Genomic DNA, 144,179 nt, shown 5'->3' with positions numbered 1-144,179 from the left:
TGAGACATGATGAAGCACAAACACAGGCAGAAAATAGACTGAGCAAATGATGGGGCCCAAACTGTCTAGATAGAATAGGACAGGAAAGTTACTGTCTGCAATCACGCAAAAACCCTAAAAAATCCATCACGACTGATGTACAAAAAACACTGAGGTCTCACGACCTCTCCCCCACTATATCAGCATTCTGGTGTGAACTGGAAGCAAAGCAAAAGAGACTAATATAACAGGGGATTAGCAATACTGAACAAACTGACACAAGCTGTAACATATGGAGCGGGGTCCAGCACTGCCCCAGCAGGGAACATGCTGAACCCACTCAGCAAAGCAGAAAGCAGAGAAAGGCAAAAACCAGATCAGATGCAAAGGATTCAACAAATGAACAACTTATCTGAAAAATGCAGGACCAGGCAGGAGACCAACAGACCTCAAAATGCACAGGAATAAAACCAATCAGCAACAACTGAGAGAAGCTTGCTCACTTAAATCCTCCCAGTCAGTAACCCCTGACCTCCACTCATCTTCAGGTGATAGATCTGTCAACCCGGCTAGCTCCACTACCCGCAGCAACCACCAGAGGGAGCCCAATCTCAGGAGTCAGGTCCAGAGTGTTCACAACAGTACCCCCCCTTGAGGAGGGGTCACCGAACCCTCATCTAAGTCACCAGGCCAATCAGGATGGGCCCGGTGAAAGGCGCGAACCAATCTCTTGGCATGGATGTCAGAAGCAGACACCCAAGAATTATCCTCCTGACCATAACCTTTCCACTTGACCAGATACTGGAGTCTCCGTCTAGCCAGACGAGAATCCAATATCTTCTTTACCTCATACTCCAGATTACCCTTAACCAATACAGGGTCAGGGGGCGCCGCCATGGGAACTACTGGCTCCACAATCCTTTTAAACAAAGATTTGTGAAAAACGTTATGAATTTTAAACGTACCTGGAAAAGCCAAACGGAAAGAAACGGGGGTTAAGAATTTCCAAAATCTTATAAGGTCCAATGAACCTTGGCTTGAATTTTGGAGACGCAACCTTCATAGGAATATTTTTTGAGGACAACCAAACTATATCACCCACTTTATACCGGGAACCAATGGTCCTATGCCGGTTGGAAAACCGTTGGGCCTTTTCCTGAGTGAGACAACTTATCTACTACTTGGTCCCAAATCTGCTGCATTCTCTCTACCACAGAATCCACACTTGGGCAGGCCGAAGCCTCCATCTGCCCCGAAGAAAATCGAGGATGAAACCCAAAGTTGTAGAAAAAAGGATACATCAAAGTGGCAGAACTAGCCCTATTGTTTATAGTCCAGTCAAAATACGAAAAAAAAATCTTTTACCCTGAACAAATTGCAAGAAAGCGTTTTATTGTTTTTTTTGGTAGTATTACATGTAAGGAAAAACATACTAAAAGTTTACCAAGATAGGGTTACCACAAAGGGTCCAAATGTGATGTCAAAGAATATGGCCGCCAAAGCTGTAAAATGTTAAATGCGACTCGCCTTTCTGTGTCTATCATATTTCTTTTACAATTACTAATATTATATTTATTATTTTAACAATTTATTTATCTTCTTTTATAGAGCTGAGAATGATGGAAAGTCAAGAAACTTGCCCCTTATGCAGCCATGAAGTAGAAGATGACAGAGAAAGAGTGGTGATTGGTGTGAAAGGAGCTGAAGGGATCAAGAAAGCCAGAATTGAGAGGGGCTTTAGCACTGTGGTAGCTGCTGGAGCAGTGGTGCAGAAGAGATGTTGTATGAACTACATAAACAAGAAGCAAATAGACTTGCATAAGAAAGCTACTTCCGTTCATCGTTCACCTGCCAAGAGAGGTACACAAGTGTCTACTGGATCCTATGACAGCATGACACAGTGTTTGTTATGTGGACATGAAGTGGTGAAGACAAGATCTAGTAGTGATTTTGATGACTATAGCTTTGTTAAAATGGATGGATTTGTAAGGTCCATCTTGTCACATTGCAAACAGCGTAATGATGACTGGGCAATCACCATTCAAGGGAGAATCGCGTACTTTGGGAAGGACTTACATGCTGCAGACTGTATCATCGTTCATGTGACATTAACTTTCGGAAAAATTACGGAATTCCTATGCGTCGTGGTGGATCTACTACAAAGAAACCGCGGAAGGTAGGGAGGCCGCTGAACATGGACCAAGAGCAAGCGTTCTTGAGAATGTGTGCATTTCTCGAGGACAACAATGAAGAGCAACGGACTGTCACAGATCTTGCAAAGAAAATGACGGAGTATCTTGTAGAAGGAGACAGTGCTGCCTATAGTAATAAATGGCTGAGGTATAGGCTGGAGGAGAGGTATGGCGATTCGCTATTCATAGCAGAGTGTGAAGGGTTGCCTAACATAACGTTCCGTGAAAAGACCAGAATAATCCTGATGGACTATTTCCGTAGTCAGGAAACGGATGAAGAAGCCCAGAAGAGAGCCATCATAGAGACTGCGGCCAAACTAATCAAGAGCGATATCAAGTCTAAGATCCCATCTTCAACCGATGAATATCCGAAGACTTCTTCGCTTGAATATCAGTCTGCCTTAGATTATCTCCCCCTGAATTTGCTTTGCTTTCTTGGAACCCTCTTCGTTGGAAAGGACATTCACAGGAAGGTCGCAAGCGTTGGACAATCAGTTGTTCAGGCTGTACGTCCCAGGGCTGTAGTAGCTCCATTGCAGCTTGAGTTAGCAGTCCAGTTCCATCATCATTTCAGGTCTCAATTTCTTGTAGACAGTCTCTCAGCCATGGGATATTCATCATATTCGGAAGTTCAGCGATTCGAGGAAAATGCTGCGCTTCTGTTGGCCAGGATGTACTCGGTGGTACCATAGACAGACTGGATACGGCACTGCTGTTTGCTGCGGACAACGACGATCATAATATCACGTTAGATGGGAAGGGGACTTTCCACAGCATGGGGATGGTAGCTACTGTGACTCCAGGAAGGAAGGTCAGTCGCACTGTTCTCAGATGGAAGACTGCAGACTTGGAGATAGTTGAACAAAGCAGAGTTGATGTAAAGGAATACCATTTCGCAAAACACACTCGCCAAAACACAAAATTCAAACCCTTGCCATTTCTCGACGCCATTGACCATGTTGATGTATTGTGGGAGATGTCTTTACGCTTCAAACAGCCTGCACCGAGCTGGAATGGAATGATGCACATGCTACATAAAGACTGTGATCATCCGGGGTCGTCTTCGGTAATCTTCCTGCCCATCGTTGACATGTATTCCGGAGACAAGTCATGCATCTTCTCTACTCTTGAGTATCTGCAACCTTGCTGATAAACACCGATCCGCTGCAGTTGTTACATTCGATCAGCCACTCTACTGGAAAGTGTCAGAAATCAAACACAAGGTGCCTGAAGACAGCCCGGTTCGAGATGTTGTCCTGATGCTCGGGAGCTTCCACACATTGATGAATCTTATGGGTGCCATGGGAACGTTGTTGGATAGGAGTGGAATCAAAGATCTTGGGAACAATTTACGGTGACAATGCTGTGCAACACATCATGACTGGAAAGGCAGTTCAGCGTGCAGTTCGTGGCCATCTCCTTGATCACTGTCTTACTCAGCAAGTTGCAGACAAAGTACTTTGCGACCATCCCGGTATTGCAGACCTGTTGCAAGAACTTGAGCAGTTGTATGCTCGGACACTGACGGGAGAGTAACTTGAATTCGGTCATCACTTCTACCTGCCTTAGTGAAATTGTCCACCTCTTGTCCACCAAAAGAAACGGATTATCCGCTCACTCTCGCACCAGTAAACTATGGCTGAATTACCAACAGCGACGGGGCAAATAACGAACAAGTAACAAAGTGAACATTGCTGAAGGAACGAAATTCCTTTCGAATGTGGAGAACAAACAGTCTCTTATCAATCTCGTTTCACAGCGCATGAATGACAGGTTGCCACATAATACAATCAGGGGAATGCAGATGTGGAGATTGTTAAGGCAGCAGTGTCAGTCATCCAACAAAAGTACTAGTCTCATTGGCGAAGATACAGATCTTTTGGTGTTACTTCATCACACGTCAACCAGCGATGGCAACAAACTTTATTTCTACTTGGATAAAGGGAGTCCTGCAACAGTATACAACATTAAGGTTATGAAGAAGTTCCTGGGAAACCATGTCTGCTGCAGTCTTCTGTTCCTTCATGCATTCACGGGTTGCGATACCACTTCCGCGGTTTTTGGAATCAGAAAAAAACTCGGTCTACACAAGGTTTTGAAGGGAGACTCGGTCTTAAATAGCTGTGCTAAAATCTTTTCCACACCTAACAAAAACAGCTGATATTGAAGACGCTGGGTGTAAAGCAATGGTGGCATTGTTCAGGGCAAACCTGGAGAAAATCTGTCTGCAATGAGGAATTCTACTCTGCAAAAAATGTTGGTTCAGCCAAAATCTTTGTTACACTGCCACCGACCTCTGCAACGAAGTATGATGCCCTTCGGAGTTACCTCCAAGTGATGCTTTGGATGGACAATGGTGAGGCCATGGACACTACTGAATGGGGATGGGAATTGCAGAACAACAGTCTAGTTCCAGTGATGATGGATACTTCACCCGCGCCAGAAACACTTCTGAAAATAATTCACTGCGATTGTTCTCGTGGTTGTAGTAAACTTCGGTGCACTTGCAAAAGACACGGACTTACCTGTTCACGGGTATGCGGACCATGTCAAGAAGGGAATTGTGACAATATGAGTGAGGAAGCAGTGTTTGATGATGAAAATAGTGACTATTGACCTGACACGCTTATTCAGTGATGAAGTAGGTCTTAAAATGCACTGTATTAATTCTATAATTTCTAGAAATATACATACAGTGGGGAAAAAAAGTATTTAGTCAGTCAGCAATAGTGCAAGTTCCACCACTTAAAAAGATGAGAGGCGTCTGTAATTTACATCATAGGTAGACCTCAACTATGGGAGACAAACTGAGAAAAAAAAATCCAGAAAATCACATTGTCTGGTTTTTTTCATTTTATTTGCATATTATGGTGGAAAATAAGTATTTGGTCAGAAACAAAATTTCATCTCAATACTTTGTGATATATCCTTTGTTGGCAATGACAGAGGTCAAACGTTTTCTGTAAGTCTTCACAAGGTTGCCACACACTGTTGTTGGTATGTTGGCCCATTCCTCCATGCAGATCTCCTCTAGAGCAGTGATGTTTTTGGCTTTTCGCTTGGCAACACGGACTTTCAACTCCCTCCAAAGGTTTTCTATAGGGTTGAGATCTGGAGACTGGCTAGGCCACTCCAGGACCTTGAAATGCTTCTTACGAAGCCACTCCTTCGTTGCCCTGGCGGTGTGCTTTGGATCATTGTCATGTTGAAAGACCCAGCCACGTTTCATCTTCAATGCCCTTGCTGATGGAAGGAGGTTTGCACTCAAAATCTCACGATACATGGCCCCATTCATTCTTTCATGTACCCGGATCAGTCGTCCTGGCCCCTTTGCAGAGAAACAGCCCCAAAGCATGATGTTTCCACCACCATGCTTTACAGTAGGTATGGTGTTTGATGGATGCAACTCAGTATTCTTTTTCCTCCAAACACGACAAGTTGTGTTTCTACCAAACAGTTCCAGTTTGGTTTCATCAGACCATAGGACATTCTCCCAAAACTCCTCTGGATCATCCAAATGCTTTCTAGCAAACTTCAGACGGGCCCGGACATGTACAGGCTTAAGCAGTGGGACACGTCTGGCACTGCAGGATCTGAGTCCATGGTGGCGTAGTGTTACTTATGGTAGGCCTTGTTACATTGGTCCCAGCTCTCTGCAGTTCATTCACTAGGTCCCCCCGCGTGGTTCTGGGATTTTTGCTCACCGTTCTTGTGATCATTCTGACCCCACGGGGTGGGATTTTGCATGGAGCACCAGATCGAGGGAGATTATCAGTGGTCTTGTATGTCTTCCATTTTCTAATTATTGCTCCCACAGTTGATTTCTTCACTCCAAGCTGGCTATTGCAGATTCAGTCTTCCCAGCCTGGTGCAGGGCTACAATTTTGTTTCTGGTGTCCTCTGACAGCTCTTTGGTCTTCACCATAGTGGAGTTTGGAGTCAGACTGTTTGAGGGTGTGCACAGGTGTCTTTTTATACTGATAACAAGTTTAAACAGGTGCCATTACTACAGGTAATGAGTGGAGGAAAGAGGAGACTCTTAAAGAAGAAGTTACAGGTCTGTGAGAGCCAGAAATCTTGATTGCTTGTTTCTGACCAAATACTTATTTTCCACCATAATATGCAAATAAAATGAAAAAAAAACAGACAATGTGATTTTCTGGATTTTTTTTTTCTCAGTTTGTCTCCCATAGTTGAGGTCTACCTACGATGTAAATTACAGACGCCTCATCTTTTTAAGTGGTGGAACTTGCACTATTGCTGACTGACTAAATACTTTTTTTCCCCACTGTATATGTCATGATGTCATTGATGACGTCATGACCTCGCCTGTCCATGTAGTTAGTATAAAACTTTTGTATAAAAATTGTTATATGAAAATATATAGTATACAAAATGCAAACTCTTCTGTAACCTAAGGCTACAGCTTTGAAATAGATTAGGGGGGAGTGGAGAGCCACTCAGACACGACCACAGATCCATTGTAAAAATATATATAATACATATCTTTATTGGGACATACAAACAGATCCTAGACAAACAATGCTAAAGTGTACAGAACAAATCCACGCGATATGGAAAACACAGCGGATCTCCCTAGATCATACAGATAATGTAGTCCAGATAGGACATAAAATTCTCCTCACCAAGATAACGTAAAGACACTCCCTATCACTGGTCCTAGTCACATAGTATACACATACGAATACAAAGTCGATAAATAAGTGTAAACAGATATACATGTGCATAAACACTGGAGCAGGACAATGATACTACATAGACATAGTATGGCATCCTCATTGTAACCATTACATATGTTATATATTACAAACAGGCCTAGTAAGGGAGATGAAAAATATTGGAGGGAAGATCCCTCTAACCCTCACCCTCCATGACCAACAGGAGTGGGATTGCTGCCTTGCATACAATGACAGGCAGCAAAAAAACGGTAATAATTACCAAAATGTACGGTGGTGGGTGGGGAGTCACAGGGGAGACCGCACGTGTGCCCCGACGCGCGTTTCGGAGGCTCGTCCTTCGTCAGGGGACGAGCCTCCGAAACGCGCGTCGGGGCACACGTGCGGTCTCCCCTGTGACTCCCCACCCACCACCGTACATTTTGGTAATTATTACCGTTTTTTTGCTGCCTGTCATTGTATGCAAGGCAGCAATCCCACTCCTGTTGGTCATGGAGGGTGAGGGTTAGAGGGATCTTCCCTCCAATATTTTTCATCTCCCTTACTAGGCCTGTTTGTAATATATAACATATGTAATGGTTACAATGAGGATGCCATACTATGTCTATGTAGTATCATTGTCCTGCTCCAGTGTTTATGCACATGTATATCTGTTTACACTTATTTATCGACTTTGTATTCGTATGTGTATACTATGTGACTAGGACCAGTGATAGGGAGTGTCTTTACGTTATCTTGGTGAGGAGAATTTTATGTCCTATCTGGACTACATTATCTGTATGATCTAGGGAGATCCGCTGTGTTTTCCATATCGCGTGGATTTGTTCTGTACACTTTAGCATTGTTTGTCTAGGATCTGTTTGTATGTCCCAATAAAGATATGTATTATATATATTTTTACAATGGATCTGTGGTCGTGTCTGAGTGGCTCTCCACTCCCCCCTAATCTTATAATTGCTGTTTGCGACTGATCTATATTTAGGTCCGAACATTTCAGTGGAGGCATCTAGGTGTAATTCATTATGCCAGGAATATGCCCTCCTGTCTGAGAGTGTTTATGAGTATTTTGCTTTATAGCTTTGAAATAGGGAAATATTCGTTATTTTTAGTGCGATGGCTGTCATCGTCTTATGACGTCATAGTTAGGACCTTTGTGGTGATCAATTTTTGGAAAACTTTTAATATGTTGTTCCCCACATATAATACTAATAAAAAAAATCATAAAACGCTTTCTTGGAATTTGTTCCGGGTCAAACCGTATTTTGACTGGACTATTAGAGCGAATTCGGCCAAAGGCAAAAATGAGACCCAGTCATCTTGATCAGCAGATATGAAACAACTCAAATAGGATTCCAAAGTCTGGTTTGTTCTCAGTTTTCCCATTTGGTCTGAGTATGAAATGCAGAGGAGAAAGACAACTGAATTCCCAGTTTAGAACAAAAAGCTCTCCAAAATTTGGAAACAAACTGGACTCCTCTGTCCGACACAATATTCTCAGGAATACTGTGCAAACGAACCACCTGTTGTAAAAACAAGGGCAGCAACTCAGAAGAAGATGGCAACTTTGGGAGTGGTACAAGATGGACCATCTTAGAAAATCTATCGGTTCCTATGTTGGAAAAAAGGGTGATTGCATCTGTATGCTCCGATCTTAAGAAAGAGGTTGCAGTGACTTGTAGGACTCCCCTGCTGCCTTTCCATTAGGTAAACTTTGTCCTTGTAAATCTCCATCTGAGAGTTCTTAGTGGTCATGATTCAGTCTTGGTCCGACATCCTGGTTATAAAGCAACCACAGATCTTCTTACTCTGCGTTTTTTGGTGGCCAAGGGTACATCAAGATGTTCGAGAGTATGTAGCCACCTGAAGTGACTGTGTGTATTCTGAGACCTCTCATAGTTGTCCGTCTGGGTCTCTCCAACCACTGGGGATTTCCAGTAAACCTTGGACTCATTTATCAGTCGATTTAATCTCTGATTTACCCGTGTCAGCAGGTAATACTGTAAATTTGGTTGTGGACAGATTCAGTAAAATGTCACATTTCATTGCGCTACCTGGTTTATCTAACGCCAAGACCTTGGAGCAAATTTTCATCAGAGTGGTTGTGAAATTACAAGGGATCTGTGAGGGACGAGGGAGAATCCATTTTGGATTATAGGTTCAGGACATCTCTGTCCACTCCTGGAATGTGCCCCCTCCCTTGACATGCATTCCCCAAGGCCATAAAAAGCAATGCAATGCTTTTCTTTAATTAAAAATCCTGGAAGAAGCTCTTTGAAGCTCAGGCCCCACCAATTAGCACCAGGGTGTGATCTCTCCTGCAGCTACAGCTAGCTGGCTCCCTTTGACCAAGCACATGGAGACATAGTGACACTATAGGTCACAGCAAGGCCCTGAGGTATTGAATCTGGAAAATGACTTGTAATAAGAGAATGCAATATCTCTGAGACTAGCCGAGCACATAATACACATCGGCATTCCTTCCCCCATACGCCCGTTCCCAGCAGCCTCCTGTAGCACTATGCGTTATTGAGTTATAAAGCATAGCTACCGGAAATTACATACGGTAGGCATATTTAGTCTCTATGTGCAGAGAAAATCCAGCAGAACCCAGTGGCAGCGCCACAGACCTATTCAGAGCTTCAGGCAGAAAGTTATGGTCCATCCATGATTCTGGACAGAAAATCATATTCTCAGACATGGGAGGAGGGAGGCAGCCCAGCCCTGGGGTGGCAGCAAAGTGTGGGAGGGATAAATCCTACAGAGACACACAAAGTAAATGTCCACAGCTATCCCCCCTCACTGGGAGCACCTGAATAACTCGTATCTATAAGGGAAGTCTTTCCGGCGACTATTTGCCCTCGGTGTAGTTCCCTGACTGACCTGGGGCAAGTGGTGGCGCCAGAGAGCCGACGCCTGTAGATCCTTCTCTCCCATCCCCAGAGGTGAGCAAAGTCTACACCCTCTTCCCCTGTGATATCCGTCACAGGATCCCTACTGATATTGTTTCTATCCAAGGGGTGCAGTTTATTTCCAAATCTTAAAGGGCGTTTTGTACTTGTTTGGGGATCCATTCGTCATTCTTTTCAGCATTTCACCTGCAGTCTAATGGGCAAACTGAACGGGTTAACTAGGATCTTGAAACTTAGGTGTTTTGTGTTTGAGAATCAGGAGGATTGGGTTACTTCTAGCTGAATTAAATAATCGCTGTCATGAGTCTACGGGTAAGCCCCCATTCTTCAGGACATACAGGTTTCATCCTCAGTTCAGCTCATTTAATAGGAATCGTTCTTCAGGAATACCTAAAGAAGAACTGTTTTCATAATCAGTTACATTTGCATGGCAAGGGGTTCTTGATAATTTGAGGAAGATGGAGTCCAAGTATGAGTTTGGCTGATCAGAAATGTTTAGTGGGTCAGGACCTGTGTGTTGGTGACTTGGTGTGGTTATCCTCAAGGAACATTGAGTTGAAGGTTCCTGTTAGAATCTGTTTAGTTTGTGAATATCAGCCATTTTCTTGTAGTATTCTGGCTGCTGGTCTTTTTCCCCTGGTGCTGGGTTTGTCTTGGGTCAGGTGATTGTATCACCCTTTATTAACCTGAACTTCTCTCCCATTCCTTGCTAGACATCAATATTATTCCTCTTGAAGTCTGGCTTGGAGCCTTGCTTTGCCTTTTCTGGGACCTCTGGTTCTGCTAGTCTTAGTTTCTGTTTTCAGTTTGTTTCTGCATCCTTCTCTTTATTTTCTATTAGGAGGTGACCCGTTTTTGTACCCAGTCCTTAGGTCTTTCAGGGACCTCCTTCCCCCTATCTATAGGTCTTCGTTTGAGATTAACCTAGGATCGTCGATGGGTCTATTCACAAGGAATGGGTCACCCACTCCATCGTAGGGTATCAGCCTAGTCGCAGTGCAGGGTTAGTTTTCCCCCTCCTACCCTAGTCCTGTGCTGCAGAACTAACAGTTTGTCCAGCCTGAGAAAGTATATGAAAAAAACCCCTCACGGATTTCAGCAATATGAACAGCGATAAAGATCTCGCTAACAACAGCAAAAGTTAACGGAAGCTTCCGGCTTATAACAGCACGTGAGTAATTGCCCAGGGGTCCGCCCTGAAGAGTTTAAGGTGAGTTGCCTGAATGTTTTTCTGGTAAACGGCAGGAATTTTTTTCGTTCAAAAATGCATGTTTACTTTATTTTCGGCTTAGACCCAAGTTTTCAGGAGCTGAATTACAGCGTGTGGGGATTATTATGTCCTTATTGCGAGTGGAGCCGCAAGTTTGGGCATTTTCATTGCGTCCAGATGACCCTTGTTTGATGTCAATAGAAGCGTTTTTTTCTGCTATGGGGTTAATATATGATGATCCAGATCGGGTCACTATAGCTGAGGCAAAATTCAGACGTCTGAAACAGGGTTCTGGTGACGCTGAGGGATATTGTACCCAGTTCAGACAATGGTCTGCAGAAATCAGCTGGAATGATCCAGCACTCAAAAGTCATTTTTTAGCAGGTCTGAATTGCAGGGTTAAAGACTTGCTCATTGCATACCCTGCACCTGCTACACTTGAGGCTGCAATGCAGTTAGCCATCAGGGTGGATAGAAGATTGAGAGACAGGCAGAATGAGGAGAAGGCTTCAATTCTGCTGGATCCTGTCTCTCAAGAGACCCCCTTGGACTATGGGGAACCGATGCAACTTGACGCAATGTCCTCTCATTCCCAGGAAAGGGAGAGAAGGTTCTCTGAGGGGTTATGCCTTTATTATGGTAAGACTGGCCATTTTATCAAGCAATGTGAAAGTCACATAAATCAGGAAAAAAAAAAGGGAGTCAGAGTAACCCTCCCGTTTGTATTGCATTTTTACGGTCCGCATGAGTTTCTTTTTCTCTTAGTGCTATCTGTCATGGTCGTACTATGGATTTTCAAGTGATGGTGGACTGTGGGTCTGCACTGAATTTGATCGATCAACAATTTCTAGATAAGTATAAGATTGAGTCTATACCTTTATCATCTCCTTTTCCTGTAGTGGCGATTGATAACACTCCTCTAGAGCATGTGTGCCTTTCCCGAAAGGTCACCGGGTTTCCACTCACTGTGAATATGGAGCACCAGGAATCTTGTTTGTACTTGATAAATTGCCTTTTCCAGTCATTCTGGGGTTACCCTGGTTAAACGTGCACAATCCTGTACTAGACTGGTCGTCAAATACTATAAGATCCTGGGGCCAGTGGTGTTATGGGTTCTGTTGTGATGTACACCGCTGCTGTGGTGAAAAATGACCTACCTGAAGCCATTCAGGAATTCTGGTATTTTCTGAAGTTGAGTCACAAGCTCTACCACCGCATAGAGATTACGATTCCGCTATTGAGTTCGTCCCAGGTGCTACTCTCCCTAAGAGTCGTTTATTCTGACGATCCGCAAGAGGGAGGCCTAAAAGGAATACCTGCAGACTAGTCTTGCTGCAAGTAATATAAGACCCTCCAAGTCCCCTGTGGCTGTGGGATTCTTTTTTGTCAAAAAGAAAGATGGGGGTCTTAGGGTCCCGTTACACTTAGCGACGCACCAGTGATCCCGACAATGATACCACCTGGTAAGGATCGCTAGTAAGCTGCCAAACAGGCAGATCTCTTCAGCAACGCAGCAACCATCCAGCGATCCTTGGTGGTCGTTGGTACCTTGTCAAACAGCAGCTTTTCTGAACGATTCCAGCTTGCGTCCCAGAGTTCTGCGTCGCCAATGAGGTCGCTCGTCGGGTCAAACACAGCAATGCGCGCTGGCCAGCAGGACACCGACGATGAAAAAATGGCCCAGGACATTCGAGCATAATCAGCGATATCCAGCAGGGGGTGGGGCGTTCGCTGCTGCGTGTCTCATGTGGCGAGGTCGCTGTTCCGTCACAAAATCGGTGATGCTTCAGCGATCTCACTAGCGATCTCGCTATGTGAGACGGGGGCTTTAGGCCGTGTTTGGATTTCAGGGAGATTAACAAGATCACTGTGCGCAATCCTTACCCCTTGCCGCTAATTCCGGATTTGTTTAACCAATTAGTTGGAGCCAAGTGGTTCTCTAAGATTGATCTCCGTGGGGCATCTAATTTGCTGCGAATTAAAGAAGGCGATGAATGGAAGGCAGTCTTTAACACCCCAGAAGGTCATTTTTAGTGTCTAGTAAAGCCTTTCGGCCTTACAAATGCTCCGACGTTCTTTCATCAACGACATTCTGAGGCCATTGATCGGTCGGAGCGTTATCGTTTATTTGGATGATATTTTGATCTACTCGCCCGATCTGGAGTCGTATTGGCAGAGAGTCCGTGAGGTTCTGCAGATTCTGAGAGAGAACTCACTCTTTGCTAAACTGGAGAAATGCGAGTTTGCGGTACAGAAAATTAGCTTTTTGGGGTACATTGTTTCCAGTGATGGGTTTGAGATGGACCCGATGAAGGTTCAGGCGGTATTGGAGTGGCCAAGACCAGAATGCTTGAAGTCAATTCAGAGATTCTTGGGGTTTGCTAATTATTACAGAAAATTCATAAAGAATTTTTTTGTTATCGCCAAACCCCTTACTGATCTGACTAAGAAGGGTGCCAATACTGTCCAATGGTCCCCTGAGGCTGTTAAGGCCTTTGAGCATCTCGAGAAGTTTAGCTCTGCTCCTGTTTTGATTAAGCTTGTGTTTGAGCATTGGTGACATTTTTTGGTGGGCACTAGACACCCTATACAAGTCTTTACTGATCATAAGAATCTGATCTATCTGGATGCTGCTAAACATTTAAATGCTCGTCAAGCCAGGTGAGCATTGTTTTTTGACCGGTTCCATTTCTCTGTGACACTGTCGGAAACACCACACTGAACTTGCTCACTGAGCCAGTGCGCGTGTCCTGAGTAAAGCAAACTGTGCTCAAAGATATCTGTGGAGCGGGCAGCAGCCGAGTAGATGCGTACTTCAGAGCCGCAGGACATGAAGCACGTGACTGCTAGGGGCGTGGCCTAAACTCCAGAGAGCTAGAAGCTGCGAGAACTACCAGGGTAACAGCGAGACAAAGTTACCAATTGGCATAGACAGGGAGGATAGTCAGGGCGTAGCCAATTAGTCATACACAGAGATAGCTGCAAGGTACAAGATAGACGAACAGAGAGTAGGCAGATCACAGGCAATGAGTCATACACAGAGAGGATAGCACAGTACAGAATCAACAGGCAAACTCACAACGGGAAACAGAACCATATAAACAAGCTATAACAACGAACAGGCACACAGAGGTCAGCACACTCAGCCAAAGGTAAAAGTATAACTGGCAGGGATTGGAGCTTCCCAGGGGTTTAAGAAGCTCTCCCAGAACCAGAAAGAGGCCACAATCACTAAGCCCAGGTGTGCAGATCAAAACCTGCACTGAGCTCCAGACATTAACCCCTGACGTGCAGCTCAAAAACCTGCACTGGGATCATGACAGTACCCCCCTCTCAACAGGGGGCCTCTGGACCCCCAGGCTTCCCCGGGTACTTGGCATGGAAAGCCCGAACGAGGTGATCTGCATGTACAGAGCGAGCAGGGTCCCATGAGCGCTCCTCTGGTCCATATCCCTTCCAGTGGACCAGGTACTGCAAAGAGCGGCGCACCCGCCGAGATTCCACAATATGTCCAACCTCATACTCCAATTGACCCTCCACCAGCACTGGAGGAACAACTTGCTCGGAGTCCTCTTTGACAGACCCTACAGATTTCAACAGTTTTATGGAACACATTGAATATTTTTAAGGAGGCGGGGAGACGCAACCTATATGCCACTGGGTTGACTATCTCCATAATCTCGTACGGACCAATGAACTTTGGGTTCCAACTTAGCTAATGGTACCTTTAAGTTGATGTTACGTGTGGAAAGCCAAACCTCTCCCACCTGAAACATGTGCCGAGGCTCTCTTTTTGTCAGCAAAATATTTATACCTCCCCTGTGCCCGAGAGATATTACGCTGGACTTCAGCCCAGAGGTTTTTTAACCATTGAACGGACCCCTCTACCCCTGGACAACCGGAATCCACCCGTGAAAACTCCCCAAAATGCGAATTAAACCCATAGCTAATCAGGAATGGGGACATGGTGGACTGACTCACCCGGTTGTTAAAAGCGAATGCCGCCAACGGTAAAGCATCACACCAGTCCTCCTGTCTGGCGGAGGTCAGACACCTGAGAATTTGTTCCAGGGAATGATTGGTGCGTTCTGTCTGACCATTACTCTCCGGGTGATATGCCGACGAGATGGAGTGAGATGCCCAATTTCATACAGAACGCCCTCCAAAATTTGGTCACAAACTGCACACCTCTGTCAGACACAACATTCAGGGGTACCCCATGCAATCGTAAAGGTATGAGTTCCCCAGCTGGCCAGTTATGCGATCCTTTGGAATGGGCACATACGCCACAAGCAGAAACAAATTCCTTGACATCGGACCTTAATGAAGGCCACCAAAAACCCCTGGCTACTGCCTCTCTAGTGGCTGTGATACCTGGATGAGCACTCAGCCTAGACTCATGAAACTCCTGCAGAAGTCTAGGCCGCAGTGAATCTGGAAAAAACAGTTTATCCCCTGGCCTGGTTGCCGGAACTAGGGCCTGAGCCCTTAGAATTTCTTGTTCCAACTCAGTTGAGACCCCCGCCACTACCACCCCTGGGGGAAGGATGGAGGACGGCGGCTCAGGGGGAGACACTGGGTCAAAACTTCTGGACAGGGCATCCGCTTTAACATTTTTGGACCCCGGTCGAAAAGTAATGGAGAACCTAGTAATGCCTTTTGGGTTAACTAATGCACCTGCTATTTTCCAGAATTTCATCAATGTTGTGTTTTCTGACCTGATAGGCCATTTTATTATTTATTTGGATGACATTTTGGTGTATTCCCCGGACAGCCAATCTCACTTGCAACATCTGCAGACAGTTCTCCAGAGACTCAGGGAGAACCGATTGTTCGCCAAATTGGAAAAATGTTTGTTTTTTGTACAGGAACTGTCTTTTTTGGGGTTGATAGTGTCCTGTGAGGGGTTTCGTATGGATCCTAAGAAGATGCTGGCGATCGCTGATTGGGTTCAGCCTCGAGATCTCAAGGGGCTCCAGCGCTTCTTAGGATTTGCGAACTATTATCGAAGATTCATTAAAGGTTTCTCACAAGTGGTTAAACCACTCACGGATCTTACCCAGAAGGGCGCTGATATAAAAAATTGGTCTGTACTCGCTAAGGAGTCCTCAATGATTAAGAAATGTTTCATGTCTGCCCCGGTGTTGGTACAACCAGACCCGTCCAAACCATTCATTGTGGAGGTGGATGCTTCTGAAGTGGGGGTGGGGGCTGTGCTGTCTGTTGTGAGTTCATTTTCCCCTTCGTCACTGAGGTCTGGTGAACTCCCTATTCTGGTGAAGGAAGGTAGTGAGCCTGATTATCAGGCACCTGAGCCTAATGAGGATGATTGGCTGAGTGGAGTCACGGACTGGATATAAGGCTGCCGACGCCCTTCTGCCCTGCGGGTGATTTCTCTGTGGACTTCTAGGACACCAGTCTGATTCCTGCTCCTCTAAAGCTAAGTTTTCTGTTTTGCCTGTTAGCATTTTTGTTTTGTTTTTTGTTTTCCTTGCTTTTCTGTATTCTGCCATTCCCTGCTGGGGTGAGCTGAATCTCCTTTTGCCTGTAGCTCTGTCTTCAGAATATTCCTGAGTACTGACTTAGCTTTTTTGAAGCCTAGCGTCTTCAGGGCCTTTTTCACTGTCAGTCTGTTGGCTCTTATTTTCATAGGGTTTTTCACGGATTGCAGACAGCAGCCTTCCTGTCCTTTTCTATCTAGCTAGCTTGGGCCCCGTCTTTGCTCAGTCTATCTTTCTGTCTGTGTTAGTATCTTCATCTTGCTTCACCGTCATTATATGTTGGGGGCTGCCTATTGCTTTGGGGTCTGCTCTGGGGCAGTTTAGATTTCCCCTATCTTTCTTTAGGCCTATTTAATTCTCCGGCTGTGATCGAGGGGTCTAGGGCATCGTAGGAACCCCCCACGGCTACTGCTAGTTGTGTTGATAGGTTCAGGGGTCTGCAATCCGATAGCTGCCAACTTCTCTGGTTTTCTGGACTTAGCTAGCATTTCTGTTTTTGCCTCCTACGGTGACTCAATCATAACAGCTGTCCCAGGGTCCAGCCACCCTTACCAATCTCAAACCCTGTGCCTTCTCCAAGAAGTTCTCCTCAGCTGAGAAAAACTATGATGTAGGCAATAGAGAACTTCTTGCGGTCTAGCTGGCGTTTGAGGAATGGAGGCACTTTTTGGAAGGGGCGGCTCACCCTATTACGGTTGTCACGGATCACAAAAATTTGGCATACCTTGAATCTGCTAAGAGGCTTACTCCTAGACAAGCCCGTTGGTCACTTTTTTTTTCACGATTTCAGTTCTCCATTACTTTTCGACCGGGGTCCAAAAATGTTAAAGCGGATGGTAGTGGCGAGGGTCTCAAAGAGAGAAAGAGCTTACAGCCCTCCTTAAATGCTCTGAAATTATCTTTGTTACCAGAAAACTTAACTGGCAATTTAACCGGGGATTCGGGTGGGACTAAAATGACATCTCTATTCCCCACCTGCTGGAAGCCTGCGGAAAGTACCCCCTGAACTGAGTCCTCAACCCGCCGTTGGGACTGAGCCAGAGCTTGGTGTTCCAAACTAAGCTTCAGCAGTGACTGAGTCAAGCATTTCACCTGCTCAGATAAAGCACACATTGGGTCCATGCTGCAGAAGTGAGGAGAGAAAAAAAAATAGCAGGCCAGTTATAATGTCAGAAACACCACACTGAACTTGCTCACTGAGCCAGTGCACGTGTCCTGAGTAAAGCGAACTGTGCTCAAAGATACCTGTGGAGCGGGCAGCAGCTGAGTAGATGCGTACTTCAGAGCCGCAGGACCTGAAGCACGTGACTGCTAGGGGCGTGGCCTAAATTCCAGAGAGCTAGAAGCTGCAAGAGAACTAGCAGGGTAACTGCAAGACAAAGTTACCAAGGGGCATAGACAGGGAGGATAGTCAGTACGTAGCCAATTAGTCATACACAGAGATAGCTGCAAGGTACAAGAGGGGTGAGCAGAGAGTAGTCAGATCACAGGCAATGAATCATACACAGAGAGGATAGCACAGTACAGAATCGCCAAGGAAAAATCAACGGGAAACAGAACCGGGTCAGAACCATATAAACAAGCTATAACAACGATCAGGCACACAGAGGTCAGCACACTCGGCCAAAGGCAAAAGTATAATTGGCAGGGATTGGAGCTTCCCAGGGGTTTAAGAAGCTCTCCCAGAACCAGAAAGAGGCCACAATCACTAAGCCCAGGTGTGCAGGTCAAAGCCTGCACTGAGCTCCAGACATTAACCCCTGACGTGCAGCTCAAAAACCTGCACTGGGATCATGACAGACATATATCCCTGGGACAAAGAATGTTAATTCTGATGCTTTGTCTCAAAGTTTCTCCCCAGCGGTTAATACTGAAAAGGAGGAATCTATTCTGCGGAAAGGGGTGGTGGTGGCAGCTTTCGGTTCTGAGTTGTAAAATAGCATTCTTAAAGCCCAGGATGCAGCACCAACCAACACTCCGTATGGGAAATTATTTGTGCCTAAAGCCCTGAGGAGAGCTTTGTTTACATAATGTCATGAGTCTTGTTTGGCGGGTCATCCAGGGATTGCCAAAACTAGAAAGTCGATCGGCCGGAATTTCTGGTGGCAGGGGTGGCTTAGAGAAATTGTCAAGTGGGTGCGTCAGTGCACCGTGTGCGCTAGGTCTAAGGCTTCTCATGCTCCAGCGGCAGGGTTGCTGTGCCCATTAGAGGTTCCTAGTTCCCCATGGACGCATCTTGCAATGGATTTTATCACCGACCTGCAGATCTGACTGTTTCTCTGTCATTTGGGTTGTGGTAGACCGGTTTAGTAAGATGTCATCTGGTCCCATTCAATAAATTATCCTGCGCTAAGACACTTGCCAGGGCATTTGTGAAAGAGATTGTCAGACTCCATGGTGTCCCCACGGACATCGTCTCCGATAGGGGACCACAGTTTGTGGCTCGATTTTTGGCGTGCCTATTGTGACAGACTTAAGGTTCATTTGTCATTCGTCGGGTTATCATCCGGAGTCCAATGGACAGGCCCAGAGGAAGAACCAGGACGTTGAGCAGTCTTTGAGATGTTTTTTAGCAGATAATCAGGAGATGTGGTCGGAATATCTACCATTAGCTGAGTTTGCTCTCAATAATCATAAGTCTTCTTCGGCTGTATGTTCTTTTTTTTTTTTTTCGTACTGGGAAGCATCCATCTTTCGGTCCTTTTTCTAGGATTGGGACAGCAGTGCCTGAGGAGAGTTTTTCTGGAAATTTGGAAAGGGTTTGGACCAGTGTGCGCCATAATCTGAATCAGGCTAATAGGAGGTCTAAAATATTTTTACAAAAGAAGGGAGGCGAGGTTTGTTGTTGGGGACATGGTTTGGTTGTCCTCTAGGAATCTGCGTTTAAAGATCCCTTCTAAAAAGTTGGGGCCGAAGTTTGTAGGACCCATCAAAGTGGTTCAGATTGTCAACTCAGCAGCAGTCAGATTGGACATTCCTTCATCCTGGAAAATTATTATCACGCCTGATAAGGTGGCTATGCCGTCTGCTCCTCCAATTGATGAGGACTGTGAATTTGAGATTTCACGTATTCTTGATTCCAGCTGGCAGAGGTGGCTTACAGTATTTCGTGTTCTGGAAGGGTTTCGGTCCCGAGGACAATTCCTGGGTAAAAGCTGTGGACTTCTCAGCCTCAAGATTAATTAAGGCTTTTCACAGGAGATTTCTGAATAAGGCTCGGCCTAGAGGATCCGGGGGATCTTCGTTAAAAGGGGGTACTGTTAGAATCTGTTCAGTTTGTGACTATCAGCCATTTTCTTGTAGTGTTCTGGCTGCTGATCTTTTTCCTCTGGTGCTCGGTTTATCTTGGGTCATGTGATTGTATCACCCTTTATTAACCTGCATCTGTCTCCCATTTCTTGCTGGACATCAGTGTTAATCCGCTTGAGGTCTGGCTTGGAGCCTTGCTTTGCCTTCTGTGTGTTTAATTAGTGCAGTTCTGGGACCTCTGGTTCTGCTAGTCTTAGTTTCTGTTTTCAGTTTGTTTCTGCATCCTTCTCTTTGTTTTCTATTAGGAGGTGACCCGTTTTTGTACCCAGTCCTTAGCTCTTTCAGGGACCCCTTCCCCCTATCTATAGGTTCTCGCTTGAGATTAACTTAGGATCGTCAGAGGATCTATTCACAAGGAATGGGTCACCCACTCCATCGTAGGGTATCAGCCTAGTCGCAGTGCAGGGTCAGTTTTCCCCCTCCTACCCTAGTCCTGTGCTGCAGAACCGTAACAGTTCCCTCTTGGAAACTGGATCCCATGTTCATCGGTCCTTTATAAGATAGTGGCCGTCTTCAATCCCGTAGCATTCCGCCTTGCTTTGCCGCCCAACTTTAGGATTCATAATGTATTTTATTGATCTCTACTCAAAAAAATATGCTAAACCAAAATTGTGTCCAAAATTCTACAGATGGCACTTCAAAATACAATTACACACTTAAGGGCAAAAAAAGATTCCTTAATCACCCAAATGAAACGAACCACAAATATGCTAAAATCATATAATTTTACTAAGGAATCAAAATTTTTAAAATGGCCACATGAGCATAATTCATCAGAACATACCCCAAGGGGGCATAGAACAAACCAAAAAAGGGGGTTCAAGTTCAACATATATGCATTCAAGAAAATATTCACATGTATGTGCACGAAGTGTCACTCATAATAATAATAATAATAAGTCATGTACACAACACAAATCCCCTAGAGAACCAACTACATGAACAACTATTCTCAGCCTACAGTTCAATATCCCTAAGAAATCCCAAATATAATGGACAACCAGAAGGCGTTTTTTTGGATATAAAGTGCTAGTGCTTGAATAAAACTCAATAGTTTAATTATACATCCAAAATGCTCATAGATCACTGCAAGAATAGAGAAACTTGTAAAACAAAGGTGCAAGCTGTGATTACCTTTTAAAAGCTGAGGTAATGCCCGTGGTCTGCTGCTAACCACCGTGCCCCGAAGCGCGTTTCGCCTTCTTGCTTTTTCCTGGGGCGATTAAATAATCGCTGTCATGAGTCTACGGGTAAGTTCCCATTCTTCAGGATATACAGGTTTCATCCTCAGTTGAGCTCATTTAATAGGAATCGTTCTTCAGGAATACCTAAAGACGAACGGTTTTCATCATCAATTACATTTGTATGGCAAGAGGTTCTTGATCATTTGAGGAAGATGGAGTCCAAGTATTAGCGTGTGGCTGATCAGAGACGTTTAGTGGGTCAGGACCTGTGTGTTGGTGCCTTGGTGTGGTTGTCCTCAAGGAACATTGAGTTGAAGGTTCCCTCTTGGAAACTGGGTCCCAGGTTCATCGTTCCTTATGCGATAGTGGCCGTCATCAATCCCGTAGCATTCATACTTGCTTTGCCACCCAACTTTAGAATTCATAATATATTTTATTGATCTCTACTCAAAAAATATGTTGCGTCCTCTGTACCATCAATGATACAACCATCTCCGGTCATTGTGAATGGAAATTTGGAATTCAAATAGCTAAGATTGTTGATTCTTGCTTTGTTCATCGGTCACTTCAATATCTGGTACACTGGAAGAGTTACGATTCTGGAAAAAGGCGATGGGTTTCGGCATTTGACTTCCATATTGCCAGATTGACCCAGTCTTTTCATGTCGCACACTCTGATAAACCCGGATCTGAGGTTCCGGAGGTCCCTTGTAGAAGGGGGGTACTGTCACGGGTTTACTGTGACAGAGAGGAGCCAGTTGATCGCAGTGTCTGATTTCTCCTACTCCTGCACTGATTAGAAGCACTTCATATTAAATGGTGCAGGTTTCTTTTAGCACCACAGGAGTTAATCTGCTCAGTTGAGAGCTCTTGGAAGCTTTCCTGCATTAAGCTGTTCACTATTAGCTATTCCCATCTCCTACGTAATTCGGGCCCTGACAAGCACTCATTGCCAGAGATTCTGCATGGTTGGAAATGGTGGTTGGTGGTTGTTTTAGAAGGCATTTGGTGGATTTATCTGAGACCGTTGTGAGGTTTTGGATGTTTGCTAATCCGCTTCTACTTTGTTTTTTTTCCCCAACCTCAACTCCCCGGTGTATACCTCTGTTTGTGTGAGTATATTTGTATGATTGGTATTTTCCTTTATCCCTGTTTGTAGTTCCTTGTTAATGGGGTTGGTGTATTACGGTACACTATTACTCCCCTCTTCCCTCGGTGGGGGAGGGATACAGGCTGAGTGCAGATTCAGGAGCTAAGGCAAGGTACATGGCTCCGGCGTCTTTACCATCAGAATTAATCCAGGGAACAGGTCAAGCTAGGGCTCCCCCTTAGCGCTAGGGACACGGAAGGAGCCACTGGTCCCGTGTTGGCCGACAACTGAGTCATGACAATATTTGAGAGGAATTGATTTCTACTCCCATTTAAAAAAAAAAAAAAAAACAGAATTCACCAGTATTTGTTTATAACTGGATTTAGCAAAATGGTGGCCACTGCGTCATCAAAAGGTTAAAAAATAAAAACAATTCTTATACTCGCCTCACCACTCACCTCTCGGCCCCCTACACTCCTCACCATCACCAGTCTGTTACTCGCATCTTAAGATCACTGCTGCTTACACTGAAATCCCAGGGCCTCGCTCTAATAAGGCCTACGCATTACGTAATGTTATGACCTTCAGCACGCTTTCGCAGAACACTACTTCCATCAGAGATGAATGCTCAACCTACCTAGAGTATTGATGGAGGTGGGGGAGAACAATGATGGAGGTGGGAGAGAGCAATGATGGAGGTGGGGGAGAGCAATGTGGTAGGTGGGGTAGAGGACAGTGCTGAGATGTGGGGGAGAACAATGATGGATTTGGGGAGGACTGATGGATTTGTGAGAGGACAATGGTTAGGGTGGCGGGGAGAACAATGAGGGGGTGGGAGAGATGACAAGGAGAGATGTAGGGGAGATGATAATGAGGATGGAGGTGGAGAGAACAATGATGGAGGTGAGGAAGACCAATTATGGAGGTGGGGAACATCAGTCATAGGGTGGGGGGAGAACAATGATGGAGGTGGGGGAGAGCAATGGTGGAGGCGGGTGAGAACAATGATGGGGTAGGGGAAAACAATGATGGAGGTGGGGGATAACAATGAGATTTGGGGGAGAACAATGATGGGTATGAGGGATAACAGTGAATTAGGTGGGGGAGAGCAATGATGGGAGTGAGGGAGAACAATGATGGAGGTGAGGGAGAACAATAATAGAGGCAGGGAAGACCAATGAGGGAGGTGAGAAGAGGACAGTGATGAGATGTGGGGGAGAACAATGATGGGGTGGGGAGAACAATGATGGATTTGGGGGAGGACAATGATGGAGGTGGTAGAGGACAATGTTGGAGGTGGGGGAGAACAATGATGGGGTGGGGGAGAGGGCAATAGTGGAGGGAGGATAATGAGTGGGGTGGGGGAGAGGATAATGAGTGGGATGAGGGAGAGCACAATGAGATTTAGAGGAGATGACAATGATGGAGGTGGGGGAGAACAATGATGGAGGTGGGGGAGAACAATGATGGAGGTGGGGGAGAACAATGATGGAGGTGGGGGAGAACAATGATGGAGGTGGGGGAGAACAATGATGGAGGTGGGGAGAACAATGATGGAGGTGCAGAGAGCAAAGATGAATGTGGGGGAGAGGACAAAGAGAGGTGCTGAGGAGATGACAATGATGGAGATGGGGGAGAACAATGATGGAGATGGGGAGAATAATGATTGGGAGGGGGACAACAATGATGGAGGTGGTTGAGAAGATTGATGGGGTATGAGAAAAACAATGGTGGACGTGGGGGATAGCAATGATATATTTGGGGGGAGAACAATGATGGAGTTGGGGAGCAAACTGAGATATGAGGGAGAACAATTTAGGGAGGTAGGGAAGAGGACAGTAATGAGATGTTGGGGGAGATCAATGATGACGTGGGGGAGAAGACAATAAGGGGGTGGGAGAGAGGACAATGAGAGGGTGGGGGATTGTGGTGGGAGTAAGGGGGACTTATAATGAACTTTATGAACAGAGAAGCCGGAGGACGTTGGATATGGATGTAAAATGAATTGTGTGGTGGAGAGGGTGCTAAGTAGCTGATAGCATTCTCTCCCATCTCACAATTCATTATAACACTATCAGGGACTTAAAATTTATTGAAGAGTGGGAGAGGAGAGGGGTAAGGTGCATAAGACACTTTATAATGAATTGAAAGGTGGGAGAAGACGCTGTCAGGGTCTTGTAATGAATTGGGAGGTGGCGGAGAATGCTCAGTATCTGATTTCTTCTGCCACCCTCAAATTCATTATGACGCTATCAAGTACTTATAATGAATGGGGGGCACAGGACAGGTACTTAGGCTATGTGCACATATTCAGGATTTGCAGGAGAAAATTCTGCTTCTCCTAATGTGTTGGCAGGATGAATGCTGAGTAAAATAAATTTTTGCCACGTTTTTAACAAGCTTTTGTTGCATATTTTCCTCCGCTCATTAGCAGCGTTGGACTGGACCACCTTGGCCCACCAGAGAAAATCATTCTTGGGGCCCACTATGTAGCTACATAGAAATAAATACAAGACCACCAATTGTGCGGTAAAACATGCTAATATCAGGGTATAATATAAGGTAGTACACGTCTTAATTATGTAGCAGGGGTTGGGGTAGAATCATAGAGGGGTAGCCCCCTCATAGAATATAATGTAGCCTCCCTTATAAAATATAATTCAACCTCCTCTCATAGAATATAATGCAGCACCCCGCAAAATATAATGCAACCCCCTCATAAGGTGTAATGCAGTCCCCAGCATAGAATATAATGTAGCACCCTCATAGGGTATAATACGGCCTCCCCTCATATAGTATAATGCAGCCCCCCATAGAGTATACTGTAGCCTCCGCATAGGGCATAATGCTGCCCCCTCATATAATATGATGTAGCCCCCCAGAATATAATGTAGTCCCCTGAAAGAATAATGCAGCCCCACCATAGAATATAATGCAGCCCCCCATAGAGTATACTGTAGCCCCCTCATATAGTATGATGTAGCCCCCCCAGAATATATTGTCCCCTGAGAGAATAATGCAGCCCCACCACAGAGTATACTGTAGCCCCCTCATATAGTATGATGTAGCCCCCAGAATATTATGTAGGCCCATGAGAATAATGCAGCACCCCACAGAATATAATATAGCTCTCTCATAAAGTATAATGCAGCCCCTCTCCACCCCCATCATTGTCCTTATTACCACCTCCATCATTGCCTTCTCCCCCACCAACCCTTTCATTCTTCCCCACCACCCCATCACTGCCCATTCCACCAACTGAACCATTGCCTCCTCCCCACCACCATCATTGTCCATTTCATCACCTCCATCATTGCCTCCCCCACCACCATCATTGCCCATCACCTCCATCATTGCCTCCACCCACCATCATTCCCCATCACCTCCATCATTGCCTTCCCCCACCATCATTGCCCATCACCTCCATCATTGCCTCCCCCCACCGCCATTATTGTCCATCATTGCCCATCATTGCCTCCCCTCTCCAATATCATTGTCCTTCCTCACCACCCCTAACTCTCACACACAGCACCGCATCATTCACACACAAAGCACCGCACCACATACACACAGGCAGGCACACAGCACAGCTCACCTCCCCGCAGCAGCAGCACATCCCGGCAGCCTCTTCCTCGACGGCAGCTTTCTGTCTGAGACAGCACACTGGATCATGACGTCATCCAGCTGGGCTGTCTCAGACAAGAAGTGCCGGGCAGGAAGCAGGTGAGGTTGAGGACGGCTCTCTCATCTGCAGACTGCAGTACACACATAGGCACGCTGTGCACAGCTCACCGCTTAGAAGCCGGCAGCAGCAGGTGATGTGCAAGAGCCGCCATGCGGTGGCACTGTTCACATAATTTGCATAGCTTACTCACTGCAGCCGGCTATAGAGTAGAGTGTGCACCGCTTGGTGCACACTTCGCAGGGCAGGAACTAAAGAAAGAGACGACCAGCACAGCAGAGTCCTGCATTCACCGAGGCTCCTGATCATGTGACCCCTGACTCCTCCCCTCCTGTGACCTCATAACAGGTCCTGTGCGCACAGAATAGAACAGCCTAGCGACGTCATTGCAGGCTGTGAGGGCGAGGATGGGGTGCATGGGAGGGCGTGTGGCTTATTTCCCTGCAGTGTGGGAAAAATAGAGTCCCGGGCTGGACAGCGGGTGGGCGGGGCAAAAACGGGACTGTCCCGCCGAATCCAGGACAGTTGGGAGCTATGATTAATGGGTTGCGTCCAGAAAAGAGAAATTAAAAAGCTGCACTCACCTGATCCTTTGTTGGTTAAAAGTCCTTTAATTCATTCAAATGAACATATCCATAAAAGCCAAAAAAAACTGAACTGGAGTAGACTTGAATGACATGCATGATGTAAAAGCATGTTCACACTGGCCATAAAAGCAAGCAAAACCAAAGGAAAAAACAATGAAAACCCTAATGAAAGCCCAGAGACTCTGCCACTATTCACACTAGGTAGGTTTTAACCGTGTAGTTACTGTCTCAAATAGGTACACCTTGCCGTGGTGGGACAGCTTTATACTTTTTTGATCAAAACAGTGTTTACCAAGTACCCTATGTTATTTAATGCACTTGCTTTTTTACTTATTTATTTTCATTAGGGTATATACACACATTTTTTCCTTTTGGTTTTGTTTTATATCCATAAAAGCGCGGTTGTGCAGGTACAAGGGAAGTGTCAGTGAAGGGAGACAGAAGACATACACGAAGTGATGAATGAAAAACCCGGTCACAGAGGAGCGCGAAGGACACAGATGAGGAGTTTATTTAAAACTTAATTTATTGTTATCCACAACGCGTTACAACGGTGTATATCCGTCTTCATCAGGTGGCAGTATACATAAAATGGGCAGGGAAGTGTATATAAAGGAACAACAACCAATGGGAGTTGGGAAGTAATTAGTCACAACACTTGATAGATTAAAAATGCAAATTGCAGGCACAATTTAAATACTAATGCAAATACCTGAAAAAGGATAAAAAAAAAAATTAAAAATATACATGCACCATTTAAAATACAAATAAGAAAACCTAAAAACAAGATAAAAGACATAATAAAAGAGGGAAAGGTAAGGAGAAAGCATAAATTCAAACATTAGGTAACTTTTCCAATAGTCAGATTTAACCCCTCGGGTGCCAACGTGCCAAGTTTAAAAATCCAGAAACTCTCTCTTTTTATTAGATTACTATAACGGTCAGGAAAATCGTCGGGTATCTTGTCTATAATAGTAAGTTTTAATGAACTAGGACTCTTATGATGCACTAAAAGAAAATGTTTAGAAAAACTATGCAATAAAAAAGTTCCTGATATTCTGATGGTGTTTATTAAGCCTAATTGTGCATAATCTGTGTTGTCCTCCCGACATATTGCAGCCCACAACCACACTCAAAGAAACCACGTATCAAGATTGACAAGTAACGTGACAGTTCATTTTAAAACTAGTGCCCGTGGTGTGAGAACGAAATTCTTTTGCCCCATTCTTAATGGAAGTGCAACACAAACATCTAGCAGCCCTACATGCAAAACAACCCGGATTGAATTGCGTCGGAGTTGTGGACAAAGATGAGGACCTAAGAGTTATGTTGCTGGGAGAAACAAGATTTCGGAGAGTGCGGTTTCTCCTGAAAATTGTTCTGGGTTGTGCAGGAATGTGTGCAGACAAAACGGGATCCCCTTTCAAAATAAAACAGTATTTTTTTCAAGAGGTTCCATATGGCCACATGAGATTGGTTTTAAGACTCCATCTCATAAAATCAGATGATCCCTCAGACCTATTGTTCCTGCATTTAATTTGTTCAATGCATTCCTTTTGCGTAAATGCTCAAGCCCTCATGAATGCATCAGAAACCAGTTTTTTGGCGTAACCTTTATTTTTGAAGCGATGTTTCAAAACCTCGGCTTCATTAAAAAAAATTTGCACAATTCTTGTGGATCCTCCAATATTGCCCATAGGGGATATTCAAGATCCACTTAGGGAGATGACTACTACTAAAGTTCAGATAACTATTTACATCCACCTTTTTGAAATGCGTGGAGGTTGAAGAACGGCCAAGCGGATCGACGTATCATTAGGTCCAAAAATTGAATTGCTGTCCTAGACATGTTTGCTGAAAATTTCAGACCCCAGGAATTCATATTAAGGGACTGGACAAAATCGAGTGCTTCCAGTTCGGAACCAGTCCAGACGATGAATAGATCGGCGATAAACGGCTATTTTATCGACCGCCAGTGATGACTGTGCAATGAAGACGGATTCAAACGCCCCCATAAACAGATTTGCGTAACGGGGCAAATCTCATCCCCATTGCGCAACCCCTCACCTGGCGGTAAAACACCCCTTCAAAAGAGAAAACGTTATTAATGAGGATAAACGCAGCTTTTTAAAAAAAAATCCCTTTGCAAAGGAGGTAAATGATCATCGGTCAACATGAATTGGATTATTGCCTTAAGACCTAGATCATGAGGGATGTTTGAATAAAGGGCTTGTATGTCCATAGTCAATGAAAAAGAGTTTGAAGTACTAGGTAATAGTACCCGGCTGGAGCTGCAGTGGACCTCCCTCAATTCGCCGCCAGCCTGGCGCTCCATCTAGACAGTCCTTTCTGACTTTTCCAGAAGACATACACGGACTTCCTTTGTACCTGCACAACCGCACTTTTATGGATATGTCCATTTAATGAATTAAAGGACTTTTAGCCATCAAAGGATCGGGTGAGTGCTGCTTTTTCTTTTTCTGGACATTATATGCGCTTTTAGTAAAGCACCACCCAATAGTGATCATAAATAAGAAGTTTTGTCAAGAAACCTGGGAAAATAGACTCATAAGGGTACGTTTCCACTTACCGTATTCCCTGCCCTTTGGATGGAGCGGAAACCTCACTCCGCCCAAAGCCCCGCCCCCCTTCTGTATGCGTGGTGATTCCGGATGTGCTCCTTTGAACTTACTCAGTGGTCCTCCACAGCCACCCACACAGATAGGCATACATTAGACCTCATCTTCACCCTCCTCTATTTCCTACCCAATCTCACAACCTCTCCCTTCCCCCTATCTGACCACCATCTACTCACCTTCTCATCCTTGTCCTCCTCACCTGCCCCCCATGTCCGTCCACTAGCACATTCTCGCAGAAACCTCGCACATCTAGACACTCTCAAGACTCTCTTCTACCTCTGTCCTCTCTATCATTCCATGATACGGACACCGCCACCGCTTTCTAGAACGCCACCCTCACATCAGCCATAGACTCAGTCGCCCCTCTCATACATGGTAAAGTGCGACGAATCAAAAGGCAACCCTGGCACAACAACCTCACCAAAAAACTTCGACAAGCATCCAGGGACACGGAGCGGCGTTGGAAGAAAACACGCCTGCCAGACAAATTCACTGCTCTCAAACAAGCTACACTTGCCTTCAAATCAGCCCTCACCTCTGCTAAACAGACCTATTTCATAAACCTTGTATCTTCATTATCCCACAACCCAAAACAACTGTTCAGCACATTTAACTCTCTGCCTGTCACTGCCACCTCTGACTCCCCTCATCTCTGCCGAGGACTTTGCCGCCTACTTCAAAAACAAGATCGACCAAACAAGGCTTACCTCTACTGTTCCACCACCCCAATCACTACACATACCAGACCTCTGCCCTTCCCTAATAACCTCCCTCTCCAACATCACTGAAGGAGAGCTTACTCATCTCCTTTCCAAATCACACCTCACCACCTGTGCACTTGACGCCATCCCTTCCCACCTGCTCCCCAACCTCACTAACACGCTCATCCCAGCCCTAACCCATCTCTTCAACCTATCGCTATCTTCTGGTACCTCAAAAAAACAAACCTTGACCCAAATGCTAAGCCCAGCTTTCGCCCCATATCACTGCTCCCGTTTGCTTCCAAACTCCTTGAACAGCATGCCCATGCTCAACTTTCCTCCCACCTCTCATCTAACTCCCTCCTTGACGTCCTCCAATCTGGCTTCCACTCCACTGACCAAAATTAGTAATGACTTTCAGCCATAGCTTAACAGACAGTTCTCCATCCTCCTCCTTCTCGACCTGTCCTCTGCCTTCGACACAGTCGACCACTGCCTACTGCTACAGATTCTTTCTTCCCTTAGCATCAAAAACCTTGCCCTGGCCTGGATTGCCTCATACCTTTCTGACCGCACATTTAGAGTTTCCCACTCCCAAACTACCTCTTCATTCTGCCCTCTCTCTGTTGGAGTCCCCCAAGGCTCTGTCCTGGGGCCCCTACTTTTTTCCATCTATACCCTTGGCCTAGGACAACTCATAAAGTTCCATGGCCTCCAGTACCACCTGTACGCAGATGACACTCTGATCTACCGCTCTGGCCCAGATGTCACCTGCTGTCCTGAATCCCGGAGTGTCTATCAGCCATATCCTCCTTTTTCACCTCTCGCTTTCTAAAAACTCGGTGTAGACAAAACTGAACTCATTATCTTTCCTCCATCTCACGTATCTTCCCTACCCGGTCTATCTATTATGGTAAACGGCATCACGCTCTCTACCGAACCTGAAATCCGCTGCTTCTGATTAACTCTCGACTCTGCCCTGTCCTTCAAACCACACGTCCAAACTCTTGCCACCTCCTGTCACCTCCAACTCAAAAATATTTCCAGAATCCGTCCCTCAGCCCTCAATCTACTAAAACTTCTGTACATGCCCTCATCTCCCGCCTTGACTACTGCAACCCTCTCCTCTGCGGTCTCCCTGCCGACTCTTGCACCGCTCCAGTCTGTCCTCAACTCTGCTGCCCGACTAATCTACCTCCTTGCTACTCTCCTGTCTCTCCCCTCTGCAAATCCCTCCACTGGCTCCCAATTCCCCAACAAATCCAGTTCAAACTACTAACACTGACCTATAAAGCCATCCACAACCTGTTCCCTCCCTATATCTTTGAACTAATCTCCCAATATCTTCCCTCACATAATCTTCGATCCTCCCAAGACCTCCTACTTATTCGTTCCTCACACAACCGCCTCCAAGATTTCTCCCAAATATCCCCCATCCTCTGGAACTCCATGCCTCAACGCGTCCGGTTATCTACCACCCTTGGATCCTTCAAATGGAACCTGAAAACCCATCTTTTCAAGAAAGCTTACAGCCTGCAATAACCATTCTGCCGCCTGAGCTGCCACCTCATCACCACCAGAGCTGCTGCATCCCTGACCACCTGTCTCTTCCCCACTATCCCGCAGAATGTAAGTCCGCAAGGACAGGGTCCTCTCTGCATCAGTCTGTCATTGTAAATTTATTTAATGTTAATGATATTTATAACTTTGTATGTAACCCTTTTGTCATGTACAGCACCATGGAATTAATGGTGCTATATAAATAAATAATAATAATAATGTGCTCATTGAACACATCCGGAATCGCCGCAGCATAGCCATAGAGTAGGCAGTTTACCTTGCGGAAACTAAGTGTCTCCACAAGGTGAACCGACATGCTGTGATCTAAAAAGGCGCGCAGCATGTCCGGTTTAGCGAGTGTGTCTCCCGTGTAATCGGGCGCATAGTGGAGTTGGGATTTCATAAAATCCCCTCCACTATGCAGGAACATCTGGCCGCTGTGGATTACACGCTGCTGCAGGACGCAGCTTTCAATCCGCAGCAAATACTGAATGTTTCTGGACCGTGGCAACATGCCCTTAAAGCTACAAAATTGGTGCCCCTTTATCTTCATTGAGTGCCATTAATAGGTTAAATTGCCCTCTTTATATCTGAAGTGTCAAGATTGCAAACAAATTTGCAAATCCAACACCTTTTATGACTTGAATTTATGTATTACTAGCTGAAGAGCCCTGCGTTGCCCAGGCATAGTAACTAACTGTGGTTAGTTATAACAAATTATAATGATTATATCGCACATAAAAACATTTCACATATGTTCAACACTACAGATTTGCAACACAAACTAGCCAAATGATTGCCCAAGTATTGATACACCTCATGCTTCTGCTTTTTACACAGCCTCCTCCTGCACCTCATGCTCCTTTTAGTATCAACCACAGGGAATATATAGTATACATTAGTAGTATCAGCCACAGGGGATATAATGTATAGTGTAGTAGTATCATCCATAGAGGTTCTATAGTTATAGTAGTATAAGCCTCAGAGGATATATACCGTCCCGCTCTCTCCCTCCGAAGCCCCGCTCTCCACTCGCCGCCCCGCTCTCCACTCGCCATCCCGCTCTCTCCCTCCGAAGCCCCGCTCTCCACTCGCCGCCCCGCTCTCTCTGCAGCCCCCTCTCCACTCGCCGTCCCGCTCTCCCTCTGAAACCCAGCTCTCCATCTGCCATCCCGAATTCTCCCTCAGCAGCCCCACTCTCCATCCACCGTCACGCTCTCTCCTTACGCAGCTCCACTCTCCAATTGCCGTCCTGCATTCTCCCTCAGCAGCCCCTGTCTCCACTGGCCGTCAAGCTCTCTCCCTACGCAGCCCCGTTCTCCACTGTCCATCCCGCTCTCTCACTCCGCAGCCCCGCTCTCCACTCACCGTCCCACTCCCTCCACATCCCCTGTCTCCACTTGCCGTCTCGCTCTCTCCCTCAGCAGCCCAGCTATCCACCTATGTCCCGCTCTCTCCCTTAACAGTCCTGCTCTTCACCCGCTATCACACTCCTTCTGCAGCCCCGCTCTCCACTCGCCGTCCTGCTCTATCCCTCCGCAGCCCCACTCTCCATCCGTGTCCCGCTCTCCCTCCACAGCCCCGCTCTCACCCCCCACAGTCCTGCCCTCTCCCTCCACAGTCCTGCCCTCTCCCTCCTTTAACAGGATTCACAGCGTGCTCCTGACTCTGACGGTGAGGAGGGGCATTGGACATTGACCTCCTCATTGATCTGGTCCGAGAAAGGGAGCCGCTGTGGAACATGGGGGACCGCCGCCATGCCGATCTCATAGTGACACGGAAGATGTGGGAGGAAATCTGTGCCCAACTTGTGGCCAACTGGGAGGACCTTGATGCTCGGCCCAAGATTCTAAACCTAAGTATACACATTTCAGTAATGTGGCTGCATGTAAACCAGTGTTTCCCAGACGTCAGTCCTCGTGGACCCTATTTGGGTTGTTTTCAGGATTTCATTTGTATTGTGCAGATGGTGGAAGTATCAAGGCATCTGTGATTCTATCACCTGTGCAACACTATGGAAATCCTGTAAACATGACACGTGGGGGACTTGAGTGGACTTTGGGAAACCCTGATGTTGTATACTAACCAATTTGTGCTTTCTCTTTTCAGGGGAGAGAATTGTGAAGCGGTGGCGGTCTATCAGGAAGGAGTTCAACAAAGAAATGCGGGCCCCGAGTGGCTCTGGAGGATGCAGGAGCAAATACAAGTATGCGCATGCCCTGTCGTTCCTCCGGACAACAATGGTGACCAGAAGGTAAATATTAAAAACCGCATGTACAAAAAATGTAACATGTCTAACAAATTTTTTTTGTTTCAGCCAGGGACATGCAATAGCAATATATTAATTTTGTTTTTTCTCTCTTTCTTCATCAGCACCGTGAGCAGCACTCGGGAGCCTGCACAGTTGGACCCTTCTGGGGCGATCCATCACGAGACCACCACCGAGGGACACTTAGACTGCCCTTGCCCATCTGCACCTTCACAGCAGGTGTGGGTGGAATTACCACGGTGGGTGGAGGAGCTTGGGAGGTAACCTGCGCTAGAGCAGCGTGGCACGACTGCATTACATGCATCTGCTGGCCAGGAGATAGTGTATCATAGATACACTATCTCCTGGCCAGCAGATGCATGTAATGCAGTCATGCCACGCTGCTCTAGCGCAGGTTACCTCCCAAGCTCCTCCACCCACCCCGGTAATTCCACCCACACCTGCCCTCCAGCCTCTGTCCCCATCCCCCTCCTATTCAATACCAGCAGCCTCCCCAGTAACAGCATCCTCCCCCATACCACCAAACTGCCCCGTACCACCAACCTGCCACATTCCAACATCCTTCCCCGTACCATTTCCCAACCACATCTTCTGCGCCTCCAGTCCCCTGCCTAACCATCCTCTCCACCAACCACCACCTCTTCTGCCTCCCACATGTCCTCCCATTCTTATTCTTTTTCAACTCCTTCACCTCTTTTACCTACCGATCCTTCCCCACCACCACCATCCCAGTCCTCTCTCCACACTCCCAATGTCGAAATGTCCCAAAGTGGAAGCCCCTCCAGCATTATCTCCACCCAACACTACGTTAATTTATAGTTTTTTGCTATTAAAAACTCATAATTTTTTCAGATTAATAAAAATCTTTTTCAGTAAAAAATTATTAATACCAATACAATTAAAAAAAATTTTTGTTGGTTCAAAAGTTGTCTGTCTTTTATTTCAAAGGTTAAATCATAAAACAAAGGTAAAAAAATGTTTACTTAGGGTTAAATTGATTGGGTATCCACAACCAGCTACATAACTTTGGGTAAAGAGGGTAAAATACTTTGTATAATACACAACCAGGTACACAACTTTGGCAAAAAGGTAAAATTATTGTAAAATACACATCTATGTACCCAACTTTGGTTAAATAGTAACATCATGTAGGTAACAACAAGGTACACCACTTTGTTAAAAATTTCAAATAATGTGATTACAGAAGGTACATGAATTTTGGTTAAAAAGGTAACAGAAGAAGTTTTCAAACTTTGTCATCCTGCCAGTCGATTCGTCCTTCAGGTGAATTAAAATATTCAGCAAATTTGTCCCTCATTCTGGAAACAGCCACAGAACTTCTAAAGGTAATGTTCTGGTAATCATGCAAGGTGGTTTCTTCAGAGTGGTCCTCAGTGGAAATCTGTTCCTTGCAGATAACAAAATTGTGCAGGACCACACAAGCTTTGATCACCTCGTCCACAGTTTCAGTCTTGAGGTTGATATCAGGTCAATAGAACATGCCATTTTGCTGTCAAAATACCAAAAGCGCACTCCACCATTCTTCATGTTCGTGTGTGGCGGTAATTAAAAATTCTTCTTGTAGGTGTCAATGCACTGCTGGAGTACGGTTTCAATAGATGTTCAGAGAGCTGGAAGGCTTCATCCCCTACACAAACAAAAGGCATTGGTGGGCCTGATGTTTCAGGCAGCGGTCTAGGGGGTGGAAATTGGAAGGTGTTTCCATAGAGATGCCGGCCCATTGCTGACAATTTAAAGACTTGGGAATCATTGGACCGGCCTTAGGCCCCAATATCAACCACTATAAATTTGTATTCAGCATCAACGATGGCCATGAGGACAATGTAAAAATACTTCTTGTAATTAAAATATTACGATCCAGATCCAGCAGGTTTGACGATGCGGATGTTTCCCGTCCACTGCACCCAAGCAATTAGGAAACTGACATATTTTTTGGAACTTGTCAGCAATTTCAAGCCATCTCTCCATTGTGGGCTCTGGTATAAATTCGCCAACTAAAGAGTCCCACAATGCACGGCATGTGTACTTCACAATTCCAGATATGGTGGAAATCCCAAGTCTGAACTGGAAATGGAGTGACGAAAGGGATTCTCCAGTTGCAAGGAATCTGTGAATAAAAAAAAAGTTAAAAATAATTCCCAATTCACAGCAGTAACATAACAGTTATAAGTCAGATACAACAGTTGGAGATACTTGTATACTATGAGTTATTTTTATATGGTTTCAATCAGTTTAATATAATATACACTGAGATGAGGTAAGCAAAAGGTCACAAACTTAAGATAAAGAAATGTAAATTACTAGTCATTTGTTTATCCATCAGCAAAGGACCATTGATATTCAAGGCAACTACCCTAATTAGATTGGGTGTGTTAACTTTCCCAAGGATGTTATCTTGTGCTCCGAAGCCCCTCCTCCAGCTTGCTGTATTTCTGCCATGTGGCACACATGAGGCACCCACTAGCTTCCTGTATTATATACTGGTTAAAACAGGTATTGAGGGGATGTGTTTATAGCCAATGCACAATAGACTTGTGACATCATTCCCCACATGGTGGGGCTGGACACACCTTTTAGCTGGACATTTAAAAGAACTAGGACACGTGCTCACTCTCTTTTGGCTCCTGGAGGATGACTGGTCGACGTCTATCTGAATAATGTAATGTATGAATAATGCTTGTTTCTCATTAATGCATATGTATTTATAGTTTTATACTGTTTATTATTTGATCTTATCATTTATTAAGTAAATCAATTTAGTAAATTCAATTCTTGTGTGAGCATTTTCTTATTCATCACAATCCATTGGAACCCTTACAATACAAATTGGTGTCAGAAGTGGGATTGTTTTGAATAAAAATGTTTACAAAATTGAATAAGTTTGTTAAGAGTAGGAAAGCAGTTGAGAGTAGTGTCAGATCTTTGCCAGAATGGGTGTTACTAGGAAAGTGGTCCCCAATGGCACAGGAATGTAACAAATATATGGAGGGACAGCGCTTATCAAATCCTCAGGATGTGGCTGGCAAATTTGATCTCTCAAGGTATGATGCAAAAGAGCAGAAAGCTGCAGCAGCTGTTGGATGGATCTGTGTGCAAGTGTCCCAAAGATTACAGGAGGAGATAACTTGCGTTTAGAGCTGCATACAGCTATAGAGCAAAGGATTAGCTTGCAATCAGCCTTGAGAGACCAAATGACACAGCATGACAATATGCAAAGGAATTTTGAAGCTTATGTAATGAAAAATGTGAATAAGAATAGGCGCAGGAGGAGACAGCGGCCAGTGTCAGATATTTGTACTGCACAGATCAAAACCATGATTGCACATGAGAAATGGTCAGATTTGCTAGAATGTGATGGCTGTAACAGTGAGACAGATGAGGAAGAAAAGCAAGCCAGACCGATTGTGACTACTAAAACTAGGAGAGCAGTCACACAGCGTAGTGGAGATAGGATGGATGCAGGAAACGCAGCTACAGGAGCAGAAGCTTCAATGACCGAGGAAACTAGGAATTATACAGCCGTAGAATTAACAGAATTAGCTACCAGGTACAGGCAGCAAGCAGGAGAACCTTTGTTAGCATGGATTCTGAGATTATGGGATCAGGGAGCCGATACTATAATCTTGAACCGTCTTGAGGCAGTAGGACTTTGTAGTATTTGTATTGATCCTATGGTGTGTCTAAAAATGAGGCGTGCAAGGGACACTGCAGAGAATTTCTCTTTGCTGCATTTGGTGAGGGATTCTGTGGCACAAGTGTATGACTCCCATGGAATTAATACCACAGACACTATAGGAGACTCTTGCAGATGGAGTTCAGAGATTGAGAGAAATCGCAGGTATAGGTGGCATAACTCGCAATCCTTTGCCAGATCTGAATGATCATTTTGCTGTTGTTGAGGATTGGAAGTGACCAGATGCTGCAATATTGACAGTATTGATGAAGAATAAGTTCATAGAAGGTGCCCCAGCATCATACAAAGCCCCATTGTTCACTATGTTCAGTGCACTTATGGGAAATTCCAGTAATGTCTACACAGCATGCAATTTAATCTCCCAGCTATCTGCTCTAGAGAGAGCAAAAGTATCAAAAAATAGTACAGTAGAGAGAGTAGATCAAGAAAGGAGAAAAGAGGATGATACCCAAATTAGAAAGAGCAGGAAGGAGTTGTTTTGTGACCTGATAGCTAGTGGAGTTCCATTCCAGGAGATAGATGGGATCTATACAAGTGACCTGTTGAGAAGATGGCAAAATCTGAGGAGAAAAGGTAAATTGCAACTCGCCAGACCCCAGAAGGTGGCGACAAATGAGATAGGGGCTTGGAAAGATAGAGGTGGGACACCTGATGGAGGCATGCAAAGCCCCCACTGTAACCGCCCCTTGCACTTTTCCAATACCATGGCATACTACACCCCCTGCCCAGATTTCCTCATGGACTAATTATAAAAGTTGTGGAACATCCCTGAAAATTGTTGTTTGAACAGTTTTGCCATTTTTTTGATGTCTAATGATGTTTGTTTTCGTTCTAGAGTTTCTTAGAGAAATATTCCTGTGAGCATACTGTGAAGAATGCGCTGGCTGATATATGATGAATTGGGTTTGGTCTTGGTGATGCATAAATGTGCATTCCTCACCGGAGGGTTTGTAATAGACCTTGATGTTTTAAAAGGCAAAAGACCACAGCAGATATAAGATGATTCTGTATGTGGGAGCCATGAGAGAAACATACAAGGAAAAGAGGGAATGACAGTACAGACAATGAATTTAAGACTGACCTAAAGTTAGATGACTGATAATATACTGGGGGGCTGACAAGATAAATATATGACTTATTTGTACTAAGTGTTGTATTGTCATTGTATGTGCTTTGTGTATTTGTCATGGATATCCCTTGATAAAATTGGTTCACAGCCAAAGAAAAAATCCACGTGGTATTTTTATTTTTACTTTTTATTTGGTATATTTTTATTCTTTATGAGCTCATTTTTTTAATTTTAATTGTACTGTGTTTAGCATTCTTGGTTTTTAAAGGAATTGTTTTGGTTTTTTTCTTTTTTCAGTCCACTACGTGTTGGATTGGGGGGTGGGGTGTGTAATTAACCTTTTGTTTGCAGGAGTAAAGGAAGAAACCTTGGCCATTTAATTAACATGTAAATACAGTGCACAGTAAAATAGTTCATTTCTGCAGTAGTGAAAAAGGAGTCCATCTACCTAATATAAGATGATATTTTATTACTTATTTTTGAGTTTTAACATTTTTTATTTTTGGGGAGCTCCCGTGCAAATTGGGTTTTGAAGAACATATATGTTAAATGATTTCAATGAATGCTAGTTTGTTAATGTCAGTCTTTTGTTCTCGATATAGCTTTGCTCACCTACACCTGAGTCATGCAATGCAAATGTGTGGGTACCCAAAGTGTGTGTTTGTCTATATGTAAATGAGAATCTCTCCTGCTTACTGAATGAATGCATTAGGTGAAGCCAGTGTGTGTGTTGATGTAATGTGTATATTATGATGTAAAAATAATAATTTGCTAGAATTGGGTTAATAGCAAATTGGTTTGGGTTCTGTTTTCCTTAACATGTAATTGTACTGATTCTGATTAGTAGTAACATTATTTTGTGCTCTCCATGAACATGATTGTACTGGTAATTATGATCATCGTTATGATGCAAATGTGATTGACATGAATTTAATGTGTTTGATAACTGGTATCTGATATTTTGATATGATTTATTTCAGTGTATAAGTCCATACACATATGATATATTTTATGTAGTAGTTATCATCTAGAGTAGAAATATTTGATACAGTAGAAAATTTCAAAGGTCATTCTGGGCACAATTAATTTGGACCAACAAACCTATGGTAATTTTGTTTGATTCGTTTGATCAAGGGGTGGAAAACAAGCCACCAGGACTGAGTTATATTCAACAAGTTATTCTATGTTGGACTGTGAATATATCATGGACTGAGTTATTTTGGACTGTTGCTTTGGACTGAGTTAGCTCTGCCAAGACTTTGAAACTTTCAAGTATGATTGATATGATTGTGAATTTCACTTTCCCTCAGTGCAGGCTGTCTTGTGTGTAGACTGAAGATGTCCAATTGAGCGCTGAGACTGAACCCAGAAGATGCTAAACCATCACCAGGGTGAATCCTCATGACTGCCAGCTGATGCAAATGGCATATAAAGTGAGGCCCTGAACAGCTGCAGCAATAGAAGATGAAAGGACTCTTATGCTCAGTCATTGGACATCTGCACCGAGGGGTTAATGTCATGAAGGGCAGGGAGATAGCTCTTTAGAGTCTGTTCTTTTGATAACCAGGGAACATAGTGAAGTCACCCCAAAGTGATGAGCGCATAATACTCCCCGTGCTTCCCTGCAACAGAGACCCATTTAAAAATTGCGGTCAAGAAGATCCGAAGATTTCTACAGACATTTGATATTTCAGCCCCTGCTGGTCCAATGTTGTTTTTGTTTTGATTTTTTTCCATTTTAAGCCCAGGAAGTTGTTTTTTACCAAAACGGTTTTCTATTGGTAGGAAATAAATAAATATATATAGGAGCAATGCAAATAATGATAAATGAAATAGTTTAGTGGCAGGTTAATTAAAGTGATTGAAACCAGGGTTGGAATGTATACTATGAGTTATTTTTATATGGTTTCAATCAGTTTAATATAATATACACTGAGATGAGGTAAGCAAAAGGTCACTGAAACTTAAGATAAAGGAATGTAAATTACTGGTCATTTGTTTATCCATCAGCAAAGGACCATTGATATTCAAGGCAACTACCCTAATTAGATTGGGTTTGTTAACTTTCCCAAGGATGTTATCTTGTGCTCCGAAGCCCCTCCTCCAGCTTGCTGTATTTCTGCCATGTGGCACACAGCTTCCTGTATTATATACTGGTTAAAACAGGTATTGAGGGGATGTGTTTATAGCCAATGCACAATAGACTTGTGACATCATTCCCCACATGGTGGGGCTGGACACACCTTTTAGCTGGACATTTAAAAGAACTAGGACACGTGCTCACTCTCTTTTGGCTCCTGGAGGATGACTGGTCGACGTCTATCTGAATAATGTAACGTATGAATAATGCTTGTTTCTGATTAATGCATATGTATTTATAGTTTTATACTGTTTATTATTTGATCTTATTTATTAAGTAAATCAATATAGTAAATTCAATTCTTGTGTGAGCATTTTCTTATTCATCACAATCCATTGGAACCCTTACAATACAATACTATAAAAACAATTATTACAAACGACCATCAACAACATTCCCGTGCAATTGTGCTCTCAAGCGAGCAGATCAAAGAAATATGGCTTACTGAAGAGTCACCATCAGACGCTCCACTGGTGAAATGGAGAAGCTGCAATATGTCACTTCTGATGACGTGTCCAATTCTTTCATGGGCACAAAGCCACATAACAATGGTGAATGAAAACCAAAATCATCAACTAACTGAGGATTGGATTCCAAATCATCCTGCAAAATAAAGTAAAAAAAATGAAGTCTGTGAATTTATTCAGGGCAACTGATGGTCCATAAATATTTGGACAGAGATAACATTTTTCTAATTTTGGTTCTAGACATTACCACAATGAATTTTAAACAAAACAATTCAGATGAAGTTCAGACTTTCAGCTTTCAAAGCTGAAAGTCTGAACTTCAACTGCATCTGAATTTTGTTTAAAATTCATTGTGGTAATGTCTAGAACCAAAATTAGAAAAATGTTATCTCTGTCCAAATATATATGGACTTAACTGTACGTACAAAAAGAGTTAGACCATCAGTTGCCCTGAATAAATTCAGACTTCATTTTTTTTACTTTATTTTGCAGGATGATTTGGAATCCAATCCTCAGTTAGTTGATGATTTTGGTTTTCATTGACCATTGTTATGTGGCTTTGTGCCCATGAAATTACACAATTTATATCACTAAAGATTTTCAACTTGAATATTTTGTTAATCTAGATCCAATATGTAATGTGTGTACATTTAAGTGAAGGTGTTCCCTCAATTTGTTTTGAAAAACACCCATTACATAGGGCACAGTTTTTTTTTATACCCAGAAGCCATTTAACTTGTGTGTGAACATAATCTTAAAGGGACCCTGTTAATTCATGCTGCCCAAACCAGGAACAGCATGAATTAGTGTCTTGCTGCACTATTACAGTGAGACACAATTCAACTGTCTCAGTAGATATAACAGAAGAATAGCACTATTTGTGATGTAAATTATTCACTAATACATTTCCTATAGATTGATAGTGTAATGTGGAATATGATGAAATTGGTGTCATTAGTAAACAATTAACCAATTACATGCATGGTACATTGAGTACCATTCTTATAGCATACCTCTACTTTAAAACCAAAACTATTATGCAGGACTCAGCACAATAATAAAATTACTTTATTAGAGGATTTTGATGTTAACTTACAGCACAAACCATTTGAGTTCTGTGTTGCGGGCTCCCATGTAGTAAATTAATGTTCTGCTTCTGTGCAGACTCGAAACCTGTAAAATCCAAAGACACTCCCACACTGAAGACGGCAATCTATCAGCAGAAGCAAGATGCCTCCTAGATTAGTACAGCCTGCAGCATAGACCATGGGTAGTTTGTATTGTGATTTAACCCCTTAACGAACACAGATATGACTTTTAACAGCGGCAGTTAAGGGTACTTAACTCCTTAGTGACAGAGCCAATTTGCAGCTTAATGACCAGGCCAATTTTTACAATTCTGACCACTGTCACTTTATGAGGTTATAACTCTGGAATGATTTAAAGGATCCCACTGATTCTAAGAATGTTTTTTCATGACATACTTTACTTCATGATAGTGGTAAAATTTATTTGATATAACTTGCGTTTATTTATGGAAAAAATGGAAATATGGTAAATTTTAAAAATTTTGCAATTTTCAAACTTTTAATTTTTATGCCCTTAAATCAGAGATTTGTTACACAAAATACTTAATAAATAACATTTCACACATGTCTACTTTCCATCACCAAAATTTTGGAAACAAAATTTTTTTTTTGTTTGGAACTTATAAGGGTTAAAAGTTGACCAGTGATTTCTCATTTTTAGAACAAAATTTACAAAACCATTTGTTTTAGGGGCCACATCACACTTGAAGTCACACCAAAAGTGACAACACATTCAAGAAGTTTAAATGTTGCGTTTGCAGAGCCCTTGATGTGCCTAGACAGTAGCAACCCCCCATATGTGACCCCATTTTGGAAACTAGGCCCCCCAAGGAGCTTATATAGATGTGTGGTGAGCACTTTGAAGCCTTAAGTGCTTCATAGAAGTTTATAACGCAGAGCCGTGAAAATACAAAATCATTTTTTTCCACAAAAATGATTTTTTAGCCCATTATTTTTTATTTTCCCAAGGGTAAGAGGAGAAATTAGACTCACAAAGTTGGTGTGCAATTTGTCCTGAGTACACTGATGCCCCATTTTTGGGGGTAAACTACTGTTTGGGCACACGTCGGGGCTCGGAAGGGAGGGAGCATCGCTTGACTTTTTGAATGCAAAATTGGCTGGAATCAATGGTGGCACGATGTTGCATTTGGAGACCCTCTGATGTGCCTAAATAGTGGAAACACCTCAATTCTCACTCCAACCCTAACCCCAACACACCCCTAACCCCAACCGTAACTCTAACTCCAACCCACCCCTAATTCCAACCCTAGCCGTAACCCACAAACCTAATCCCAACACACCCCTAAACCTAATCCCAACACACCCATAACCCTAACCCCAACGCACCCCTAACTCTAACCATAATCCTAACCACAACCCTAATCCTAACACCAAACCATAACCCTAACCACAAACCTAACCCCAGCACACCCCTATCCTTAATTCCAACCCTAATCCTAATTCAAACCCTAACTTTTGCCTAACACTAACCTTAATGGAAAAATAAAAATAAATATATGTTCTTTATTTCATTATTTTTCCCTAACTATGGGGGTGATAAAGGGGGGGGTTTATTTATATTTTTTTATTTTGATCACTGTGATAGGGTCTATCACAGTGACCAAAATGAACCAATAAGAAAAATCTTCCTATTGTTGCCAGGTGCCAACCGGCAGAACTCAGCAGGCGCAATGTGCATGCGCCCGCCATTTTCTTTCCGGAAGTGGATGGCAGCGCCATGGAGGGGAAGCACGCGGGCCGAGGAGCACCGGGAGGTACCGGGGACCCTATTTCTCTCTCCTCTGATGTGCAATCACATCAGAGGAGAGAGAAATTAAATGGCACATCAGACTTTTTTGCGGTCACTATTATATGGTTAATAACGGCCATCGCAAAAGTGGGGTCGGTAAAAACCGACCCGAACCATGTTTTCTGGGGTCTCAGCTACCCCCGGCAGCCGAGACCCCGGAGGAAAACCGACTCTGAGGGGGAGCTATACACTGTTTCCTCAGTGCCATGAATTCACGGCGCTGTGGTTTAAGTACCCTAACGGTATAACGGCGACCACAAAAGAAAGTCCTATTTGCCATTTAATTTTGCTCTCCTCTGATGTGATCTCAAAAAAATAATTTTTTATTTTTACGGCTCTGCGTTATAAACTTTAGTGAAACACTTGGGGGTTCAAAGTTCTCACCACACATCTAGATCAGTTCCTTGGGGGTATAGTTTCCAAAGTGGGGTCACTTGGAGGGGGGGGGGGGGTTTCCAAATGCGACATGGCGTCCAATCTCAATTCCAGCAAATTTTGGTTTGAAGAAGTCAAACGGCGCTCCTTCCCTTCTGAGCCCTGCCGTGTGCCTAAACAGTGGTCTACCCCCACATATGGTGTATCGGCGTATTCAGGAGAAATTGCACAACAAATTTTGTGGTTCATTTTCTCTTTTTACGTTTGTGAAAATAAAAAAACTGATTCTGAGGTAAAATGTTTGTGAAAGCAAGTTAAATGTTCATTTTTTCCTTCCTCATTGCTTCACTTCCTGTGACGCACGTAAAGGGTTATCTTCTTGAATATGGTTTTCAGCACCTTGAGGGGTCCAGTTTTTAGAATGGTGTCACTTTTGGGTATTTTCTGTAAAGTAGACATGTGGGAAATGTTATTTATTATTTTGTGAAACATCTCTCCGATTTAAGGGAATAAAAATTAAGTTTGAAAATTGTGAAATTTTACAAATTTTCACCATATTTGTGTTTTTCATAAATAAACGCAAGTCATATCAAAGAAATTTTACCACTAACATGAAGAATATGTCACGAAAAAACGTTCCAGTGTGACAGTGGTCAGAACTGTAAAAATTGGCCCGGACATTAAGCTGCAAATTGGCTCTGCTACTAAAGCCCCCGTCTCACATAACGAGATCGCTAAAGCATCACCGATTTTGTGACGCAACAGCGATCTCGCCACATGTGACACGTAGCGGCGACCAGCCCCCCCCTGCTGGATATCGCTGATCGTGCTGGAATGTCCTGGGCCATTTTTTTCATCGTTGGTGTCCCGCTGGCCAGCGCGCATCACTGTGTTTGATGCCGATGAGCGACCTCGTTGGCGACGCAGAACTCAGGGACACAGGCTGGAATCGTTCAGAATAGCTGCTGTGTGACAAGGTACCAACGACCGCCGGATCGTTGCTGCATCACTGATGAGATCTGCCTGTTTGGCAGCTTACTAGCGACCATTTAGCGACGCACCAGAGATCCTTACCAGGTCATATCGTTGTCGGGATCGCTGGTGCATCGCTAAGTGTACCCTAAGAGGTTAACAGCAACAGCCTCTAATAGAGTGATGTTTGTAAACAAATATTATTGGGGCAGCACAGTGGCTAGCACTGTAGCTGGGGTCCTGGGTTCAAATCCCACCAAGGATAACATCTGCAAAGAGTTTGTTCTCCCTGTGTGTGCGCGCATGGATTTTCTCCCACATACCGATATTGAATCTGCACTGCTCCAAAAAAAATAAATGGCATACTAAAATATCACATCCTAGATATCACTGAATGAAATAGTCCAGGTTTTTATTTATTACATAGTGGAATGTGTTGAGAATAATAAAACATAAAAAAGTGATCAATGTAAATCAAAATAGGTCTGGATTTGGAATGATACTCAAAATCAAAGTAGAAAATCAAATTAAAGCCTGATCCAACATCAGTGGAAATGCCTCAAATGATCAGTAGTGCGTTTGACCTCCCTACAGTGCCTAGGCATTGTCCTGATGAGGCGGATATTCTCTGAGGGATCTGCTCCCAGACCTGGATTAAAGCATCAGTCAACTTGTGGACAGTCTGTGGTGCAAAGGGTTGTTGGTGGATGGCATGAGACAGTCCTAGATGTGTTAGATTCAGATCTAGAGAACAGACAGCCCAGTCCATAGCATCAATGCTTTCAACATGCAGGAACTGTTTACACACTTCAGCCACATGAAGATGAACATGATCATACATCAGAAGGTACCCAGTACATCTGCATATGGTCTCACAATGGGTCTGAGAATCTCATGCTGGTACCTTTTGGCAGACTGGGTAGCACATGGAGAGCTGTGCAGCCCTCCAAAGAAATGCACACCATACCATTACTGACCAACTACCAAACCGGTCATACTGTTGCAGGCAGCAGAACGTTCTCCACGGCATCTCCAGCCTCTGTAACATGCTCAATGTGAACCTGCTGTCATGAGTGAAGAGCACAGGGCCGAAATGTATAATCTGCCAATCTTGGCATTCTCTGCCAAATGCTAATTGCACTGCACGATGTTGGACTGTAAGTAAAACACCCACTTGTAGGCGTCAGGCCCTCATAGAGGGTGTTTCTGATAGTTTGAGCAGACACATGGATGTTGGTGGCCTTCTGGAGGTCATTTTGCAGGCATTGCTCCTCCTCGCACAAAAGAGGAGGTAGCGGTCCTGATGCTGAGTTGTTGCTCTCCTACGGCCAAAACAGCCGTCCAAAAGGATGAGAACAGAGAAATAGTCTGTGGTCACTCCCTGCAGAACCACTCTTTTATAGAGGGTGCTCTTGCTAATTGCCTATCATTTCTACCTATCGTCTGGTCCATTTGCACAACAGCAGGAGAAATTGATTAGTGTGGTTGACTTGGAGTTACATTGTGCTGAAGTGTTCCCTTTATTTTGCTTAGCAGTATAGATTGTGAGCCCCAATGGGGACAGTGCTGATAATGTCTATTAAGCGCTGTGGAATTAATGGCGCTACACCGATGGGAAAAATAAAATTCTATTGCAAGGTGCTGCATTATCACAGTTTTTCTTTTGAGAGTACATAAAGAAAGGCTCAGTAAGGTGGAACACTGCTGTGAAGACAATTGGTTACTACAGTCGAAATCCTACAACTGAAGAGTGTTATGGATTATAGGAAAAGTCACAACACTGAGGCCAGTATATATCAAAAAAAAAAAAAAAAAAAAACCCAAACACACACACCACAATTAGAAGGTATCTGTGGTCCATCACCATTTTATTTAAGCTTTCTGCGTTATATACAAAGGATAGAGGTATATAGTATTTCAGATGCAGAAGGAATGTCAAACATTTATTACACAAAAAAAAACTAGAACTGTCTTCCAGAGCTAAACCCTCTGTAAATCGGTTTTCTATAGTACAGACTGCAGGAGTGATTTAGTGAAGCTACAGTACTCAGGGTAGGTGTACAAAATGCTTTTCTTGAAAAGGTCATTAAAACAAGCTTAATAAGATCACTCGGCACAGATTTACTCGCTTCAGTTTTCAATGCATCTTTTAGGATGCAAAGAAAATAAAAATCTGAAAGGATGTCATTCATGTCTTTCCTTAGTTTGGTGTAGTTAATGGTGCATTTTCCCAAACTCTACTGTGTAAACCTCCCCTTAGAGGAAAGGCCATTATGAAGCGTGATTGGGTGTGTAGAATACCAGTTTCTATTGTATTTAAGACTATATCCAAAAGAGACTTTCGTAAAGAAGGCCAGATCATAAGGAAGTTATGTAAACAAGCAACTACTCTGTGCATGGGTGGAAATCATTTTTTGGATCCATTCAACTCTACAGGAGATACACCAGAAAGTACAAATACTACAGTAGACAGATTGCTTAGCCCTGATACTGTGAAAGATCAATGTTCTGCAAGTGTACTATAAATAATATACACCAGTTACCCATGTATGGAAGAGTACAGTCAATTTATACTAGAAGCAATACAGTACCATGAAGTCGGGCTAAAAACCTTCATGTATTTTATAGGTTCACAAGTAGTAAAAATTACTACATCGTCTACTGTCTTATCACATGAAAGTCAAGTTTCCATTATTATTCATAACCAAACCATTGTGGATGTTCATAATTAAGTGAGGATTGTATAAAAAAAAAAAAAAAAAAAAAAAAAAAAAAAAAAAAAAAGTAATGTAGTCATAAGGGTCTAAATAATAAATAATATTTATAATGCTAAAATATTAACTTCAAGTTAATTTTAGTGTAACAATGATATTGTAAAAAAGGTACAATGAGCGGTCACTTAATATACACAGTCAAAACTACCGTAATATGCTCATACAGATATCTACAAGAGGGATAGCGGGAACGGAGAGCGGAAGAGGATTGAGTTGTGATAATATAACTGAGGAATGTAATCTGGTTCTCTACATAGCCGGCGGGTACAGAAATGTGTAGAGAACGGTGTTGATAGGTGCCCTCTAGTTAGAGAAACTATGCACAGCCAAGAGGTTAACATTACTTGGCAATGGCCAATAATTCTGCATAAAATAGCCAAGATGGAGTGGCAGTGCCTCCTCCAACCTTACAGGACACCCTTTCTAGAACACATTATTGTTCAGCTCAAGGCGCTTTAGCAGAAGAGTCACCATCTTCTCCAGGAATCTGGCACTGTCTTTTCCAGCTTTGAGCACTTCTTCATGGTTAGCGGTGACTTCACTGTTGTAGTCCATCACTGTCTTGTTTGTAATGAGGGACATGCCCAAAACCTTTAAACCACAATGTCTTGCCACAATTACTTCAGGTACCGTACTCATCCCTTGATAAGACAAAAATAGGTAAATGCAATATAATGTAATAAACACTGCTACATTTACACATTTATAGTAGAGCTTTTAAAGCCATGCCGTTTCTATAGCTCCTATTCATTTCACTATGATATGCAAAAATAAGGTACCTCAACCACTTTTTGCCATTTCTATAGCTCCACCTACAGTGGTCGCAGCCTAGACAGTTGTGTTCATGTCAGAAATTAAGGACCTTGACACACCTAAACCTCCCTACCCAAGACATTATGCTGAATTTTTTTTTTTTTTTTTTTTTTACACATCTGAGCAGTGATTCAGTATTGACTTCTTGCACTGGATCAGCAGAGAGTTGGTAGGAGATGGCATGGCAGTGTAGGAGAGTTTTGAATTTATGGGGTTTTAATTCTGGGGCACTGTAACAATAGTAGATTACATTAAGTGGGCATAGTGGCTATATTTATTAAAGGGACACAATGGCATAAACATTTTATTAAATTAGTTTTCCGGTGTAACAGGCCAGATTAACCCCCCCCGTCAAGAATATACCCGGGGTTCAAGTTACCTAGGCCAGATGATACCCCAGGTATATTCTGTCTTAGGCCAAACTATACCCCGGGGTATAAATTGGGATTATACCCCTTCGGGTCAGAATATACCCCGGCTGCTGTAGATCCGATTTTTCACGATTTTGGGAACCATCAAAAACGAGGCCCCAGGCAGCACACAGGGGCAGAGACAGTGAATGGGGTCCCAGGCAGTGCACAGGGCCCCAGGCAGCACATGGAGGCAGAGACAGCAAACGGGGCCCCAGGCAGCACACAGGATTAAGTGATATACTCAAGAATGGGCCCCAGACAGCGCTGCCTTCCCTCCTTGCACGCTGCCTCTGCGCCCCACCCCCACCCCCGTGTGCTGCCTGGGGCCCCGTTCACTGTCCCCTCCCCCCCCCACCATGTGCTGCCTGGGGCCCCCGTTTGATGGTTCTCAAAAGCGTGAAATATCTGATCTACAGCAGCTGGGGTGTATTCTGAGCCTAGGCCAATTTTTTACCCCGGGGTATATAGTTTGGCCTAGGCCAGAATATACCCAGGGTATAATCTGGCATAGGCCACTTTAACCCCAGATATGTCCTGGGTGGGGGGGTGGGGGGGGTAATCTGGCCTGTTACAGCAGGACTGGCGTACATTTCGTCAGTGACTGAGAGGTGGGAATAGCCTTTTAAGCTCTGTGTGGTTCTAAATAAATGTGGACTTCAAAACATTATACTGTATACATATTTCATTCGCTACAAAAAAAAGATAAAACATCCTTCAAGATTCATTTTACATACCGACTGCATCAGCTCCAAGGCTACTCAGGAATTTACATTCAGCAATGGTCTCAAAATTGGGTCCTCCAAGACTACAATATACTCCTTCCCTCATCTTCTCTGAGAACCCCAGCTCTTGTCCAACAGCCAAAGCCAGCTTTCTCAGGTCCTTGTCATAAGCATCAGACATAGGGGGAAACCGAGGGCCAAACCTTTGTAAAAGACCATTGGTTGTTAGTAAGGAAGAAACAAACAATTACACCTCATGTAACAATGTGATTCTGGATTTACGGTGTGGCGCCCCCAGGAGTATGTTCGCCACACTGGTATTGCCTTCCTCCTAGGGAGGGTGATGTCAGGTTTGGAAGCAATGAAGGGTCTCTCTGGCAGTTAACCATAACATGCAACACAGTTCCCACTCCAGGCCAGCAGAAGGAGCTCTGAACCAATACTAAAGGGAGGAGCTTCTCTCTGGGGGCCAGGAGGGGAAATTATTCAGTTCTGTGAGGAGGACGAAGTGTGTGGACGTGGAGAGAGGAGCTGGGGGGGATTGAGCAGAGAGTTGAGGCTCATTCCCAGCTGGAGCACATGATCTGGAGCCTGGTCTCCAAGGTTGTATGGATACTGACGGTCCTGCAACAGAAACCAGAGGAATAGGAAGCTGTAAATGCTCTGTTGCCATCTGAGACTCGGAGGCACAACAGCGACTTGTGAGCCAAAGGAGATAGAAGGCTACAGCTGTCTGTCATACGAGGTAGATCCAAAAGGGAAGGAGGAACATCAGTGTAACACAGTACTGCATGTACCTCAAATAAGCGCTAGAAAGGAGACTACACAACCCATCTGCATAGAGAGATTTCTAAGGTGCTTCCAGGCTAATCAGCTCCTGTGCCATCTGTAATCTGGAACCTGGACTGCATTTGCCAAGCAAAGTAAAGGTAAAGAAACTGCACCCTGTTGTGTCCTTGCCTCCTTCCTGCAACCTCTTCAGCACTGCTACATCTCTGTGCCAAACACTGCACCCTCTTCCTAAACACCTATCCTCACTGCCCTCGGACTACAGCCCTGCCTGTGGAGGGCTACATCATCATTGCTGCACTACACCATCTGTTCCAGAGGATCTGTCTGCAGTGTCGGCTTAACACCTCCCTTGCCGAACACCACAGGTGGCGTCACGAATCATCCACTCAAACTTTATTCCCATCACTCAACCCCTTTTACATGGGCGCCCAGGGCCACGGGCCAGGTCACCGCTGCTGTGACAATCCCCTCTGAGAGACCGGTCCGGTACCGAGTACCCCACTGCCCTGGGAGGGCGACCCAACGGCATGCAGGATTCCCCCCCCTGGCGTGGGCGGTTGGGGAGTACGGCGTTATAAGTTGCATTATTCAATGGCACCAATTTTTGAGAACATATTTATTGAATACGTTTTTTTTTCCCCCTAACCATTTCGGGGGGGGGGGGGTAGAACTTTGGCGTTTAATAGACAGTTTAAGTAATTTTGATATTCACACACACTACACTTACGTGGGTTAACAAGACTGACCCTGCCTGCTCCACTTGTGCTCTGTTAGGCTATATAGACATCATGGAGAGGACCTTGCCCGTATTACGATTCTGTATTCATCTTATTGGCAGCCATGTATACTACATTTCCCCTGTACCTGCTGGGAGTGACTTTTTGAAAAAACCGGACCACAGGTCCTTTATGGTCCCGTCACACACAGCGATCTCGCCGATTTTGTGACAAATCAGCGAGATCGCTGTGTGTGACGGAGATCAGCGACTGCCCCCCCCCGCCGGTTATCACTGATCGTGCTTGAGCGGCCTGGGCCGTTTTTCAATCGCTGGTCTCCCGCTGCCCAGCACGCATCGCTGCGTGTGGCAGTGAGGCCAGCGATCAGCGACGCTGGTTGCTAATGTAAACGTCGCGTATCCAGGAGCAGCGGCTGGCGTCGCTGGTCCTGATCGCTGGGGCTGTCTTGTGACAGCTCACCAGCGATCAGCATAACGATGTCCCAGCGATCCCATCATGTCGGATCGTTGGTGGGATCGCTGGGACATCATTTAGTGTAACGGGAGCCTTACACAGGGGTTATCATATGGAAACAATACCATTAATCTAATTACAACAGACAATTCCCTTTTAAACAGCAAAGGTCAAAGTAATACAAATGCTCACCTCTCCTCATTAGGACCAAGGAGTGGATTTTGTCCTGCAAATCCTGGCATATTTATGTGATCCATTATCACCATTATGTCCCCAATGCTATAATCTTGGTTCAGTCCTCCAGCAGCATTAGTGACAATTAGTGTTTCAACTCCAATCAGATGGAAAACCCTTATTGGAAATGTAACCTGGTAAAGAGGAAAGAACAATAGTTACAACCTAACATTAGTTTTCTAAAAACCATGATTGTGAGAACCATAAACCATATCCACTGCCCCATCTCCAAGATCCTATCCCAAAATATGTAGTAGGTGTAATAATATTAGCAAATACCTCCAATTAGAAATGTAGTATAGCTCTTCGGATTTGTTATGCCATTTGCAGGGCACTGCAATAGCTTGGGTATCCATGACCACAACCACTAGCAACTGTCACTATATGATGAGCGGTTGTACCTATGGATACCCAATCAGAAGAACTAGATTACATTTTTAATTGGACATATTTGATATTATTACACCTACTACATATTGGGATAGGATCTTGGAGACAGGAATATCCCTTTTAAATGGATCCGGAATTCTCACTAACAGTCTACACCCAATTTGCTAAATAACGGAGAACATGTGGACAACCATAATATCTAAGCAATTGTTTTATCCCCATGTGGTATGCCGCAAAGTGGCCACTTCTATGGGATATCGGATATATAGTATGTTCACATAAAAATTCACAGCATTTATATGGACTGTGCATTTTGAATACATTCTGAGACCTGCTGACAGGCAGCACAAAAAGGGTTAATCTTCCCCTCCCAGGCTTGATTAGGTGACCGAGCTCTGTAATATGCAGAAAGTTCTGGAAAAATGCCTCAGGGCAGTCAGCCAATGACTGCAGCTCTTCACTCACAGAGGGGGAGGAGCCAAGTCCTGGGGGAGAGTTTTAAATTTGAAGTAGCAGTGTGTGGTCAGACATCTTAAGAGGAAGCCATTTTTGTAGGTTTAGGAATTACCTACTTTCTCCCTGCTGGATTTGCTTAAAAAGGGGAGATAATAATCTTCATATGAGGAAGACTACCATTGCACCTCTAGGAAGAAGAATTACCTCAGGGCAGAAAAAGTGCACAGTGCTGAAGAGATAATCAGACTTAATAAACTAGAGGTTACTAAGATCTGCCTGTCTGCAGGTACACAGCAATCATCAACCGTGAGTGTAATCCTGTACCTCAGTTTACGGCTGTTTGTAATAATTTTCCCCATTACCTTCAGTAAAAGACTTCTGTGTCAAGTTCTTACGATTGATTCATGACTGGGGCTCAAATGCACCAACTACTACCACCATCATCCTCTTCTGCCTAGAGGCAGTTACTGTGCAAACATTGTATTGTGGAGTTTCCTGTGTGCGTGTAATCTGAGAAGGAAAGACTTTTCTCCTGACAGAAGGCTTGGCCACCGTAAGATGCATCATACCCTGTCAGGAGTACAACCCTCATTCGTACACCACATGAGAACGCCACACCCATTCTGGTAGTATTGTATACAGTATATGTTCTCACCTTCCACAGTGGGTAACCTTCATAAGCATGAAACCGTCCTTGCATGCAAACACATGGCTTCCCGTTCAAGTTTCCAAATATAAGACGACCAGCATGTCCTGGAACTGCAAAATTCAGGAAAAAGAACAAATCAGCAGAACTGTATATAGGCATCATTACAAATTATGTGGTGTGGCGCAGGAGATAGGTAAAGGGATCATGCAATCTTAATCTCAGGACAAAATGAACATGGGATTTGGAGATCATAAACCTTATAAGATGAATACAAATTTTCCATACCTGTACTGTGTGGGAAGTTTGGGATGTCGCCATAATTGAAGGCCATCTGATCTTTTAAGAGTTCACCCAGAGCGCCAAGCCCAGAGCCACATACAATGGCCACTGCAGGACGATGTTCTGTCTTGGATATGAGCCAGTCAGCAGTCTGCTTGTATTCTTCATAGGTGTACCTGAAGCCACAGAAAAAAAAAAAAAAAAAAAAAAAAAAAAAACACACCACATCAAAAAAGCCAAAATCTAGAATATGCAATATTTTTAAAATATTGAAAGTGTGACTCAACAGTGTTGACAAAACCACCTATAAGGAATTTGTATCTAATCTGTTATATCTAAAGCTTCATCAGAACCAAACATGGCAGTGAGCCAGTGAAATTAAGTAGCATCAAAAACTTGATGTGCGCACAAAGCGTTATTCTTACCTAAGTGGCCAATGAATTTGCCTTAGGTTTCTGCACCGCAGTACTAATGTACTGTTAAAATGGGAACGAATAACTTCCAATTTCAGAAAATGTTATCCACATTTTATAATGTACATAAGAAAATTAGAATTACAGAAAGCAGGCAAAAGCTAAACATGTATCTATTGACATTGAAAAGTCAGTTTATAAAGAATGCACTGTATGTTCACATGGAAGGAAAAAAAAAAAAAAAAAAAAGCTGTAAAACCAGACCACTGGGTGTGTAATAAAATGCAGGCATTACAGTCCCCATAAAATAACTTCCAGGAAAGCAGACTTCTGGGGTCAGGTATCCGAACAAATGCATGAGAAGCATCAGCGGTACCTGTGCCGGGGAGACAGGCTGCAGCAATGGGCCTGGTGTAATAGGGCCCGCTGTGCGTATGTGACGACACTAATGGGATTGCACACGACAGACTGATCTCTGGCTACATAATACCGGACTAGAACATATGGATTCTAACGTTATCCTTAAAACAGAGTGAGGCTCAGTTATTCATAGAATGGCAGTGAATAACAAAGAGAAGCTCAACATTTCTCAAGAAAACCTTTCTATATGTGTATTGTAGGTGCATTAAAATACTTGCAGATCACAGTCTTCACTGGCTTCCAGCTCCAGCCTGACTCTTGCTGATGGAAACCAGCTAAGACAGCGATGGGTTAGTATTTCAGTGCACAAATGTAGAAGAGTTCTGATGGGAGCGCTTCTTTAAATGGAAATCTGAAATGAAAAATTCTCTTTATTTACATGATGTGCATTCAGGGTATAATGAATGGGAGGTGTGCAGCCGCTACACATCTGTCTCCCGTATATTATATCTTGTATGCCCTTTTTTTAAATAAATGAAATCTTGAATGAAGATTCATGTGGTGAGTGAAGCGAATATACCTCTTCATGAAGGTTTGGTAGCAACTTACGCAGAGCTCTATCAATTTTTAAATTCAGAGACCTGTGCATTTTGCCCCTTTATATCTGATCTAGTAGTGCTGGCCTTATCTTCTTGTGGTGAACTCATTAAAACATTACCACGTTAAGAGTGTCCAGTTTAGTTTTTTTCTTACCACTGTTTCCATAAGCATTCAGTTTTTTCCCCCCTTTTAATCCACTGTGTGGTTCCAGAGATATGGGCCTTTTTATCTAGTGCAGATTAACATCCTTAACTAAGGGGGCAGGGCTCACAGGGCAGCTTTAAGCCACGCCCCCAGAGTATCAGCAAGCCATGCCCCTTTCATAAAGTCCAACAAAATCAGCACTAAATAAAAAGGCCCATCTCTCAAAACGAAACCTGGCTGCTTTGGGCTTAGTGATGGGTCCCCTGTAAAGCCTGTTCCACATTTCAATTTTTTTACGTCAGTCAAAATCCGCCAGTTTCGCCCCTTTTTTGGCGGATCCATTTTTTTCTCCCATAGACTTGCATTAGCGGCAGATTTTGACTGACGGTCGTCCGTTGCTTCCGTTTTTGGACGGAGCCGTTTGAAACGTAGCGGCTCCCGGGCGGAACAGACGGACTCTGAAACTTTTTTTTGTAGCGACAGTCCGCTTTTTGCAAGTGCGCATGCCCAGAAGATTTGCTCAGAGAAGAATTTTAACCCTGAATACTACCGTAAATATTCTCTCTCCCGACTTTGGCAGTTGCTACGGATCTGGTACATCCGTTTAATCTCCAACGGAAACGGATCTTTTTTTTTTTTTTTTTTTTTAAATCTTTGGTGGATTTTAACTGACGTCAAAAAATGGAAATTTGAAACAAGAAGTTTGAGTATCAGATTCCCTTCTTTGAATAGCCTCACTCAGTTTTCAGGGTAATGTTATAATCCTTGTCAAGACAGGCATTATATAGTCAGAGATCAAGTTTTGTTGACAAGAAAAAAAAAAAATTCCTTGCAATTCAATTGAATAAAAGGCAAATAGCTTTATAGATTCCGTTTTAACCTAAGTATTATGTTCGTTTCCAGGATTACAAGTTCACAAGCAATATGTCAAGCCCAGGGGGGCAGTGGTTTGGGGGCGCGAGTACCTCCATTTTGAAGTCACCCTTCATATCTCCACAGATTTGATTTTAGACAATGCAATCCTATGTTTGCAACATCAGTTTTACAAAAAAAATAAAAAAGTCAAAAATATTATATGAATATATTAGGCTCTTGCACCAAACTCAGTACATATTTCCTAGAGGCCATTCGCACAAACTTTCATACACGTTTCAAAACCTGCTGACTGTTCGGGAGTCTCAGAAATGTAGTGGGCACTATACAGGTCAGTCCCTGACCAATCTGCTTGAATTAGGCATTTCTATTATGGTTTTCTGGAAAAGGTAAAGTTATATCTGCGACAGGAGGCACTGCAATGAAGATTCAAGTGCGGGTATTCAACATTAACCCCTTACTGCCATTGGACGCAATAGTACGTCAGAGCCAATCAAGTAGTGGATGCTTCTAGCCTCCCATGGAGGCTATTGAAGCACGCCAAAATTTAAAAAAAAAAAAAAAAGTTTTAAAAAAATAGTTTAAATTAACCCCCTTTCGCCCCATTCAAAATTAAAAACAAAAGAAAAACCCAAACACATTAGGTATCGCTGCGTTCAGAATCGCCCGATCAATTAAAAAAAAAATCGAAACGCCAGAATTACATTTTTTTGGTCATCGCGACATTGCATTAAAATGCAATAATGAGCGATCAAAAGATTGTATCTGCACATAACTGGTATCCTTAAAAATGTCAGCTCGGCGCGCAAGTAGTAAGCCAACCTGAGATCACGAAAAATGGAAACGCTATTGGTCTTGGAAAATGGCGCAGGTTTTTTTTTCTTTACCAAACTTTGGAATTTTTTTTCACCACTTAAATAAAAAAGAACCTAGACAGGTTTGATGTCTATGAACTTGTAATGACCTGGAGAATCATAATGGCAGGTCAGTTTTACCAGTTAGCGAACCTAGCAAAAAAGCCACACAAAAAAAAAAAAAAAGCGAACAAGTGTGGGATTGCACTTTGGAATGTTTTTCCCGTTTTCGAGTACAGGACATGCTAAAACAAATGATGTCTTTCAAAAGTACAACTCGGCCACAAAAAAGCCCTCACATGGCCATATTGAAGGAAAAATAAAGTTAGAGCTCTGAGAAGGGGAGCAAAAAATGAAAAGGCAAAACAGAAAAAAGCTCTGGGAGTTAAACACTGTGTAAGGATTCAAGATGTTTCCATAGAGTCTGTTGTCCCTTGTCCAAGATGGAGTCTGGTACTTCCCCCTGTCCTGCTATTTAAGTTCGGGTCAGGAGATCCTTATTGCCTGAGTATTTTGTTGCTGTCTGCTTCAGAGCTCCCTCTGGAGTCCCTGCTTGCTCGTTACTCGGTGCTCTGCATCTCTGCGACCAGTTGTCTTCAGTCCTCTGAGCTGCTTCCGAATCCTGCTGGGGTTACCTACTATCCCACTTCTAAGACTTTCTGTGCAGGACTTTTCAGCCCAAAAAGGTACTTTTAAGGATCTTCTCCTTGTAATGCCCCACCCATGTTTTCTGGAATTCCATGAAAGGTGTTGTCTCCTGTCTGAATATTTCTGGACTTCCACGCTTAACCCCTTTCTGCCATATGACGTTCTATCCCGTCCATGTGCCCTGGGACTTAATTCCCAAGGACGGGATAGTACGTCATAGGCGATCTGCGGCCGGGTGTCAGCTGATTATCACAGCTGACACCCGGCACTATGTGTCAGGGGCGATCACGGACCACCCCGACACACCGCGATCAAGCATGATCGCGGTGTACCGGGGGTATAGGAGAGAAGCGCGCAGGGAGGGGGCTCCCTCCGTGCTTCTCTGAGCTCCCCGCAGCAGCACGATGTGCAGCGCTGATGCGATGCGGGGGCCTCTTCCCTGCAGGTCCCGGATCCAATATGGCGCCGGGGACCTTCGGGGGCCTGCAGGGAGCCGGCTTCCTCATGCCTGCTGAGCGCAGGCACGAGGAAGCCTTCTGCACTGCCTGTGACAGATCGCTGATCTGTCACAGCGATTTGAGATGTGACAGTGATGTCCCCCCTGGGACATTGTAATATAGTAAAAAAAATAAATAAAAAATAAATCGCTAAAAAAAAAAAAAAAATCACCTAATTTTTTTTTTTTTTTTTTTTTTTTTTTAATTTTCAAAAAATGAATTTAAGTACACATTTGGTATCGTCACGTCCGTAACGACCCGCCCTATAAAACTGTACCCACTAGTTAACCCCTTAATAATGCTTTATCATACCGCTGAACAAATAAGTGCAATAACGCGTGATCAAAAAGACGGCTAAATAACCATGGTACCGCTGAAAACGTCATCGTCACGCAAAAAATGAGCCTCCACAGAGCATCATCAGCGAAAAAATAAAAAAAAGTTATAGCTCGCAGAATAAAGCGATGCGAAAATAATCATTTTTTTATATAAAATTGTTTTCATTGCATAAAAGCGCCAAACGATAAAAAAGACAAATGAGGTATTGCTGTAACCGTACTGACCCGAAGAATAAAAGCGCTTTATCAATTTTACCGCACACGGAACGGTGTAAACGCACCCCCCAAAAGAAATTCTTGAAATGCTGTTTTTCGTTCATTCTGCATCCCAAAAATCGGAATAAAAAGCGATCAAAAAAAAATATCACATGCCCGAAGATGTTACCAATAAAAATGTCAACTCGTCCCGCAAAAAAATAAGACCTCACATGACTGTCAAAATACGGAAAAATTAAAGCTCTCAAAATGTGGTGATGCAAAAACTATTTTTACAATAAAAAGCGTTTAGCGCATGACAGCTGCCAAACATAAAAACCGCCATAAATAGTAAATCAAACCCCCCGTTATCACCCCCTTAGTTAGGGATAAATAATAAAATTAAAAAAATGTATTTATTTCCATTTTCCCATTAGGGTTAGGGCTAGGGTTAGGGCTGAGATTAGGGTTAGGGGTGTGTTGGATTTAGGGTTGGAGTTAGAATTGGGGGGGTTTCCACTGTTTAGGCACATCAGGTGCTCTCCAAACGCAACATGGCGTCTGATCTCAATTCCAGCCAATTCTGCGTTAAAAAAGTCAAATGGTGCTCCTTCCCTGCCAAGGTCTGCCATGCGCCCAAACAGTGGTTTACCCCCACATATGGGGTATCCGCCTACGCAGGACAAATTGCAAAACAACTGTTGGGGTCCAATTTCTCCTGTTACCCATAGGAAAATAAAAAATTGGGGGCAAAAATATCATTTTTGTGGAAAAAAAAAAAATATGATTTTATTTTCATGCCCGGGCGTTCTAAACTTCTGTGAAGCACTGTGGGGTTCAAAATGCTCACCACACATCTAGATAAGTTCCTTAGGGGGTCTAGTTTCCAAAATGGGGTCACTTGTGGGGAGTTTCCACTGGTTAGGCATATCAGGAGCTCTCCAAAGACATGACACCCGCAGACCATTCCATCAAAGTCTGCATTCCAAACCGTCACTACTTCCCTTCCGAGCCCCGATGTGTGCCCATACAGTAGTTTTCTCCCACATATGGGGTATCAGGGTACTCAGGACAAATTGGACAACAACTTTTGGGGTCCAATTTCTCCTGGTACCCTTGGGGAAAAAAAAAAAAAAAAAAGTTGGGGACTAAAAGATCATATTTGTGGAAAAAAAGATGACTATTTTCACGCCCGGGCGTTATAAACTTCTGTGACGCACTGGGGGGTTCAAAGTGCTCACCACACATCTAGATAAGTTCCTTAGGGGGTCTAGTGTCCAAAATGGTGTCATTTGTGGGGAGTTTCCACTGGTTAGGCACATCAGGGGCTTTCCAAATGCGGCATGGCGTCCAATCCCAATTCCAGCCAAAAAAGTCAAATGGCGCCGCTTCCCTTCCGAGCTCTGCCATGCGCCCAAATAGTGGTTTACCCCAACATATGGGGTATCAGCGTACTGAGGACAAATTGCACAATAACTTTTAGGGTCCTGTCACCCTTGGGAAAATAAAAATTGGGGGTGAAAAGATCATTTTTGTGGAAAAAATGTGATTTTTTAATTATACGGCTGTATGTTATAAACTTCTGTGAAGCCCTTGTGGGTTTAAAGTTCTCACCACATATCTAGATAAGTTCCTGGGGGTGTCTAGTTTCCAAAATGGGGTCACTTGCGAGGGGTTTCCACTGTTTAGGCACATCAGGAGCTCTCCAAACGTGACATGGCGTCCGATCTGAATTCCAGCCAATTTTGCATTGAAAGTCAAACCGCGCTCCTTCCCTTCTGAGCTCTGCCATGCACCGAAACAGTGGTTCCCCCACACATATCAGGTATCAGCGTACTCAGGACAAATTGCACAATAACTTTTGCAGTCTAATTTCTCCTGTTACCCTTGGTAAAATAAAAAATTGGACCTGAAGTAATTTTTTTGTGAAAAAAAGTTAAATGTTCATTTTATTTTATTTTTTTTTTAAACATTCAAAAGATTCCTGTGAAGCACCTGAAGGGTTAATAAACTTCTTGAATGTGGTTTTGAGCACCTTGAGGGGTGCAGTTTTTAGAATGGTGTCACTTGTGTATTTTCTATCATATAGATCCCTCAAAGTGGCTTCAAATGTGATGTGGTCGTAAAAATAAAATGCTGTTGCAAAAATGAGAAATCACTGGTCAACTTTTAACCCTTTACAGCAAATGATCTACTAGCTAGAAATAATATCTTCACCAGCAAGCTAGACAAATACTAGAAGTTAAAACTAATAAACTTTATTTTAATTTGATTAAAAAGGGACTTAGTCCATTTTAAAAAATGCACATGTACAAAAACACAAACACAAACAAAAGAACCACTAAATGCGGTAAGACCAAACTTCAGAAACTTTCCGGTTTACTCTTAGTGTCGTACTCCAAATAATACACAGGCACTCCTTCAGAGTATCCGCTTAGTATAAATTTGTTTGGAACAAGCACTCTTATAGTGCCGTAAATTGTCTATATTAAATCGATGTGTTACATCCATCATTCACACTCAATGATTTTTGACAATTTTTACAACAACATCCTATACTATACACAATGGCATGGCACACAGTCTGAGATTCTTCAACTCGGTGTGAACCTATACATTGCTCTACTTATGCAGTTCACCACCTCCACAGACTTCTTTTAGAAAAAAAAAATCTTGTATATCATGGAGAGATCTCACCCAAATATTACTCCCTGGATGGCACTTTTTCCATGAAGGCATTAAGTTTGACCCAGAGACTCCCCTGATGATCTGGACGGTGAAACGCGTAGGGAGATGGGAGCGTCACATGGAGGAACCCGTTACTGAGTAATATTTGGGTGAGATCTCTCCATGATATACGAGATTTTTTTTTTTCTAAAAGAAGTCTGTGGAGGTGGTGAACTGCATAAGTAGAGCAATGTATAGGTTCACACAGAGTTGAAGAATCTCAGACTGTGTGCCATGCCATTGTGTATAGTATAGGCTGTTGTAAAAATTGTCAAAAATCATTGTGAGTGTGAATGATGGATGTAACACAGAAGTAACACATCGATTTAAAAGCAATGGATTTAATATAGACAATTTACGGCACTATAAGAGAGTGCTTGTTCCAAACAAATTTATACTAAGCGGATACTCTGAAGGAGTGCCTGTGTATTATTTGGACTACGACACTAAGAGTAAACCGGAAAGTTTCTGAAGTTTGGTCTTACCGCATTTAGCGGTTCTTTTGTTTGTGTTTTTGTACATGTGCATTTTTTAAAATGGACTAAGTCCCTTTTTAATCAAAAATAAAGTTTATTAGTTTTAATTTCTAGTATTTGTCTAGCTTGCTGGTCAACTTTTAACCCTTATAACTTCCTAACCAAAAAAAAAAAATTTTGGTTCCAAAATTGTGCTGATGTAAAGTAAACATCTGGGGAATGTTACTTAAGTTTTTTGTGTGCCATATCTGTGATTTAAGGGCATAAAAATTAAAAGTTGAAAAACTGCAAAATTGTCAAAATTTTCGCCAAATTTCCGTCTTTTTCACAAATAAACGCAAGTTATATCAATGAAATTTTACCACTAACATGAAGTACAATATGTCACGAGAAAACAATGTCAGAATCACCGGGATCCATGGAAGTGTTTCAGAGTTATTACCTCATACAGTAAAGGGACCGTGGTCAGAATTGTAAAAATTGGCCTGGTCATGAACATGCAAACCACCCTTGGGGGTTAAGGGGTTAAAGTGCCGGTCACACTCTTGCCTCTAATTACTGCTGGATCTCCACATATAAGTGCTGTTTGCACTATTGCTTAACTTCCATGTATCAGTGCAGTTCACACTCTCGCGCTATATTACTGCTGGACTTGTTTGTTTTAGTGGACACACCGCTACTACATTTCGGTTGTGATGTGCATTTTGCCGTATTTGCAGGAAAGCCTGTTAGTTTTTGTTGTATTCCTTTATTTGTTAAAATACAGTTTGTCTCAACTTTGGTGTCAGATCCATTTTATCCCACGCTATCAGATTCCATAGTACCTACATTGTTGTTACACACTGAAGGGGACACTTCTATGTACAGACAGGCGATTAGAATGCTTTGGGCTGTATTTGATTGAAGGATTCACTGATAATTGTTCACACAAATTAAGACCACCATGTAACAACTACTAATATTACTACTACCCTTATTGTCGGGGCTTTGAATAAGGCTGGGGTCACACTTGAGTGCAATGTGAGAAACTTGCGCGAGTCTCTCGTCTCAATATCCGGCAATGCCGCCAGCGGTTCGGACCAGAGCATTTAGCCACATAGAAAGCCATGCAGCCGCACACGCCGGTCCCGATTGCCGGCGGCAGTGACGGGTATTGAGACGAGAAGCTCATGTGAGTTTCTTGCATTGCACTCGCAAGTGTGACCCCGGCCTCAGCAAGAAAATCTCCTTCAATTACACTTTGTATCAGAATACAAAGCAGTTGTGAGGTTTCCCAATAACGTGCTGTACAGTATACTCAGGATCTGCAAGCTCATAAATTAATCCACGTATCAACCAGCCTTAACAAAATAATCCCTGGTACTCAATGACTCCTTTCTGTCCCTCTCTATGGGGACATAGACGGAATTCTGTAGAGCAGTGCAACATTACGCTCATGAAAATCAGAGCTCTGTGTTAAGCTGTACTGCGATAAATGTAAGACGGCTATGAATATAGCCTCAAACTGGCTGTAAACTGTCAGAGGTCCTTTTTTAAAGTTATAGGCCAACTTCAACTAAGACAGTCATTATTTGCATGGAAAAGTTGGGGCAAGATTACAACTGTTATTGTAAAAAGTTCAGCAAGTTGATGAAATGATCTCTAAAAGGCCTAAAGTTAAGGGGGTTTTACACATAGCGATATCGCTAAAGCATCACCGATTTGGTGACGCAGGAGCAATATCGTTATGTGTGATACTTACCTCCGACCGGCTCCCCCGCTGTCCATCGCTGATCGCGCGGCTCCATTTCTCGTCGGGCGCTTCCTGCAGCGTCGACGAGTGGACGGAGGACGTCAGGATCGCCGCGTCTGAAAGGTAAGTATTGTCCGCTGTATCGCTGCGAGATCTTCCTGTGTGCCAGCTCACTAGCGACCATTTAGCGATGCACCAGCGATCCTGACTGGGTCATATCGCTGGTGCATCGCTAAATGTAAAGGGGGCTTTAAAGATGACATTTACTATGTATTTTAAGAAAAGAGAAAATATGTATCACCCTTGAACATTTGTGTGTTCAGGTCACTTTGACCAAGGTTTCAGACTTTAGCCTGTTAGGAAAGGCCAGGTGATGAAAGTTTCCCAACTTTTTAAAAATCCAGCTTTCTCCAACTTTGTGCAAAAAAAAAAAAAAAAAAAAAAAAAAAAAAAAAAAAAAAAAAAAAAAAAAAAACACACCTGATGCCAGGTTCTACTAAGCAGCTGCCTAGAACCCCGAAAATGGTCGAGGCCCATAAAGCAGGAGGAGGCTATAAGAAGATGGCAACTTGAAAAAGATTTGCCTTTTCCTCATATCAAAGTGTAATTAAGAAAAAAAAAAAAAAAAGTCATCTCTTACATTTTAAAAATTGCAAAACTGAAAGTGGTTAGATGCAAAAGTTTAGGCACCCTACATTGTTAGTACCTAGTAGCACAGCTTGTAAACACTGTAGCCAGAGAAGAGTCCATCATTTCTTGCTTGAAGGATTTTCATCCATTTTTCCTTGGAAAATTCCATGCACTGCTATTTTTGAGGTCTAGCAACAGATTTTCAATGATGTTCAAATCAGGGGACTGTGAGGGCTATTGTAAAACCTTCAGCTTGCACTTCTTGATGTAGTGTATTATGTAGATTTTGACAAATGTAGGATCATTATCCCCCATGTAGAAGCCATCATCTTCAGTTTTGTTTTTTTACAGATGTTCTCTTTGCATCACAAACTTGTTGAAATGTCATTGAATCCATTCTTTCTTCTACCCGTGAAATGTTCCCCATGCCATTGGTTGCAACAATCCCAAAGCATGATTGATCTACCCCCATGCTTAATGATTGGCGAGATGTTCTTTTCCTGAAATTATGCCCCGTCTCTCCACACATACCTTTGATCATTGTGGCCAAAGAGTTCCATTTTAACCTCACTGGCCCACAGGACTTGTTTCCAAAATGCATTAGACTTGTTTTGATGTTCTTTTGCATACTTCTGCTGCTGAATTTTATGGTGAGGATGCAGGAGAAGGTTTTCTTCTGATGACTCTGGCCATATTTGTGCAGGTGTCTCTGAACAGTAGAGCAATGTACCACAACTCGAGTCTGGTAAATATTTCTGAAGATCTTTTGCATTAAAGTGTGTGTGTTCTGATTTGCCTCTAACAATCTTATGAGCTGCTCTCATTGAAATTTTGCTTGGTTTTCTAGGCCTTATCTTGACCTCCACTGTCCCTGTTAACTGCCTGAATTATATTTCAAACTGAGTAAAGTGCAACTTGAAAATGCTTTGCCATCTTCTTACAGCCTTTTCCTGCTTTGTGGGCCTCAAACATTTTCAGGGTGCTAGGCAGCTGCTTTGAAGAACCCATAGCTGCTGTTTTTTTGGTACAAGGTTAGAAGAGACAGGGTTTTTATAAAGTTGGGAAATTTGCATCACCTGGCCTTTCTTAACAATGATAATGAACAAGCCATTATCCTACCAGGGTAATTAAGGTCTGAAACCTTGGTCAAAGTTATGAGCACACAAATCTCCATCGGCCCATTTTCCCTTTTGTAATTTTTAAAGGGAAAAAAAACAAAAAACAAACAAACTGGTTTTCCTACAATACAAAGGAAGTGTGTCATCTTTAACTTTAGGTCTTTTTGACATCATTTCATCTTCAACTTGCTTAGCTGTTCACGATATCAGTAATATTGAACAGGGGTGCCAAAACTTTTACATGTCACTGTATGTACCATAATAGTTCTAAGCAGCATTCGTACATGAACATACAGTACAGGGCTGCCCACTGGTTCAGGTCTCCCTATATTAGTCATTGCTCAAATTTGGTGATGTCACTCTTCAAACAGTTTCTTCCTTTTTAAAATGGGTACAAAGTCCATTATAATGTATTTTTCTTAGTACTATGCAAATGCTATACACATACTCCTCGTCAGAGTCATGGCTCATGAGCGGCACACTAAATACAGATGATCATTAACGACGGCTGAGTCATGCAGGACTTACTGTTCTGCTTGAAAACCAGAAGTTTACATCGCTGATCAGTGGTTGCCCTCCTAATGGGAACTGCACCGATCTGCAGGTCTAGGGAAATTTATCTCCATTACAAGATGGCAGGGCAGATCAGCTGTCTGACCACATCTCCATTCATTTTCCATGGGGCTGCTGGAAAAAGCCAAGTGCAGCACTTGGCATGCGCCGTAGTGAATTTAATGGAGCGCGAGTCAAACGAGGGCACTATTGCTCCATTCCTGCAGCTATAAAAAGTTCCCCGTTCTGCCTATTGGAGTGGGTCCCACTGATCAACCAATTATCACATATTCTGTGGTTATCCTATTAGGTGACATCTTGCCTTAATAGGACTACCCCCCTTAAAGACAAACAAGTACGACTTTTCCCAAAGCTGTCAAGCTCCCAGAATTGGTTGCTGCAGGCAGCAACTGTATAACTTTGCTTCGCTCCCGATTCCCTGGAAGTCTTTGCATATTATAAAGCGGCAAAACCATGGCTGTAGGTTTGTTACTAGCAAGTGCAGCAAGACTGAGGTCTTTCCCCCCCCCCCCCCTCCATTTTGTAACTTATTTTGCTGGCAGAATAGGTTTTGGTTGGCATTTACTCCTTTTAAAGAAAAAATTTGTCCTTTGTCAAATGCTTTTATTCCAATTTCTATAAACTGGATGTTCTAGCAAAACATAGCCATACGTAAACTTTGTAAAAAAGTCTACAACAGTCATTGTGCCATAAAAATAACTATAGTACTATCTTGTACCGATAAGGAAACTTAATTGCTCCAGAAGGAATTATCTGCTCAATCTCTAACAAACATGATAACGTGAAGAATATAAAACAGACATCTGGTGACAAGTACATCGTGCGTACATTGGTTTCCTAACCTGCCAGCTGGAAAAACGGAGATGTCAGTGGCGTGACACATGGTGTAAAGGCAAAAGCCCTGAATAGAGTGGCAGGGTGGCGTTTTGTAGAACAGAGCAACATGACATTCATGTGAATCGAGGTTCTCGCTAATCTATACTAGGAAAAAGTGCACAGCTGCTATATAGATGACCTCTAAATCTGCTTATAGCCAGGCTGTACAAGCGTGAAGGGGCTCTAACCAAACAGACGGGTCATTAACCTACCGGACTGGTCTTCCCAAATACATGATCAGCACTGAACATGTCACGTCAGAACTATTCAACCTATGGTTTGTCACAACCTCCCTTCAGAAATGATGGCTGGTGTTGAAGCACACTGTATATTAAAGAGAGGAAAAACCCCAGTCATGACGTGACTGATGGCTATAGCTGACGGCCTAGCAGCCGACAGTCACTTGTTCCCCTCTACGTTTGTCATGAATTTCAATAGAGAGCCTTGGGGAAAAAGACTATCCAGCGTAGTTTTCAAAAATATAATTCAGAATTTATAGTCTTGTAACCAATGGAATTTTAAATTAAAAAGCACCATAAAACGCAACAATCTAAGGTCAGACACCAAAACCAAAGTATCATGGTATCAATGTATGACATAAAAGCTGCCAAGGAGAACATGAATCGCAACTTTTTTTTTTTTTTTTAAACTAAGGCTCATTAACTTGTTCTTTTAAATTGGAGGTACACGTTGGCAGGATCTTCCAAGAAATATTTCAGATGGAAGACTCAGCCATATCTCAGTACACCTAAGATAGGTCAATCCCTTTGGAAAAAGCAGTCAAAGTACACGGACATTACCCCTGTTCATTCCTACCCCAAGTCATATATATGGCTCCTATGTTACTTTTCTCACATCTGACCTCTGCCAGTAGCTTGGTCATATCGCTACTTACATGTGTAAAAACGTGCTGACAAGATCACACGAGAGCGACCCATTAGTCAATTGGAGTAGAGTGGGGAGAGACCAAGCCGGATAGGGTGCTGGACTAGTCACCTTTCCGCTTATGGTTCCCGAATGGCGTTTCAACTTTTTTCCTGAAACACAGCAGCGTTTCAGCATCAGATGTTTCCTGGCAGCAATTGTTCAGCCAGGCTCTGACAAGCTGACTGTGCTTCACGGAGCATGGATCTAGTGACAGGTTACCTTTAACCTCATCAAGACCAAGTGCCATGTCCTAGGCTTTTGTACATTTATTGCACGGGGTTAAAGCTCGAGATCTACAGTAACTGATTAGGTCTCTGACTGTCAGACACAGCCAGGGACCCTGGGAGAAAACTGGTTTATTACCACTTCTGTCTCCTATTTCGCTGGGTACAATGCGCTGACGAGCAATATATAAAGGTACAGAAGCATTTGTGGGTCCGGGTGATCACTGGGACACTAATGGATGCCCCAGTTACTGTGGAGAGAAGAAAAAAAATTATATATAATGTACAAACGTAATAAGAGAAAAGTTACACAGTAATTTATATATACCCTAAAGCAGTACAAAGAAAAATGTATATACATATTTTTACATTTTTTTTTGCACAAAGTCACATGCAGCCACACGTAAAAAATAAAAAAGCAGAGTGATGGCTGCTAAAATGCTGACAGGCAAGCAGCACTGCACATTATGGTCCTTCAGTATTGGTTGTTCAGAAGGATGAGATTAATTTTCTTATTTTAACCAAAAATTATAAGGAATCCTAGCAGGATGACAGAAAATCTTTCCTTATGATGTGGAAGAAAAGAGCTGCCAAATGCTGGAATAAGCAATGATTAAACAAATTTGCCCATCCCTCCAATGAGAGCTGTATTAGCGGCTCCAGTTTAGTAAGAATATGTTGGTGGGGGGGGGATACTAATGGCAGCTTAAGGCCCCTTTACATTTAGCGATGCACCAGCGATCCCGATATGACCCGGTCAGGATCGCTGGTGCATCGCTAAATGGTTGCTAGTGAACTGCCAAACAGGCAGATCTCACCAGCGATGCATCAGCGGTCGTTACTTACCTGTCAGACGCGGCGATGATGACGTCCTCCACCCGCGTCCACGCGTCGCTCGTCGGCCCCAGCAGGAAGCCGCCAACGAGAAATGGACCTGGACAATCTCGCGTGATCACCGATAACCAGCGGGGGAGCCGGTCGGAGGCAAGTATCACATGTAGCGATATTGCTAGCAATATCGCTGCAACGTCACAAAATCGATGACGCTTTAGCGATATCGCTATGTGTAAAGCCCCCTTTACAGCAACATATTATGAAGGATTGTAACAGGACACCTGGCTCAGCAGGTGGTCTAGCCTCCTCAGCTTCAAAGTGAAAACTCACCAGCTTAGCCATTATCCACGCTCATGACAGCATGAAGTCCTGCAGTGCGCATGCTGCGTAACTTCTTCAGTCAGGATTTCATAGGGAGAATATGGAGTTGTGTCCTAGCTGTACATCAATTACATTTTTGCGATCTCTGGAATGGACCGAATGCCTTCCAGGGTCTCAATCTGTTCTAGCACCCCAGGATAAGAAAAAGAGTGTGCTGACCAAGGGGTTAAATGCTTGGGTAAGTCCATGTGCACCCTTATTTTTTGTCATGCATGCTGTTCACTTCGAAGGGGGAAGGGGGGGGGCACATTGTGTAATGTGCTGAAAGGAACTGGAAACAGATGGCATTCCAAGCCCCCAGTGTGGTCCAGCTTGCATAGTGAAGCTTCAAACTGGTAACGGGCATGATTCATCTGCTTATGCCTTTTGTTCCACTACCACCTGTATGTAAAATATCTGACCATTATATATGTATAACAATTGTGTATATAGTGCGACCCAATAAAATGTATAATTTAACCTTGGGCTGCTTTTTTAGCTCGATCCATGAATCCACAGGATGGATGGCTTTTGAGCATCCTTGCTCTCCATAGCCAGTCACGCGACCGTGACGTCACGCAAGGTCCTGTGCACCTTGTCGGCTATAGCCCGCTTGCGACACTACCGCTCATCAGCCAGGGCGGGCGCACTGCGGTCTGGACGTCTGCCTCCAGCCGCGACAGCGTCCACTACCCTAAGCATCTATTTTCCTTTCTGTAATTGGCAACTGTATTCCTGGACCACTAACGGGACGTCATTACTCCTCCATCAGACTTCCTCCTACACAGGATTTGTGCTGATAAGCACTCTACTATAAAGCCGCTGACTTTAAGGTATTTTTTTTTTTTTTTTTTTTTTTAATCTTGTGGATAGATCCTTTTATTCACCTCACCAGTGAATTTTCCATATGTTGTTGTGTCTGCATATCTGAGTACATTTCTCTATATTTTACATCTTGTTGTAAAGAGTCAAGGGGGCGGTTTCTGACTCCCAACGCTTCTTTGCCTTGCTCTGGACTCTTTCTGTATTTTTTATCTTCCTGGGGTGGAGATCACTATTTTTACAGATTTAACTCTGAGCGCAAATATTAAATTTTTATATAAAAATGTATAATTTAACCTTGGGCTGCAATTTTAGCTCGATCCATGAATCCACAGGTCCGTGATCTCGGTTGAACGTCACATACTAATGGGGCTATTTTCTGGCCCGATACCGGACTGGGCTAATATCTAATGAGAAACTGGTGGCAGTCCTACCGGGCTGGTAAGGTTCTGTTTCACTGCACTAGTGAAAGGGGCCTCAGACTATCAGGGTGGCACATTCTCTCACTTCCCATGCCTGCCTGGACCCGTGTAGACAGGGGGTGTCTGCAGCGTCGGACTGGAACACCTTGGGCCCACCAGAGAAAATCATTCTTGGGGCCCACTATGTAGCTGCATAGAGTTAAATACCAGACCATCAATTGTGCGGTAAAACACACTAATATCCGGGTATAATATAAGGTTGTACATGTCTTAATTATGTAGCAGGAGTTGGGGTAGCCCCCTCATAGAATATAAAGCAGCCCCCTCATAGAATATAATGTAGACCCCTCATAGAATATAATACTGCACCCCCTCATAGGGTATAATGATAGGGAATAATGCTGCCCCCCTCATAGGGTATAATGCTGCCCCCCTCATAGGGTATAATGCTGCCCCCCTCATAGGGTATAATGCTGCCCCCCTCATAGGGTATAATGCTGCCCCCCTCATAGGGTATAATGCTGCCCCCCTCATAGGGAATAATGCTGCCCCCCTCATAGGGAATAATGCTGCCCCCCTCATAGGGTATAATGCTGCCCCCCTCATAGGGTATAATACTGCCCCCCTCATAGGGTATAATACTGCCCCCCTCATAGGGTATAATACTGCCCCCCTCATAGGGTATAATGCTATATAGATATATAGAGTTAGATAGATATAGATAGAAAGATAGATGTCTGTAAGACTCGTATCCCCCACGTTGGTGAAAGTGGTGAGACCATATCTAGTGATCTCTCCGAAGTAATAGTGACGTCCGGCAGGGCTGCGAGGTTGTCACAATAAGTGGTGAGGGATGATACATAATATAACTGCTTTGTGATCTGTTCCTTGTGACATCCCAGAATTTACACTTGTGTAATAAAACTATGTCAGAAGAAATGAGTCATTAACAACTGGAAGAACGCCAAATCTAGCCCTGTGCCCGTCACACTACCGGAAGAGTGCAAATGTGACAACTGGTCTGCAGATGACAGCCTTATGTCTAGCAGTCACATGGAGATGTACGGTGTAGGACCCTGCTGTCTAGATAGACATCTCCCATAGCCAGCCAGAATATACACAACCACACCATGTAATGCTGCAGGAGCGCCACTCTGGTTGCCAAAAAGTATCTGTGTGGGCAGAATAAGTGCTGCCACATCCTGGAACACAAGACTTCCACATTGCATCACGCACACTGCCCACTCATGTTATTACGGGTAGCGCACAATGAAATACCACTTCTCATACATGATGGTTTAGGAACTAGTGAAGCAAGCGGGGAATTTACTGCTCATCGGTTCATTCAGACGTCCATTTTTCGCATGCTTGTTCCAGCTGTGGTTTTCATGGCTAGAACACATACTCATTTTAGCCTATGGGCCAATTCACATTCTAGGCGCCATTCACAGAAGTTACCCATACAAGTCTGTAGCTCTGAAAATCACAGAGAGCACTCAGATGGCATCAGTGTGCAGTCCATGATTACCACTAATGGATACTAGAAGCTTTGGCATTTATTTATCAATATGGAAAGAAAGTCTAAATGAGGCCTTAAACAGCGATGTGCTTGAGTAAGGCATCTCCGTTCAGAGGTGTAGGTCTTTTCATAAACTTAGCACATCTTTACCTGTGCAGGTGATATTTTAATATGCCGCACATTCCGTCATTTCCACTAACATCATGTCATTATTAAAATTTCTTGACTTTCAGATTTGCACAAAGACAAATAATTTTTCCCTCAAGATATGGTTTCTACAGCCCTGTTGGGAGCAAAGAACATACACAATACAAGCTGCCATCAATCCCGCCATGGACAAGTGATGGAGCAAGGAGTGTACTTGGAGATGAGAATGGGCGTGTGACCCCAGTATTAGAGCCAGTGAGTGGGGGCATTAATAAGCCTTAGGCCTGCCTCATTCATACGTACAATTTCTTAGACATACGTGTTCTTTACAGATTATAACTGATGCATATTCTATGGAGCCATTTACATTCTTTTATGGATAGGATGTGATCAATGGGGGGGGGGGGGGGGCGGGGGGACACACTATTACTATTATCACTGCCTGAATGAGGCCTTACTTTTAAGAGAGTCATTCACCAAGTTTCTGCCACAACATCTGAGTGCAGCATGATGTATGGGCAGATACCCCAATTCCAGTGATGTGTCACTTATTGGGTTGCTTGCTGTCAGTTTGATAATAATCACTTGATATGCAGAAGATCCATCAGTTCTCTGAATGCTGAGCTCTGTATAACCCCGCCCCTGATTGGCCGCTTTCTGTGTATTAGCAAAAAGCGGCCAATCAATGGCGGGGGCGGGGTATGCAAAGCTTATGAATATGCTTCACTAACTGACAGCAGCGTTATTAGTCCTCTAGTGATAAAATCCATGTTTTAGAAGCAGGAGATTATCAAAACTACAGCAATCAGCCAATAAGTGATACATAATTGGATTCAGGGTCTATTTTCCTACATTATGCTACTCTCAGATTAAATGACAAGCACCTGGTGGCAGATTCCCTTTAGAAGGGCTGTCCGGTTCAAATCAACATTTGCAGTCACTCTGTGACTGCAGACTTATTAAAACCCTAGTGTGCGTACTGTGCGCTGCAGGGATTGGCCGGTTTCTGAGCCAGGACTGGAGGGTATATATGCATTATACATACCCCCGGCCAGAGCCCATCCAGTGAGAACGTCCTCGCTCCTCGTAGGGGAAAGCATTACTAATATTAGTGTGATTCAGTGAGCAGATCACCCAGGTGTGGAACACATCACACACACAGGTCATACAACCAATATAGAGCGCGTGCACTGGGCATGGAGTAATTACAGCCAGTACCTGGGGTTGGTCATTTGGCACGCTACTATACTTGGAAAAGCTTAGTAAAAAGAATCCCAGAAGCTGAAAACCAGCAGAACTGGTTAATAGGAAATGAATGAAACACAACATGATTGCATCAGACTAATATGTGAATATTCGCCATGAGATGGGGAACTAACGCCAATCTCCGGCTTTATTTTACATGACCCATATATACATATACTGCATGCCAGTCTAGTGGTAGTTATGCTAAAGAGAATGTGAGCAGGAAGTGATGGTTAGCGGAGACCCCAACATGCCTGAGGCCCACCCCCCACTCCCTCCGCCATTATATATAACGCCCCCTGCGTAATCTAAGATGAGGGTCAGCTGCCCGCTTGTGTCATGTGTAGTCTTATAATGTAACGTAGGACGACGTGTCGCCAGGTCAGAAGTAATCAGCGTTTGCCCTTTCGTTATTTATTGATAAATCCGCCACATGGTGCCAGAGATATTTGACTTTTCATTTGGTGCTGTTAATTATTTTGCCAAGGGGGTAAGGCCTCTTTCACACTTCAGTTTTTTGTGTCAGTTAAAATCAGCCAAAAAGGCGGAAAAGCAGATCCGTTCCTAACTGATGTGAACGGATGCCACAGGATCTGTTTTTTGACGGATCCGCAGAATGAAGAATTTTAAAGGAAAGAAAAAAAAAAAAAAAAAAAAAAGAGAAAGAGAAAGAGAGAAAAAAAAAGAGAAAGAGAAAGAAAGAAAAAAGAGAAAGAAAAAAAAAAAGAAAGAAAGAAAGAAAGAAAGAAAGAAAGAAAGAAAGAAAGAAAGAAAGAAAGAAAAAAAAAAAAAAAAGAAAGAAAGAAAGAAAGAAAAAAGAGAAAGAAAAAAAAAAAGAAAGAAAAAAAAAAAAGAAAGAGAAGAAAGAGAAAGAAAAAAAAAAGAGAAAGAGAAGAAAGAGAAAGAAAAAAAAAAAAAAGAAAGAAAAAAAAAAGAGAAAGAGAAGAAAGAGAAAGAAAAAAAAAAGAGAAAGAGAAGAAAGAGAAAGAAAAAAAAAAAAAGAAAGAAAAAAAAAAGAGAAAGAGAAGAAAGAGAAAGAAAAAAAAAAAGAGAAAGAGAAGAAAGAGAAAGAAAAAAAAAAGAGAAAGAGAAGAAAGAGAAAGAAAAAAAAAAAAGAGAAAGAGAAAAAAAGAGAAAGAGAAAGAGAAAGAAAAAAAGAGAAAAAGAGAGAGAAAAAAAAGAGAAAGAGAAAGAAAAAAAGAGAAAGAGAAAGAAAAAAAGAGAAAGAGAAAGAAAAAAAGAGAAAGAGAAAGAAAAAAAGAGAAAGAGAAAGAAAAAAAGAGAAAGAGAAAGAAAAAAAGAGAAAGAGAAAGAAAAAAAGAGAAAGAAAAAAAGAGAAAGAAAAAAAGAGAAAGAAAAAAAGAGAAAGAAAAAAAGAGAAAGAAAAAAAGAGAAAGAAAAAAAGAGAAAGAAAAAAAGAGAAAGAAAAAAAGAGAAAGAGAAAGAGAAAAAAAAGAGAAAGAGAAAGAGAAAAAAAAGAGAAAGAGAAAGAGAAAAAAAAGAGAAAGAGAAAGAGAAAAAAAAGAGAAAGAGAAAGAGAAAAAAAAGAGAAAGAGAAAGAGAAAAAAAAGAGAAAGAGAAAGAGAAAAAAAAGAGAAAGAGAAAGAAAAAAAGAGAAAGAGAAAGAAAAAAAGAGAAAGAGAAAGAAAAAAAGAGAAAGAAAGAGAAAAAAAAGAGAAAGAAAAAAAAAGAAAAAAAAAAGAGAAAGAGAAAGAGAAAGAAAAAAAGAGAAAGAGAAAGAAAAAAAAGAGAAAGAGAAAGAGAAAGAGAAAGAAAAAAAGAGAAAGAAAAAAAGAGAAAGAGAAAGAAAAAAAGAGAAAGAGAAAGAGAAAAAAAAGAGAAAGAAAGAAAAAAAAGAGAAAGAGAAAGAAAAAAAAGAGAAAGAGAAAGAAAAAAAAAAAAAAAGAAAAAAAAGAGTAAGAGAAAGAGAAAGAAAAAAAGAGAAAGAAAAAAAGAGAAAGAGAAAGAGAAAAAAAAGAGAAAGAGAAAAAAAAGAGAAAGAGAAAGAAAAAAAGAGAAAGAGAAAGAAAAAAAGAGAAAGAAAAAAAGAGAAAGAGAAAGAGAAAAAAAAGAGAAAGAGAAAAAAAAGAGAAAGAGAAAGAAAAAAAGAGAAAGAGAAAGAAAAAAAAAAAGAGAAAGAGAAAGAAAAAAAAAAAGAGAAAGAGAAAGAAAAAAAAAAAACAAGAAAAAAAAAAAAGAGAAAGAGAAAGAAAAAAAGAGAAAGAGAAAGAAAAAAAGAGAAAGAGAAAGAAAAAAAGAGAAAGAGAAAGAAAAAAAGAGAAAGAGAAAGAAAAAAAGAGAAAGAGAAAGAGAAAAAAAAGAGAAAGAGAAAGAGAAAAAAAAGAGAAAGAGAAAGAGAAAAAAAAGAGAAAGAGAAAGAGAAAAAAAAGAGAAAGAGAAAGAGAAAAAAAAGAGAAAGAGAAAGAGAAAAAAAAGAGAAAGAGAAAGAGAAAAAAAAGAGAAAGAGAAAGAGAAAAAAAAGAGAAAGAGAAAGAGAAAAAAAAGAGAAAGAGAAAGAGAAAAAAAAGAGAAAGAGAAAAAAAAGAGAAAGAGAAAGAAAAAAAGAGAAAGAGAAAGAAAAAAAGAGAAAGAGAAAGAAAAAAAGAGAAAGAAAGAGAAAAAAAAGAGAAAGAAAAAAAAGAAAAAAAAAAGAGAAAGAGAAAGAGAAAGAAAAAAAGAGAAAGAGAAAGAAAAAAAAGAGAAAGAGAGAAAAAAAAGAGAAAGAGAAAGAGAAAGAGAAAGAAAAAAAGAGAAAGAAAAAAAGAGAAAGAGAAAGAAAAAAAGAGAAAGAGAAAGAGAAAAAAAAGAGAAAGAGAAAGAAAAAAAAGAGAAAGAGAAAGAAAAAAAAGAGAAAGAGAAAGAAAAAAAAAAAAAAAAGAAAAAAAGAGTAAGAGAAAGAGAAAGAAAAAAAGAGAAAGAAAAAAAGAGAAAGAGAAAGAGAAAAAAAAGAGAAAGAAAAAAAAGAGAAAGAGAAAAAAAAGAGAAAGAGAAAAAAAAGAGAAAGAGAAAAAAAAGAGAAAGAGAAAAAAAAGAGAAAGAGAAAAAAAAGAGAAAGAGAAAAAAAAGAGAAAGAGAAAGAAAAAAAGAGAAAGAGAAAGAAAAAAAAAAAGAGAAAGAGAAAGAAAAAAAAGAGAAAGAGAAAGAAAAAAAAAAAACAAGAAAAAAAAAAAAGAGAAAGAGAAAGAAAAAAAAAAAACAAGAAAAAAAAAAAAAAAGAGAAAGAGAAAGAAAAAAAAAAAAAAAAAAAAAACAAGAAAAAAAAAAAAAAAAGAGAAAGAGAAAAAAAAAAGAGAAAGAAAAAAAAAAAAAAAAAAGAGAAAGAGAAAGAAAAAAAAAAGAGAAAGAGAAAGAGAAAGAAAAAAAAAAAAAGAGAAAGAAAAAAATATTTTTTCGTCCGCCAGAAAGGATTTCAGGGTTACTTTTCTCCCTGACTTCCTTTTGCACTGGAAAATGCGGATCCTACAACAAAAAAAACGTTGCATGGTCCGTCCGGGCATGTCGGCGGACGCAAAATATTTGGCGGATCCGCAAAAAAACGGATCCAATGGATGGCCATCCGTCAAGATCCACCAGTAATGCAACTCAATGGGGAAAAACGGATCCGCCAAACAAAATTGCGGATCCGTTTTTTTAAAAAACTGGTGGATTTTGACTGATGGGCAAAAATGGAAGTGTGAAAGAGGCCTAACACATGGCATAACCATGCAGCACACCCTAGTGAGTTTTTACATACAACAAAAATATAGACTACACAGAGGAGCTGTGGGAACATAAGAGAAATAACTGCCCCCTTTATAAGGCTACACAGACGCCTATTCAGGCCTGTACCCCGCACAGACAACTACTGTGTGAGCTCTACAGGATCTGCCTCAGATCGCTACACTATGCCAGAGCACAAGCTGTCACCAGAGTCAGCGCCAGGCAGGAGATTCCTATGGTTCTCAGACCCAAAGTATGGGAGAAGTTTTTAAACAGGTTCATTGATGTTTGGCCCTAAAAAAGTATGAGTGGAACACGCTAAACTTCTGGTCATCTTCAACCTGGTTGTGGCTAATCACAATTTGTGCCACTATTAGCCATGACCAGGTTCCTGGTGCAATATAATGGTCCAAAATGAACAGTGTGTAACGCCCGCCGGCATGGGGCTGGCTACCGCGGCTCGCAACGCCCGCCGGCATGGGGCTGGCTACCGCGGCTCGCAACGCCCGCCGGCATGGGGCTGGCTACCGCGGCTCGCAACGCCCGCCGGCATGGGGCTGGCTACCGCGGCTCGCAACGCCCGCCGGCATGGGGCTGGCTACCGCGGCTCGCAACGCCCGCCTGCATGGGGCTGGCTACCGCGGCTCGCAACGCCCGCCGGCATGGGGCAGGGCAGGCTATGGCGGCGTGTAAAACCTACCAGCATGGGACAGGCTGCCATGGCATCTAATGCCTACTGGCATGGGACAGGTTACCGCGGCGTGTAAAACCTACCAGCATGGGACAGGCTGCCATGGCATCTAATGCCTACTGGCATGGGACAGGTTACCGCGGCGTGTAAAACACCGGCACGGGGCAGGCTGCTGAGGCACAAACGCCTCCTGGCAAGGGACAAGCTGCCGCAGCATGATTCGTTCACAGCATCCTCAGACTTCTGGACTACGGTCCCATTGTTCATCAGGCTTTAGCACCTGCACACCTTCGCTCCAGGTCACTGCCAGTACTGATGGCAAAAAAATACAACTCTTTAAAAAGTTTTTCCCCAATATAGACTGATGGCATAGTGATGAGCTCCACCTCAGCGGGGTCTGACCCCCTGTACCAGTCTGGAAGCCTGAAGACCCTGCTCCATGGGATGAGCCCATACATCGTGCCGAGCCGGGCAGCAGCTGACACACGGATGAAGCATCTGACTCACCCGGTACGAGCCTGCTCCTTCCTGCTGATCTCCTGCTTGTTCTGCGTCTCGGCCGCTGGGGGGGACATGGCGCTGCCTGATGCTGTAGCCCACACTCACTGTGTCCTGTGGCGCAGGCGCCTGGTCTATATACACAGCGCCCAGCGCCACCCCGCGGCCAGCCTGTGCTCCGCCCCTCATCACATGCGCGCACAGGAGGACAGCGCTCTGATTGGCTCCCGGGAACGTGCCCATCGCACTCCCCTACAGCGATCATTTCCCGGAATCTGTTTTCTCACCGACGCACTGGAAATTCCGATCCGCACATGACACAGCGTGAAGCCCGGATGTAAGAGGGGGCGGGGCCAGCGGTCGCCTGGTTACTGGCGTGACTGCACACACGTGCCCCTCCAGTCAGCAGTGCTCGCAGCGCACAAGGCTCTGGTCACATGCTGCGGTATCTTGTGGGTCCTGGCACTGCGCAAAAGTGCTAGTATTGGTAATAGAGGCAGTGGAGACTGGCCGGAGTCACACTAATGGATAAGAAGTGCAGAGTCTCCCTGCCGAGAGTCGCAGTGTTCTCCCTCTGGTAATCTGGGTGTAACGTGTTTGCAATGCGGTGATGCGATTTTCTCCCACCCCTGTATCCACCATACGGCTTTACATTTCTTACTGACCTTCCACACTGAAATAAATGGCGGAAAGGATTCAAAAACATGCGCACAGGGCTGCCACTAGGAATTTCAGGGCTCCCACCAGGAATTTCAGGGCTCCATACTGGCCAAATTTTTTGGGCCCCCCTGAGACTCTGTCCAGGCTCCATCCCGGCTCCACCCCTCAAATCTACCATAGTCCCATCGCCCACTCTTGTAAAAACTCCGCTTCTCCACCACGTCCTCACCAATCACACATTAAGGCTAAGTGCACACGTAGCAGAAAGTTTCTGCTCAAAAACCTGACTCCCTTCCCAGAAACCACGCCTTTTCTGTCTTCGCGTTTTCCGCGCGGTTTTGATGCGTTTTTTCCGGCGCGTTTTCAAAGCGCATTGAACTAGCCAGAAACGCGGAAAAATCCGCGAAATTAATGAGCATGCTGCGTTTTTTACCACAATGCGTTTTTTCGCGGTAAAAAACGCATCAATGTGCACAAAAAGTGCTAAATGCAATGAACACAGCGTTTTTTTCACAATTTTCCTGCGGATTTGCCAAAAAATCCACAGGAAAAACGTGAAAAAGAAGCTTCCTATTCACTTCTATGCATTTAGCAATTTTTGTGCATACTGATGCGTTTTTTACCGCGAAAAAACGCATTGCGGTAAAAAACGCAGCATGCTCATTAATTTCGCAGATTTTTCCGCGTTTCTGGCTAGGTCAATGCATTTTGAAAACGCGCCGGAAAAAACGCATCAAAACCGTGACGAAAACGCGCGGACAATGCGAAGACAAAAAAGGCGCAGCTTCTGGGAAGGGAGTCAGGTTTTTGAGCAGAAATTTTCTGCTACGAGTGCACTTAGCCTAACAGTTCCCATCAAACACCAGATCACACATATAGCCAGCAGCTTTTGTTTTGTCCTAAAGATTTTTTTAAGCTGCCACCATGACAATGTAGACTCTTTTGGCCGGGCCATACTCTAATCTATTCAAAATTTCTTAAAATATCCAATACTCTTTTTAGATATATTTTCATTCATTTTTCATTAAGGGAATGCGTCAGATACATTGTTTAAAATGACCATTAATACCACATACAAGGGACAAATACCATCACACCATGACCAGACCACATAGTGACCAAATAATACCACATGCAAAGGACAAATACCACCGCACTATGACCAGACCACTTATTACCACCACATAGTGACCAAATAATACCACATGCAATGGACAAATACCACCGCACCATGACCAGACCACATATTACCACCTCAAAATGACCAAATAATACCACATGGAAGGGATAAATACCACCGCACCATGTCCAGACCACATATGGACCAAATAATAGCACATGCTAGGGACAAATACCATCACACCATGACCAGACCACATATTACTACCTTATAGTGACCGAATAATACCACATGCAAGGGACAAATACTGCCACATAATGGCCGGACAACATATTACCACCACAAATGGACCGAATAATACTACATACAGGGGATAAATACCACCACACCATGATCAGATCATATATTCCCACCACATAGTGACCGAATACTACTATAGTGATCATTAATTAAAAAAAAAACAATACTAAGTGCAATTATACACAGGAGCTCTGTATATAGTGTCAATGTACAGGTAATACAGAGATCACCAGTGACATTATACACAGGACCTCTGTATATAGCATATAGTATACAGGTAATACAGTGATCACCAGTAACATTATACACAGGAACTCTGCATATAGTGTACAGGTAATACAGTGATCACCAGTGACATTATACACAGGACCTCTGTATATAGCATATAGTATACAGGTAAAACAGTGATCACCAGTAACATTATACACAGGAACTCTGTATATAGTGTACAGGTAATACAGTGATCACCAGTGACATTATACACAGGAACTCTGTATATAGTATACAGGTAATACAGTGATCACCAGTGACATTATACACAGGAACTCTGTATATAGTGTACAGGAAATACAGTGATCACCAGTGACATTATACACAGGAACTCTGTATATAGTGTACAGGTAATACAGTGATCACCAGTGACATTATTACACAGGAACTCTGTATATAGAGTACAGTGTACAGCTAATACAGTGATCACCGGTGACATTATACACAGGACCTCTATACATAGCATATAGTGTACAGGTAATACAGTGATCACCGGTGACATTATACACAGGACCTCTATATATAGCATATAGTGTACAGGTAATACAGTGATCACCAGTGACATTATACACAGGATCTCTGTATTTAGTGTCAGTGTACAGATAATACAGTGATCACTGGTGACATTATACACAGGGCCTCTGTATATAGTGTCTATACAGATAATAGAGTCATCACCAGTGACATTATACACAGGAGCTCTGCATATATTGTCAGAGTACAGGTAATGCAGTGATTACCAGTGATATTATACACAGAAGCTCTCTGCATAGTATACAGTGCCCCTCCCTCCACTTCATCATTTGCAGTCTCCCTCCATCCCACTCACTTCATCATTTGCAGTCTCCTATCCCTTCATCATTTGCAGACCCTTTCTCCCACTCACTTCATCATTTGCAGTCACCATTTCCCCCATTTCATCACTTGCAGTCCCCCTCCTCCCAATTCATCATTTGCAATCCCCCTCCTCCCAATTCATCATTTGTAGTTCCCCTCCTCCCACATCATCATTTGCAGTTCCCCTCCTCCCAATTCCTCATTTGCAGTTCCCCTCCTCCCACATCATCATTTGCAGTCCCCCTCCTCCCAATTCATCATTTGCAGTCCCCCTCCTCCCAATTCCTCATTTGCAGTTCCCCTCTTCCCACTTCATCATTTGCAGTCCCCCTCCTCCCAATTCACCATTTGCAGTCCCCCTCCTCCCAATTCCTCATTTGCAGTTCCCCTCCTCCCACATCATTTGCAGTCCCCCTCCTCCCACTTCATCATTTGCAGTCCCCCTCCTCCCACTTCATCATTTGCAGTCCCCCTCCTCCCACTTCATCATTTGCAGTCCCCCTCCTCCCACTTCATCATTTGCAGTCCCCCTCCTCCCACTTCATCATTTGCAGTCCCCCTCCTCCCACTTCATCATTTGCAGTCCCCCTCCTCCCACTTCATCATTTGCAGTCCCCCTCCTCCCACTTCATCATTTGCAGTCCCCCTCCTCCCACTTCATCATTTGCAGTCACCCTCCTCCCAATTCATCATTTGCAGTCCCCCTCCTCCCAATTCATCATTTGCAGTCCCCCTCACCCAGCAGCTGTAACATAATACAATGATGTGCACTCACCTTCCTAACTCCCTGACGCTCCTCTTCCAGTGCTGACCGATCCCCTCCCCAGCCAACACCGTTTGTGACCAACACAGCCAAAACCTGACTATGGTGGTTAACGTGCCAAATCCATTAGTTTGTTCACTACTGGGCTGCCCGTCTTGAATGATAAAATGTCCCAGACCATTCCTGCAAAGTTAGTGCCGTGTGTCCCAGTACTCTCGGGACATTGTTATATCACGTGATCCACTGGCTGCAGCATTCACCTTTACATCTGATGGAACTGTGAAGGCTGCAGTCCACCAGTGGTGGCTGATGGGCTTCAGCAATCATGTGAAATAACAATGTCATGTGATCCTCGGAAGACACAGGTCTGTCATTGCTGGAAAAGCGCCGGGCCGGAGTTCAATCTAGTAAAACATATGCTTGCACTTAGTCCAATCAGATGGGACCGTGCACATGTCAGAGCTGCATGATTGCCCAAGTTTGATCCAATATTTGGATCACAATTGGTCATGGAAGTCAATGAGTCTGTGGGAAACATCGGACTGCACTTGGATGTCATCTGAGTGCAGTCAGATTTCCGTGGACTGACAGAATAGAGAAGATGGAAATTTGTTTTCTCCATCTTCTCATCCAAGACAATCAAAGCATGCTTGTTTTGATCAGTCTCTTATCAGAGTGTGATTTGTATAACTGACCCAAATTGGATGAGAGAATACAGTCGTTCGCACCTGCCCTTATAGTAATATTCTGTCAAAAACTGATGAATGGGCTCCTTCAACTTTCTCGTTCATAGGGCTCGTGCCCACAACCGTTTTAATTGGATGAGTGCTATCCATGGTTTTGATGGATACCACCAGTACCTAGATTATTTTTGGGGGCTATGCATGTGTCCAAGGATAATAGTCAGAGCATGCACGATTTACCTGCAAGAATCGGATGGTAATCGCCCATTCATGTCTATGGGTCCATGAAAAAAGAAAAGAGGACTGCACTCAGATGACATCCGAGTAAGGTCCGATTTTCATGGAGTGGCATAATGGAAAGATGGAGAAACTTTTGTTTTTTTTGTTTTTTTCTCTACATCTCCTAAAAAAAATTGCATCCCAATCTGATCACACTCTGGGATCACTGCATTTATACATGATGCTGGCTCAGTGGATAGGCTGCAGCGCTGGGGTCCTGGGTTTGAATCCCACCAAGGACAACATCTGCAAGGAGTTTGTATGTTCTCCCCGTGTTTGCATGGGTTTCCTCCCACATTCTAAAGACATACTGATAGGGAATTTAGATTGTGAGCCCCATCGGGGACAGTGATGATAATGTGTGCAAACTGTAAAGCACCGTGGAATATGTTAGCGCCATATAAAAATAAAGATTATTATTATTATTCTCTATAAGCAAACTGTCATTCAAATCAATTTCTGCTTAAAATGGGGTCAAATTTCAAAGAGGTTGTCCATGACTAAAATGCTGAAGACCTAGGGTCATCAGTGGTTGTGTGACACTCGGCATCGCCACTGATCCGCAGCTCTGTAAACGGTGTAGTGGGCATTCTCAGGCTAAGTTCACACGTAGCGGAATTCCCGCGGAAATTACCACGAGAATTCCGGAATTCCATTCCACGGGAAAATCGCATTTTAAATTCCTGCGATTTCCCCGCGGAAAACCTAGCGATTTGCAAGCGTAATTAGCTTGCAGAATGCTAGCGTTTTCCGAGCGATCTGGAGCATCGCTTGGAGAACTGACAGGTTGGTCACACTCGTCATACATAGAGTCTGACAAGTGTGACCAACTTTTTACTACTGAGGCCGCCTATGGGGCATCAATAGTAAAAGATAGAATGTAAAAAATAATAAAAAAAATAAAAAAATATTGTTATTCTCACCTTCTGGCGTTCTTCGCAGCCTTCCCGCCTCTCTCCACGCTCCCGGCATCTTCCGGTCCCAGTAATCCTTTGCGCGAATGACCATGAGATGTTGCTCTCCCACGACGTCATCGCGGTGATTCTCGCAAAGGATTACTGGGACCGGAAGATGCCGGGAGCGTGGAGAGAGGCGGGAAGGCTGCGAAGAACGCCAGAAGGTGAGAATAACAATATTTTTTATTTTGATTCTATTTTTTACAGGGATATGGTACCCGCAGCCTGGAGGACAGTCTCCCCTCCTCCGGACCGTGGGAACCATCCGCAAATGTTCTGCTTATTTCTCGTATGGTGCGCACAGCCACATGCGGGAAGTAAGCGGAACAATGCATTCCTATGTGGGCAGAATCGCCGCGATTCCGCAAAATTAATGAGCATGCTGCGTATTTTATTGCGATGCGATTCTGCCGCGGGAAAATGCACAGCATTGCAGAATCCCATAGGATTGCATGGGATGCTGTTTTTTTGCGTTTTCGCGGCAAAATTGCTTTTAAAATCACTGCGAAAACGCAAAAAAAAAAGCTCCATCTGAACCCAGCCTCAGGGACTGCTGCATGTAGTGTGCAGAGCAGTGGTGTATAGGATAGGAGGACCCCATGTGATTGCTGGTGGTTCTAGTGATCATTGTCACCAGGTACTTTCATGGAAATCCCCTTTAACACAGAATATCTTTCCAGAATCTATAAATACAATGCAATCCATCTAGCTGTAATAGGATACACAGTTATGGTGGGTATATCCATGCTGCTCAGTGCCAGTCACAAGCGCAATATACACAGATGTGAAGGCTACACATGTAGTTCATAGGTAATGTCCATAGTACATAGTGTTATCAGTATCAACTAGGTAAAATGCAAAAGGGAAAAACATTTCCTTTTGTGGGTTTTCATTAGTAATCACTAAATCTTACATTTCTTTCACTTTACCACAATATGCTGTAACATGAGCCTTTTTCCTGGTCGTAGCCTCGATTTAAGACCCTCACGTTAATTGTCCCCTCAGTTGCTTGTTAACCTAAATATGGAGGCAAATTTATTTGGTTCACTCTATTAGGGGCCTCCTTCAATATAGACTATTTTAGTTTTTCTTTAAAGCAACCTGTCAACGGGTTTTTTGCTATGTAAGCTGAGAGAATCATTATGTAGGGGCAGAGACCCTGAATCCATTGATGTTAGACTTACTGGGCTGCTTGCTGCAGTTTTGATAAAAATCACTGTTTGATCTGCTGCCAATCTACCAGTTCTCTGAATAAATGAGCACTGACTGAATACACTGTGCATAAGAAGAGGAAAAAAGACGCGCACTCTTGCTATAAAGAGAGGTGCTGACTGAGCGTGGATAGACCACAGACAGTAGTAAACGGATGGACAGTCGCACTCAGAAAATAAATAATCTTTGCAAAAAAGTCTTTGAAATTTTTTTTTAATGATTTTTAATTCATGTGAGATTTTTCCAATAGATCAAATAATAAAACACCACAAACACTGTGCATAGGCAGAAAGCTGCTATTCAGTAGTGGGGACGGAGTTATACAGATCTCATGAATATTGAGGCCTACCTGGCAGCAAGTTTACTCGTCCACTAATGAGAATCTCCTGGTGACAGTGATTTTATCAATACAACAAGCAGCCCAGTAAATGATACATCACTGTGATCAGGGTCTGTGTCTCTACATTGTGCTGCTCTCAGATTCAATATCAAAAACCTGGTGACAGATTCAGTTTGGGTGACTTTTTTTTCCATAATGCAAAGATTATTGTGGATCAAAAAATAGTGAAAACATGTAATTGTTAAGTTATACTCCTCTTTATAACATTTTTTAACTAACAAAAACTACAAAAAAATTAAAGGGAACTTCTCTGGTAATTTGATGTGCCAGTACTGAGAATCAATCTTTAAAGGGAATCTGTCAGCAGATTTTGCTATGTAATCTTAGGGAACCATAATGTAGGGGCAGAGGCCCTGATTACAGTGATGTATCATTTACTGGACTGTGTGTTGTTTCAATAAAATCAGTATTTTATCATTAGGAGATTATTACTACAGGACTAGGTGTCTCGTGCCTCCTAGTCAATTGCTCTGTGTAACTCCGCCCCCAACACTGATTAGCAGCTTTCTGTCAGTATACAGTGTACACAGAAAGCAGCCAATCAGTGGTGGGGGCAGAGCTATACAGGGCTCAAGATTCACAGCACTGCTAGATCTGCAGTAGAGAAAACTGATTTTATCACAATTCCTGTACCCAGTGAACCAAGTCATGCATCACTAGAATCATGGTCTTTGTCTGTATATCATGCTGCTGTCATATTACATAGCAAAAACCTGCTGACACATTCCCTTTAAAGTCACATGAAAATTAGCCTTTAGCTGCATTGGGGGCCTGATGACACGCCCAAATGCACTTCTTACATGTGGCTGAAAGCTTGGGGTGCCTCATCATGTTGTATCTGAATTTGCATGTGAAAATCCTCAGTGTTTCAGAATACGAGGATACGACTTGAACAAATCTCATTCACACAGACAATATAATCAGCAGGAAATTGGCTGACATGCAGGACGGGTTTCACATCATGTCAATTTCTGTGTCAGATTTTCACTTCAGATTTCAACCTGTGTCAACAATAGTGTAAATTTTCACAGGAAACTGCAACAAATTCCAAAGACTTGCAATAGAAAAAAATCGCTGCAGATCCACAGTGTGCACATTACCCGTTAATCATCTGTGCTGTTCCTCACACTGTTGTGTTACATAGTTAGTAAAGTTTTCCTAGCAGTCACAATCATGGAAAATTTTCAGCAAGTTGATGAGTAAGGCAGGGAATAGACTGTGAAGCCGGAAGATCCAGGATGTGAGTCGCATTCTCCGCACACACCCAGTTCTTAATGTGAGATTGTGAGAGTTTCAGTGTTTGGGGGCTTGGAGAGGGAGGAATGCTGAGCACCAATCAGACAGGAGCATTTCTCACACCCCCTACTCAAGCACCAATCAGGGATCAGAAAGATAATTATACTCTTTTCAAATGACACCAGTGTACCATGGGAAAATAACAGTAAACAGACACAGTGTAGACGTCCTATCCTTTCAGTAATCACATCACCACTGTTCGCCTGTTCTCCGTGGACTTTAAGTATTTCCTAGAGGGGCAGCAAATTCAAGTGCCATGTTGGCAGATACAACCATCAATACATTCTGAGTGGCACTTTTCATATATAAAATGTGTCAAGCACAAATGTCAGTGAACTAGAATTGTACTAACAACATCTCATGGTGTTACCAGTCTGGTGTCTATATCTTCTATTAACTTAGGCATAAGAATTGCACAATACAATATAGAGCAGTGTAAAGATAGAATACCTAGAGAGATTAGCAGTGTAATTGTAACAACATGTCCATGAGAATGTATCAGACAGGTGATATAGTCTTGTGAAAAGGGTTTGCCCCCTTCCAGATTTCCTATTCTTTTGCATGTTTGTCACACTTAAATGTTTCAGATCACCAAACAAAATTAAATGTTAGATAAAGATAACAGAAGTAACCACAAAATGCAGTTTTTAAATGAAGGCCTTTATTATTAAGGGAAAAAGAAATCCAAACCTACAGGGCTCTGTGTGAAAAAGTGATTGTCCTCTAAACCTAATAACTGGTTGGGCCACCCTTGGCAGCAACAACTACAATCACACATTTGCGATAACTGGCAATGAGTCTTTTTCAACGCTCTGGAGGAATTTTGGCCCACTCATCTTTGCAGAATTGTTGCAATTCAGCCTCATTGGAGAGCTTCCGAGAATGAACCACCTTTTTAAGGTCATGTCACAGCATCTCAATGAGATTAAGGTCAGGACTTTGACTAGGCCACTCCAAAGTCTTAATTTTGTTTTTCTTATGCCATTCAGAGGTGGACTTTACTGGTGCGTTTTGATGATAACCCAAGTGCCCTGCCAGCTTGAGGTCACAAACAGATGGCTGGACATTCTCCTTCAAGATTTTTTGGCAGAGAGCAGAAATCATGGTTCCATTTACCACAGCAAGTCTTCCAGTTCCTGAAGCAGCAAAACAGCCCTAGATCATCACACTACCACCACCATATTTTACTGTTGGTATGATGTTACTTTTCTGAAATACTGTGTTACTTCTACGCAAGATGTAATAGGATATACACCTTCCAAAATGTTCAACTTTTGTCTCATCAGACCACAGAGTATTCTCCCAAAAGTCTTGGGATCATCAAGATGTTTTCTAGCTAAATTGTGACAAGTATTTATGTTCTTAATGCTTAACAGTGGCTTTCGCCTTGGAACTCTACCATGAAGACTATTTTTGCCCAGTCTCTCTTATGGTGAAGTTATGAACACTGACCTTAACTAAGGTAAGTGAGGCCTGCAGTTCTTTCGTTGTGGTTGTGGAGTCTTTTGTGACCTCTTGGATAAGTCTTCGCTGCACTCTTGGGGTAATTTTGGCCTGCCGGCCACTCCTAGGAAGGTTCACCACTGCTCCATGTTTTTGCCATTAGTGGATAATGGCTCTCACTGTGGTTGACAGGAGTCCCAAAGCTTTAGAAATGGCTTTATAACATTTTCCAGACTGTTAGATCTCAATTACATTGTTTCTCATTTGTTTCAGAATTTCTTTGGATTGCGGCATGATGTCTAGCTTTTGAGGATCTCTTGGTCTATTTCAATTTGTCAGGCAGGTCCTATTTAAGTGATTTCTTGATTGAGAATGAATGTTGAAGAGTCATTATTTATAGAAGCTAAGATATAAATTGTATCTAGGGTTAGGCTATGTTCACACCTTGTTTTTTTTCCATATGAAAGTGTCCGCAAAACCACTCGTCCACAGAACCTCATTGTCTTACTGTATGACAAAAGAGTTTGCTTTTGGCATATGCTGTGTTGACATGCGTTGGCATAATTGGTTTTTGCTGTATAAGAAAGAATAGTCTGCAGTGCTTTCCTATGCAAAGGGACATACGATATACAAAAAATAAACTGGCTTTCTAAAACGGGGCCTTACTGCTGTAGTATATATTGGTAGATATTCCTGATACCTTAGACCTATGCTAAAAAGAAATCTTCAGAACCCTAAAAGGAACCTGTCCTTTGACTCATGCTGCTCATGAATTAGATATTGGCTGAGCTATGGCAGCCAGGTATGCTTGGTTCTAAAACACTGCAGCGTTTCAGAGAAATCATACTTTAAGGCTATGTGCCCACGTAGCGTTTTTCAAGCGTTTTTTTCCTGAGCAGAAACGCATGCTCTTGCCAGGAAAAACGCATGCGCTTTTTGACACGTGTTTTTGATGCGATTGTCAAGCGTTTTGACATGCGTTTTCCTATGCATTTTTGCAATTACAGTGTATGTATGCGGAATCGCATGCGATTCCGCACAATTAATGACCATGCTGCGTTTTTTTCCACTAAGCGTTTCCGCAGCGGAAAAAAACGCATCATTAGCACAACATGTGCGTTTTCCATTCTATTACATTAGATGCTTTTCTTAAGCGTTTCCGCAGCAGAAACGCTTGTCTAAAAGCGCTGCAGAAACGCTTAAAAAAATGCAACGTGGGCACACAGCCTAAGTGTCATGGTTTGACATGGTTAATGTCCTGTTCTCTCAGGGTTAATTTTGCTGGCCTCCCTTTGGATCTGGGAGGGGTATTTATACTCACTCCTAGGATTCCCTGTCAGCTATACTTTCGTCTCATCTGTGTGCCTGACCCCTGGAGTTTGTGCCCAGTTTGCTGCTGTTTTGCTTGCTCTCCGTGCGGTACTCTGCTTGTTTGTTCTTTTGGATTTCTGACAATCCCCTGTCTCACCCTTTGGTTCCTCGTGATCTCCTGGTTCTGATCTTAGCTAGTTTGACTACTCTCCTTTATTAATCGTCTCCTCTGCACCCCGGTGTCTGGCTCCGCCCCCAACCACCTCCTACTCTGTCACATGGTTCAGGTCCTGTTTGTTTCCTGGTTAGTTCCCTGCTCTCTCCGCAGCAGTAATACCCGGGAGTCATGATATTAAGAAACCGGTCAGGAAATATGTGTCTTGACTGACTAGTCCAAGGCCAGTCCTTGGCTTCTCCTTCCCATCCTGATCAGACCTATCAGTCTAGTGGAGAGAGAAGGGACAAGCCACCGGAGACTGACCTCAGATGAGTCAGCCAAAAAACATAGCCCCCGGCCGGCTTTTCGAAGTTTGTTGAAATGCCACATCATTTCAGAGTAAAAGATAAATGGCAGCAGTGTCTGATTCATGCTAACCATAGTTCAGACAGGATAAATCAAATAACAAACAAGTTCCCTTTAACCTAGTTACAACACCTCAAGAAAGTAATGCTGTGGTGTAAGTAGGAAAGTCTCTTATAACTCTAATATTACAAGTATGGTAGTAACATAGCACAAAGAGCAGAGATAACAATCATTGAGTACTGCAGTAATATAAATACCACTACAATATCTTGTGCGATCATTCACGGTCTAACTGTACAACATGGCAGGATGACACTGATCAATAAAGTGCAAGCCACAAACAATCTGGCCAGCCCTATAAATCAATTTATAGTACCATACCTCTAAGAAATAAGGGCAGTAAAAAAAAAAATAGGCTTTAAACTATTTATAGGTAACCAAACATTTGTTGGACTATAAAATTAGTATGTAAACTAATTTATAACACTAGAATATATAGAAACTACAAAACTAAAAGATAATGCAAACTTATCATATTCAGGTAAAGCACCACTCCAGCTGTTTTTTTTATTACACCACTAGAGTGGTGTGTTAAAGGGAACCTGTCAGCAGGATTGTGCACAGTAACATACAGACAGTGTCAGGACGGCACCGTTATACTGATTAAAATGATACCTGGGTTGATGAAATCCGTCTTGTGGTTGTTGTTTAATCTTTATTTTCACTTTTGAGTTAATGATATGCCTGTGCTCCGGGGCTGGCCTGTGGGGGGAGATCTTCATGTGGTCCTCTGGTTAGCTATTCATAATGCAGACTGCTGACAGATCACTGATACCTCACTGACCTGCACCCTAATTTACATAATGAATATACCAGGAACATTCATTAAAGATTTCCCTTGATCCACTTCTATTTATCACAGGACGCTGAAACTGCACATGTGATATAAGTTTCTATAGGTTACGTGCAAATTTGCAACTCAAAACTGATAACAGTCTTGATTTACAGGTGCTAAAGTGGTGTGAGGTTCGATAATGGACCCAGTGGAATACAGAGCAGTCATCAAGTTCCTTTACTTTAAAGCCAGACACTAAAGGAGACGTTCGATGAGATGAAAGAGGTTTATGGTGATGATTCCCCATCATATGATGTAGTCAAGAACTGGCATCGTCAATTCAAATGTGGTCGGACTTTGGTGCAAACAGCTCCAATTCCAGGGCGACCCCACTCTGCTATTGATGAACATACCATCCAACAAGTGGAGATTGCCATTTTGGAAAACTGCCACATAACCATTCGCCACCTAGCCCAAAATGTCAAAATTAGTGTGGGGACCATGGAAAAAATCATCCAATACCATCTTCAGATGCATAAGGTATCAGCTCGCTGGATTCCCCGGCTGCCCACACCTTTCCAGAAGCAGGAACAAGTCGAATGCTTTCAGGCTCTATTGATGATGTGCCATAGAAACCAGGAGGACTTATTCATCAGATTGATCACACAGGATGAAAGCTGGGTACATCGCTATGATCCTGAGACTAAAGTACATTTGATGCAATGGATGCATCATGTCTCACCACCTCCAAAGAAGACAAGTGCCCAACCCTTGGCAGACAAGGTCATACTCACAGTATTTTGGGACCAGCACAGAGTAGTCTTGATGGATTTCCTAGCAAAGGGTACCATGATCACTGGGGCATACTATGCCTCACTGCTGCGGAAATTGCGGGAGGCCATCAAAACCAAGAGATGTGGCATGCTCTCCAAAGTTGTCCGCCTTCTGCAAGACAATGCACCAATTCACAACTCACATGTTGCCCAAATGGAAGCATGCTCCTGTGGCTTTGAAATTCTACAGCATCCCCCTTATTCACCTTGCCCCGCACCATCTGACTTCCACCTCTTTCCAACAATGACGTTATTTTTGAAGGGCAAGCATTTTCCAGATAATGAGACTCTGATTTCTGAAGTCACATCGTGGCTTTTGGAGCAACCTGTCGACTTCCACAAGAGTGTTATTTACAGTTGCTTAAAGAGATGGTAGAAGTGTGTGTCCCTAGGTGGCACTTATGTAGAGAAGGATTAATAACTGCGCCAAGTTTCATTGCTCTCAGTCCACAGGGGAAATCTTTAACCCCTTCACCCCCAAGGGTGGTTTGCACGTTCATGACCGGGCCAATTTTTACAATTCTGACCACTGCACCTTTATGAGGTCATAACTCTGGAACGCTTCCATGGATCCCGGTGATTCTGACATTGTTTTCTCGTGACATATTGTACTTCATGTTAGTAGTAAAATTTCATTCAAATAACTTGCGTTTATTTGTGAGAAAAATGGAAATTTGGCGAAAATTTTGCAATTTTCCAACTTTGAATTTTTATGCCCTTAAATCACAGAGATATGGCACACAAAAAACTTGATAACTAACATTTACCACATGTTTACTTTACATCAGCACAATTTTGGAACCAAATTTTTTTTTTGTTAGGAAGTTATAAGGGTTAAAAGTTGACCAGCGATTTCTCATTTTTACAACACCATTTTATTTTTAGGACCACATCACATTTGAAGCCACTTTGAGGGGTCTATATGATAGAAAATACCCAAAAGTGACACCATTCTAAAAACTGCACCCCTTAAGGTGCTCAAAACCACATTCAAGAAGTTTATTAACCCTTTAGGTGCGTCACAGGAATTTTTTTGAATATTTAAAAAAAAAATGAACATCTACCTTTTTTTCACAAAAAAAATACTTCAGGTTCAATTTTTTTTATTTTACCAAGGGTAACAGGAGAAATTGGACTGCAAAAGTTATTGTGCAATTTGTCCTGAGTACGCTGATACCTGATATGTGGGGGGGAACGACTGTTTCGGCGCATGGCAGAGCTCAGAATGGAAGGAGCGCCGATGACTTTTTCAATGCAAAATTGGCTGGAATTCAGATCGGACGCCATGTCACGTTTGGAGAGTCCCTGATGTACCTAAACAGTGGAAACCACCTACAAGTGACCCCATTTTGGAAACTAGACCCCCCAAGGAACTTATCTAGATATGTGGTGAGAACTTTGAACCCACAAGGGCTTTACAGAAGTTTATAACGTACAGCGGTACAATTAAAAAATCATATTTTTTCCACAAAAATGATCTTTTCACCCCAATTTTTATTTTCCCAAGGATAACAGGACCCTAAAAGTTATTGTGCAGTTTGTCTTGAGTACGCTGATACCCCACATGTGGGGGTAAACCACTATTTGGGCGCATGGCAGAGCTCAGAAGGGAAGCAGCGCCATTTGACGTTTTTGGCTGGAATTAAGATCGGACATCATGTCGCGATTGGAAAACCCCTAATGTACCAAAACAGTGGAAATCCCCCACAAATGACACCATTTTGGAAACTAGACCCCATAAGGAACTTATCTAGATGTGTGGTGAGAACTTTGAACCCCCCAGTGCTTCACAGAAGTTTATAACGCCCAGGTGTGAAAATAAAAAAATTCGTATTTTTTCCACAAACATGATCTTTTAGTCACCATTTTTTTTATTTTCCCAAGGGTACCAGGAGAAATTGGACCCCAAAAGTTGTCCAATTTGTCCTGAGTATGCTGATACCCCATATGTGGGAGAAAACTACTGTATGGGCACACGTCGAGGCTCGGAAGGGAAGTAGTGACGTTTTGGAATGCAGACTTTGATGGAATGGTCTGCGGGTGTCATGTTGCCTTTGGAGAGCCCCTAATGTACCTAAACAGTGGAAACCCCCCACAAATGACCCCATTTTGAAAACTAGACCCCCTAAGGAACTTATCTAGATGTGAGGTGAGCACTTTGAACCCCCAAAGGCTTCACAGAAGTTTATAATGCCAGGGCATGAAAATAAAAGAAATTGTATTTTTTCCACAAACATGATCAATTAGTCCCCAATTTTTTTATTTTCCCAAGGGTAACAGGAGAAATTGAACCCCAAAAGTTGTTGTCCAATTTGTCCTGAGTACGCTGATGCCCCATATGTGGGAGAAAACTACTGTATGGACACACGTCGGGGCTCGGAAGGGAAGTAGTGACGCTTTGGAATGCAGACTTTTAGGGAATGTTCTGCGGGTGTCATGTGCGTTTGGAGAGCCCCTGATGTACCTAAACTATTGAAACTCCCCACAAGTGACCCCATTTTGGACACTAGACCCCCCACGGAACTTATCTAGATGTGTGGTGAGCACTTTGAACCCCCAAGTGCTTCACAGAAGTTTATAGCGCTCGGACGTGAAAATAAAAAAATCATTTTTTTCCACAAAAATGATATTTTTGCCCCCAATTTTTTATTTTCCTAAGGGTAACAGGAGAAATTGGACCCCAAAAATTGTTTTGCGATTTGACCTGAGTAGGCTGATACCCTACATATGGGGGTAAAACACTGTTTGGGCACATGGCAGAGCTTGGAAGGGAAGGAGCACCATTTGACTTTTTCAACTCAGAATTGGCTGGAATTGAGATCAGACGCCATGTTGCATTTGGAGAGCCCCTGATGTGCCCAAACAGTGGAAACCCCCAATTCTAACTCCAACCCGAACCCCAACACACCCCTAACCCTAGCCCTAACCCTAACCCTAATGGAAAAATGGAAATAAATACACTTTTTTAATTTTATTATTTTTCCCTAACTAAGGGGGTGATAACGGGGGGTTTGATTTACTATTTATGGCGGTTTTTATATTTGGCAGCTGTCGCACGCTAAAAGACGCTTTTTATTGTAAAAAGTTTTTGCATCACCACATATCACCACATATTGAGAGCGATAATTTTTCCGTATTTTGACCCACCGAGTCATGTGAGGTCTTATTTTTTGCGGGACGAGTTGACGTTTTTATTGGTACCATTTTTGGGCACGTGACATTTTTTGATCGCTTTTTATTCCGATTTTTGGGACGCAGAATGAACAAAAACCAGCGTTTCATGAATTTCTTTTGGGGGGTGCGTTTACACCGTTCCACGTGTGGTAAAATTGATAAAGCACTTTTATTCTTCGGGTCAGTACGGTTACAGCGATACCTCATTTAGGTCTTTTTTATGTTTTGTCGGTTTTATGCAATGAAAACTATTTTATATAAAAAATAATTATTTTTGCATCGCTTTATTCTGCGAGCTATAACTTTTTTATTTTTTTGCTGATGATGCTGTGTGGTGGCTCGTTTTTTGCGGGACAAGATGATGTTTTCAGCGGTACCATGGATATTTATATGCGTCTTTTTGATCGCGCGTTATTACACTTTTTGTTTGGCGGTAAGATAATAAATCATTATTTTTTGCTTGGTTTTTTATTTTTATTTTTTAAGGGGTTCACTAAAGGGGTTAACTAATGGGACAGTTTTTTAGGGCGGGTCGTTACGGACGCGGCGATACCTAATATGTGTACTTTTATTGTGTTTTGTTTTTTTATTTAAAAAAAAAAAGGATTTATTTGGGTGAATTTTTTTTTTTTTTTCTAATTTATTTGGCGATTTTTTTTAAATTTATTTTAACACTTTTATTTTTTTTTTAACTTTATTAAATAGTCCCAGGTGGGACATCACTGTCCTGTGACAGATCACTGATCTGTCACATCACAGATCAGCGATCTGTCACAGGCAGTGCAGAAGGCTTCCTCATGCCTGCACATTGCGCTGCCGTGGGGGGCTCAGGGAAGCACGGAGGGAGCCCCTCCCTGCCGATGCTTCCCTTTAACCCCCGGTACACCGCGATCGTGTTTGATCGCTGTGTGCAAGGGGTTAACGTGTCGGGGGCGGTCCGTGACTGCCCCTGACACATTGTGCCGGGTGTCAGCTGTGATAATCAGCTGACACCCGGCCGCGATCAGCGGCGCTCACCACGTGGGCGCCGCTGATCGCGGTAGACGTACTATCCCGTCCATGGGCATAGGGGCCCGGGTCCCATGGACGGGATACTACATCGGATGTCAGGAAGGGGTTAATGAACGCCCTTCTTATATACATACTGGAAATAAAACCTTCGGTAGGCATGTGCCTCATTCTGGAACTCAGACTTGTATTGTGAGCTTGTGATGTAGCTTTTGATTTCCGGCCAATCAGAAGCTACTGTCAAAAGATGGTGCCACGGGACTAGAGCGGCCCAGAAACGGGGCTTACATTTAAAGTGCCACACCAGCACTGAAAAAAACAAACGCTGGAGTGGTGCCTTAAGAGTATGAAGTAACGGTTCATTGTATTTTTCTATAAGTTTATTTTTTACAGTATTTGGTCTCCATCAAATAATTCTGTTTTTAGCACAGATATTGACATATTGATATAATTCATTACACTCTGCCTTAGATATTACCATTCATATTAAAGGGATTCTGTGTTTTGGAACTGACTACTTGTGAAGTGTCCACTGACGATGCTCTCATTACAAAGTGTCCCCCTCCTGTGGCACAAAAAATTCAGCTGGAAAGCACTTTTATAATGGCTCCCTTTTTGGAAAAAAATATATATACGCTGCTCAAAAAAATAAAATGAAGCACTTAAACAACACAATGTAACTCCAAATCAATGACAATTCTATGAAATCAGCCTGTCCAGTTATGATGCAACACCGATTGTGAATGAATTTCTCCTGCTGTTGTGTAAATGGAACAGATAACAGAAATGATAGGCAATTAGCAAAACAACCCCTATAAAGGAGTGGTTTTGCAGGGGGTGACCACAGACCATTTCTCTGTTGTCACCCTTGATGGCTGATGTTTTTTCACCTTTGCATTCTGTCATTGCTCTTACCCCTAGAGGTACTGTACAGTAGCATGAAGGTGTCTATAACCCAAAGAAGTTGCTCAGGTAGTGCAGCTCATCCAGGATGTGGCAAGAAGGATAGGTCTGTCGGTCAGCACAGTGTCTAGAGCATGGAGTAGATACCAGGAGACATGGAGGGGCCGTAGGAGAGCAACAACCCAGCAGCAGGACCACTAACAACTCCTTTGTGCAAGGAGGAGCAGTGCCAAAGCCCTACAAAATGACCTCCAACAGGCCACTAACATCCATGTGTCTGCTCAAACTGTCATAAACAGACTGTCATACGCCTCTCTATGAATTAGGATCATCTGACAAGTTGCATTCGCCTCTGTGCGCCTCACCACAAATCTTACTCCAGTCTCTGACTGGAGTAAGATTTCCGACATGAGGAACACCACAACTTGTCATGAATTAGATGAACTGTGGTGTCTCACGACCCCATCCTGCCCTAACTCCATCTATTTTGGCAGGACTGGGAGAAACTGTCATGAAAATGCCAAAATTCGATACATTTTTGCGCATCCTTGAGATCCTCTAAAATTTTGCGACATTTCAAAGCATTTTGTGACCTAATTCTGGCAAAACTGCATTGATGAATGGCGGCCTAAATCTGTAGCTGTTGAAATTGTCCATTTGTGGAATACAAAGCCTACAGGTCTGAACTTTAGGAAAATAGGAGAAGAGCGAAAAGACATGCACCCAGCAAGGCGACTCCTAAAGGACAATTTCATGGAAACATGCCTTCGAAGTGACCAGTGGGAAACATTTGGTTAGGACACCACAAATTAAGACCTAGATGAAGATCTGAATTCTAAAGTCGTGGTGAAAAAAAATGTGTCAAAACTGCCGTTTCTTTTCTTGTAAAACTTACAACTCCCTGTTATTTCTCACATATTCCAGACCAGACAGTTCTTCCAAACATTTAATGTTTTGAAGGTCATCACAACTGCCAAACTTTGTTTAGAAAACTTTTAGTTCTTACTGATAATCTCAGGCTGAGTTCACATGTACGGTATGTTTGCATTTCTATTTTGCTTTTTTTTTTTTTTTTTTTAAGCAAAAAATTGAAAGTTACAGAAATCGTTCAGTTTATTTTTTTTCCTAGAATCTTTTCATTTTGCAATCGTTCCATTTGCTAACAACTACTTTTTGGACAAGCAAAAAAAAAAAAATCTGCCTGAATTTTTCTCTCTCTCTCTGTCCACAAAGGAAAAAGTGCACCCGAATCTATTCCCAGTAACCCCAAACAAATCCGCACAGCAAAAACGCATTCAAATCTGCAGGAAATCCGCAAGCGTTTTCTGCCAAGAGGTGCAGATTCTTTGCAGAAAATTCCGCAGTCTAAGGCCTCTTTCACACTTCAGTTTTTTGTGTTAGTTAAAATCCGCCAAAAGGACGGATAGGGGATCCGTGACAAGAGAGAGAAAGAGAGAAAGAAAGAGAGAGAGATTTTTTGTCCGGCACCCAGACAGAATTTCGGGTTAAATTAGTGTCTGGAGGATCCGCCGGCCAAAAAAACGTTGCAAGCTCCGTTTGGAAATCTTTCAGGATGTTGACGGACAGCAACATGTTGGAGGATCCGCACAAAAACGGATGCAACGGACGGCAATCCGCCAATAATGAAAGTCAATGGGGAAAAAAACGGATCCGCAAAGAAAAATGGCGGATCCTTTTTTTTTTTTTTTCAAAAATCAGCGCATCTTGACTGATTGTCAAAAACGGAAGTGTGAAAGAGGCCTAATCCGCAACGTGAGCATATACCCTAACAACCCAAATATAATAATATGACGCTGATCACACAACAGATTTCATAATGTGTCTCCCGCTGTTCTCAGGCTGTGTAACGTTCGGGATAAGTACACATGCATGATGTCACATCGTCGGCCGAATTGCATAATGTTACGAGCATGACAATATGCCAGTTCTGTAAGAGGCTATGCAGAAATGGCTAACCTCAGAAAGTATCTGAGACACGAATACAAAGTTAAGAAAGGAAATGGTACAGTATTGTAATGTTACCATTGCTTCCCTATATATGGTAATTTTGTAAAAAAATAAATAAATAAACTTGGTAAAACCTGATCCACCTACAACATCTTATTCATTTACATTTCAACCTGACAGTGACCAGGAGAGTGGACTGGAGCTCTCCCCCAAACAAAACAATGAAAAATACCTGCAGGCAATGTCGCACTTGAGACATCTAATGTGAACTGCTAAATTAGTCATTTGAAAAGCTGCTGTGGGAAAATAACCTGAAGGAAAATGAATGTGGAGGAGGTGAACAGACGTGGCAATCATCTGTTTGTTGCAAGTCCGGTTTCTTTAACCCCTGGCAATCAGCTGTTTTTTTGGCAAGAGAAACCATTTGCAATGACTGCTGTGGAGAGAATGTACAATTCATTGCTGGCCACGGAAGTAATGGCTATCCATGTTTTGCATGGACTCACCGATGGTGGGTTTACACCACCTGATCTGCAGCAATTCAAGGGTGAACAAATCATTGGTGCAATCGCACAGGGGCCCAAGACGTAAGGGGGCCCATTATCACCTCCAATGTAGGTGGAATTGTGCACTATGATGAGCTATTGGACTGCAAAGGGCCCATATACTGTTCTTGCACAACACAGGGGGCCTATTCTGTCTTTGTCCGCCAGTGTGCAGATTGGTAAATAGTTACTGGTCGGCGCTTGTTTAATAGCATGTCCACACACATGTAGACAGCGGCTAGCGATAAAAGGGGTTATCCACTACTTGGACAGCCCCTTCTAAATTACTATACTTCCCCCACATAAAAGAATAACAGCCTGTACTCACCTCTGGTGCCATGTCTCCCTGAGCTTGCATGACGTAACGTCACATGAGCCCTGCAGTCAATTAGTGGCCTCTTCACGCTCACTTTTTTGCATAAAACTGACATCCGGAAGTAGTGAGAGTGGCTGCTGTTCTCTGATTTTCCCAAGTGAAAGTGAAGATCCCGCTAATAGGGTGCAGGGCTTACGTGACATAAGAATGTCAAGTGAGATCCACCGCCGACGTCGCTGGAACGGGACCGAAGGTTAGTACAGGCTATTATTGTATGTGATTAAGAGTTGCCCGAGTAGTGGACAACCTCCTTAAGTTTTACGGTCTGAAGCTACAAGTCTGCAGTGACTCTATATGACTGCAGACTTGTGAATGCTCACATCGCAAGCATTGTAAAGATTGTCTAGTGTCGGTGCCTGGAATGGCGGTCATGTGACCGCAAGTATGCGATTTGCATCTTCCTGGCCACATTCTAACTAGACCCCGTTTTCAACCTCGCTCAATATACTGTACTTTGATTGAGTGATGTTGGACTCATGTAGTCAGATTGAGGCCGGGAATATGTATATTGCATACCTGTGGTCACATAACAGCCGTTTCCAGCTCTGACACCAAAGAATCCTCACAAAAAAAACAGTTTGGGAGAGAAGAACAGACAAATTGCCGTGCCCTAAGTGCGTAAACACAATATTGTAGTCTTTAAAGGGTGCACAATTTTATGCACTCACCTGATAGAAGACTAATATGGCTTTAGATTGTGTATCCTCAAAAATCCTTCCTTCTGGGATACTTCTCAGTAGACAGGGCTTGCAGCTTGCCTCGGGTGGATCCAAGTGAAAGAGCCAGGTTCAGGCTCACACAGGATGAGTAAATCAAGAAAGGCACATCCAGCCCATGAACGGCAGCGCTTCCCAGGACTCACATCCAAAGATGATATTTCACATTTTTTTATTTCATAGGTTAAAAAATGCATAGGCTCTAAATGACTTTTCATTTGCAGAAATTGGTTTAAAGTAAGTTTTCTAGGCAATCTCGAATATATTGTACATGGGCAAGTAGTCTTGACTTATTAGAGATTTAAATAAGAACATTGGTCAATTTTCTATAAATGGTTTAACCAGTGAGATAGGAAAGCCTCTGCTATATAGCCCCTGACTTGGTTTTCTGCTTCCATCTGCGACACACGTTTTTCATGAATATGAATGGCGTGCATATCCATACCCCGCTTATGTCTCATCGGTGAGTCCATGCATAACATGGGTAGCCATTTCTTTCAGCGGCCAGCAATGAATTGTACATTTTCTCTGCAGCAGCTATTGCAGAGGCTTCTCTTGCCAAAGAAACAGCTGATTGCCAGGGGTTAAAGAAAGCGGACTTGCAATAAGTAAATGGTTGCCCGGTCTGCTCACCTCCACCACATTGTCATTGTCCTTCTGATCACATTAGAACTTCTCAAGTGCGACATTGCCTGCAGGTATTTCCCATTGTTTTGTATGGGGGAGAGCTCCAGACCATTCTTCTGGTCACTGTCAGGTTGAAAGGTAAATAGATAAGATGTCAGCTGGCCAGGACTGGCCTGTAAATGCCAAATGTTGTCAATTTTTGTGCAATTTCCGAATTGCCCCCAAATATTGTGACTTCAGATGTTTTACACCAGAATTCTATGATGAATTGCCACCTGATTGTTTTCACACATTTTATGACCACAAATCTCGTGCAGATCGCAGGCATCTACAGATAAGGATTCTCGCTTGTTGGCTGATCCGTTTATTCTCTGGGAGAAAACAGAAAAGCTCGGAGCAGCTGATCACTCTTATGTATAAGGGAAGCGGGGAGACTGTTTAGGGTATGTGCACACGCTGCGGATTCTGCTGCATTTCCAATAACGCAGTGCACATGCTGCAGATTTTTCCGAGCGGATTTCCTGCGGGTTCAAATCCGCAGCATGTCAATTCTTTCTGCGGATTCTGCTGCGTTTTGACACCTGTTCCATTGTACAGGTGTCAAAACGCACGGGAAAAAAAGCAGGCAAATCCGTAGGTAAAACGCAAGTCATTTTCCCTGCGGATTACCGAAAAATCCGCAGTGTGTGCACAAACCCTTAGTCGATAGGTATCTCGTGTGTATACGGGCCTTAGAAGCAAGAAAAATAGATTGGATTTAAGGCACCATGATGTCTATAGATTTATTACAGAGCTGCGAGGGGAAAGTTGACATATTGTTCTTGCCCAAGCACCTTCTGCTGTGTAACGCTGATATACTGTATATATTATATATGGCTGCTACTTCTCTAACAGCTCCCAATAATAATCCTGTACAGAAAGATTATATATACACACAAAACCACCACACCTATACTGTGTATTCGGTCATCAGCGTCAGGACGGATGAGTGTGACACATTAGACACGACGGTATTAGTACTCACTGAGCCAGATGAGTGACTTTCCTCACCGCTAGCCGTGTCCTAATCTTCTTTCTCACACAGAGGGCATTTGTACGTGGCTTCTGGTATTCTTATCACCCTGTGATGCTTATTATATACAATGTTACATAGGATCTGCAGGGATAAATGGATGTTCTGCCACTATTTTACAGCTGAGGCTCAGTGAATCATGTGATATCAGACAAGAGATCTACTCAGGGCATTGAAAGAGCCAACAGCCACTGCATCCCCTCCTGTCTCTGCCCATCACTTGGCCTCTTGCCAGCCATACACTACCTGCTGCTGTCTTCTCCACCACAGTGAGCCATGGCTGGTCTCTCCAAGGATGATCCTGCTTCCCAGTCGCCTCCAGTGGGTTTGACACTGTGTCACCACATTTGCATCTGCCTTATTGATGTCAGAGATGACTTCACCGGAGGCAAGTCCCTCAGTGGCCAATGGTGGCGGCTTGTCCTTGTGAGGATGCTGTCACCAATGAATGAGGAGTGCTGTGTTACAGGGCTGCTGCCACCGTAACCAACAGGAACGAAGCCTGGCAACTAGAAACACGGAAAGCAGCACAATAATCCCCTATTGTTAGGAATATGATCCGGTGTGCCGAATATCACAGACGTAGCCGCACTACGCAGCTTTTATCAGCTTTTTTAGTATCTTGACAATGACTGGAAACACATACACAAGTAATGACATAGCGGTGTGTTTCATTATTGCTTTATGTGCGGACATTTTCATTATGGATTAAAGGGAACCTGTCACTAGATAAACGCTGCCTAATCCACGGATGGTGGGAACAGATCCTGGGTGCGCGACGGTTTACTCTGAAACGCACAGTAATGACAGATTTCATCAGTATTTATTAGACATTGCTTATATAGCGCCATTAAGTCCACAGCGCTTTACATACATTATCATCGCTGTCCCCATTGGGGATCACACTCTAGATTATCATTATGTCTTTGGAGTGTGGGAGGAAACCCACACAAACATGGGGAGAACATACAATCTCCTTACAGATGTCGTCCTTGGTGGGGTTTGTACCCGAGCGCTGAAAAGTAACAGTGCTAACCACTAAGCCACCATGCTGCTGCCCTAGATATTATATACCTATACAGTATATGTTATATAATTTTTAATAGAGGTGAGTACTTCTTGTCCCAGTAGAAGGCCCACTGGACTCAATAAAAGATAACTCATTATGTGCCAAATATTTTGATCGCTAGATCAAAGAGGTGAAATTTAAAAAAAAAAAAACACGCAATCATTTTATTCAACTTTTACATCCTGTGTCCAGTTCAACATAAAAAAAAAAATAGTGAAAGGTCTGCTATAGTTTAATGTTGAGATGTGAGTGGCTGAAGTTACAGAGCTGCATTACTAGGTGAGTCTGATGACAATATGCATGTATTAATGTACGGTCACTTCTGGACTTCAGCGTCATCAGTTACCTACCGGCGGCCATATTAGTTCTGCACATGACAACTACACACATTTTTCTTGGCCCTTTCAATCCATCATTTCTATTTGCAGTTCTTGGGCGCTGTAACCACCACTCCTTCTTTCATAAGAACATCATTTTCAGCTAAGCCAAATATTCCCTTGTGTAACCTCATCATACATACGGGGGTGAGTTTTCTTTACATTGCAAAAGCAAGATAGGCCACAATTGGTGATGGGGTCCTACCTTCCTTTGGATCAAACATAATACTGATAAAGAAGGACTTTTTTTGCACACTTAATTCTTATTTACCATCATTAATCTTGCTTTTTCTTTAATCCCATCTCAGTTACATCTATACACTCTGCCCTGCATTACTCGGAAGCTGGGTCATGATATCTCCGGTCTGACAGTCTGCCCAACAACCTGTGACAACAGGGAATAAGACAGTCTCATAGCACCAGCTTGTGTGTACATGCAAGAGCCTCCCGAGATCCGCTGTCAGAAACCCTTGTGGTTTCCAGACTTATCTCATGCAAATGTGACTGTTAGGGCATCTGCAAATGAGCGTATGAAAAATCATACAAGTTTCATCCACAAAACTTGGATGATTTTTTTCTAATTTTCATCAGATTTTCATCTATGTGCTGTCTGTGTGTTCATGAGATGTCCATGTGCGATCTGTATTCATACAACTATGTTAAAGGGAACCTGTCAGCAGGATTGTGCTCAGTAACCTACAGACAGTGTCAGGTTGGCGCCGTTATACTGATTAAAATGATACCTGGGTTGATGAAATCTGGCTTGTGGTTGTTTAACCTTTATTTTCAGTTTAGAGTTAATGATATGCTCGTGCACTGGGGCAGCCTGTGGGGGGGGTCTTCATATGGTGCTCTGGTTAGGTACTCACCAGTCTGGCTTCTAACAGGTCTCTGATCCCTCAGTGATCTGCTCCCTAGTTTACATAATATTATATAGATCTGGGAAGAAAAAAAAATCCCCTCCTGCAGGCAGGCATCGGCAGTGGCGCCTGCACTAAAGCCTGACCACATCTGTAAAGTTTATATAATTGATTTGTTTGAGGTGATCTTGAAATTCATTAAAAAAAGAGTTTGAAAATGGCAGCACCGTCTTTGTAGAGAAAAAAAATCTTCCTCTAAGATGGCGCCAGCAGCTATAGGATCACTGATTACTGCGCATGCGCAGCCGGCACCATTTTCAAACAGATTTTTCGTTATTACTTTCAGGATAACCTCAAACAAATTAATTATATAAACATTACAGATGCGATCAGGCTGCAGCGCCGGCGCCACAGCTGGCTTTTTTTTCTGCTAGATTCTATTTATGTTCAGCTGGGTTGTGTTGAAATTGTTGCTTTTGAGTTTGGTTTAATCCTTTAAATGTAAAATGTGACATTTTAGTATTACATCATTGGCAATTTTGAAGGCTTAAATAATAGGGTGTGATAGGTTGGAGCTGGTACTAAGCGGTTGTCCTGTTCTCTAGACAAATACAGCCTGCAGATCATGAATTCCAGAAAACTCGTTTTTGTTGATGACAGCCACCCAGTCCCAGCATGTGGGTAGAGTAGCGCACACCTGGTGGTACACACTGCAGCTCTGAAAGATGTCAGGAATGATTTGCTATATGAGAACACCACAATGTTGCTTTTAGTATAGTACTTAAATGGTTATACTCATCTCTATTCAACTCGCTGGATAGGTGAGAACTCGCTGATTGGTGGGAATCTGATATTTGGATCCATATCAATCCAGAGGATGGGGCTCTGAAATGTCCCAGGTGAAAGGATCAGTGACCATGCATGCACACCACTGCTCTGCTCATTCTCTAGGAGGCTTTCGGAAAAAGCCAAATACTATGCTGGACTTTCTCCTGCATTGCCATTGAGAATGACTGGAGCGAGGTGTTCGTATATCCAACCACCTTTCTATTCAAACCTGGTGTTTCTGAGCCCAATTATTGGGATAGGTGGAGGTGTTTTAACACCTTCATGACCAGAGGTATTTTCGTTTTTGCATTTTCGTTATTTTGCTCCCCTTCGTCCCAGAGCCATAACTTTTTTATTTTTCAGTCAAAATAGCCTTGTGGGGGCTTGTTTTCTGCGGGACACCACTGGTTTTAACATGTGGTGTACTGGAAAGCAGGAAAAAAAATTCCAAATGCGGTGAAAATACAAAAAAAATAAATAAATAAGGGCAATTCCACAATTGATTTTTTGTTTTTCTTTTTTACTAGGTTCACTAAATGCTAAAACTGACCTGCCATTATGATTCTCCAGGTCATTACGAGTTCATAGACACCATGTCTAGGTTCTTTTTTAAGTGGTGAAAAAAAATTCCAAAGTTTGTTAAAAAAAAAATCCATTTTCCGATACCGGTAGCATCTCCATTTTTCGTAATCTTGCGTTGGGTGAGGGCTTACTTTTTGCGTGCCGAGCTGATGTTTTAAATGATACAATTTTGGTACAGATACAATCTTTTGATTGCCCATTATTGCATTTTAATACAATGTTGCGACGACCAAAAAACATAACTCTGGCATTTTTACTTTTTTTCTCATTACACCGTTTAGCGATCGGGTTAATTCTTTCTTATATTGATAGATCGGACAATTCTAAACGTGGTGATACCAAATATGTGTATGCTTGATTTTTTTTTTTTTTTTTAACTGCTTTATTTTGAACAGGGCAAAAGGGGGGTGATTCAAACTTTAATTTTTTTTTTATATTTTTAAAAACTTTTTTTTTACTTTTAGCATGCTTCAATAGTCTCCAAGATCGGCTCTGCTACATGCAGGCGATGATCTGGTCACCTGTATGAGCAGAATTGCTGACTTGCTATGAGTGCCGTCCACCGGGCGGCACTCATAGTAATCCGAAAATTACAACCATAGAGGTCTGCAGGAAACCTGGTTGTCATGCCAACCCATCGGTGGGCAGATTTCTGGCTCGATTGCCAGAAGCGCATGTTAAATGCCGCTGTCAGAGTTTGACATCGGCATTTAATGGGTCAATAGTTGCGGGTGGATCGCGATTGCACCCGGGGCTGTTCCGGTCACATGTCAGCTGTTCAAAACAGCTGACATGTGCTGGTAAAGATGTGGGCACATCGCTGGAGCCCACATCAAAGGGAGGGTGTCTGACATTGGTGTACTATTACGCCTGATGTTGGAAAGCGGTAAAGAGAAGTCTTTTTATTGTGGCTGCTGATATGACAGAATTTGATTGTATCAATCCTTGACTCTCTTTTTGTAGTGTCCACCAAATTATCTTTGAGGGTGATGTTTTTTTAACCAGAAGGAGGAGAACCATGGTTCCTTAGTATGTATCATTGTTAGTTCCATGGCTTTCATATCCAGGGTCAATGCCATTAGGCATGATGGTTTTATTCCTGATGATCTTTGTAAGTTGGTAAAATTTGGAATTCTAGCAATTTCATTTAGAATGCTTTCACACTGCGTTCTGGCACCCACTCAATGGTCCTGAAAGCAGGTTGCGGGATGCAGTGACACAAGAGAGGCAGAGCAAGGGTTAACAATTTAATATAGCAGTGAAATACTACTCGCAGGGAGATAAACTGTTAATTTTGTAAGAAAAATGCAGAGTAAGTGAGCAATGAAAAGATAACAGCAGTTCTTTCAACAACTTATCGTGTAAGAGATTCCCCGGGCTGCAGATAATGCTTTGAAGGCTGTAATGCAGACAACGACTGGTGCGGTGTTCTCCCAAAGAGGTCCTGCACACAATAGTCCATCTTTTGGCAACAGCGGCGGTCTCCGGTTTTACTCGCTGACCCCCTAGTCCATAAGCTGATGCAGCTATACAATAGTTAATGAAGCTGCAGGTGTTCCTCGATCTGGAAAGAGCGGCGTTACACTGTCCTGCACAGAGGGTTGCAGCGCACAGTCCCGTACCCTGCCCTGGCTCTTATGCTTAAGTGCGGAGCTGAGCTGGATGGAGCAGTCGGCTCTCTGCGGCCGCTGCTGCTGTTGGCCCCGGTGTTGTCCTTGCGTCGAGTTGGCTGCGTTTCTCTGCAGCCTGGTGGTGCACCACTGTGCATGCTCTTGCTTTTATCCGCGCTTCCAGGGCAGGAGATCTGTCTGGGCCCATATACCTTTCCCCGGACAACATGGGATGCAAACCTCGGCAGTTTCTGACCCGGATTGGTACAGGTACCCGCAGTCCGGTCTCCCTCCTTACACTCACCCTCTCCTTTAGCTCACCATTCCAAGGGTGAGAGTTCTTGCAGTAGACGTTGGAACTCTTCCATTTCGTGAACAATTCGTTGCCAAATAAACTGATCCTGTTCATAACAAGTAGGGGGTATTCCAGCGGTTGTCCGTTCAATGCGGCCCAGGTCAGGTTGAGTGTTGGAGTCGGGTTGGATAGTGGAAGGCGAGGATGCATCCGGTTCTAATGAAGCAGTCGTTTCTGGCCGACATATTTCCCCTGGACTGGCGTCCGATGAGCTTTCCATGTCTGAGGATAATGCAAATGGTCCTTCCTCATCGTAGTCAGGAGCTGGAGGTCTAGGCACCTCAGTAGGATCAGATTCTCTCTCCTCCTCTTCTGGGTCCCACAACAGGCAGGGATGCAACATGTTTCGGTGGACTACTTGGGCAGGCGCCCCTTCTTCAGGTTGGACCTCATACACTGGGCCAGCATTGTCAACTCAGCGTTTCACCAGATATGGAGTTGTGACAATTATGTGGGTACTATGGAATCTAATTACGTGGGATAAAATGAAACTGAGACAAAAGCTGAGGAAAACAAGTACATTTAACAAAGTAATAAATTGAACAGAATCTAACAGAGATCTTCCTGCAATAGTAACGAAGTGCTCAGCACAATATAGAAATAATCAGCAAGCTGAATAGTGAACTGCTAATATGAATCAGTCCAGCAGTAATATGATGCAGGAGTGCACACGGCACTTAAACGTGGGAGTCCAGCAATAATATTAGTGAGAAGGCACACAGTACTTAAACGTGAAAGTCCAGCAAGAATATGTTCACAAGTGCGCCGGGCACTTAAACGTGGAAGTCCAGAAATACACAGGTGGAACGGTAATAGGAGAAGGTCTCTATATGTACCTTTTGGGCTGAAAAGTACCACACAAGTCCTGCACTGCAGCCCAAAAGACACAGTCCAAGAAGGGATAATGACGTCAGAATTTCTTACTGACCACAGCAGTTCAGAGGCGAGTAGCTCCTAACTAGAAGTCCTGGACAATAGGTAACCCAGGTCAGGATCAAGGAGCCACACAGAGGATTGAAGGCAGCTGAACATGGAGAGGTAGAGCTGGGTAGCAAGCAGCAGCAGGGAGTCCAGTAGCAAACAGGCAGAAGCTCAGGAGCCAACAGCAACAAAATACTCAGGCAAGGAGGAACACCCAACCCAGACTTAAATAGCAGGACATACAGGAAGTTCCAGGACAGGGCAAGGTACAAGACTCCATCTTGGACAAGTGCAAACAGGCTAAATGGAAAATCAGGAATCCTTACATTACTCCCACCTTAGAAGTGGCCTCAGAATGATCCAGGACCAGGCTTTCCAGGATATTTCTGGTGAAACAGAGCAATCTTTTGAGGAGCACAGATATTACTCACCAGCTCCAAGAGTTCTCCTCAGACTGACCCCCTAGTCCATAAGCTGATGCAGCTATAGTCAATGAAGCTGCAGGCGTTCCTTGATCTGGAAGGAGCGGCGTTACACTGTCCTGCACAGGTTGCAGCGCACAGTCCCGTACCCTGCCCTGGCTCTTATGCTTAAGTGCGGCGCTGAGCTGGACGGAGCAGCCGGCTCTCTCTGCGGCCGCTGCTGATGTTGGCCCCGGTGTTGTCCTTGCGTCGAGTTGGCTGCGTTTCCCTGCAGCCTGGCGGTGCACCGCTGCGCACGCTTTTACTTTTATCTGCGCTTCCAGGGCAGGAGATCTGTCTGGGCCCATATACCTTTCCCCGGACAACATGGGACACAACCTCAACAGTTCCGGAACCGGATTGTTACAGGTGCCCGCGGTCCGGTCTCCCTCCTCACAGTCCCATCGGGACTTACGTCCAAACCCAAAACGGGATTTGGGCGTATGTGCCGATGGGGCCATAGACTATAATGGTGTTGATAGAGCAAACGTGTGCTCTGTTGTGCATCATGGCGGACACTCGTAGAAGAATGCATCTTGGTGTCCATCTCCAGTACACGTACACACCTGAAAATGATGCACGTCAAAGCACACGCTCGCTCTGTTGGCACCATTATAGTCTATGGCCCCGTCGGCGCATACTGTACACCCAAATCTAGCTTTGCGGGGGGGTTCGGAGGTAAGCCCCAATGGGGCCAAAGAACAGGTGCCAGAACGCAGTGTGAAAGCACCTTTAGTATTTCTCCATTACATGGTGAAGAGTATTTGGGCAGTATTGGTTTTTCTGCTACTTTAATTAATCTTAGATTAAAGTTTATTATTTGTAAGTTTTGGAATTATTGGAAAAAAGGGAAGAAAGTTCCAGCGCCAGGAATGGAAAATTAAAAATCCATTTTATTGTGCCAATGCATATGCTGTACCTGCTGGAATTTTAATATCAGTCGGATGACTGCAGAACAACGCGTTTCGACGCCTCAGGTCTTAATCATGCTGGAACTTTCTTCCCTTTTTTCTACTATTGATTGACTGCCTAGTCAAATCCGTGAGCAGGATTTGGATCCTACCAGCAAGGCAGTGCGGTGAGCTGGATTATTCTGTTCTTTTACTTCATTTATTTTGGAATTATTGGGTTCAGTGCAGAACCATGATTTCAATCTGTTGTCAGTAATGGTAATGTCTTCTTTAAATTTGTGTGTAATGAACTGTAAGGGTGAGTGCACACAGTGCGTATTTTTCCACGCGGATTTGAAGGTAGAACCACAGGTAAAGTGACCTGTGGTTTTCCTGCGGATTTGCCAGCGGTTTTCCCCTGCGGTTTGACACCTGGACAATGGAACATGTGTCAAACTGCTGCAGAATCCGAAGAATTGACATGCTGCGGATTTAAAGCCGCAGCAAATCCGTGCTGAAAAATCCACAGCATGTGCACTGCGGTTTTGAAAACCCATTGAAATGCATTGTACTGTACAATGCCTGCGGATCTGCAGCGGATCCGCAGAGGCAAATCCACTGAGGATCCGCAGTAAAATCCGCACCGTGTGCGCATACCCTAACTCTTCCCACAACAGTCTAGATTCTGTAAAAGAATGTTCTTTTTCCAAAAATTATAGGTAACATTCAAAGATTATTGTTTCTAGATTTTTTCCTGTACAGAATTGTCTTTTGAAAACTCATTGAAAAGGGTACTAAAGATTAACCTTTACTTTTAAATATATAAAATGACCCTAAACATAAATATAGTTCAGAAGTGCACTTATGTAACACAAATCCTGGTGTAAAACACAGGATATGCTAATAATAAGCAAAACATAAACCCCTAGTCTCTTCAAAAGGAAATCTACCTCCTAATACACAAAATATTGTCTCTCAAAGCGTTTCTTCGTCCCTACATTGAGCAACTCATCACGAGACACTTCAAATTATTTCTATTGTATTAGAGACTAAACCCATTGGCTCTTGAGCTGATGTTTCTGAAGCAAGTAAATCTAGCTGCCAATGATCTAGGGATTGGGATATCCTATGTAATAACTGTACAGGGTGGGCCATGTATATGGATACACCTGAATAAAATGGGAATGTTTGGTGATATAAACTTTCTGTTTGTGGCACATTAGTATATGGGAGGGGGGAAACTTTTCAAGATGGGTGGTAACCATGGAGGCCATTTTGGATCCAACTTAATCTTTTTCAATGGAAAGCGCGTCATGTGACACATCAAACTTATTGAGAATTTCACAAGAAAAACAATGGTGTGCTTGGTTGTAACATAACTTTATTCTTTCATGAGTTATTTACAAGTTTACGACCACTTATAAAATGTGTTCAAAGTGCTGCCCATTGTGTTGGATTGACAATACAACCCTCTTCTCCTACTCTTGGTGCACTCATAGCAACACTGCTTTACATAAATTATGATCACTGACACAATGGGGCTCACAAACTAGATTCCCTATCAGTATGTCTTTTGAGTGTGGGAGGAAACCGGAGAATCTGGAGGAAACCCACGCAAATACGGAGAGAACATACAAACTCCAGGCAGATGTCGTCCTTGGTGCGATTTGAACCCAGAACACATCTGTTGTAATTGTTATACATGGTTTTAGAATTTTTTATTTTTTATTTTAAACAATCCTTACTTGCTGACACAAGATAGACCTGCAAATCAGGTTATAATCCTAGAATCTCCATAAAATGTACCTAGGCAACCAGTACAGTAGTCCACATCATCATTAATAAAGATCAAATCCATTCCATCTTTTTTTTTTTTTTTTTTATCTCAACAACTATTTTAAGAGTCAACTTTTAACTCAACATGCAGAAAGAAAACAACCTGCGTAAGGCTATATTTACACTTACCGCATTTTTTGCAGTCCGTTATTGCGGCCCGCTTTTGCGGGCTGTATCGCTGCATTTTTTACGGTCTTCCGCAATAACGGACCGCAAAAAAGTTTGCCGATCGACTTTTTTTCCCCCAATACTATGGAAATAGTATTGGAAAAACAAACGGCGTTCCGCAAAACCGGAAGTCATGGTGCACGGGGCTGTGTCCGTACGCTGTATAAAAGATCGAGCAAGCTCGATCTTCTATCATGGCCGCAACAATGGCCCTCATGACCGTACAGCACACGCGCACTGTGGAATTTTTGCGGGCCGATTTTGCGGCCCCATAGAAATCTATTGGGGCCACAAAATCGGCCCGCAAAAACACTAAGTGTAAAAGATTATTGATTATTCAGGTGGTTGAGGTATTTCTGTATCTCTTTCTTGAACCAACTAATCTTTGAATGTGTTTCTCCAATTTGGCAGGCCTGCAGTTTGGTGAACGTACAGGTCCTGAAAACCCACTGGTCACTCATGCTGAGATGAGGAGACTTAAAGCCGCAATGCTCCTCTGGGAAATACGCAAATTGTCTCTTCAGAGAGGAAGAGGACTCGAACTCTAGTGCCACCTATAGGAAGTAGCAATCCTAAAAGTCAATGTCGACCCTTTAACGAGCCTTGTTACATGACTTAGGATAAAAGCCAAACCAGAATGTCAAATCAAGTGTGACATCTGGTTTGGCTGTGTGAGAGGCGTCTGACCGATATCCAAGAAGTATCGTTTCTCATTGCAGAGAATGAAATGCTAAGCATGCCAAGATGAGGAGACTTCAAGTCGCAATGCTCCTCTGGGAAATATGCAAATTGTCTCTTCAGAGAGGAAGAGGACTAGGACTAGAGGAATAGGTGGCACTAGATTTCTAGTCCTCTTCCTAGACTAGGGAGGGAGCACCGTTTGACTTTTTGAATGCAAAATTGGCTAGACTCTATGGTGGGCGCCATGTTGCATTTGGAGACCCCCTGATGTGCCTAAACAGTGCAAACCCCCCAATTCTAACTCCAACCCTAACACAGTGCTAACTCCAACCCTATCCCCAACACACCCCTAACCCCAACACAACCCTATCCCCAACTATAACCCTAGCTCTAACCCTAGCCCCAGCTACAACCCCAACTATAACCCCAACCATAACCCTAACCCTAGCGGAAAAATGGAAAAAAATACTTTATTTTATTATTTTTAACTAACTAAGGGGGTGATAAATAGGGGTTTGATTTACTATTTTTTTATTTTGATCACTGTGATAGGGTCTATCACAGTGATCAAAATGAACCAATAGGAGAAATCTCCTATTGTCGGGTGCTGGCCGCCAGATTTCGGTGGGCGCACTGTGCATTCACCAACCATTTTCTTCCCGGAAGAAGACGTCGAGTGCCAGGGGTCACAGCCAGAGGGACTGGGGGACACCGGAGGTACTGGGGGGGGCTCAGAGGACCCCATTTCTCTCTCCTCTGAAGTGCTAGATCATATCAGAGGAGAGAGAAATAAATAGGAAACCTGACTTTTTTTTGCGGTTGCCATATTCTGTGATTAACTAAGATTGCAACACTGGGGTTGGTAAAAACTGATCCAAATCATGTTCTCCGGTAGTATTAGAAATAAAAAAAATAAGTATTTTTCTTGTTGCTGGGCTGTTTAGAACGGAAGATAATCCGGAAATGAGTGTTCGGCCGGTGTTCCACTTGCAACTGCTATGGGAGAAACTAGAGCGAATCTCTCACCTCAATACCCGGCACTGCCACCAGCGGTTCGGACCGGAGCGTTCAGCTGCATAGAAATACATGCAGCCGCACACTCCGGCCCCGTGTGCCAGCGGCACTGCCAGATATTGAAGCGAGTTTCTCGCATTGCAGTTGCATTTGGGACACCGGCCTTCCTGGCACTCTATCTAGGCTTCATCTATTTCTCCTAAGGCCACGTTCACACTATCAGTATTTGGAAGCCAAAACCAGGACCGGATGATAAGTACAGAAGTGGTGACGTGTTTCTATTATACTTTTCCTCCGATTGTTCCTCTCCTGGTTTTGGCTTACAAATACTGATGTAAAATACTGACCAAAACACTGAAAGAATTGGCATGCAGATTTAAAAAACGCTGCAGTTCACAAATCAGTCAGGAAAATAAAACAAGCGTGTGAATGAGATTTTTGAAATCTCATAGCTTTTGATGGTACAGTAAAATGCATGTTTTCTATAGAAACCAAACGCAGCACAAAAAAATGCTGTGTGTGAACATAGCTTTACAATGGATATATCAGAAAATATAATCATCAAAAAAATCCCTTCATTCAACAGCATAAGTAGTACTTGAGTTCTTCTAATTCAGTAAATATGAGTAAAGTTTGAAGCCAACTATATGATAGAATACAATGCATGTACTGTTCATTAAATAATGCATGGGTTTTTGCTGGCCACAAAGAAATCATGTTTGCTCAATGTATCACAGTAAAGCCTGCAATATAATGCAGCTGTGTGAATTCCCAGCTATGTGCTGAGCCAGCATTCTTGTGTGCGAAAAGCCTCATATATTGTACCACAGTGACAATCTTTATATAAATGAGCTGAATATGTAGTCAAAGTACCAAAAGACATATACAGTGGGTGAAATAAGTATTGAACATGTCACCAATTTTCTAAGTAAACATAATTCTAAAGGTGCTATTGATAAGACATTCTCACTAGATGTCGGTAACAGCATCCAATCCTCACACGCAAAGAAATCAAATCATAGATGTCCATAGATTAAGTTTTATGTAATGATGAGAAATGACACAACGAACAAGTATTGAACTGAAATTTAATTAATCCTTCACACAAAAGCTTTTGTTGGTGATGTTAGCTTCAAGACGCCCCATGTATGGAGAAACTACCGTGTTTTTCGGATTATAAGACGCACATCTGTAATGTGTATATACCTTATTGGCGTGCCACTGTGGGTATCCGGTGCTGCCATGGGCAGGCACTGATACTGTGGCAGCTGACCCAAAGGGTCAGGATCGCAGTAATGGATGTGGACTATATACCAGGCTGGAGGCCATACTTACCGGGATTGGGACCAAATATACCAGGATGGTTGCCATATATACCATGATGAAGGCCATATATACCAGGATAAGGGCAATATATACTAAGATGGCGATCATATATATCAGGATGGGACCCATATACACCAGGATGGGGGACATTAGTACAGAATTGGGGGACATTGCCCCCATAACAGTGCATCATGAACACATTCTTTTGCTTCAAATTTGTATTCTTTCTTCCTCCTCTAAAACCTAGGTGCATCTTATAATCTGTTGTATCTTATAACAGTCTGCAAAATATGGTACACAAGTTTGGTATCTGCGTAGTCATTTTGACCTGGAGAATCATTTTCCAGGTCACTTTTCCTAAACAATGAATGCAGTAAAAACAAATACCAAAAAAAGATGGTAAAACTACTGCTGTTCTTCAAAACTACAACTTATCCCACAAAAAACAAGCCCTCATTCAGCTATGTGGGATGAAGAAATAAAAAAAGAGAAGGTAAAAACGAGCACACAAAGACAAAAACAAAAAATCGCTCAGACAGAATCAGGTTGTTGTTAGCTACAATTTAAGTAAGGCTACTTTCACACATCCGGATTTTTGAATCCGGCACGATGCGGCAAAAAGTGTGAAAACCGGATCCGGAATTGGATCCGGTTTTGTCACATAGAAAGTAATGATCGCCGTATCGTGCCGGATGTACATGCGGCGGCACCGTTTATTTCCGAATGCGGCAAAAATGTGCCGTCCGGCGTCTGCAAAAAATGTTCTCTGCAACGTTTTTTTGCAGCGCCAGAACGGCTTTTTAAAGTGCGCATGCCCGGACTCTGTGAGATTTAACCCCACAAGTGCCCGGCAAGCGCAAGTGTTCTCTCTCTCTCTCCTTCCTTCCATACCTTTCTTTGCTTTCTTTGTCTGCCTCGCTCGTCCCCCGCTCTCTCCAGGTGGCTCTCGTCGGTGCGGCTCCGCTCTATACAGCTGGTTCTTGTCCCCCGGTGCTGCGGCTCCTTTGAATATTATCCAAGCCGCATCAGGCGACGCATCCACATCCGGTGTCACCGCTACAGGCCGGATCCAGGGGCACGGCTTTTCGCCGCACGCCGCCGGAACTCTGACACCGGATGTGTGAAAGAAGCCTAAGTTCACATGTGCATACACAAAATTGTCCAATTTTCATCCAAAGAAAAACAGACCATTTGTTACCTGTATTATATTTTTTTTATACACTGGCAATAAATAAAATGTACAGCACCAAATATAGTTTCCGATTATAATAATGCCAATGCAGCCACACAAAGCAGATGCTATATGATTGATCATTATGGGATCAGATTTTTTTTTGCATTATGGATTAGATAAACAATTATCCCACATCACTGGACACCTGTCAACATCTCCTCTGTGATTAAATAATTAAATTAATCAGGCATCAGCCATTTTACAGAAGACCAAATGCTCTCTGCGTGTTTCTTCACTTGCAAGGAGGTGCTAATATATAGAGGGAGATAATTGCCTTTAGGTAGACTGGAAGTCTCCAGTCCATCCCGGGAACATCACATATAGCATGGAAATTGTCAGAGACACCGCACTACACTCGCTCACAGAGCCAGTGCGCGTGTCCTGAGTACAGAAGCAGTGCTAAAAGATACCTGTGGAGCAGGGCAACAGAGGTGACAATGCGTGCTTCAAACTATTGGTGTCAGGGTCCAGTCAGCGCCGGAAAGTAAAGAGGCACAGGACCTGTGGACACTGAAGTTAGCAAGCTGGCACAGGACCTATGGTCAAGTGACTGCAAGGGGGTGGGGCTTAGCATCCTGCTTTCAGATATGACAGGACACCATACAACAACTCAGAGTCAGGCAAAACGGAGGTCACAACAGTACGGGCAAACGAGGCACAGGAGGGACAAACAGATGGGTAGTCAGACAAAGCCAAAGGTCATACACAAGAGGGCGACGTGGTACCAAGGGGACGAGCAGAGAGAAGTCGGGTCACAAGCAGAGAGTCATACACGAGAGGTAGCGCAGTACAAGAGGGGCAGGCAGAACTCGTAACAGGGACAGAACCGGATCAAAACCAAACAAGCAAGCAAGATATCAGGCATAAGGCACACGTACGCACAAGGTCAACTAACATCTGAAGGCAGGAGTATAAATGACACCGGACCTAGGTCCAGTGAGCATTAAATAGCCGCCCTCTGCCAGAGAGAGGCAGAACAATTAACCCCCAGTCTGATCAGGACGGGCCAAAGCGAAACCCCATCCTGGATCATGACAGAAATATTGCATTTCCATTGTGCTTGCTATAATAATCTAATGTTAACATAATCCACAGCTACAGTATATCTGTGATCAGGGAACCACTTTTCTGTAGCTCAAAGCACCAGAATTTTTGGCATTGGGAAAACCACAGAAATGAAATATCAACACCCAAATTATGTATGCATCACAGTAAGTTCGGTGTGTCAAGAATGGTATAAGTATGCTCACAAATATTGCATTCATATTATTCTACTAGGAGGTTCCTGTAGGAAAATATGATAAATTATATCCTCCACCCTTTTTCCTTGTATACAATTAACCAACTGCCTTTCACCCAACCAGGAGGGGTTAGGGGTGTGGTGGGACAATGTGAATGGTAAGGGTATGTGCACACGGTGCGGATTGTCCTGCGGATTTTTCCGTGCGGATTTTGCTAAATCCGCAGGTAAAAAGACCTGCATTTTACCTGTGGATTTAGTGCAGATTAGCCTGCGGATTTCCCCTGCGTTTTGACACCTGTACACTGCGTTTTTCATTGACTTTAATGGTACTGTACAATGCAGCAGAATCCGCATCGTGTGCACAGACACTAAATCTATTCAAATCTCCTTGGTGACTCCTCCACCAAGTCTCACAGATCCAACTAGTGAGACATTTCTATATTTTATCCATTTACTTATGTACTAGTTTTGCCTTGCGTATATTTTTTTTATTTAATCTTTTTTTAGCTTTGTAAGCAATGTACCCTTTTTCGTATATAAAATCTGAAATTTGAGTAAATTTGTTCCTTGCTACTCTAAACGTACCCACAATCTAAAAGATGGAAACTACACCTTGCTTATGTTACCTTGTGTATATCAGAGTGCAAATAGTGTACTGGTTTGGTGTTTAGGAAAGCTAGGTGTGCGTATGTACTCATGTGTTACCCAGGGCAGAGGTATCTCTAACCTAACAAAACGGAGAGTGGGGGCAGCAAGAACTATGATGTGGACTTGTAACCAGCCTGTGGAGTGCATTCATTGTCACCTTATTATGATAGGTGAGTGGGATGAGTGAGTGTGAGCAACAGAGTCTCCCAAGCCACTTGCACAGTGAGTTGGGGGTGTTTGTGACAGACGTGAATAATTAAGTCTCATCCAAAATGCAGAAAAGACTAGTGCATGCTAGAAATTTTTTTCATATTCTGTCCGTATAAAAAATAGCAATTTGAATAGCCTCACTGAATAACATGGGTCCGGCTGCTGTCACTTTTTTCCACGGACAGCACTCAAATAATATGGTCATGTCATGTCAATGTAAACCAAGGCTAATTTTGTTCTTTTTACACATCAAAGTCTTTGGACTTAAAAATCTAAAATGAAAAACCACTATAGATTCATAGGAGGTGCCTGATTACTGCTCTTGACTATTATACAAGCAGTAACCCAGTATAAGTGCTGTGATAAAACACTCCGGGATCGCCTTTGCTGGGGTCAAAGGTCACGTGCATTCAGCATGAAACTCAGGCGCAGAGCTGGGATTCGTGTATAACTGACCCTGGGTCAGGTTTATTAATGGTGAAAGCAATGCAAAAGGAAATAAAACATAAAACAAATCCTTGCCTGTCCGGCACTAACTAAACAATGGACAACCTAACTACCAACTGGCGGGCTTCTCCCGTCCAGCCAAACCACAGTTGCAGTGGGCACTGCTTCCACTCACGTGTGTCTCTCACACAGACAGGCTCTCTGTGTTCCCAGGCTGAGACACTCACACAACCACCTTGCATCCTTTTATATCCACCTCCCATTATTCATTAGTAAGCAGGTGCGATACTGACCAGACTAGGCCACATAGGAAAGGAATCTGGGCGAGATATACCTGCCCTCATCCACTATTCCCACATGATTCTCACATATCCCCCCCTCTGCTCAGACCACTCTGGTCGAGCAATGACACCTGCCAAACAGTGCACTCGGGACAGGGCATCTGCATTCCCCATCTGTACCCCTGGGTGGTGCTCCACCGTAAAAGTGTAGGCCTGCAGGGCAAGGAACCACCGGGTCACCCGGCTATTCCGTTCCTTGTTCAAGTGCATCCACTTGAGAGGGGCATGGTCAGTGATCAGCCTGAACTTTCGGCCCACCAGGTAATATTTGAGGGCCTCTAGAGCCCACTTAATGGCGAGGCACTCTTTTTCTACGACTGCATACCTTTGCTCGTGTTTATTCAGCTTCCTGCTGAGATAGAGGACTGGGTGTTCCACTCCGTCCCTCACTTGTGAGAGTACGGCCCCGATACCGGTATCCGAGGCATCCGTTTGTACCACAAACTCGCTGCGGAAGTCCGGAGTCACCAGTACGGGCTGAGAGCAAAGTGCCCGTTTTAGGCTATGGAAGGCTTCTTCAGCCGCTAAACTCCATTTAATCATGACGGAGTCTTTCCCTTTTGTAAGATCCGTCAGGGGGGTAGCGATGGCTGCAAAATTGGGAATGAACCGGCGATAATAGCCGGCGATCCCCAGGAAGGCTTGCACCTGCTTCTTGTTTACAGGTTGTGGCCAGTCCTGAACCGACTGAATCTTATCAACCTGGGGTTTAACAACACCCCTCCCAATTACATACCCCAAATACCGGGCTTCTTCTAGCCCGATGTGACATTTCCTGGGGTTCGCGGTTAGACCTGCCTCCCACAGGTCGTCAATCACAGCTTGTACTTTCTGGAGATGAGTCTCCCAGTCCAAGCTGTAAATGACAATGTCATCCAAATAGGCCGAAGCGTACTGCCTATGTGGCCTCAGGACTCGATCCATCAGTCTCTGGAAGGTCGCCGGTGCCCCGTGCAGTCCAAACGGCATATACACATACTGAAATAAACCTTCCGGCGTAGCAAATGCCGTCTTTTCTCTGGCAGCCTCAGCCAGAGGGATCTGCCAATACCCCTTGGTTAGATCTAGGGTCGTAATATACCGGGCTTTTCCTAACCGATCTATTAACTCGTCGACCCGGGGCATAGGATAGGCATCAAATTTTGAGACCGCATTCAGTTTCCTGAAGTCATTGCAGAACCGGATGGTGCCGTCCGGTTTAGGAAATAGCACAATCGGGCTGGACCACGCACTGTGCGATTCCTCAATGACTCCTAACTCTAACATTGCCTTCACTTCTCTGGAAACGGCTTCACGGCGCGCTTCCGGGATTCGGTAGGGCTTTACGTGAACTGTGACACCAGGTTCCGTTACGATGTCATGTTTCATTAGCATAGTCTGCCCGGGTTTTTCTGAGAAAAACTTTTGGTTGTGAAGTAGAAACTGCCTGACCTCAGTCTTTTGCCGCTCCGAGAGAGTCTCTGCAACCCGTACCTCCGGTACGGTATGCGAGCAGACGGGACGGGCCAGCTCCGCTGACAAGGCAGACCGATCTTTCCAGGGTTTTATCAGATTTACATGATAAATCTGTTCAGGTTTCCGTTTGCCTGCCTGGTATACTTTGTAGTTTACTTCACCAACTCTTTCCTTGATCTCAAAGGGGCCCTGCCACTTTGCCAGGAACTTACTGTCCACCGTGGGGACCAGGATCAACACCCTATCTCCGGGTGCAAACGTACGGATCTTGGCGCCCCTATCATAGATTCTTTTTTGGGCTCCTTGAGCCTGTATCATGTGTTCTTTGACGATAGGCATAACAGCCGCAATACGGTCCTGCAATTGTGTGACGTGATCTATCACTGTTTTAAACGGAGTGACCTGACCCTCCCAGGTTTCTTTTGCAACGTCTAACAGTCCGCGAGGACGACGGGCGTACAATAACTCGAAAGGCGAGAATCCCGTGGAAGACTGGGGTACTTCCCTGATGGCAAAAAGCAAATACGGAAGTAAATAGTCCCAGTTCTTCCCATCCTTGTCTATCACCTTTCTCAGCATCTGCTTCAGAGTTTTATTGAACCGTTCGACCAACCCGTCTGTTTGAGGGTGATACACGGATGTGCGTAACGGTTCGATTTGTAACAATCGGCAGAGCTCCTTCATTACCCTGGACATAAAGGGGGTCCCCTGGTCGGTGAGTATCTGTTTTGGTATACCGACCCGACTAACACATGCACCAGTTCCTTGGCAATCGTCTTGGTGGCCGTGTTATGCAAAGGGATGGCCTCCGGGTAACGGGTGGCATAATCCAAGATGACCAGGATATGTTGGTGTCCACGTGCAGACCGTGGAAGGGGCCCAACTAAATCCATCCCAATCCTCTCAAACGGGACTTCAATAATAGGTAGGGGTACCAAAGGGCTAGAGAACCGGGGCTTAGGTGCAGAGGCTTGGCAGTCAGGACAAGACTCGCAATATACACGAATATCGTGATGCATGCCTGGCCAAACAAAACAGTGTAATATCCTTTCGGTGGTTTTCTGGACTCCCAGGTGACCTCCCATCACATGTCCGTGGGCCAGGTCCAGCACCTGCCGCCGGTAGGGTTTTGGCATGACTAATAGTTGCACCGTATCTTCCCCCTTTTTCTCTATCTGATAGAGTAAATCATTCTCCAGAACCATATAAGGATATGCCAGCCTAGAGCCAGGTTCTACGGGTACCCCATTTATCACTTTTACATTTGTCCTAGCCTGAGAAAGGGTAGGATCCTTTATTTGCTCACTTTGGAAGTCATCTTTCTGAACTTCTAAATCCGGCAAACGGGGAGGTGGACGGCTGTCGGCCTCCTCCTCTTCCCCGGTCTCCTCATTATCACCCGCCATGACTGAAAACGGGAACTGCAGGTCATTTCCCGCAGACTCTTCCCCCGAGTCTTCCGGGGAGACCTCTTCCAGGGGTTCGGGACCCACACGCTCCCTGGGAGAAGAATCATGTACACTATTACCCGAGGGCATCAACTGATTCTCCCACAATTGCCAGAAGTGGGGAAAATCCCGGCCCAGGATAACATCATGCAATAACGCCGGGACGAGTCCCACTTTATGTTGCACAGACCCATAGGAAGTATTAATACATATGACTGTGGTGAGGTACGAACAGGTGTCTCCATGCACACACGTTACAGAAAATTTGTCTGATGGTCCAGTCGGGGCTGACACCAGACTGGCCTTCACCAGAGTCACCACACTTCCCGAGTCTAACAATGCCACCACATTTTTGCCATCAACAGTTAATAATAATAAATAATAATAATCTTTATTTTTATATAGCGCTAACATATTCCGCAGCGCTTTACAGTTTGCACACATTTTTCATCACTGTCCCCGATGGGGCTCACAATCTAAATTCCCTATCAGTATGTCTTTGGAGTGTGGGAGGAAACCGGAGTCCCCGGAGGAAACCCACGCAAACACGGGGAGAACATACAAACTCCTTGCAGATGTTGTCCTTGGTGGGATTCGAACCCAGGACCCCAGCGCTGCAAGGCTGCAGCGCTAACCACTGAGCCACCGTGCTGCCCTAGTTAAATCACACAAGTGTTTTTCCACATCCTTTTGACCGGCATTCACACTCACTACCCGTGCAACCATAGACATGCGGTTTTTAGAGTCTGTGACGTCGCACTGCATGGGTTCAGTAGTGACCGGACAGTTCGCAGCAATATGTCCCATCTTTTGGCAGCGGAAACACCTAACGGGCCCCTTGCTTAGACCATAGTTCGTTACTCTCGGCCTCGCAGTGCGGGCAGTCCCGTTTTCCTCCCCCACTGTCTTAGGGATTTTTCCATCTCCCCTATTCCCTGGAACAGTCTTACCGGTTCCACGTGGAGATGATGAAGAACGAGGTGGGGTAGCGTCGTCTCGGAGTCCTTCCGCCACGGAGTAACGGTCAACCAGATCCACCAGTTGATCTGCCGTCGTAGGATTTCCATGGCTTACCCACTTCCTCAGGGCTGGCGGTAGAGCTCTCAGGTACTTGTCCAGGATGACTCTCTGGATTATCTCTGGCGCTGTCAACACCTCGGGTTGTAGCCACTTCTTCGTCACGTGGATCAGGTCGAACATCTGGGACCGCGGTGGTTTATCCGGCTGATAAGTCCATTGATGCACTCTCTGTGCACGGACAGCGGTCATCACTCCCAGCCGGGCCAAGATCTCGGCTTTGAATTTGTCAAAGTCCTGCGCAGCTTCAGGTTCCAAGTCATAATACGCCTTTTGGGCCTCACCGGAAAGAAACGGGGCAATCAGGCCGACCCATCGTGCCTTCGGCCATTTTTCTCGCACCGCCGTCCGTTCAAACGTGGTCAGGTATGCCTCGACGTCTTCTTCGGTCGTCATCTTCTGCCAGTACCGACTCACGTGAATCACTCTCGACTCTGCTTCCAGGTTAAGCTCAGGTAAGCTTGCCAAGCGCTGCGCCACCTGCTGGAGAAGCGAACGATCGGTAACTGTCATGTCCACCAACTCCTTCAGCTGGGCCATCATCACCCGATTAGCTTCTTGCTGGACGGCGGTGGACTGTACCAGCGCTTTCACCACGTCCTCCATGCTCATGCTTGCAACGTGATGCCCGCATTCTCCACCACAATGTGATAAAACACTCCGGGATCGCCTTTGCTGGGGTCAAAGGTCACGTGCATTCAGCATGAAACTCAGGCGCAGAGCTGGGATTCGTGTATAACTGACCCTGGGTCAGGTTTATTAATGGTGAAAGCAATGCAAAAGGAAATAAAACATAAAACAAATCCTTGCCTGTCCGGCACTAACTAAACAATGGACAACCTAACTACCAACTGGCGGGCTTCTCCCATCCAGCCAAACCACAGTTGCAGTGGGCACTGCTTCCACTCACGTGTGTCTCTCACACAGACAGGCTCTCTGTGTTCCCAGGCTGAGACACTCACACAACCACCTTGCATCCTTTTATATCCACCTCCCATTATTCATTAGTAAGCAGGTGCGATACTGACCAGACTAGGCCACATAGGAAAGGAATCTGGGCGAGATATACCTGCCCTCATCCACTATTCCCACATGATTCTCACAGTGCAAATTATTACGTTTCATGCAAATATTTTAATATACAGGATATACTGTATATGCTACCTCGAAGAGTGTGAAGATAGACAGATAGATAGATAGATAGTAGAAAGTGCCTTAAATTCAAGTTATATATCTGACAACTTTGCCCTTCAAAAAAAAAAAAAAAGATTTATAAATAATAGACAGTGCCGGCGTTAGGGGCAGACAGACCAGGCAGCTGCTTAGGGCCCTGGCTCCCCCAGGGGCCCCCAGCTAGCGGCACATCATGCAGCCGCTATAGGGCCCCTGTGAAGCAGGGGGCCCCGCCTGCCCCCAGCGCCGACTCCCCCCGCCATCGCATCGAACTATACCAGCGTCATAGACGCTGGTAAAGTTCACAGCAATGATGGAGGAGAGAGCGTCAGCTGACGCTCCCTCTCCCATCATTCTCCGCTCTGCCTCTGACACTGGGAGTGCGTGATGACGTCATCACACACTCATTACGAACCAGCCAGAGCAGGAGACAGGAGTCGGGAGCATCGCGGGCACAAGGAGAAGGTGAGGAGTGCTTTTTTTTAAATGTAACAGTGACTGTGGGGCCATTCTCGGGGGGGGGGGAGATGCGGTATACCATGGGGCATTGCTGTATACAATGGGGCTGTGCTGTGTACCATCATAGGGCTGTGCTCTGTACAATGGGGCTGTGCTCTGTACAATGGGGCTGTGATGTCTTCCATGGGGCAGTGCTGTATACCATCATGGGGCTGTGCTGTGTACAGTGGGGCTGTGCTGTGTACCATCATGGGGCTGTGCTGTGTACAATGGGGCAGTGCTGTATACCATCATGGGGCAGTGCTGTATACAATGGGGCTGTGCTGTGTACAATGGGGCTGTGCTGTGTACAATGGGGCTGTGCTGTATACAATGGTGCTGTGCTGTGTACCATGGGGCAGTACTGTATACAGTGGTGCTGTGCTGTGTACCATGGGGCTGTGCTGTATACTATGGGGCTGTGGTGTATACCATGGGGCAGTGCTGTATACAATGGTGCTGTGCTGTGTACCATGGGGCTTTGCTGTATACCATGAGGCAATGCTGTATACCTTGGGGCAGTGCTGTGTACAATGGGGCAGTGCTGTGTACAATGGGGCAGTGCTGTATACCATCATGGGGCTGTGCTATATACAATGGGGCTGTGCTATATACAATGGGGCTGTGTACAATGGGGCTGTGCTGTATACAATGGGGCTGTGCTGTATACAATGGAGCTGTGCTGTGTACCATCATGGGGCAGTGCTGTATACCATCATGGGGCAGTGCTGTATACCATGGTGCTGTGCTAAATACCATCATGGGGCAGGGCTGTATACCATGGTGCTGTGCTGTATACCAGTGGGGGCTGTGCTGTATGCCAAAGTGGGGCTGTGCTGTATGCCATGGTGCGCTGTGCTGTATACCAATGGAGGGCTGTGCTGTATACCATGTGGGACTGTGCTGTATACCATGTGGGGCTGTGCTATATACCATGGTGCTGTGCTGTATACCATGTGGGGCTGTGTTATATACCATGTGGAGCTGTGTTATATACCATGTGGGGCTGTGTTATACACTGTGTGGGGCTGCGTTATATACTATGTGGCTGTTATATACCATGGGGGGTACATTATACATTATATTCTATGGGGGAGGCTGTGTTATATAATATGGGGGCTACATATTCTATAGGGAGGTGGGCTTTATTCTATTCGGGGCTACATTATACTCTATGAGGGTGATCACATCATACTCTGAGGGGGCTACATTACACTATATGAGGATGCTACATTGTATTCTATGGGGGCTGCATTATATTCTATGGGGGGCTAGATTATATTGTATGGGGGCTCTATTATACTTTTAGGGGGCTACATTATATTCTATTGGGGCTGTATTATACTATGAGGAGGGCTACATTGTATTCTATGGAGGGGCTACATTATACTATATAAGGGGCTGCCATATATTCTATGGAGGGGCTGCATTATACTATATGAGGGGGGCTGCATTATATTCTATGGGGGGTTACATTATATTCTGTGGGGTGGCTACATTATGCTCTAAGGGGTGGCTGCATTATACTGTAAGAGGGGGGGGCTGCATTATATTCTATGGGGGTTACATTATATTGTATGGTGGGGCTGAATTTTACTCTGTGGGGTGGCTGCATTATGCTCTATGGGGGTGGCTGCATTATACTATATGTGGGCTGCATTATACTGTATCGAAGACTGTGGGGAATATATTATACTATATGAAGAACTATGGGGTGCATTATACTATTGGAAGTGAATTGTACTACATGGATGACTGGCTTTGTATTATACTATATGGAGGACTATGGGGAGTGTATTATACTATAAGGAGGACTATGGGGCACATTATATTATATGGAGGACTATGGGGTGTAAACGAGATGTGCTGCTGATAACATGATACTATATGGGGACAGATTGATCCATTAGTGATTTGTGAGAATCATGTGGGAATAGTGGATGAGGGCAGGTATATCTCGCCCAGATTCCTTTCCTATGTGGCCTAGTCTGGTCAGTATCGCACCTGCTTACTAATGGATAATGGGAGGTGGATATAAAAGGATGCCAGGTGGTTGTGTGAGTGTCTCAGCCTGGAAACACAGAGAGCCTGTCTGTGTGAGAGACACACGTGAGTGGAAGCAGTGCCCACTGCAACTGTGGTTTGGCTGGACGGGAGAAGCCCGCCAGTTGGTAGTTAGGTTGTACTTTGTTTAGTTAGTGCCGGACAGGCAAGGATTTGTTTTATGTTTTATTTCTTTATGCATTGCTTTCACCATTAATAAACCTGACCCAGGGTCAGTTATACACGAATCCCAGCTCTGCGCCTGAGTTTCATGCTGAATGCACGTGACCTTTGACTCCTTTGAAGGAGTTGGTGGACATGACAGTTACCGATCGTTCGCTTCTCCAGCAGGTGGCGCAGCGCTTGGCAAGCTTACCTGAGCTTAACCTGGAAGCCGAGTCGAGAGTGATTCACGTGAGTCGGTACTGGCAGAAGATGACGACTGAAGATGACGTCGAGGCATACCTGACCACGTTTGAACGGACGGCGGTGAGAGAAAAATGGCCGAAGGCACGATGGGCCGGCCTGATTGCCCCGTTTCTTTCCGGTGAGGCCCAAAAGGCTTATTATGACTTAGAGCCTGAAGCCGCGCAGGACTTTGACAAATTGAAAGCCGAGATCTTGGCCCGGCTGGGAGTGACGACCGCTGTCCGTGCACAGAGAGTGCATCAATGGACTTATCAGCCGGATAAACCACCGCGGTCCCAGATGTTCGACCTGATCCACGTGACGAAGAAGTGGCTACAACCCGAGGTGTTGACAGCGCCAGAGATAATCCAGAGAGTCGTCATGGACAAGTACCTGAGAGCTCTACCGCCAGCCCTGAGGAAGTGGGTAAGCCATGGAAATCCTACGACGGCAGATCAACTGGTGGATCTGGTTGAACGTTACTCCGTGGCGGAAGGACTCCGAGACGACGCTACCCCACCTCGTTCTTCATCATCTCCACGTGGAACCGGTAAGACTGTTCCAGGGAGTAGGGGAGATGGAAAAATCCCTAAGACAGTGGGGGAGGAAAACGGGACTGCCCGCACTGCGAGGCCGAGAGTAACGAACTATGGTCTAAGCAAGGGGCCCGTTAGGTGTTTCCGCTGCCAAGAGATGGGACATATTGCTGCGAACTGTCCGGTCACTACTGAACCCATGCAGTGCGACGTCACAGACTCTAAAAACCGCATGTCTATGGTTGCACGGGTAGTGAGTGTGAATGCCGGTCAAAAGGATGTGGAAAAACACTTGTGTGATTTAACTGTTGATAGCAAAAATGTGGTGGCATTGTTAGACTCGGGAAGTGTGGTGACTCTGGTGAAGGCCAGTCTGGTGTCAGCCCCGACTGGACCATCAGACAAATTTTCTGTAACGTGTGTGCATGGAGACACCTGTTCGTACCTCACCACAGTCATATGTATTAATACTTCCTATGGGTCTGTGCAACATAAAGTGGGACTCGTCCCGGCGTTATTGCATGATGTTATCCTGGGCCGGGATTTTCCCCACTTCTGGCAATTGTGGGAGAATCAGTTGATTCCCTCGGGTAATAGGGTACATGATTCTTCTCCCAGGGAGCGTGTGGGTCCCGAACCCCTGGAAGAGGTCTCCCCGGAAGACTCGGGGGAAGAGTCTGCGGGAAATGACCTGCAGTTCCCGTTTTCAGTCATGGCGGGTGATAATGAGGAGACCGGGGAAGAGGAGGAGGCTGACAGCCGTCCACCTCCCCGTTTGCCGGATTTAGAAGTTCAGAAAGATGACTTCCAAAGCGAGCAAATAAAGGATCCTACCCTTTCTCAGGCTAGGACAAATGTAAAAGTGATAAATGGGGTACCCGTAGAACCTGGCTCTAGGCTGGCATATCCTTATATGGTTCTGGAGAATGATTTACTCTATCAGATAGAGAAAAAGGGGGAAGATACGTGCAACTATTAGTCATGCCAAAACCCTACCGGCGGCAGGTGCTGGACCTGGCCCACGGACATGTGATGGGAGGTCACCTGGGAGTACAGAAAACCACCGAAAGGATATTACACTGTTTTGTTTGGCCAGGCATGCATCACGATATTCGTGTATATTGTGAGTCTTGACCTGACTGCCAAGCCTCTGCACCTAAGCCCCGGTTCTGTATCCCTTTGGTACCCCTACCTATTATTGAAGTCCCGTTTGAGAGGATTGGGATGGATTTAGTTGGGCCCCTTCCACGGTCTGCACGTGGACACCAACATATCCTGGTCATCTTGGATTATGCCACTCGTTACCCGGAGGCCATCCCTTTGCGTAACACGGCCACCAAGACGATTGCCAAGGAGCTGGTGCATGTGTTAGTCGGGTCGGTATACCAAAACAGATACTCACCGACCAGGGGACCTCCTTTATGTCCAGGATAATGAAGGAGCTCTGCCGATTGTTACAAATCGAACCGTTACGCACATCCGTGTATCACCCTCAAACAGACGGGTTGGTTGAACGGTTCAATAAAACTCTGAAGCAGATGCTGAGAAAGGTGATAGACAAGGATGGGAAGAACTGGGACTATTTACTTCCGTATTTGCTTTTTGCCATCAGGGAAGTACCCCAGACTTCCACGGGATTCTCGCCTTTCGAGTTATTGTACGCCCGACGTCCAGTGGCGGATTAAGTGGACTATGGGCCGGGGGCTGTTCATAAAACCTTGGCCCCTGTACCCCCCTTCCCACCTGAGCGCTGCGGTCCCCGTGCAGGAATTGACAGCCGTACGGACCGCAGCACTTGGTTTGCTGCGGGTCCATACGGAAAACCCGCCACCATTCCACCACGTGTGGACATGGCCTAAAAAGACGTTGCACATAAGCTGTAGGCCTACGGCCAATACGCACAAAATCGCCCAACGTGATTCTGGCCATAGGGGATCCACTTTAATGTCCCCACTTTAATTTGATGTCCCCTTACTTCATCCATTGCAGTCCCCTATCACCCACTCACTTCATCTGCAGTGCCGCTTCATCATTTGCAGCCCCTTATCCCCCCTTCCATTTCATCATGTGCAGTCCCCTTCCCCCCCAACTTCATGTGCAGCCCCACTCCCCCATCATCATGTGCAGTTAATTTTACCCCCACATCATGTGCAGTCCCCCTTACCCCCAATTCATCATGTGCAGTCCCCCTTACCCCCAATTCATCATGTGCAGTCCCCCTTACCCCCAATTCATCATGTGCAGTCCCCCTTACCCCCAATTCATCATGTGCAGTCCCCCTTACCCCTAATTCATCATGTGCAGTCCCACTTACCCTTTAATTCATCATGTGCAGTCCCCCTTATCCCCCACTTCATCATGTTCAGCCCCACTCACCGACCTTCATCATGTGAAGCCCCCACTCATCCCCCCTTCATCCTGTGAAGCCCCCACTCATCCCCCTTCATCCTGTACAACCCCAGTCACCCCCCTTCATCCTGTACAACCCCACTCAACCCCCTTCATCCTGTACAACCCCACTCAACCCCCTTCATCCTGTGTAGCCCCACTCTTCCCCCCTTCATCCTGTGAAGCCCCCACTCATCCCCCCTTCATCCTGTACAACCCCAGTCACCCCCCTTCATCCTGTGTAGCCCCACTCAACCCCCTTCATCATGTGAAGCCCCCACTCATCCCCCCTTCATCCTGCGAAGCCCCCACTCATCCCCCCTTCATCCTGTACAACCCCAGTCACCCCCCTTCATCCTGTGTAGCCCCACTCAACCCCCTTCATCATGTGAAGCCCCCACTCATCCCCCTTGATCCTGTGAAGCCCCCACTCATCCCCCCTTCATCCTGTGAAGCCCCCACTCAACCCCCTTCATCCTGTGTAGCCCCACTCACCCACCTTCATCATATACAGCCCCCAGTCACCCCCCCGTCATCATATACAGCCCCCACTCACCCCCTCCCCCATTTAATTCATTTTATAAATAAAAAAAAATAAAAAAAGTTCCCCATACTTACCTCACAGCCGGCTCGCTCCCAGCAGCGCCTCTGCTTTCAGCATCCTCCGGGACATGTCGGCGCGTGCACGATGACGTCATCGCGCACGCCCGACATCTGACCCGGAAGTACAGCCGGAGGGAGCCGGAGCTGAGCAGCCGTCAAGGTGACGGCCGTGCACAGCTCCCGGCCCCGGCCTCATAGAATGTGACGCGGGCGGCTGTCTGCTGCCGGCGGCGTCACAGCACAGGGCACGGCCGGCACTGTACAGGTGCTGGGGGAGCGGCCCGGGGGGCATTTGCCTCTCTGACACCCGTCCCAGCCCGCCTCTGCCCCTGGGCCCCCAAAAAACCTTGGGCCCGGGGCGACCGCCCCATCCGCCCCTATTAAGATCCGCCATTGCCGACGTCCTCGCGGACTGTTAGACGTTGCAAAAGAAACCTGGGAGGGTCAGGTCACTCCATTTAAAACAGTGATAGATCACGTCACACAAATGCAGGACTGTATTGCGGCTGTTATGCCTATCGTCAAAGAACACATGATACAGGCTCAAGGAGCCCAAAAAAGAATATATGATAGGGGCGCCAAGATCCGTACGTTTGCACCCGGAGATAGGGTGTTGATCCTGGTCCCCACGGTGGACAGTAAGTTCCTGGCAAAGTGGCAGGGCCCCTTTGAGATCAAGGAAAGAGTTGGTGAAGTAAATTACAAAGTATACCAGGCAGGTAAACGGAAACCTGAACAGATTTATCATGTAAATCTGATAAAGCCCTGGAAGGATCGGTCTGCCTTGTCAGCGGAGCTGGCCCGTCCCGTCTGCTCACATACCGTACCGGAGGTAGGGGTTGCCGAGACTCTCTCGGAGCGGCAAAAGACTGAGGTCAGGCAGTTTTTACTTCACAACCAAAAGTTTTTCTCAGAAAAACCCGGGCAGACTACGCTAATGAAACATGACATCGTAACGGAACCTGGTGTCACAGTTCACGTAAAGCCCTACCGAATCCCGGAAGCGCGCCGTGAAGCCGTTTCCCGAGAAGTGAAGGCAATGTTAGAGTTAGAAGTCATTGAGGAATCGCACAGTGCTTGGTCCAGCCCGATTGTGCTAATTCCTAAACCGGATGGCACCATCCGGTTCTGCAATGACTTCAGGAAACTGAATGCGGTCTCAAAATTTGATGCCTACCCTATGCCCCGGGTCGACGAGTTAATAGATCGGTTAGGAAAAGCTCGGTATATTACGACCCTAGACCTAACAAAGGGGTATTGGCAGATCCCTCTGGCGGAGGCTGCCAGAGAAAAGACGGCATTTGCTACCCCAGAGGGTCTATTTCAGTATGTGTATATGCCGTTTGGACTGCACGGAGCACCGGCGACCTTCCAGAGACTGATGGATCGAGTCCTGAGGCCGCATAGGCAGTACGCTTCGGCCTATTTGGATGACATTGTCATTTACAGATTGGACTGGGAGACTCATCTCCAGAAAGTACAAGCTGTGATTGACGACCTGTGGGAGGCAGGTCTAACCGCGAACCCCAAGAATTGTCACATCGGGCTAGAAGAAGCCCGGTATTTGGGGTATGTAATTGGGAGGGGTGTTGTTAAACCCCAGGTTGATAAGATTCAGGCGGTTCAGGACTGGCCACAACCTGTCAACAAGAAGCAGGTGCAAGCCTTCCTGGGGATCGCCGGCTATTATCGCCGGTTCATACCCAATTTTGCAGCCATCGCTACCCCCCTGACGGATCTTACAAAAGGGAAAGACTCCGTCATGATTAAATGGAGTTTAGCGGCTGAAGAAGCCTTCCATGGCCTAAAACGGGCTCTTTGCTCTCAGCCCGTACTGGTGACTCCGGACTTCCGCAGCGAGTTTGTGGTACAAATGGATGCCTCTGATACCGGTATCGGGGCCGTACTCTCACAAGTGAGGGACGGAGTGGAACACCCAGTCCTCTATCTCAGCAGGAAGCCGAATAAACACGAGCAAAGGTATGCAGTCGTCGAAAAAGAGTGCCTCGCCATTAAGTGGGCTCTAGAGGCCCTCAAATATTACCTGGTGGGCCGAAAGTTCAGGCTGATCACTGACCATGCCCCTCTCAAGTGGATGCACTTGAACAAGGAACGGAATAGCCGGGTGACCCGGTGGTTCCTTGCCCTGCAGGCCTACACTTTTACGGTGGAGCACCACCCAGGGGTACAGATGGGGAATGCAGATGCCCTGTCCCGAGTGCACTGTTTGGCGGGTGTCATTGCTTGACCGGAGTGGTCTGAGCAGAGGGGGGGGATATGTGAGAATCATGTGGGAATAGTGGATGAGGGCAGGTATATCTCGCCCAGATTCCTTTCCTATGTGGCCTAGTCTGGTCAGTATCGCACCTGCTTATTAATGGATAATGGGAGGTGGATATAAAAGGATGCCAGGTGGTTGTGTGAGTGTCTCAGCCTGGGAACACAGAGAGCCTGTCTGTGTGAGAGACACACGTGAGTGGAAGCAGTGCCCACTGTAACTGTGGTTTGGCTGGACGGGAGAAGCCCGCCAGTTGGTAGTTAGGTTGTACTTTGTTTAGTTAGTGCCGGACAGGCAAGGATTTGTTTTATGTTTTATTTCTTTATGCATTGCTTTCACCATTAATAAACCTGACCCAGTGTCAGTTATACCCGAATCCCAGCTCTGTGCCTGAGTTTCATGCTGAACGCACGTGACCTTTGACCCCAGCAAAGGCGATCCCGGAGTGTTTTATCACAGATTGTTCTATCCCCATCATTCTTTCTCAGACAGTGGAAAGAGGCCGGGAAACAAGTGTTGAACGATTTCAATATTGTCGATCGCACTCATTTAGCGGCCTGAACTCAGCGCACATAACTACAACCGAAATGCTTCTGTGTGATGTGCAATATGTTAGCATTTGGGGCCCCATTTTAAATTTTGCCTAGGGCTCCACTTTGCCTAAAACCGGCCCTGATAATAGATTACACATATAGGACAAAGATAATAATTAGGTACACCGGTCATAAATGAATAGCAGAGGTCAGTTCTGCACAGATGAATGGTTTCCTCAGCAACTCTTGTCGTGGCAAACTTGTCACTGCTGCTGATGCCTTCTACTTGTATTAGTAAAAGTATAACCTAATTGTTATCTGCTGTGGTATTTTTAAGCCAGTTTGGATAGACTATTGTATATAATGGGCCTCATTGATCAAAACTGTCCAAAAGAAAAACTGTCTGGGTTTTCAATAGCAACCTATCAGATCTCAGCTTTTATTTTTTTAAGCTTCTCTGATTAAGTGAAAGCTACATAGTTATTAGCTGCTATGGGCAATATCAACAGTTTTTCTGTAACAGTTTTTGATAAATCTACCCTTTTTTTCAGCTCAGCAGTAATAGGAAAAATAGTTCCTGAATGGGGGATATAGGGAAACTGTCACGGGGTTACCGCAACGTAGCGGAGCCAGAAGACCGCAGCTTCTGGTTGCTCCTATTCTGTCGCTGAGAAGAAGCACTTCTCCGGTTTATTAAACGTGTTTATTTCTTTCAGCAGAACAGGGGTTAATCAGCCATGTTGGAAATTCCTGTGTTCAGCTGTGCTCGGTTAGCCACTCTTTTCCCCTATAAAATCTGGGCTCTATTACCTAGTCCTTGTCAGAGTTAGCACTTACTGCATGACAATAGGAGAAGAGAAGTTGGTTTGAGAAGGATTGCTGGAGGAGTTAGAAGAGACTGTTGTTTAGTTTGTACGTATGGTTATCCCTTATCATTCCCTGTTTTGCTTTCTTCCCATTCCTGCACACCTTGGTGGATTCCTCTGTTATATGTGAGTGAATATTTTGTTTGTGTGAAGTTTTCAGTTTACAGTTGTTTTTGTTGCCCTGTTTGTCGGGCTGGTGTACTGCGGTGCACAGCAGCGCCCCCACTTCCCTGGGTGGGGGAAGGGGACAGACAAAGGGCTAACTTAGGAGATAAGGCAAGGGCGGAGGCCCCAACGACTTTGCCATCTGAAGTATCCCGGAGAACAGGGTGAGCTAGGGCGCCCCTGGTGTTAGGGCCAGGAAAGGAGCCCCTGGCCCCAGGTCACTAGACAGTTGAGTCATGACAGAAACCTTGTAAAGAAAGATAATTGCTTGTGAATTATTTAGTCTGCCCCAATAGGATGTTCTACAAGTCTTGTACGGTCCTCATGCTGCAAATATAATGTTATAATTTGCAACAGGAAAACCTGCACGAAACCTGCACCCATAGACAGAAATTGGGAGGTGTCCAAAGAATAATACACAGCATTGTGCTCTCTGATCTCTGAGGCCCCCTGATAATGGAAAAGGCTGAGGTGCCTCCAGCATTTCACCTGCTCAGCATCAGTACCAGCTACTCTCTGCAGCATCACGCCATTCAAGAAGGGCAAGAGACTCATTCTAGAAAAATAAAGCAGCAGCAAAGCTTAAAGGGAATCTGTCACCCTATTTTTCAAGTATCAGCTGCCAGCACCACCATCAGGGGCTTATCTACAGCATTCTGTAATGCTGTAGATAAGCCCCCGATGTAACCTGAAAGATAAGAAAAATGAGTTATATTATATATTACACTTAGTTACCAGCGTGCTGATGCAGGTAACCAAGGTACACATCGAGTTTCTAAGTGCTGCGCACCCCTTAGGCCTCTTTCACACTTCCGTTTTTGACCATCAGTCAAAATCCGGCAGGTTTTGAAAAAACGGATCCGCCATTTTTTTTGTGGATCCGTTTTTTTCCCCATTGAGTTGCATTACTGGCGGATCTTGACGGATGGCCATCCGATGGATCCGTTTTTGTGAGGATCCGCCACATTTTTTTCGTCCGCCGGCATGCCTGGACGGACCTTGCAACGTTTTTTTTGTTGTTGTATCCGCATTTTCCATTGCGCATGCCCGGAGAAAGGAACTCAGGGAGAAAATGAACCCTGAAATCCTTTCTGGCGGATGAAAAAATCTCTCTCTCTCTCTCTCTCGCCAGCGGTTCCTTTAAAATTCCTCATTCTGCGGATCCGTCACAAAACGGATCCTATGGCATCCGTTCACATCTGTTAGCAACGGATCCGCTTTTCCGCCTTTTTGGCGGATTTTAACTGACACAAAAAACTGAAGTGTGAAAGAGGCCTTAGAAACCCGATGTGTACCTTGGTTACCAGCTCCCTGCACCAGCGCGCTGGTAACTAAGATACACTGCGGGTAGCTAACCTCTTTCACACTTCAGTTTTTTGTGTCAGTTAAAATCCGCCAAAAAGGCAGAAAAGCGGATCCGTTGCTAACAGATGTGAACGGATGCCATAGGATCCGTTTTGTGACGGATCCGCAGAATGAGGAATTTTAAAGGAACCGCTGGCGAGAGAGAGAGAGATTTTTTCATCCGCCAGAAAGGAGTTCAGGGTTAATTTTCTCCCTGAGTTCCTTTCTCCGGGCATGCGCAATGGAAAATGCGGATACAACAACAAAAAAAAGTTGCAAGGTCCGTCCAGGCATGCCGGCGGACGAAAAAAATTTGGCGGATCCTCACAAAAACGGATCCAACGGATGGCCATCCGTCAAGATCCGCCAGTAATGCAACTCAATGGGGAAAAAAACGGATCCGCAAAAAAAAATGGCGGATCCGTTTTTTTCAAAACCTGCCGGATTTTGACTGATGGTCAAAAACGGAAGTGTGAAAGAGGCCTAAGCGACGTGCGTTGCTTGTTACCTGCATGTCGCTGGTCCTGTTTGGACAGCTCACCAGTGATCACATAGCGACTCACCAGCGATCCTGACAAGGTGATATCATTGTCGGGATCGCTGGGAAGTCGCTATGTGTGACGGGGCCCTAAGACTGCACAACAGGCTTCCCAGTATGAACAGAGTCTAAAGCCGGCATGACAAATATTTATTGTGGGATGATGTATATGACAACATTCATTTTACCTTATGTACTGGAAAAAAATTGTGAAAAACCGCAAATCCGCCATTGTTTTTTAGATTTTAATTTTACATAGTTCACTGTATAGCTAAAATGATCTAACAACATGATTCTTCAGGTCAGTATTATTTCAGTGATACCAAATTTGTATAGTTTGTTAAATTTTAGTAGTGGAAAAAAAAATCTTACATTTGTGAGGCCTGTAACTTTTTTTATTTTTCTGTCAGTGAAGCTGTGTGATTGTTTTTTTCTGGCCAAGATGTAGTTTTCCTTAATACTGTTATGGGGTACATACGACATATTAATGATTTTTTATTGAATTTTGGGGGAATGGCTGTGGAAGGAAAAAAATCTGGTGTTTTCAGCTATTTATTTTTGGTATTCAGCATAGGTTTTATTTTTTAAATAGTACTTTAACCTTTGATTGCTAATACTACAGCCTATAGCTGAGCTTCAGAGGAGTACCAAGATGACAGTGATGGAGGCCTTCGGTTGCCCCTAGCTGCCATAGATAAACAGCAGCAATCAATTTCTGCCCTCTATCTAGAAGGCACAGCTACTGAGCATGCTTCATATACGCTAACGCTAGCCATGTTGTATATGGAAAGGGGTTGTTCACTTTTGAACAACCCTTTCTTAAATGCTAATGTGCCGCAAGTAAGTTAAAAACAGGTATATAATCACCTCCTGGACTGGCACCATTCCAGCTACATCACAAAAGTGCATCCTGGAGTTCAGGTTAACTGATCTGGGAAGTGAGCATGTGCTATTTTATTTTACCTAGATCACTTTAGTATTTTAGAAAGGATTGTCCAGTAGTTGATATCCACTTTAAAACAGCAGATCTACACTGTACAAAGCAGAAGATATTATTTGGTCGTATAAATTATGGAATAATCATGATTCTTCTGTTTTCACTCCTGGAATTTAACAGTTCAGTTCAACAACATGGTAGAGCCATTCGTCTGAGGAGCACAGGAGTATTGTCACGACACAGCTGTCGAGTGACCTGGGACCAGGGGCTCCTTTCCTGGCCGTAACACTAGGGGGCACCCTAGCTCGCCCTGTTCCCCGGGATACTTCAGATGACGAAGATGCCGGGGCTTCCACCCTTGCCTTATCTCCTAAGTTAGCCCTGCATCTGTCCCCTTCCCCCACCGAAGGAAAAGGGGAACTACTGTGCACCGTAGTACACCAACCCGACAACCAGGGCAACAAAGACAAGGGTAAACTGAAAACTCCACACACAAAATATTCACTCACATATAATAGAGGAATCCACCATGGTGCGCAGGAAGGGGAAAAAAGCAAAACAAGGAAGAATAAGCAATTACCAAGCGTACAAACCAAACAGCAGTCGTTTATAACTCCTCCAGCTCTCCTTCTCATACCAACTTCTCTTCCTCCTATTGTCATGCAGCAAGTGCTAACTCTGACAAGAACTAGGTAATAGAGCCCAGATTTTATAGTTAAAAGGAGTAGCTAACCGAGCACAGCTGAACACAGGAATTTCCAACATGTCTGATTAATCCCTGTTCTGCTGGAAGAAATAAACACATTTAATAAACCGGAGAAGTGCTTCTTCTCAGCGGCCGAGTAGGAGCAACCAGACGCTGCGGTCTTCTGGCTCCGCTCCATTGCGTTAACCCTGTGACAGGTATTGAAGCAGATAGAACCAATGAAATAGTTATTTTCAGAGCAGTGCATGTAAGCTGTATAACAAACAGCTTACAAGCGATTGCCTCTTGCTTAGGTCCTTGGCCACTCTCATAAATCATAGAGGTAACCAGTAAACAAGTCAGCCTCTTTAATAAGAGCTACGTAAGTTGCAAACTTACTGTTTCTGCAAATATTCTGCATTTTTAACCATTTAAAAAGTTGAGATAGCCCTCAACCCACACAGGCAGATGCACTTTCATGAGCAGAAATAAGCCTCTATGCTCTCTTATGCTGTGGCAAACCTTGTCCTTCTGATGGCTGGTTTCCCTTACAGGGACAAACTTCAATGACAATAACTTAAGCTCAGGGCCGCCATCAGGGCATGACAGCCCTTACCTGTGTATGGGGCCCGGTGATTAGGGGGGCCCGACCACGCTGGCAGCCCGGTCCGCGCTAGGGCCCCCCTACATTTTATTCATGCGTCGGCAGCTTTATTTTAAATGAATACCCAGCGCCTGCCGGGGCCCCCCCGCACCATGGTCCAGCCAGCGCCGCAATCCCCCCCTGCACAATGGTCCAGCCACAGCGCCGCCCTCACCTGACATCACACACTGCTCTGCTCCACTTCCTCATTCGGTCAGTGTGTGCCACGTGGGACTGGGAGAGGGACGGAGCCTCGCCACTGGAGCGCGGCCGCCGGCCAGGTATCAAGAAATTTTTTTTTTTTTTTTTTGAGAGCGGCGAACTGGGGGGCCCGGGGCAGACTGTGAGATGGGGGCAGAATGCTGGACGCTGAGGGCCTGGGGCAGAATGCTGGACATGGGGCAGAAGCAGAATGCTGGACATGGGGCAGAATGCTGGGCACGATGGAGCAGATTGCTTGACATGATGGGGCAGATTGCTGGTCATGATTGGAGCAGAATGCTGGGCATGATGGGGCAGATTGCTGGACACGATGGGGCAGATTGCTGGTCATGATGGGGCAGAATGCTGGACACGATGGGACAGATTGCTGGTCATGATGGGGGCAGAATGCTGGGCACGACGGGGCAGATTGCTGGTCATGATGTGGGCAGAATGCTGGACACGATGGGGCAGATTTCTGGGCACGATGGGGCAGATTGCTGGACACGATGGGGCAGATTGCTGGACACGATGGGGGCAGATTGCTGGACATGATGGGGGCAGATTGCTGGACACGATGGGGCAGATTGCTGGTCATGATTGGGGCAGATTGCTGGACACGATGGGGCAGATTGGTGGACACGATGGGGCAGAATGCTGGTCATGATGTGGGCAGAATGCTGGGCACGATGGGACAGATTTCTGGACACAATGGGGCAGATTGCTGGTCATGATGTGGGCAGATTGCTGGGCACGATGGGGCAGATTGCTGGGCACGATGGGGCAGATTGCTGGACACGATGGGGCAGATTGCTGGACACGATGGGGCAGATTGCTGGACACGATGGGGCAGATTGCTGGACACGATGGGGGCAGAATGCTGGACACGATGGGGCAGATTGCTGGACACGATGGGGGCAGAATGCTGGACACGATGGGGCAGATTGATGGTCATGATTGGGGCAGATTGCTGGTCATGATTGGGGCAGATTGCTGGACAAGATGGGGGCAGAATGCTGGACACGAGGGGGCATAATGCTGGACATGATGGGGGCAGAATGCTGGACACGATAGGGCAGAATGCTGGACACGATAGGGCAGAATGCTGGACATGATGGGGGCAGAATGCTGGACACGATGGGGCAGAATGCTGGTGACGATGGGGCAGAATGCTGGTGACGATGGGGAAGAATGCTGGTGACGATGGGGCAGAATGCTGTTCATGGTGGGGGCAGAATGCTGGGCACGATGGGGTAGATTGCTGGTCATGATGGGGGCAGAATGCTGGGCACAATGGGCCAGAATGCTGGTGACGATGGGGCAGAATGCTGGTGACGATGGGGCAGAATGCTGGACATGATGGGGCAGAATGCTGGTCATGATGGGGCAGATTGCTGGTCATGATGGGGCAGATTGCTGGTCATGATGGGGCAGATTGCTGGATACGATGGGGCAGATTGCTGGACATGATGGGGAAGATTGCTGGAGATGATGGGGGAGAATACTGGACACGATGGGGCAGAATGCTGGATACGATAGGGGCAGAATGTGAGAGAGAGGCACAGGAGGGGGCTGAATGGACACGGGGGGCAGAATGTGACAGTGAGACACAGGAGGGGGCAGAATATGAGGCACAGGGGCAGAATGTGACAGTGAGACACAGGAAGGGGCAGAATGAGATACGGGGCATGATTGGATACACAGGAGGCAGGATCAAAGACATGGGGGCATGACTGGAGACACTGGGGGCAGGATTGGAGACAGATGGGGAAGGTTTGGAGACAGATCGTGCAGGATCATGGTGCAGAATGGATACGGTGGAGACAGATGGGGCAGGATGGAGAGATCATATGGGGCAGAATGGATACTTAGGAGGGCGGGATGGGAGAACATATGACTGAAGCCAGGAATGAGACACACGGGGGCTAGGATGGGGGATATTATTACCACAGGGTCTAATTAAGGGATATTATTACTGCAGTGATGTATTTATTTTATTTTTTGAGTATACTGTTTTAAATGGGGGGGTCCTGTTACTGTTGTGGTGTAGTAACCACTGTGTCCACTAGGGGGCGCTGTGTGGATGTCCCAAGAGAGAGGATGAGTGGCAGAATCCTGAAGGACGGTAATGTATCTCAAGGTGGGTGGGCCTTGAGATGGAGACTTATGTATGTGTGTGGATCAGCAATGACATTGCTGAGGTGTTGCTTCAATGTGTCAGGGAGAAGTCTCCAGGTAACTAGAGAGATGGGCGGACCTGGTTACCTACAAACCCACCCAGGGGGTGTGTTTAAAGAACACTGTTGTAAAGAGTGTGAGTGGTTGAAGTACCTGTGATGAGGTCAGAGTCATGTGACCCGGTGGGCGTGGCTATTGACCATATAATGTGGCCAGGGTAGGTCACATGTGGTGAATTCTGGGACCTGGTTGGTCCAGTGTGGAAGGCCCTGTCTAAGAGAGAGATGGGGGCATCTTCTGACAACAAGTGAATGCTGTGTTAATGGCTGCACGTGCCTGGGAGTTCCCTGGAGGGAATGGACGTCTGCAGTATGCTAAAGGAACCATGAGTGACCCTGACGTGGGTGAGATATCTGACACTAGAAAGCCTGTGTATGTTTAACCTGTGTGACCACAGGGACTACAGAGCTGAACTCTGTCATGGACGCTATGCTGTTATAAGAACTTTATGTTGCTTCTATGGGTTTATGCTGCTGAATAAACCGCATGGACTGTTTTGGTTTTGTGGAAAACCTGGTGCTGGATGTGTTTTGTTCGCTGCCTAGCGAGGATCCCCTAACTGAATAACAGCGCTACCTCACACTGTGTAGAGTGACACTATGTTGCCTTTTTATCTTCATGTGATGTAATGTAGAAGTTGGGAAAAATAAGTAATATGTTCTGCAAGCGGAGCTCTAGGTAACCGTGTTATTTCCTGCAGAGATGAGCCCTGGCTGGAAGACGTGATGGCGATTTGTGCTGGATGAAAGATGAAAAACAAAGATGAAGGACTTCACCTAGAGACGTCACTGGTGAGTTAGTGTGTTACCTATACACCGACACTATACACTGTATAGAGGCCCTGTGTATAATGTCATTGTTCACTGTATTACCTGTACACAGACACTGCATTCTAAGTACATATCTCCTGTGTATAATGGCACTTATGGTGATAGTATCGTGTGTTTTTTATTACTGATCAGTATTGTAGTATTCAGTCACTGTGGTGGTAATATGTGGTCTGGTCATGGTGCGGTGGTGTTCCTTGTATGTGATATTATTCAGTCACTGTGGTAAGGTAATATGTGGTCTGGTCATGGTCTGGCGGTATTTGTTCCTTGTGTGTGGTATTATAGGTCACTGTGGTGGTAATATGTGGTCTGGACATGGTGCGGTGGTATTTTTCCCTTGTATGTGATATTATTGGTCATTTTAAAAATTGAAAAATAAAAAAAAACCTAAATTGTATCACATATTTTAACAAATATTTAATAGGTTACAGCAGATTAGGGCACGGCCAAAAGAGTCTACCGTGTTATGGTGGCGGCTTAAAAAATCTTTTGGCCCAAACAAAAGGTGGCGGCTATATGTGTGATCTGGTGATGGGAATTGTTAATGTGTGATAGGTGAGAAGTGGAGTTTTTCCAAGAGAGAGCGGTAGGACTTTGGACAGGGGTGGAGGCGGGGCTGGGGTGGAGCCTGGGCGGAGTCTCAAGGGGGTCCCGAAAATTTTACCAGTATGGGGCCCCGAAATTCCTAGTGGCAGCCCTGCTTAAGCTGGTACTCTTACCTTGCTTCAATGCCACTTTTACTAATTCCTGGAATGGTACACCTTACTTTCAAGTTCCTACTCACCCCCACTTGCTAGAATACTATGATACAGGTGTCTATTCGCCAACAGAGTCTTCTCCACTTCTGGTTGTCTGCTTGCATGTGTCTGACTGACGTTTCCTGGCAATAAAACTCTTCCATATATGTGCTTGGGAACCTTATCAGGGGATATAAGGGGATATAAGGTTGCTTGTTGTTCTATTCCAATGCTTACCTACAGTATAACCCAATCATCTCAACATCAACTTACTGGGCAATTAGGGCATTGTGGAAGAACTCTCACTCCTACTGCTAGTTCCTTAGGCACTTGGTCTGCTAACTGCTGATACCCTGTCATTTTTTACCCAGGGCATATCTCCTATGGTAACTCTAACCATGATGTCATCACTCACACCTGCAAGGCGTATCACATAATCACAAATCTGTTGAATAACAGAAGTAAAAGACGTGAAACATACATTAGCATGGTTATTTTTGTAACACCTGTAATATATAGAGTAAAAGAACAGATTAATCCAGCTCACCGCACTGCCTTGCTGGTAGGATCCAAATCCTGCGCACGGATTTGACTAGGCAGTCAATCAATAGTAGAAAAAAGGGAAGAAAGTTCCAGCGCTAGGAATGGAAAATTAAAAATCCATTTTATTGTGCCAATGCATATTAAAATTCCAGCAGGTACAGCATATCAGTCGGATGACTGCAGAACAACGCGTTTCGACGCCTCAGGTCTTAATCATGTTCTGAACATGATTAAGACCTGAGGCGTCGAAACGCGTTGTTCTGCAGTCATCCGACTGATATGCTGTACCTGCTGGAATTTTAATATACATTGGCACAATAAAATGGATTTTTAATTTTCCATTCCTAGCGCTGGAACTTTCTTCCCTTTTTTCTACCTGTAATATATACTTACCTTGTAATGTCTTCACATCCTGTGTCCGGATCCCAGAATTACAAGCGGTGGAAGTTCACCGACCGCCATATTGGGACACCGAAGTGATGGGTGTCTCTATATGGAAACT

General features: G+C 44.1%; 1 protein-coding gene across 6 annotated transcripts; it reads right to left on the bottom strand.

The window, feature by feature from the left end:
* Window positions 1-46,984: 46,984 nt before the first annotated feature.
* On the bottom strand, window positions 46,985-102,783 carry PNP (purine nucleoside phosphorylase). 6 transcript variants are annotated; one of them, XM_073575521.1, is made up of 6 exons: window positions 102,656-102,783; window positions 53,864-54,033; window positions 53,585-53,688; window positions 52,042-52,217; window positions 49,880-50,070; window positions 46,985-48,560 (listed from the first exon to the last, which is right to left on the bottom strand). In XM_073575521.1, exons 1-6 carry the CDS (start codon window positions 102,685-102,687, stop codon window positions 48,343-48,345), a joined length of 891 nt encoding a protein of 296 aa, XP_073431622.1. In that variant the 5' UTR covers window positions 102,688-102,783; the 3' UTR covers window positions 46,985-48,342. The 6 variants fall into 6 exon arrangements, with proteins under 6 accessions (XP_073431622.1, XP_073431619.1, XP_073431623.1 ...); XM_073575518.1 differs by lacking the exon at window positions 102,656-102,783 and adding an exon at window positions 99,306-99,373; XM_073575522.1 differs by lacking the exon at window positions 102,656-102,783 and adding an exon at window positions 86,880-86,905.
* Between the last annotated feature and the right edge of the window lie 41,396 nt (window positions 102,784-144,179).

This window comes from Dendrobates tinctorius, unplaced genomic scaffold (assembly GCF_039654945.1).
Source record: "Dendrobates tinctorius isolate UK_male_01 unplaced genomic scaffold, ASM3965494v1 ptg000044l, whole genome shotgun sequence".
In the NCBI taxonomy this organism is placed as follows: Eukaryota; Metazoa; Chordata; class Amphibia; order Anura; family Dendrobatidae; genus Dendrobates; species Dendrobates tinctorius.
The sequence above is the reverse complement of the archived record's forward strand: the minus strand, read 5'-3'. Positions and strand labels throughout refer to the sequence as shown.

What these genes read in the sequence shown, in the direction of transcription:
- PNP (XM_073575519.1), bottom strand. Translation starts at nt 78,376, where the DNA reads ATGTCCCCCCCAGCGGCCGAGACGCAGAACAAGCAGGAGATCAGCAGG. An exon ending in AAGGAGCAGGCTCGTACCGG is followed by an intron (nt 54,034 to 78,308) that starts GTGAGTCAGATG and finishes CTGTGGCTTCAG; the next exon opens with GTACACCTATGAAGAATACA. An exon ending in CCTTGGAGCTGATGCAGTCG is followed by an intron (nt 48,561 to 49,879) that starts GTATGTAAAATG and finishes TGTCTTATCAAG; the next exon opens with GGATGAGTACGGTACCTGAA.